Source organism: Haematobia irritans, chromosome 3, assembly GCF_050003625.1.
Source record: "Haematobia irritans isolate KBUSLIRL chromosome 3, ASM5000362v1, whole genome shotgun sequence".
NCBI lineage: Eukaryota > Metazoa > Arthropoda > Insecta > Diptera > Muscidae > Haematobia > Haematobia irritans.
In genome coordinates, this window is record NC_134399.1 from 79329316 (window position 1) to 79473494 (window position 144179).

At 33.6% G+C, this 144179-nt stretch overlaps 2 protein-coding genes across 4 annotated transcripts; one reads left to right on the forward strand and one right to left on the reverse strand.

Annotated features, from left to right (window-relative positions):
* The first annotated feature begins 16620 nt into the window (after positions 1–16620).
* Positions 16621–94303, forward strand: LOC142229400 (uncharacterized). 3 transcript variants are annotated; one of them, XM_075299955.1, is made up of 3 exons: positions 16621–16808; positions 28436–28667; positions 93382–94303. In XM_075299955.1, the coding sequence occupies exons 2-3, from the start codon at positions 28544–28546 to the stop codon at positions 94185–94187; spliced, it is 930 nt and encodes a 309-aa protein (XP_075156070.1). In that variant the 5' UTR covers positions 16621–16808; positions 28436–28543; the 3' UTR covers positions 94188–94303. The 3 variants fall into 3 exon arrangements, with proteins under 3 accessions (XP_075156070.1, XP_075156071.1, XP_075156069.1); XM_075299956.1 differs by having other exon boundaries at positions 28458–28667; XM_075299954.1 differs by having other exon boundaries at positions 16621–16806; positions 28414–28667.
* A 16336-nt stretch (positions 94304–110639) lies between these two features.
* On the reverse strand, positions 110640–115931 carry LOC142231011 (uncharacterized). Its single transcript, XM_075301629.1, has one exon. The coding sequence runs from the start codon at positions 115929–115931 to the stop codon at positions 110640–110642; it is 5292 nt and encodes a 1763-aa protein (XP_075157744.1).
* Positions 115932–144179: the final 28248 nt, after the last annotated feature.

A 144179-nucleotide genomic window follows, 5' to 3' on the forward strand; every position in this document is an offset into this window, starting at 1 on the left:
GGATAGTTTCCACAGAGAATATATTTAATATGATATTTAAGTGTGTCAAGTTTGATCTAATTTGGTTCAGATTTAGATAAAGCCTCCATATATTCGTTTTTCCAGTTTATACAAATATGGCCAAAATCCCCAGACTTTACACAAAATTCTGTGATGATTTCCCCATATCTTAGTCATATCCTACACACTGTAATGCCAGAATTTTCACAGTACGGTTGAGTTTTAAATAAGGCTCCAAGTCGCCCGACTTGACCAAATAATAAATCACAACCCACACTTGAGCACATATCTTGGCGGGATCTAACCAATATCCTTGTAAAATCGTCACTGCTAAGTAGCAAAAATTGTAAATATTACTAAAATTGTCATATATCTCGAATACATATGTATCGCCTGATAAATCATAAATTTTCTTTTGTATAATTGCATTAAAATTTCTCTCGCTTCATATTTCCAGGGCGTTAGCCGATTTAAATTTTAATTCTTGAGTTTTTGCAAAAGTACAAAAAATTTTCTCCATTAAAAGTATTTGTATCAGGAAATGCAAACCTTTATATAGCTCTCAAATTTGAAGTAGTTGCGATGGTAACACAAATTTTGGCCTACATAGGGGTGAAGGGTATAATATAATCGGCCCCGCCCGACTTTAGACTTTACTTACTTGTTTTTTACTAACTTTGTGTTTCGTCCCAAGGCATTAAATTTTAATTGTACAGGGTGCAGCTCCCAATAGATTTGGCAGGGTACAACAGATTTTGGTCAACACGGCGTTGAAGGGTATACTATTGTCGGTCAAATGAAATTCACCTTTGTTGTAAAATACGAGTATTTATTTTAAGAACAAATACGCCGAATTTACACCCTCAAAAAAAAAAACAACGCTTCTGTAACATATACCCTAAACACATTTTGCTTCAAGCATATATATTTTCAGGATTGGTCCAAACAAAGTATTGTTTGTATTGTTCAAACATATTATGTTTCACCTTAGGGCATACACTTGTAGTAAAAAATTTTAATGACATTTTTTTGTGTGGATATATTTTTAAGGCGCCAATTGGTTACTTCCATTATTTCACTTGCAGCATACTCTCTATTTCACTTGCAGCATACTCTATTTCCAAATTAATATATGTTTGCATCTAAGCATATTGTATTTACAAATATTTTATGTCCCAAACATAATATGTTCTAGCATATAACCATATATGTATAGTTATAGTTTATGAACATTATATGCTTGCATTTAAAAATATTGTGTTAAAATTTTGAGTTCAAAACATATAATTTTTACACCCAAACATATGAAAAACAGTCTTTTTCGTCCGTGTATCTACTTTAATCTTTTTCTACTTTATTTGCTTTTTAGCTTCAAAAGAAAACTTCGCATGTCTAAAATTTCGTTCCTCAAACAAGAAAGAACTTCTTTCAGTGCAGTTAAGAAATTCAATTTATAGAACAATGTGTAACGCCCACATAAATACGTTGACCATTATAATGGATGTCGAAAGTCAACGTTTATCACAAAAAGTTTATACTTTTCTTCCAAATAAACTTCCTTACAGCGAGAAGCACATGGTAAATGATATTTGTTTTTATCTAAAATTTCGTTTGGAGGTACGAATAATTTATGTTTGCGTGCAAATATTCATTTCAATTCTTCCTCCCACTGAATAACTCTACAGAATTTACAATTCGAATCATATGAAAAATATGAAAATATGAAATACGATACTTTAATACGATTTTCTTTATTAGAAAGAATTTTAGAAATTAGACACACAATTTTCTTACTAAAATGTTGTAAATAAATAAAAATTAAATTAACTTCAAATTCCAATATTAAAGTTATGACGTAAAATGACCATAACAAAATCCATACGGCCCACGAAAAAATACTTTCCTCAGGAACGAAAATTTAAACAAACGAATTTCCCCCCTTTCTAATAAAGTATTTTCTTTTAAATCAAATAACCCAAAATTATTCAACAAGTGTTTCGAATCTTTTTATTTGCTTTAAAAGAAAATGTTTTAGACCCCATATCAACGGAGATGTTTCCAAAGAAAACTATTGTATGCGTTTCCTGGTGGTGGGTATTTAAGATTCGGAAACACCGTACGTTTGGTCATATTTACTTGTTTACATTCCAATAATAATTCTATTCTATTATAAAAATTAATATAAATATTTCCTATATTCAGAATATCTTGTACAATGTTTCAAATGTTGCAGTCGACAAAAACTTCATGCCTACTTATACACCAATTATACAGGTGAATGTTTCCCTGATTATAACAAACAAAGAACAAAATATTGCGCTTTACCATCTTCAAGCCTCAACGACTCCTGCAAAGAAGTCGCAATGAATGAATCTGTAATTAGCGCTTCTACAGAAAAATGGTACGAGTCTGTTCACATGGATATTCTACAGCATTCGTAATTTATCGATATAAGTAAAACATGTATTTGTTTGTCAAATTTTTATAATTTTCTTTAAATATATTTGAAAAAAAAAAAAAACATTATAGTATATTTTGAAATATTAGAGAGAAGGAGAAAAGGAGAGAGTCGTCAGTCTCTGATTTTGTATCCAGCATAATCTTCATTGGAAATTCTACACATAATACATCTATGATTAATTTTTATACCAACCACCATAGATGGTGACGGGGTATAATAAGTTCTTCATTCCGTTTGTAAGACAAAGAAATATCGATTTCCGACTATATAAAGTATATTCTTGATCGGGGAGAAATTCTAAGACGATATAAGCATGTCCGTCTGTTCGTCTGTCTGACTGTCTGCTGTAATCACGCTACAGCCTTCAATATTGGCCCTATCGTCCTGAAATTTGGCACAGATTCGTCTTTTGTTTGCAGGTAGGTCAAGTTCGAAGATGGGCCATATCGGTCCAAGTTTTGATATAGTCCCCATATAAACCGACCTCCCGATTTGGGGTCTTGGGCTTATAGAAACCGTAGTTTTTATCCAATACTTGATGACCATCAAAAGGTGTGCCGAAAATGGTCCGTATCGTTCAATGTTTTGGTATAGCCCCCATATAGACCGATATCCCGATTTTACTTCTTGGGCTTCTAGTTTTTATCCAATTTGCCTGAAATTGGAAATCTAGAGGTATTTTTGGGGCCATACAGAGGTGTGCCGAAAACGGTGAGTATCGGTCCATATTTTGGTATAGCCCCCATAAGAACGATTTCCCGATTTAACTCCTTGGGTTTCTAGTAGTTTTTATCCGATTTGCCTGAAATTGTAAATATTCTAGTATTTTAGGATCACAAAACCGTGTATCGGATTAAGTTTTTATTGGTCCATTTGGTAATGCCTCCATATAGACGGACTTCACTTCTTGAGGGTATAGAAGACGCACTGATCATGAAAATTGCTTCTCAATATAATTTCCAGATTTTACTTCTCGGGTGAAAATCTACGGTTTTAAGATTTCACATCAAGACGTTATTTTAAATGTTCTTACACACTTACAAGAGATGTTAATGATTCCTCTAAAACTCAAACAAAAATGGTTCTTATAAATCCAGAATCTGATATAGTCCTCATAGGTGAAATCTTTAAATTTATCTTCGGGAAGTGGCCTCCTGAAATTTCAAAGGAAACCCTAATATTTGGTTCATGGTGGTGGGTATTTAAGATTCGGCCCGGCCGAACTTATTGGTGCATATACTTGTTTTATTTAAAAATTTTCTATTAATTTTTGAATAGCATAATGTAATAAGTCTATATTACACAAGGGAACAAAATTGAACTTTTTTGTGTTGATTTGAAATTTATAACAAAATTTTTCTAATTTGAGGTCGCTGAATCCAAATCTGCACTTGGTTTTTTTCTATCAACTCAACTTTTCGAAATATACCGTTATATTCAAAATTAAGGCACTTCCGCTACATATATTGGAATAACTTGAAAACGGTTCACCATATTAAATTAAAAACAAAATCTGAAACTCCCAAACAATATTCTCTTTAAGCCGTGCTTACATTGTGTTTAAATTTTCCAAGTAGTTTTAGAGATATCGTCATTTGGATCTCCTCGAATCCCATCGCTGTTACTAAACCAGGAACATCTGAACAATAAACAAATTCATCGTCTTCGGAAAAGAATGGAAGTAAATTTTTTTCATAGAGGAACAATAAAATTTATAGGTGTTATGAGTTTCTTACCGCCACTATAAAAATAAAATAATCAGTTTATATTACTTAATTTTTTTAATTCTTAGAATCATAAAAAATATTTTTGTATGGATTTATATCAATTCAGTGAATTGTGAACAAAATCAAACCTTGTGCACTGATTGCAATGAAATAAATCTTATTTTATTCGAAATAAATTTAACTAACCGTTTCTAGACCAGAACTGTGATTTTTTTCTTCCATTTGTATTTTTTAGGAATTTTTAAAAAACCAAAAAAAAAAATTATTTTTTTTTTCAAAAAAAATTGAATGTACGCATGTCTTAAAGAGATTAATGTTCAGGAGTTTCGGATTTTATTTTTAATTTAATATGGTGAACCGTTTTCAAGTTATTTCAATATATGTAGCGGAAGTGCCTTAATTTTGAACAAAACGGTATATCTCGACAATTCGAGCTGATGGAAAACAAGAATATATGGACTTAAGTTCGACCAGGCCGAATCTGATACTGCTTTATTAATATATCGCAAACAAAGGATGAAAATTTTATGCTTGCGATCTGTATCCTAACATAAATTTGATAAATCCCAGATTTAAAGCTAGAAATGTCCTTAATTTAAAGAAACTCATCTTTGGATCGGAGTCAATACCAACATTTTTAAGGGAAGGTCAAAATCTTTGGATCCAACTAAACCGTTATAGAGTGTGTGATGCGACATTATGTTCGGCGACAACATGATAAGACGTACATCAAAATTGGCCACCAAATTTGGTGTATCATTTTTTCAAAAAAAAAAAAAATAATAAGGATTTCGATGTTTCGCTGCCCAAATATTTTATAAGTGAGGCTCCGATTTACCATGTTTTCCAAGTGAGACCCTAGCCTTAGAGGAATATTTACCGACTTCTTCAGCGAGCCATCCTTTGAAGAAATCCTTATGAGATTCGGACCTAAATTTTTATTTTATGTACATTCTGATGGTTTGTTTAGATCAGCACAAAAAAACTTGCAATTTATCAACATTTTAGACCATTCTTTACTGTGAAGTATTTTTCTTTTTTTCTGTTTCAGTTGGTATTTGTAATAAGAAAATATTATATACGATCAGACCTTGACAGTTTCGAAATTGGGCACAGACGCACAGAGGGGCAAAATCGCAAAAAAATGGAGATTAATTGAAAAATGTTTTTTTTAACACTTAGTATTCGATTAAAGTATATAAAATTCGGTATCACTAAAGTATATAAAATCCGGTATCACTAATGTCGATGTCTACATTCCAAAGTGCGCTAAGTCTAAAAAGTCTAAAAAGTGAATTTTACAGGAAACAAGAAACAAGTTTTGTTTTTTGAAATTTCTCAAAACCCGTATAAGATAGAAATTCCCTTATTTTCGGTCTTAAAATCATATTTTTTATATTTTTTAGTATGTACGAACTCAAAATAGTGATAATAGAACATAGCTAAAAATGACTTTAGACCGAACAAACCTTTTTGCCTTTTTTGAGTTGGACATTTTTTAAAACTTTAGTCACAGGCTAAGTACAATATTAACCATAATTTCGATAGAAATGTCCAATAAATTCGAACTTTTGACAGGATGCAATTCACATCAATCCGAATAAAAAAAGCGAACTCCATCAAAACATGCTAAGTCGACTTAGCGCACTCTGGATGAGGGCATCGATATGTGGTTTACTTGTCAAGCTGCATTGTGTTAAAGTTAAGTAATTTTTGAGCTATTCGCGCAAAGTAGTGTTTTTGTTTTTTTAATTCGGTATATTTCGGAGCTTAATATATAAAAAGTAATATTTTCACTATGGAATCTTCAACCTCAGGTATTTTAGCGTTGTTCTACAAAAATTGTGTAAACAAAAAATGTGTATAAATATTTTGAAAAAAATATTTTAAAATGTGTCTAAATTTTGGCTATTTTCAAAATATTCTTTGATATTTAAATATGAATGGGGTCACTTGGCGTTGGATATAAATGTTTTAATAAACTAATAAAATGTTGCGTGTTTTTGCGCGAAATTTTTTTATTAAATTAACTGTGAAAATAGTCACTCAAGCAAAAAACACCAGCTCTTGTCTTTTGTTTGCTTTTACTTCTTTTTCTTTGTTAGAATTGTTGTTTTTATATATCGTTAGCAACTGTGTGTTACAATCACGGCTGTGGAGTCGAGCCAATTTTGCTCGACTCCGGCTCCGACTCCAGCATTTCTTATTAGCCTCGACTCCGACTCCGGCGTCGACTCCAGGTGGTGTACCTAAATCTCATTTTAACAGTATTCCAATTGTAATTTTAAGGTGTAGTGTTCCAAAAATAGACCTATATAAGTATTCTATTTTGCCATATGTGTTTATATGTCCTAAAGAACACTAATTTTAAAGTTTGATACGACTCGACAAAATCTCAGCATTTCATGGATATAAAGAACTCCACAACATGTTTTTCTAAACACAAAAATTTTCAAAATATAATTAGGCTTCCAGAAGTTTAAGAGGTAAAATCCTGGTATTAACCCTTTCACTACCGAAATAAACCTAATGTTAAAAACTTTAATTTTTCTTCTGTTTCTACTTACACTAACAGCATGTAGAACCTACCTCAATTACTTCAAGAGCTATATGAGCTTATTCTGAAAACTTGATTCTTGAATTGTGACCAAATGGTCTTACAAAAATAAGCGCTATGTGGCCTATAATATCTTTCGAAGTGTGGGAAAAAATACAAAAAAGAATCCGAAGTAGTATCAGCTATAGGTTTTTGTATGAATGTCCATTTACTGAAACATATAGTAGAAAAATTTTCTCAAATTTTCGTATTTTTCGTTTAATATTAAATAAGTTTATAAAAATGTATTTTAGTGCTCGCTTATATGGAAAATATTTATAGCCTATTTAGATTAAAGCCTCTACTTACAAATAACATCGAGAAATAAATCGAAACTAAGTTGAAAAATCGAATTTGGTGTCTTTTTAGAATGTACGTCTAAGTGGACATCGGTAGTGAAAGGGTTAATCTATATAGACATTTTATAAAAAATAAATCTATATAAAAAAGAAAAATACATAGAAATCAAAATGTAGGGTTAATCAGAAAGTTTGGATGTTAAAAAATGTATTGTGTCGGATATAGAAAACAAACATAAACTGCCAAAAATTAGGACGGGCGGAATTTTAAATAACCACTACCATACAACAGATAACAGGAATAGCTGGACAGTTACGAATATTGTTTCTATAGAAATAAAATGGTGAAACTTCGATTTATGAATGGTCTATCAGTTATGGACATTCGAGGCCATTAATTTAATGTAAAGAATTTCGGGTGGCTTTGATGAAACAAACATTCTCCCAAAAGACTGACTCAGATGGCACATTGGCAGAGGTTTAATTTAAAATTACAACTTCCAAGGACATCGGGTGTATACGGAGATTTCTCAAGTAATTATCTCCATATACAAAATCTGGGCCGACGGGAAATTTCCGCATTTATTTATGGATCTCCAATAACTCAAAATTTCTGACAAATTTTATGAAAATTTTAGACTGGGGAAAAACTTCTTAAAACGAATCAGAAGATGGGTTTATATGTAGGTGCTAAACAAATTGTCCGGTATGATCCATCTTCGAACTCGACATGCCTGCCAAAAAATTTAGAACGTTAGGTTCTACTGCTATATTGCCTTAAAATTGTACATTTATCAAGAGTACATATATGGTCAAAAATCGATATTTGAATATGTTAAAAATGGACAATACAATTCAATTCAGCCCATATTCTAGTAAAACCTCCTTTTTATATCACGGTGAAATTTCACTCATATAAATACACTTGATGGTCTGAAATCCATTATTTCGTTTTCCGTTGTTCGATTAAAAATCCTAATGGAATCTAATTTGTCGAAATATTTCTTTAGGAAGATTTTTTAAAGTTTGTTTCGCCGGAGTCGGAGTCGAGCAAATTTTCTACGACTCCGACTCCGACTCCAGCAAAATCTTCAGACTCCGGCTCCGGCTCCGACTCCACAACCCTGGTTACAATGATAACATTGTTTGTTATTGTGCGTTATGTGTTGTGTATTGAAATGTAAAACTTGTAATTGGGTTCTTGGGTTGCCCGAAACAAAGATTTTAAGAACTACAGAGAACATTTTTCAATGTGATACAACAATGCCCTGGATGTAATTCATACTGTAGGATCAACATATATACCAAATCTCATATTCATACCTCTGATAGTTCATGAGATATATCCTTTCCCAGTTTGAATGGTCGGTGCCATGCAGCGTTGCCAGAATTGTTTCACCAAAAACCGCTAGATTTGACCAAAAAAAACTAAAAAAGCTAAAAAAAAAAATTCTAAAAAATAGCTAGAAAAAAAGCTAATTTTTTTGTATCAAAAGTTACATTTTTTTTTTTAATTTAGCAAACTTAAAGGCTTTATTTCACATAAAATGCATATTATTTTAATTGTATTCATTTTAATTCTACTTCTGTGATACTATAATAATAATATTTAAATCACATTAGCTCTGTTCGCGTACTCGATACATTTTGATTACTATCACAAATTTTTACTGGTAGTCCTTCGTTTACATTTCACACACCCAGAGAAGGAATATGATCACCTCAAACATGTTTTAAAAGCACCATGTTACTTTTTCACAGCGACCATGTAGCATTTTTGTCGGAGAAATATTCTTTTCTCGTCAAACATAACATGCTTTCCGAAATCAGATACATAATCTCCGCGAAAAGAACATGGTTTCCACAAACATGTTACATGTTTTCCGTGAAAAAGTAACATTTTGCTTTTGGAACATGGTTGGGGTGACCATATTCCTTCTCTGCGTGCAGTAAAAACATTTTTCCCAGTAAAAACTTGCAATTATCAGCTGGTTAATCATCAACAAATCCAATTGCACTAGAATTAGAAAATATAAATATCTTTCGTTTCGTTGGTTTAAAACCGCTGAATTAATGATAAATTCGTGAACGTATACACTTCTACTAATTTTACCCAAGAGAATAAAACCCATTCTTACTATTTTGCAAATTTATACTGAATAACTTTTATTGGAAAATTACCTAAACAAACCTATTGTTGTCCAATTTTCGTAAAAGTAAATCCATTCCATTAAAGCTTTAATACCCCAATTTTTTCTTACATACACTGAAAAAAAGCAAAGATTTTGTACACCAATGATATCATTTTGATTCCAATTCGGAATCAATACCAAATATTGATTCCGAATTGGAATTTATTCGTTTTTTCAGCCTTTTCTTCATAAGCTATCAAAGAGCTTTAAAAACGCACTAACGACAATTTAAATTTCCAAATTCAGACTCGACTTCAAGTAGAAATTATTTTATGTATACGTTAAAGTGTTGAAAAATATCTTATATTTTTGAACGCTTTTTGGGTCAAGATACAAAAACTCCACAAATTTAAAGACTTTTTCTTTAGTTTTAAGAATTTTTTAGAATTGACCCTAACCTTCTTTCATGTAAAGATACCCATTTTTAAGTCAAATCACTTAACTAGAAGGACAAAACGACTTTATAGGCTTTTGGACATAGAAAAAAGTTTATATAAGAGAAATTCACAAATGCTATTATAACCAAAATTCGCGTTCATATTTTAAGGACATGAACTCTTTGGCCTCACGACAATAGTTTTTCAACGTACAAATCAATTCACATCTACTATTTTAATTTAGTAATATCATAATAAATTTAGAATATTATAATAATATAAAAAGGATAAACGAGTCAAATGCTAATATTCTAAATGTAATGTTTCAATTGAGCTTTGGAATATGTGGGAAACCTTATTCTGGTAACAAGGCTTAGATAGAAAACGCCATTTTATCCATATTTCAATAGAAACATGTCGAAAATAAAAAAGCCAAAAATAGTTAAAACGGTCATGAAAAAAGTCAGAAAAAAGCTAAATTCATTTTTTCCCCGCTAAACGACTTCAAAAAAGCGAAATCTAGCGGGAAAATAGCTAAATTGGCAACGCTGGTGCCATGCCCAATCATTACCAAAAATAACCAAGGACTAACAGTGGTTATGATTGGGAAGTGCCACGCTCAATCATAATCAAGTATAGCCAAGGACTATTACCAGCTCAACAGTACAACATTGGGAAAGTTTAATGACTAACGGTCCATTACTATGGCCGCTAGAGCTATTTTTAATAGTGGGAGTGGCATCGCCCACTTTTCTAAAATATGTGTAGCCTGTTTCACTCAGTGCTAACGTAGCATTATAATAGTGAAAGAATTTTTAAAATCGGATAAGTAGTTTAATTAATCTCAATTTTTTGCGATTTTCCCCCCCTGTGCGACGACTACCTTAATGAAAACGCTAGCACTATTTTTCCTTTCCCAGAGACTCGGAAACATGGTCATTTTGAAAATTATCTTAAAGAAAGAAGTCTGCCCTTAAAAACGGAAAATATTAGAGAAAAAAACCTACATGTGGGACAGAAAAAATATACATTTTTTTAGCAAGAACTAACTATGCCGTGTGAAAATTTAACTAAATTATACTCCACACTTCGAGATTTGCACAAAGCGTTGTTAAAACCAGGAAAATTTAAAGCCATTGTATACTCTTTAAATACAACTCACGAAATTACACGCCCGCATAGAAGACAAAAATGAACTAAAAGCAAAGAAAAAAATCATTGGCGGCAAATCATGACCATTTCATTCTTACTATTTATGGGAATCGTACGAAAATTTTCTATTGCGTTAGTTTATGTTGAACTTATGTGTACGGTCATTGAACTTTATACCAACGTTTAGTTCATAAAATGTTTAAGGCGTACCTAACAAAAGGAAAATTTCATTAGGCTGTGGAAAATCTCGAAAAAAAAAACTAAGAAAATTTTATGTCAAACAAATAATTTTGTTTGCAATGAAAATAAGTTAAATTTGGCGTTAATTTAACAACGGAATATTTTTTCAGTGTTTATTGTATACAAATAAATGAACTTTGCACTTAAGACAATTCCGAATGCAATAGACATTAGGGCACCTTCTGTTCTTTACGATAAACGCCCACATTGATTATCTGCAAAATCCCTTGTAAACTTTAAGACACTTTTTAATTCTCACCTCAAGGTTAAATATTTAAGCTGCCAAATTTTAAAAATAGGCAGAAACAAAAATACAATCAGAAAACAAACAAAAGATCCAATTGACACTAAACTAACATGGAATTGACATTTGTGTAGTTTTATCGGTGTTTGTGAACAATACAACTTACCTAGATTATACAGATAAAGAAAGAAACAGACAGGCTTATAGACAGAGTTGACTTGAACAATAGATCATAGATACCAAACTTCAGTTACAAGTACTAAAGATTTTTTGAATGTTATAAAAACACTCCTTAAACTTAAAAAAAAATACGTCATGTACGCCATTACCAATAGAATAATTCAGATACTAGAAAGCCAAATAACAACATCAGCAGCAATAGCAAAGTATTCTGCCATGATTTTGCCATTTTGAAAAGTGATAAATCAAAATTCTTATTAAGTATCCTCTCTCGACAAACGTCTCGAGTCACCCACACTTTTGTTCAAGTGGTTTTTAATTGACAGCAATGATATCGATAACATAAAGTAACTTCTGATAGACAGCTAAAATAGCTTTTTACCCCTGCTTTAAGTCATTTTTATGAGGGTATCCAAGAACTTCATCATCATTATAGGCACCAGCAGCAAAATGTGAATGATTTATCGGTGCAGGAAGTCGAAACGATTGATATAGACAGTTGTTGTTTTCCCGAATTCGTCTAATTGTATTAATTGTTTTAATTTTTTTTTACCACAAAATGGTGTTTTTTCTTTGGCTAAGCATTTGAAGCGAATTAACAAAATCTAGTGCGGGCGATATAAAGAACAAACAAAAGATTTAAGAAACGAACGCGTTTCCTAAATTAGGGGTGCGAATTCTTTTTTAAAGTAATTAATACAATTAGTAATTCAGCATGTATGAATAAGATCTGTATCTAATTTTTAATTGTACACTGACAAAAAAATAAAATATATTGCCGAGCGGTCAAATATTTCACGTCTGTAAGTCTCAAGTAGCGTCCTTTTTTCGACGATGAAAAAAGTTTTTTCATAAGATCAAAACATTTTAGGTTGTGACCATGTTCTTTTAACTAGGAGAAAAACATTTTGAATGAATGCCATAACATTTTAAATCGTGACCAATGTCTTTTCATTCAAACAAAATTCTTTTTATCAATATAATAATATTTTAGATGAGGACAATTATATTTTTCTTTGAACCATGTTCACTGAGCCAACATGGTTGCAGGTGAAAATGTTACACGGTCACCACAAAAATAGCTCCTATCATATTATTTTGCTTATCAAATATGATTGTGACAATCATGTTTCTTCTCTGCGTGTAGCCTGTGACTAAAGTTTTAAAAATTTCCAATCCAAAAATGGCAAAAAGCTTTGTTCGGTCTAAAGTGGTCTAAGTCATTTTTAGCCATGTTCTATTATCACTATTTTGAATTCGTAAATACTAAAAAAATATACAATACAGATGATTTTAAGATCAAAAAATATGGTACGGTTTTTGAGAAATTGCAAAAAAAAAACTTTGAACATTTTTCCTGTAAAATTCACTTTTAAGACTTAGCATACTTTGGAATGGAGACATCGATATATAGCACCCATATTTCACTTCTATGTTAGCACTCTAATTACCGTGGGAGCAACCGTGGTGCAATGGTTAGCATGCCCGCCTTCTATACACAAGGTCGTGGGTTCGATTCCTGCTTCGACCGAACACCAAAAAGTTTTTCAGCGGTGGATTATCCCACTTCAGTAATGCTGGTGACATTTCTGGGGGTTTTAAAGCTTCTATAAGTGGTTTCACTGCAATGTGGAACGCCGTTCGGACTTGGCTATAAAAAGGAGGTCCCCTGTTATTGAGCTTAACATGGAAACGGGCAGCACGCAGTGATAAGAGAGAAGTTCATCAATGTGGTATCACAATGGACTGAATAGTCTAATGGCGATTTCAATTTGGGAAAAAGGTGCAACATTCACGAAATCGATTGCAAAATATAAAGGACACTGTCATAGATTTTGGATCCTGTAACCCTCACAATATTATGAATTAACCATAACTTTGGAATGTCACTATCATTTGGGCGAAAACACAATGAGGGAAAAAGTAGTGTAACACCAAGGCTCACTTAGGGCGAATCGAAAACGCCCTAAGTGAGCCTGATACATCGGGCTGCCAACTAACCTAACCTAATTACCGTGCAACAATTGGTTCATATCGGTCCGTAATTAGTTATAGACTTCCCCATTCCCGATCAAGAATTGATTTATATAGATATTTAATCTGTCCCATATGGACTAACTTACAATTTTGAAGACGATGTTAAAAAGTTTAAGATACCTTGCCATCGGCAAGTGTTACCACAACCCAAAGTTATTCGATTGTGGATTACAGGCTTTAGTAGAAGTTTCTACGCAATCCATGGTTGAGGATACATAAAATTCGGCCTTCCCGAACTTACGGCCGTATATACTTGTTTCTTCTATGAACGTGTGTAATTTCGTGAATGGTATATAAAAAGTACATCAGGGCATTAAAATTTCTTGATTTTAACAACGCTTTGTGGAAATCTCAAAATGTGGTGTATAATTTAGTTCATTTTTCGCACGGTTTATCTACTATATAAAAATAAGTAAGGTTTTCCTTCCTGACGCACGAACCGATTTCCACGGTTTTGCAATCGTTGGAAAGGTCTCGGGCTCCGTGAGATTTATAGTAAAGAAAATTCAAGCGGGAAAATCTTTTTTTAAATACAGCGCACATTACAAAAATTTATAACTTGAATTCATCGCAGTTCCTTTTTTTTCATATGAAAAATGTTCGGAGAACGTAGAGGGTAATCATGGGTTGAAAATAGGGTACCTCATTTTTTGATATCGGGTGGAAAATGGGACATCCCCCTTGCCCGACTTCCTCAAAATTGGGCCAAAGTTCTCCGATTTGGGTAAAATTTGCAATGAAGGTTAAGGGTGATGTAGACCAAGACCCGCTACTTTATATTTCGATATATGGTCGTGGCGTCGTGGACCACCCCTTTATACGATTTTTTTAAAGTACAGTAAAAAACCAAAAATGCTCTGATTTACTTGAGATTTGCAGAGAACATGGCGTGAAGTTATGCATTTATTATGGGGTACCCAATTTTTTAATATTTGGACGGGAAGGGGGACCTCCCCCTTTGCCCGACTTTTTGAAAATTGGAACAAAATTATTTGATTTGCTTGATTTGCTTTGCCCGACTTGAAAATTGGAACAAAATTATTTGATTTGCTTGAAATTTTCAGGCAAGGTTGTCATAGTCGGAGATGTTTTAACATTTATAATCCTGCACTGTAATTATAAGATTTTAATCTTGTTGTGTTGGTATGATGAAATGAAAATGAAATGGTTGAAGGAGGCGTTTAGGCAAAGAACAGCTACTTTAGTTTTCGATATTTGTTCGAGGAGGGGGTCTCCCCCTTTGTCCCACTATTTTTAAAGTACAGTGAAAAAAACTAAAATTTTACGGAGAACTTGGGGGAGATTATGAAATTTATATGAGGTATATAATTTTTTAATATTTGGTCGGTGAAAAATAAAAGGGCACAGGGAGACCTCCTTTCTCCTGAAGTAAATACCGTGAAACAAACTTTTCCAATTTACTTGAAATTTACAGAGGGTGTGATATTCGGAAGGGAAGAGGGGCCTCCCCTTGCCCTGCGGTTTAAAAATTTCTCGGACGTCTACACAATATACGCTATGTCATTTTCGATATTGGGATGGGGAGGGGGGCCTCCTCTAAAACTGAAAAAAATAGAATTCTCAAGTTTACTTGAAATTTACAAAGCCGTAGGGGAAGGTTATGAAATCAATATGGTGTACTTGATTTTTGGGTATTTGGACGGGAACCTTCTCCTTGTCCCACACTATGAAGCTTGAAGGAAAGTTTACAGATTTTCTTGGAATTTGCAGAGAAAATGACGTCCATTTACAAAAAATAAGGCAAAATCTAACCTTCTCCGATTTACTTGAAATTGGGAGAAGATGATTAAATTTATACAGGGTACATGATTTTTCGATGTCTGGTTGGGGAAGGGGATTAGTGAAGTTGGGTGGGAAATGAATATAGGGTACGTGAATTTACGATATCTGGACCATTAACATACTAACGGTCAATTTTTAAGTACTTTTACTTTTTCCGATTTATTGGACAGTATGTTGAGGAGAAGTGTACTTCCCCTTGACAAACTACGCTTGAAATTCACAGGAAATGTAGACGATTGCCCAACGATTTGAATACAGAACAATAAAAAAAAAACAAATTATTTGTTGAAAGGGAACACCCCCTACATGTGTGGAAACCATGGAGTGATTAATCAGTACTTCAGTTTTTGTGCCACACATCCCCTGACCGTACTCTTTAAAAGAGTTCAAATCTCTTCCAATTTGGTTTCAGATCGAAGGATACCATATCCTTCGACTAAGTTGACGAAAATATGCTTCGCGAGGCGCAGCGAAGCAGGCCGGGTTACGCTAGTTCTTGCTATAAAACAGTTTACTTTAATTCTGTGTATACTAGATATTTTTTTCTAAAAAAAAAAACAATAGGCAGGAGGTTTTGCTAAATTCTTTTCTTTTATGAGTTTTTATATGAGATGTTCCTATATCCGTTACCTACTATATAGGGAATGATTCCTTTTCCCTATGTATCGAAGTTGTAGTATGAAAAAAACGGTTGACTACCTAATTAAATGTCAATCGAATAAAAAAATCACTAGCATTCGATCGAATGGCTAAATCAAAACAAAGAATGACAAAAAACAAAGCAACAAACACACACTCAAATATTTACAAAATACCACCAAATACAAATTCGAAAAAAAAAACAAAATGAAAACGGCTTGAAACCGGTTTCAAGAATTAAATGACCAAAACACTACCGGCATGTTGATGTTGGAGCACGTTAAGGCGGCAGTGGTATTTGCATTGATTAAGCCAAAGAACCAGCTGACCAAAACAAACCGGCTGAAATATAAAACAAAGGTAAATAAACAACAAATCGTCATAAAGATGGGTTCATTCGTTAACAACAGCTGTTTCTGGGGGAAGTTCATTGGCTCACGTTGATGTTGAGTGAGAAAGAAAGAGAGAGAGGGTTGAATTTAAGAGCTTTTATAAAATGAACGCTTCAATATTTAAGAGAATTAGTCAGAGGTTCATTTCGGTGGGTGATTTTTGTATAACAGAGAAGACTTGATTTTAAATCTCTGAAAATCTATGCATGTTGCCCTGACTATATTTGTACCTGGTTTATGGACTTTTATGATCTTGGTCACAATTCAAACAGTTCGTAACGTTCGCGGTAAGCACATGGTGACGGCGCATGAACGATAAACTCTCCTCTTACGTTGTCTAACGTCACGTCTCTAGTTTCCACGAAAAGCGTATAGAGATCGCATCGCGTCACGAGAACTAACGAATCTCGGTTTAATATCTCTCCTAGCCCAAACAGTTTTCGGTGTCTTAAGAGATCAGATATTGTGTGTGCGTGATTTGTTTGTTGTTGTTGTTGAAATTTAGTTAATAGAGCAACATACAAGTTTAAGTTAAAGGTGTAATTTTATGGTCATGTTGGTACTAAAAAAAATAAAATAACAAATACAAGTGGAACAATTCGAACAAAATTGTACTGTGCTTTGTTATACTTTGTAAATGTTACATTGCCATGTTTTCCTACGAGAAAGAGGAAATAGTGGAAGTTTATGTTTTGTTGCGATTGTTCAATGCGATACATTCAGCGAATGCAAATCTCTAACACCTATCGGTAGCGTTAATGAACGTTTGAAAAAAAAAAATAAAAATATTGGGGGCTTGGAGTGTTTGCGCATGCGCCCCGCTCAAAACCAAATAATTGCTATAACTAAAACATAAAGTTTCGTTTTACAGGAAATTCATTTGGAATTTATGCAAAAACTATATTCCGGATTTTTTTGCTACAAAACTCCATTAGCTACACTAACTAGTTCACCGTTATATCTAAATCGTATTCTGTGAAACTTTGTTCAATTGTTTTGATTTTCGCTGATTATGAATTTTTCATTTTAATTAAAAAACTAAAATAAATAGAAAATTAACCAGCACGATATATTCAATAGAGCAGGCCATGGAGATACAAAAGCAATGAACATTTATCCTAGTTTTGTGAAACGCTCTAATAAGTTTACAACATGCAGCTATTAAATCATATATTTTTTGTGATTTTGGTTTTTTAAATACTCCTAGTTTGTGTACCGAAGGCGTTTGTAGTAAATATCTAAAAATCAGCTACTGTTTCAATGCATTATTATAAAACGCCTATATTTGGCATGTTTGAATATACGAATCATTTTTAATTTATTTTTAATTTTAAATATGTAAAAAAGATTTAAAGTTAGTTGGATGCGACTATGAGATACCTTAAACCAAACTTATCTAATAATTCGAATCACCATCAAATTAGAAGTGCTTTATAAAAATTTGAAGAACGTGTATTAACTACCAAGAACAAAATTTGGATGTTCTTCTCATGTCAGTACTTTTAATATACATCCAACAGTGTATTTTTACACTCCTAAATAAGTGAACCATCCAGAACACTAAAGCCAATTTAACTCTATTTTAGTTCATGCACATTAAATGTTAAAAAGTCTAGAATATGAGAAAGTTTCCATGACTTTAATAATTGTTTGTGTATGTTAGCTAAATGAAGTAAAACAAGTATATACAGCAGTAAGTTCGGCCGGGCCGAATCTTAAATACCCACCACCATGAACCAAATATTAGAGTTTCCTTTGAAATTTCAGGAGGGCTTGAGGACACTTCCCGAAGATAAATTTAAAAATTTCACCTATGAGGACTATATCAGATTCTGGATTTATAAGAACCATTTTTGTTTGAGTTTTAGAGGAATCATTAACATCTCTTGTAAGTGTGCAATTATAAAATAACGTCTTGATTTGAAATCTTAAATCTGTAGATTTTCACCCGAGAAGTAAAATCTGGAAATTTTACATTGAGTTGAGCAATTTTCATGATCAGGGCGCCTTCTATACCCTCAAGAAGTGAAGTCGGTCTATATGGAGGCATTACCAAAAGTACCGATAAAAACTTAATCCGATACACGTTTTGGTGAGCCTAAAATACCATAATATTTACAATTTCAACCAAATCGGATAAAAACTACGGTAACTAGAAACCCAAGGAGTTAAATCGGGAGATCGTTCTTATGGGGGCTATACTAAAATATGGACCGATATTCACCGTTTTCGGCACACCTCTTTATGGCCCGAAAATACACCTAGATTTCCAATTTCAGGCAAATTTGATAAAAACTACGGATTCTATAAGCCCAAGAAGTAAAGTCGGGAGATCGGTCTATATGGGGACTATACCAAAACATGCACTGACACTCACCATTTTTGGCACACCTCTTCAAGGTTCCAAAATACCTCTAGATTTTCAATTTCGCGCAAATTGGATGAAAACTACGGTTTCTATAAGCGAAAGACCCCAAATCGGGAGGTCGGTTTATATGGGGGCTATACCAAACCGTGGACCGACACTCACCATTTTTGGCACACCTCTTCAAGGTCCCAAAATACCTCTAGATTTTCAATTTCGCGCAAATTGGATGAAAACTACGGTTTCTATAAGCGAAAGACCCCAAATCGGGAGGTCGGTTTATATGGGGGCTATACCAAAACATGGACCGACACTCACCATTTTTGGCACACCTCTTCAAGGTCCCAAAATATCTCTAGATTTTCAATTTCGCGCAAATTGGATGAAAACTACGGTTTCTATAAGCGAAAGACCCCAAATCGGGAGGTCGGTTTATATGGGGGCTATACCAAAACATGGCCCGATATAGCCCATCTTCGAACTTGACCTGCGCGCAGACAAAAGACGATTCTGTGCCAAATTTCAGGACGATAGCTCCATTATTGAATGCTGTAGCGTGATTACAACAGACAGCCAGACAGACAGACAGACGGACAGACGGACAGACGGACATGCTTATATCGTCTTAGAATTTCTCCCTGATCAAGAATATATATACTTTATATAGTCGGAAATCGATATTTCGATGCGTTACAAACGGAATGACAAACTTATTATACCCCGTCACCATTCTTTGGTGGTGGGTATAAAAAGAAGTATATACGGTCGTAAGTTCGGCCAGGCCGAAGCTTATGTGCCCTCCACCATGGATTGTGTAGAAACTTCTTCAAAACACTGCCATCCACAGTAACCTAACCTAACCTATATAATTCAGTTTGACAAAATTTTCTATAGAAATTAAATTTTAGCAAAATTTTGTAAAGAAATAAAATTTTGACAAAATTTTCTATAGAAATAAAATTTTGACAAAATTTTCTATAGAAATAAAATTTTGGTACATTATTTTTGGCTCGAGTGGCAACCATGATTGTGAACCGATATGGACCAATTTTTGTGTGATTGGGGATCGGCTAACCAGCAAAAACAATTTGGAAGTTCTTCCAAAGACACAACTTTTAAAGCACTTCCAGAAGATGCACTTTCAATGATGCTCTTTATTTCAACTATCCAGGAAGTTATTTTAATTCAATTTTTCATAACTTGGTTTTTTTCATATTTTTAATGGGTAATTTTAACTTTTTAGTTTGAAATAGGTTAAAAACAGAGTAAACAAGTATATAAGGCCGTAAGTTCGGCCAGGCCGAAGCTTATGTACCCTCCATCATGGATTGCGTAGAAACTTCTTCTAAACACTGCCACCCACAATCGAATTACTTAAGTTGCGGTAACGCTTGCCGATGGCAAGGTATCTTAAAACCTCCTAACACCATCTTCTAAATTGTATGTAAGTCCATACGTGGTATATATTAAATCAAAAAAGATCGATCCAATACGTATATAATTCAGTTTGACAAAGTAGACATAAAATTTTGACAAAATTTTCTACAGAAATAAAATTTTAACAAAATTTTCTATAGAAATAAAATTTTCACAAAATTTTCTATAGAAATAGAAATGTTCACAAAATTTTCTATAGAAAGAAAATTTTGAAAAAAATGTCTACAGAAATAAAATTTTAACAAAATTTTCTATAGAAATAAACTTTTGACAAAATTTTCTATAGAAATAAAATCTTGGTAGATTATTTTTGGCGAGTGGCAACCATGATTATGAACCGAATAAAATTTGAACAAAATTTTCTATAGAAATAAAATTTTGACAATGATGAAAATTTTATTATGAACCGAATAAAATTTTAACAAAATTTTCTCTAGAAATAAAATTTTGACAAAATTTTCTATAGAAATAAAATTTTGGTAGATTATTTTTGGCTCTAGTGGCAACCATGATTATGAACCGATATGGACCAATTTTTGTGTGATTGGACCAATTTTGGTATGGTTGTTGGCGACCATATACTAACACCACGTTCCTAATTTGAACCGGATCGGATGAATTTTGCTTCTCTTTGAGGCTTCGCAAGCCAAATCTGGAGATCGGTTTATATGGGGGCTATATATAATTATGGACCGATGTGGACCAATTTATGCATGATTGTTAGAGACCATATACCAACACCATGTACCAAATTTCAGCCGGATCGGATGAAATATGCTTCTCTTAGAGGCTCCACAAGCCAAATCTGGGGATCGGTTTATATGGGGGCTATATATAATTATGGACCGATGTCGACCAATTTTTGCATGATTGTTAGAGACCATATACTAACACCATGTACCAAATTTCAGCCGGATCGGATTAAATATGCTTCTCTTAGAGGCTCCACAAGCCAAATCTGGGCATCGGTTTATATGGGGGCTATATATAATTATGGACCGATATGGACCAATTTTTGCATGGTTGTTAGAGACCATATACCAACACCATGTACCAAATTTCAGCCGGATCGGATGAAATATGCTTCTGTTAGAGGCTCCACAAACCAAATCTGAAGATCGGTTTATATGGGGGCTATATATAATTATGGACCGATGTTGACCAATTTTTGCATGGTTGTTAGAGACCATATACCAACATCATGTACCAAATTTCAGCCGGATCGGATGAAATTTGCTTCTCTTTGAGGCTCCGCAAGCCAAATCTGGGGATCGGTTTATATGGGGGCTATATATAATTATGGACCGATGTCGACCAATTTTTGCATGATTGTTAGAGACCATATACTAACACCATGTACCAAATTTCAGCCGGATCGGATTAAATATGCTTCTCTTAGAGGCTCCACAAGCCAAATCTGGGGATCGGTTTATATGGGGGCTATATATAATTATGGACCGATATGGACCAATTTTTGCATGGTTGTTAGAGACCATATACCAACACCATGTACCAAATTTCAGCCGGATCGGATGAAATATGCTTCTGTTAGAGGCTCCACAAGCCAAATCTGAGGGTCCCTTTATATGGGGGCTATACGTAAAAGTGGACCGATATGGCCCATTTTCAATACCATCCGACCTACATCGATAACAACTACTTTTGCCAAGTTTCAAGTCGATAGCTTGTTTCGTTCGGAAGTTAGCGTGATTTCAACAGACGGACGGACGGACGGACGGACGGACGGACATGCTTAGATCGACTCAGAATTTCACCACGACCCAGAATATATATACTTTATGGGGTCTTAGAGCAATATTTCGATGTGTTACAAACGGAATGACAAAGTTAATATACCCCCATCCTATGATGGAGGGTATAAAAAGATCGATCCAATACGTATATAATTCAGTTTGACAAAGTAGACATAAAATTTTGACAAAATTTTCTACAGAAATAAAATTTTAACAAAATTTTCTATAGAAATAAAATTTTCACAAAATTTTCTATAGAAATAGAAATGTTCACAAAATTTTCTATAGAAAGAAAATTTTGAAAAAAATGTCTACAGAAATAAAATTTTAACAAAATTTTCTATAGAAATAAACTTTTGACAAAATTTTCTATAGAAATAAAATCTTGGTAGATTATTTTTGGCGAGTGGCAACCATGATTATGAACCGAATAAAATTTGAACAAAATTTTCTATAGAAATAAAATTTTGACAATGATGAAAATTTTATTATGAACCGAATAAAATTTTAACAAAATTTTCTCTAGAAATAAAATTTTGACAAAATTTTCTATAGAAATAAAATTTTGGTAGATTATTTTTGGCTCTAGTGGCAACCATGATTATGAACCGATATGGACCAATTTTTGTGTGATTGGACCAATTTTGGTATGGTTGTTGGCGACCATATACTAACACCACGTTCCTAATTTGAACCGGATCGGATGAATTTTGCTTCTCTTTGAGGCTTCGCAAGCCAAATCTGGAGATCGGTTTATATGGGGGCTATATATAATTATGGACCGATGTGGACCAATTTATGCATGATTGTTAGAGACCATATACCAACACCATGTACCAAATTTCAGCCGGATCGGATGAAATATGCTTCTCTTAGAGGCTCCACAAGCCAAATCTGGGGATCGGTTTATATGGGGGCTATATATAATTATGGACCGATGTCGACCAATTTTTGCATGATTGTTAGAGACCATATACTAACACCATGTACCAAATTTCAGCCGGATCGGATTAAATATGCTTCTCTTAGAGGCTCCACAAGCCAAATCTGGGCATCGGTTTATATGGGGGCTATATATAATTATGGACCGATATGGACCAATTTTTGCATGGTTGTTAGAGACCATATACCAACACCATGTACCAAATTTCAGCCGGATCGGATGAAATATGCTTCTGTTAGAGGCTCCACAAACCAAATCTGAAGATCGGTTTATATGGGGGCTATATATAATTATGGACCGATGTTGACCAATTTTTGCATGGTTGTTAGAGACCATATACCAACATCATGTACCAAATTTCAGCCGGATCGGATGAAATTTGCTTCTCTTTGAGGCTCCGCAAGCCAAATCTGGGGATCGGTTTATATGGGGGCTATATATAATTATGGACCGATGTCGACCAATTTTTGCATGATTGTTAGAGACCATATACTAACACCATGTACCAAATTTCAGCCGGATCGGATTAAATATGCTTCTCTTAGAGGCTCCACAAGCCAAATCTGGGGATCGGTTTATATGGGGGCTATATATAATTATGGACCGATATGGACCAATTTTTGCATGGTTGTTAGAGACCATATACCAACACCATGTACCAAATTTCAGCCGGATCGGATGAAATATGCTTCTGTTAGAGGCTCCACAAGCCAAATCTGAGGGTCCCTTTATATGGGGGCTATACGTAAAAGTGGACCGATATGGCCCATTTTCAATACCATCCGACCTACATCGATAACAACTACTTTTGCCAAGTTTCAAGTCGATAGCTTGTTTCGTTCGGAAGTTAGCGTGATTTCAACAGACGGACGGACGGACGGACGGACGGACGGACGGACGGACGGACGGACGGACGGACATGCTTAGATCGACTCAGAATTTCACCACGACCCAGAATATATATACTTTATGGGGTCTTAGAGCAATATTTCGATGTGTTACAAACGGAATGACAAAGTTAATATACCCCCATCCTATGATGGAGGGTATAAAAATCATAAAATGGTACAAACTGTTTAAATTTTGTCGACAAAATGCAAAATCCAATCTGACAAAATTGTGCATTTTTTGAGGTCAAACATTTTCAACAAGCGTTAGAATCCATTAATAATTATAAAAATTATTTAATTGACAAAATATCACAGAATTTTTTAATTTACATCCAAAAAATTGAATTCGGATCACACCTAAGAAAGTGATGCAAATTCAGTGCAACGGCTGTCAAAATGGAGAGCTTCCGTCCTATGACAAGCCCATGTTAAATTCATCGCTTCTGCGTCAATTTTTGCACCACTTCCGGATCCAAAAAGAACATTTTCATTACGTTTTTGGCTACGGTTTTTTTGTTGGGTTATTATAGGCCGATATGGACCAATTTTTGCATGGTTGTTAGTGTCCATATACTAACACCACGTACCAAATTTCAATCGAATCGGATGAATTTTTGCTTCTCCAAGAGGACCCGGAGGTCAAATCTGGGGATCGATATGGACCAATTTTGGTAAGGTTAGGTTAGGTTAGGTGGTAGCCCGATGTATCAGGCTCACTTAGACTATTCAGTCCATTGTGATACCACATTGGTGAACTTCTCTCTTATCACTGAGTGCTGCCCGATTCCATGTTAAGCTATATGACAAGGGACCTCCTTTTTATAGCCGAGTCCGAACGGCGTTCCACATTGCAGTGGAACCACTTAGAGAAGCTTTGAAACCCTCAGAAATGTCACCAGCATTACTGAGGTGGGATAATCCACCACTGAAAAACTTTTTGGTGTTCGGTCGAGGCAGGAATCGAACCCACGACCTTGTGTACGCAAGGCGGGCATGCTAACCATTGCACTACGGTGGCTCCCATTGGTATGGTTGTTGGCGGCCATATACTAACACCACGTTCCAAATTTGAACCGGATCAGATGTTAGAGACTACATATTAACACCATGTACCAAATTTCAGCAGGATCGGATGAAAATTGCTTCTCTTAGAGGCCCCGCAAGCCAAATCTGAGGGTCCGTTTATATGGGGGCTATACGTAAAAGTGGACCGATATGGCCCATTTGCAATACCATCTGACCTACATCAATAACAACTACTTGGGCCAAATTTCAAGTCGATAGCTTGTTTCGTTCGGAAGTTAGTGTGATTTCAAGAGACGGACGGACATGCTTAGATCGACTCAGAATTTCACCACGACCCAGAATATATATACTTTATGGGGTCTTAGAGCAATATTTCGATGTGTTACAAACGGAATGACAAAGTTAATATATCCCCATCCTATGGTGAAGGGTATAATAAAAAGTTAACCCTCTTCATTATTTCTTTAAATTTGTACATTTTACTACAAATGCGCCTATATTGAACTTCGTATGGCACTAAAGATATTCTTGCAATTTTGACCTCCAATTTGTTCCTTCGAACTACAAAAATTTTCCTTAACAAGTGAAAAAAATTAATTATGTCTGATAAATTTTCTTGAATTTGTCGAAAAATATTTACTTTTTGTGATATTGGCGTGATGTCAGCGTTTGTAATACTATTTAATTAAAATTTTCTAAAACTTATATAAAATTTCAAAAATTAACCAACATTATTCTTCCTTGTAGGTTTACTGTTTTTTTAATGCAGAAAAAAAAAGGTAAACTCTTTTATAGGAAGAGTTGAACTAAATTATACTGCACATTTTTGATGAAAATTGTACGCTCTGGCGTACTGCAGTTCCCGAAATTACACCCTCTCATAGAAGAAAAAATTAACTAAAAGCGAGAAGAAAATCATTGGTGTCAAACCATGACGATTTTAACCATACTGTAGTTCATTCCTACTTTTTATGGGAATGGTACGAAAATTTTCTTTTCCGTTAGTTCATATTGAATTTATGTGTACGCTTATAGAACTTTATACACACTTAACAAAAGGAATATTTCATTGAGCTGGGGACATTTTTTTAAAAAATAATAAAATTTAACTACAAACAAATATTTTTTCAAAAAAATAAGTTAAATTTAGCGATAGTGGATTTTTTCAGCATGTCCTTAAAATACGAATGCAAATTTTGCTTAGGATATCAGACGCATTTTTCTGCTACAAAGTTTATTTCAATGAAATTAACTGATAAAATCGGTATCTTAACACGAAAACAAATTTTGTTTGGCGAAGATCTTAATAATTATTAATAATTTAATAATTCAAAAAAATTCTTTAAAGTTAATGAAATCATCTTTAAATTTATAGACTTTTTATAGACTTTGAAACTTCTTCTAAACACTGCCATCCACAATCGAATTACTTAAGTTGCGGTAACGCTTGCCGATGCAAGGTATCTTAAAACCTCCTAACACTGTCTTCTAAATTGTATGTAAGTCCATACGTGGAATATATTAAATGAAAAAAGATCTATTAAATGCGTATATAATTCAGTTTGACAACATTTTCTATAGAAAGAAAATTTTCACCAATTTTTCTATAGAAATAAAATTTTGACAAAATTTCCTATAGAAATAATATTTTGACAAAACTTTTTATATAGAAATAAAATTTTAACAAAATTTTCTATAGAAATAAAATTTTTACAAAATTTTCTATAGAAATAAAATTTTTACAAAATTTTCTATAGCAATAAAATTTTGACAAAATTTTCTATAGAAATAAAATTTTTGTAGATTATTTTTGGCTCGAGTGGCAACCATGATTATGAACCAATTTTTGTGTGATTGGAGATCGGCTATATATAACTATAGACCGATATGGACCAATTTGGTATGGTTGTTAAAGGCCATATACTAACACCACGTTCCACATTTGAACCGGATCGGATGAATTTTTCTCCTCCAAGAGGCTCCGGAGGGATCTGGGATTCGGTTTATATGGGGGCTATACATATGTTAATTATGTGGACCGATGTGGACCAGTTTTTGGCATGGTTGTTAGAGACCATATACCAACACCATGTACCAAATTTCAGCAAGATTGGATGAAATTTGCTTCTTTTTGAGGCTCCGCAAGTCAAATCTGGGGATCGGTTTATATGGGGGCTATATATAATTATTTTTGCATGGTTGTTAGAGACCATATACCAACACCATGTACTAAATTTCAGCCGGATCGGATGAAATATGTTTCTGTTAGAGGCTCCGCAAGCCACATCTGAGGGTCCGTTTATATGGGGGCTATACGTAAAAGTGGACCGATATGGCCCATTTGCAATACCATCCGACCTACATCAATAACAACTACTTGTGCCAAGTTTCAAGTCGATAGCTTGTTTCGTTCGGATGTTAGCGTGATTTCAACAGACGGACGGACGGACATGCTTAGATCGACTCAGAATTTCACCACGACCCAGAATATATATATTTAAAGATAATTTTATTAATTTTAAAGAATTTTTCTGAATTATTAAAGTCAAGGTGACCTTACCCCAAAAAAAATTTTCTTTCATGTTATGATACCCATTTTTAAGTAAAATCAAATAAGGACAATACGACTTCATTAAAAAAAATTTATCGACTTTTAGACAAGGAAAAAAACTTTATATTAGAGAAATGCATCTTCTATGCTAAGCAAAATTTGCATTCGTATTTTAACGACATGAAATCTTTGGCCTCACGACAATATTTTTTTTTTTTTCATTGTACAGAGTGCTCACAATGGAATCTGGGACAGAGCATTTTGATTCAAATTGTATCTGTACATTGAACTATTTCTTGGTTGTAGCTTGAGATTTGTATCCCAAATCATGTAGACATGATTTCCTATGTAAATCGATTGCTGAACTAATCAAAGAGTTGAATTCAACATAAATCTTAAAACTGATAATTCAATTACCTGTTTCAAAAAATTCCTTTGTTTTACCTACAACAATAATTTTTTTTCACAAGAATTAATTTTAAAGCCACAACAAAACTCAAAAATCAAAAATAAATAAAACAATGCAATGAACAAAAAATATATATCATAAACATATAAACCAATTTGGTTTTTTGGCCCACTTGTTCATTTACCGGTACTAGCATGTAATTGTAAACTTCAACTGCAACTGAAAGGCAATCAAAGCCATATTGTAAGCCCATTTGGAAGCGATCAAATCAACATTAAACCAACTGACCATACAATTATTACAAATAAAAATGCATATGAGCATATCAAATATCCGCATTTGTTAATCGGTAACTGTTGCGTGCAGCATAATCAAAAACAAAAGTCGAAAAAAAAAAAACTAAAACTTCTATTACATAAAATCAAACCCAAGAGTTAACCATTCAATGTATAAAATCCAAGAATACAAATTACAATAAAAAAATCAAAAAAAAAAAAAAAAAACAACAAAATACACAAAGAACAATAATTCGAAAATGAAAAGACTGTAATTAACAAATGGCTTGGCCAATCATTATCACCGATCTAATAGGCAAACTGAATTTTAATTACAAGTTCTACTACCAATGACCTTTCCAGCTGGCGTTTTACATTTTTTTTCTTGAGAACTAATGCAATAATTTTTTTTGTGTGTTTTCAGTTTTTTTATTTTTTATTTTTAGCTTTATTTCTTATTTTTTTAAGTTAAAATTTTTACGCTTATTCGTATGTGTGTTCTCCTTGCTTACATTGAAAATAAATCGGTTTGCTAAAAACAAGAAAACAAAAAAATGTGGCCAAAAAAGAAAATACTCCTTGTGGGGTTTTGTTTGTGTCTTCTATTAAATGCTGTTCACTCTAAGCCCTCACAGGATAATGAGGAGAAAGTGGATAAGAAAGCCGCCAAAAATAATGGTAAGTTCATTTATAATAAATACATATGAATGTGTTAAAAAAAAAAACGACCAACCATTTCCCATTTGCTTTCGCTGTAAGGAAGTTTGCTTGGAAGAAATTTAAAACCGATTTCATAACAAGTATATACTGCCGTAAGTTCGGCCAGGCCGAATCTTATGTACCCTCCACCATGGATTGCGTAGAAACTTCTGCGAAAGACTGTCATCCACAATCGAATTACTTGGGTTGCGGTAACACTTACCGATGGCAAGGTATCTTAAAACTCATTTTCTAAATTGTGAGTTAGTCCATACACTAAAAAAAAGCGGTTCCAAAGATTTTGTCTTTACTTTAAAAAATTTGGTATTGATTCCGAGCCAAAGAAGCGGAGAATACAAGTAAGGATACTTTTAAGACACAATTCTCTTTTAAATTTAGGTTTTGTGTGCTTGCTTCTAGGAAGCAAATTTTAATTTTTCGCTTTCTCAGCTTTTTTTCTTCATATGCTATCAAAGTCCTTTAAACACGAGTTAACGGCAACTTTATTTTCCAAATTAGGACTCGACTTCCAGTAGAAATTATGCTATGTTTGAAGTAAAAAACTTCTTTAAAATAAAGTTTTGAAAAACATGTTTTATATTTGAACGATTTTTTGCTTTGTAGTCAAGATGCAAAAAGACAACAAATTTAAAGACAATTTCATTAAATTTAAAGAATTTTTCTGAATTATTAAAGTCAAGTTGACCTTAGCCTATAAATTTTTTCTTTCATGTTAAGATACCCATTTTTAAGTCAAATCACTTAATTATAAGGACAATACGACTTCATTGAAAAGTTTATCGACTTTTGGACAAGGAAAATAACTTTATTTTAGAGAAATGCGTCTTCTATGCTAAGCAAAATTTGTATTCGTATTTTAAAGATATGAAATCTTTGATCTCACGACAATATTTTTTTCAGTGTACGTGGTATATATTAGACAAAAAAGTTATGTATAGATAAGTCTCCAAATAATTACGAATCGATATGGACTTTTGCACGATACGTGGAGAGCCATAATTGAAATATGGGGGTCGCTTATATGGGGGCTACAATTATGAACCTGATATAGACCATTTTTTGTGTGATTGGTGATCGATTTATCTGAGGGCTATATATAACTATAGAGCGATATGGACCTAGTTAGACATGGTTGTTAACGGCCACATACTAGCACAATGTACCAAATTTCAACAGACTCGGCTGAAATTTGCTCCTCCAAGAGGCTCCAAAACCAAATCTCGGGATCGGTTTATATGGGGGCTATATATGATTATGGACTGATATGGACCACTTTTGGCATGGTTGTTAAATATAATATACTACCACCACGTACCAAATTTCAACCAGATCGGATGAATTTCGCTTCTCCAAGAGGCTCCAAAACCAAATCTAGGGATGAGTTTATATAGCCCCATATATAATTATGGACTGATATGAACCAATTCCAGCATGGTTGTTGGATACCATATACTAACATCACGTACCAAATTTCAACCGAATCGGAAGAATTTTTCTCTACCAAGGGGCCCCGGAGGTCAAATCTGGGGATCGGTTTATATGGGGGCTATATATAATTATGGACCGATTTTGACCAATTTTTGGATGGGTCTTTGAGGCCATATATTAACACCACGTACCAAATTTCAACTGAATCAAATGAATTTTTTTCTTCCAAGAGGCTCCGGAGGTCAAATCTAGGGGTCGGTTTATATGGGGGCTATATATAATTATTTACCGATGTGGACCAATTTTTGCATGGTTTTTAGAGACCATATATTTACACAGTGTACCAAATTTCAACCGGATCGGATGAAATTTGCTTCTCTTAGAGGCTCCGCAAGCCAAATCTTGGGATCGGTTTATATGGGTGCTATATATAATTATGGACCGATGTGAACCAATTTTTGCATGCTTATTAGAGATCATATACCAACACAATGTACCAAATTTCAACCGGATCGGATGAAATTTGCTTCTCTTAGAGGCTCCGCAAGCCAAATCTGGGGATCGGTTTATATGGGGCCTATATATAATTATGGACCGATGTGTACCAATTTCTGCACGATTGTTAGACATCATATACTAACACCATGTACCAAATTGCAGCCTGATCGGATGAAATTTGCTTCTCTCAGAGGATTCGCAAACCAAATATGGGGGTCCGTTCATATGGGGGCTATACGTAAAAGTGGACCACTATGGCCCATTTGCAATACCATCAATAACAACTACTTGGGCCAAGTTTCAAGTCGTTAGCTTGTTTCGTTCGGAAGTTAGCGTGATTTCAACAGACGGACGGACATGCTTAGATCGACTCAGAATTTCACCACGAATATATATACTTTATGGGGTCTTAGAGCAATATTTCGATATGTTACAAACGGAATGACAAAGTTAATATACCCCCATCCTGCGGTTGAGGGTATAAAAACTAATGGTACGGTCACATTAGGAAACATTTGATAGAAATTAGAAACATATACCCCAAACACATTTTGCTTCAAGCATTTCAGGATTGGTCCAAACAAAATATTGTTTGTATTATTCAAACATATTATGTTTCACCTTAGGGCATACCCTGGTAGTAAAAAATTTTAATGAAATTTTCTTGTTGTTGATATATTTTTAGGGCGCCAATTGGTTACTTCCATTATTTTACTAGCAGCATACTCTCTAGGTCTCTCTTTCTAGACACATACAGTCTGTCAAGAAAGTCTTTTGACATTGCCAACTATTTCAAATCCAAAAAAAAAAAATTAAAATATTAAATATTTTATTAAATTTTTAATTCTGTGTACGTATGTATACTTTGCAAAATACATAATAAAATATTATTTTAAAATTTCATTATATTTAATTTTGGAACAAACCATAATTTTGATCCCATTGTCAAAACACTTTCTTGACAAACTGTATATGTTTATAGGCTATTTCCAAATTAATATATGTTTGCATCTAACCATATTATATTTACAAACATTTTATGTCCCAAACATAATATGTTCTCACATATTAACATATATGTCCCAAACATGTTATGCTGGTTTATGAACATTATATGCCTGCACTTAAAAATATTGTGTTAAAATATTTTATTTCCAAACATATAATTTTTACACCCAAACATATGAAAAACAGTCTTTTTCGTCCGTGCACATTCAAACCAGGCAACATTTGTAGCACATATTGAATATATTACATCTCAATAGGGGTATTTACCAAAAACGGTATCCAGGTCGAAAGTGCTCCAGGATAAAATTTGACACTCATTTTGATCACACCCTAATTCATTTTTTTATACCCTCCACCATAGGATAGGGGTATATTAACTTTGTCATTCCGTTTGTAACACATCGAAATATTGCTCTAAGACCCCATAAAGTATATATAATCTGGGTCGTGGTGAAATTCTGAGTCGATTTGAGCATGTCCGTCCGTCCGTCTGTTGAAATCACGCTAACTTCCGAACGAAACAAGCTATCGACTTGAAACTTGGCACAAGTAGTTGTTATTGATGTAGGTCGGATGGTATTGCAAATGGGCAATAGCCCCCATATAAACGGACCCCCAAATTTGGCTTGCGGAGCCTCTAAGAGAAGCAAATTTCATCCGATCCGGCTGAAATTTGGAACATGGTGTTAGTATATGGTCTCTAACATCCATGCAAAAATTGGTCCACATCGGTCCATAAGTATATATATAGCCCCCATATAAACCGATCCCCCGATTTGGCTTGCGGAGCCTCTAAGAGAAGCAAATTTCGTCCGATCTGGCTGAAATTTGGTACATGGTGTTGGTATATTTTCTGTAATGACCATGCAAAAATTGGTCCACATCGGCCTATAGTTATATATAGCCCCCATATAAACCGATCCCCAGATATGTCCTCCGGAGCCTCTTGAAGGAGCAAAATTCATCCGATCCAGTTGAAATTTTGAACATGTTGTTAGAATGTGGTCTCTAAGAAACACGCAAGAATTGGTCCATATCGGTCAATAATTATATATAGCCCCCATATAAACCGTTCCCCAGATTTGATCTCCGGAGCCTCTTTGAGGAGCAAAATTCATCCGATCCGGTTGAAATTTGCAACGTGGTGTTAGTATAAGGCCACTAATAACCATGGCAAAATTGGTCCGTATCGATCTATAGTTATATATAGCCGATCCCCAATCACACAAAAATTAGTCCATAGGCATAAGCGTAGGAAGGCCTCTGGGGAGGGGGCTTAGACCCCCAGAAAAATTTTAGCCCCCCCAGAATTTGAAACTCTATTTATGATTTTCCTTTTTTCAATAAATGTCAATAGTTTTTTTAATTTTTAGAAAAATAAAACAAGTATATACAATTGCACAAAGTTCCGCTAATGACTTTCATGAACAATCGAATTAATTGGGTTGTGGTAGCAGTTGCCAATGGCAATGTTTGAAGTCAGATATTTATGAAATAAAGCTGTGTTTGAAATTATTATTGATTTAGTTTAGTCAATTTAATTAAAAAAATAGTAATTGATATTAAAACATTCTTTCATAAATTAATATCTTAATAATGCTGCGAAAAAGCGTTGCCTAAAAAGTAGTGAAAATGTTCTTTTTGGGTCTAGAAGTGGTGCAAAATTGGCGGAGAAGCAATGAATGTAATATGAGCTTGTCATAGAACAAATGTTCACCGTTTCAACAGCCGTTGCAATGAATTTGCATCACTTCTTAAGGTGAGATCCGAATTCAGTGTTTTGAATGTGAATTAAAAAATTTTGTGATATTTTCCCAAATAAATAATTTTTATATAGATTTTATGATTTTTAATGTATTCTGACGCTTGTTTGAAACGTTTTTCCTCGAATAATTTCCAAACTTATCGATTTTTCTATAATGGATTTAGCAGTTTTGTGGCAAAATTTGAATAATTTGTACCAATTTATTTATTCTTACTCTTTTTTTAAACTATTTGAAAAAAAGAAAACAAAAAATTACACATTAAAATATGAAAAAAATAAGTAAAAAATGAAGTAGTTAAAATAATTGAGGAGAATTTTGGAAGTACTTTTAAAGTTGTGCCTTTAGAACAACTCACAATTTTCTTGCTGGGAAAAGTGTGGAACTACTTTAGTTGCTTTATTATAAATTAATTGTCGAGTTATTTTGATGTCCAATTTTTTATTCAATTTTATGAAATAAAACATTAATTGAACCTATAAGTTCAGTCTATAAATTTTTAGCTAGGGGGGCTATAGCCGCCACTAGGAAAATTGTCTAGCTACGCTAATGTCCATAGGTTCATAATCATGGATGCCACTCGAGCCAAAAATAATCTACAAACATTTTATTTTTATAGAAAACATTGTCAAAATGTTATTTCTATAGGAAATTTAGTCAAAATTTTATTTCTATAGAAATTTTTTTCCAAATTTTATTTCTATAGAAAAATTTTTCCAAATTTTAGTTGTATAGAAAATTTTGTCAAAATTGTATTTCTATAGAAAATTTTTTCCAAATTTTATTTCTATAGAAAATTTTTTCCAAATTTGACTTCTATAGAAAATGTTGTCAAAATTTTATTTTGTCAAAATTTTATCTCTTTAGAAACTTTGAACTTAATTATATACGTATTTAATCGGCCTTTTTAGTTTGATATATACCACGTATGGACTATGTGGTATATAAAGGGTGATTTGTTAAGAGCTTGATAACTTTTTAAAAAAAAAAAACGCATAAAATTTGCAAAATCTCATCGGTTCTTTATTTGAAACGTTAGATTGGTCCATGACATTTACTTTTTGAAGATAATTTCATTTAAATGTTGACCGCGGCTGCGTCTTAGGTGGTCCATTCGGAAAGTCCAATTTTGGGCAACTTTTTCGAGCATTTCGGCCGGAATAGCCCGAATTTCTTCGGAAATGTTGTCTTCCAAAGCTGGAATAGTTGCTGGCTTATTTCTGTAGACTTTAGACTTGACGTAGCCCCACAAAAAATAGTCTAAAGGCGTCAAATCGCATGATCTTGGTGGCCAACTTACCGGTCCATTTCTTGAGATGAATTGTTCTCCGAAGTTTTCCCTCAAAATGGCCATAGAATCGCGAGCTGTGTGGCATGTAGCGCCATCTTGTTGAAACCACATGTCAACCAAGTTCAGTTCTTCCATTTTTGGCAACAAAAAGTTTGTTAGCATCGAACGATAGCGATCGCCATTCACCGTAACGTTGCGTCCAACAGCATCTTTGAAAAAATACGGTCCAATGATTCCACCAGCGTACAAACCACACCAAACAGTGCATTTTTCGGGATGCATGGGCAGTTCTTGAACGGCTTCTGGTTGCTCTTCACTCCAAATGCGGCAATTTTGCTTATTTACGTAGCCATTCAACCAGAAATGAGCCTCATCGCTGAACAAAATTTGTCGATAAAAAAGCGGATTTTCTGCCAACTTTTCTAGGGCCCATTCACTGAAAATTCGACGTTGTGGCAGATCGTTCGGCTATTCATGATGAAATGTCAAAGCATACTGAGCATCTTTCTCTTTGACACCATGTCTGAAATCCCACGCGATCTGTCAAATACTAATGCATGAAAATCCTAACCTCAAAAGAATCACCCTTTATTACGGTGTTAGGAAGTTTTAAGATACCTTGCCATCGGTAAGTGTTACCGCAACCCAAGTAATTCGATTGTGGATGACAGTCTTCAGTAGAAGTTTCTACGCAATTCATGGTGGAGGGTACATAAGTTTCGGCCTGGCCGAACTTACGGCCATATATACTTGTTATTTTTCTGACTAATTACATCTTCCTTCACATCTTTAAAATTTCCACGACATTTATTTAGTTCTTAGCACTTATTTCTGTAATACAAACAATCTAGAATAAATTATGTGATTTTATATTTTTTTTAAAATATTATCTTTCGCCTGGACGGAGAATCGAACAGCGGATCATACAGTTTGTAAGCGAAAAATACTATCCACTAAGTTGTGTAGCTGTTATTGTCAACAATGGACAATTACCGCTATGGCCATCAACGCACACAGATAAGCAGTTATATTTCTGGGGTATAGTTTACGGCAACAATGAGTCGATGTAAAGAAAATTTATTTAATAGAAGCATACATTTAGTCGAAACAACAAAATGTAACTTTTGAAAACGTAAATCATTTAATTATACAAAATATTCGCAATACTTCGAAAAGATGTCCGGCATTTCATACTACTATATTAAATGTCAAGAACATTGTTTGATATGAACGAAATGTACAGTAGTTTTGGAACAAAAATTATTTTTTTGTTGCAAAAATAAAAATTTTGTAACAAAATTTTTTTGGTTATAAAAATTTTAAATTTTCGAAGAAAATCAAAAAAAAAAAAAAAAACTAGCAAATGAACAACCTGTTCGATACAAGTTTTCCAAACGTTTTTTTTTTTGCATGTATCTACAAAAACCCTCTTTAGTTCTTGATATAGAGGAGTCTATAAATAATTATTAAACGATATGAACCAATTTTCGCATGGTGGCCAAAATCGTAATAGCTAAAACATTATACTTTATATAGCTCTCTAGACGGTATCGAAAATATTGGTCTATAGTATGGTACAGACTTCATATTTTCTTTACTTTATACATATGTTAGATCGAGTCCAGCTTACCTTGGTTTTATAGTGATATATGGTAAAAAGAAATATTTGACTTTTATGAGAATATATCAATTATGCGAACAAAATAGTTTTTACTTTACTATTTTCCCAATTCTAACAGTTTTCAATAATTGTATAGTGTATTTCTCTGCTCCTTCGCTACCACTTTTCCATCTTTATTTTTTTTTCTTATCTGGCTCTAAAATGAAAAAAAATGCTAAAGACTGGAGAAATTCAAAAATGACACCAAAAGCCATCCTGCCTGCGGCGAGGCAAGTTCATCGACTGTTGGCAACTTAATTTGCAGCTAAGGAGAAAGTAGTCGACGTCGCAGTATCTATAAATGAAATTGAATGTTGTCTGGGATTGTACCTGAGTTAGTACACCGAAAAAAAAAACATTTGACATACATTCAAAAATATTTGTTTTCATTTCAATATATTGTTCTAAGCCAACTTCTTTAGAATAAAGATATTTTAGGGAATAAATCCAATCATATTAGATACTTTAAAGCGAAAATATTTTCCCTAACTTCAAACAAAATACAAAAACAAAATTTATCAATCAATCAATGAAACATTCTAAAAAATCTCACCATATATATGAAGCCATTTGCCTTTATTTCCAAATATCAGCTAATTTAAAGATTTTTTTTACAAATGTTTTTATTTCACACAAATGTTTTATTTCCGAAATATTGGTCTTATACCCCATTCGTCCGTTTTGTAATTATATACAGCCACCACATAAACCATGCCACATACATTTCATCCCATCCCGTTGAAATCTGGAACGTTATGGTAGTATACGTCCTTTAAGTACCATCCAAATTGATGGCAATATATGCCTTCTCACAATCAAAAATTCATCCACACTGAAAGAAAAGCATGCACGATTCCAAAGATTTTGTCTTTACTTTAATTTTGGTATTGATTCCGAGCCAAAGAATCGGAGAATACAAGTAAGGATACTTTTAAGACACAATTCTCTTTTAAATTTGGGTTTTGTGTACATGCTTCTAGGAAGCAAATTTTAATTTTTCGTTTTTTCGTTTTTTCGTTTTTCTTTATATGCTACCAAAGTCCTTTAAAAACGAGTTAAAGACAACTTTATTTTCGAAATTCAGGCTCGACTTCCAGTAGAAATTATGCTATGTTTCAAGTAAAAAACTCTTTAAAATAAAGTGTTGCAAAACATGTAATGTATTTGAACGATTTTTCGCTTTGTAGTCAAGATGCAAAAAGACAACAAATTTAAAGACAATTTCAATAATATATTATAAATATAATAAAATACTAACTTTGTCATTCCGTTTGTAACACATCGAAATATTGCTCTAAGACCCCATAAAGTATATATATTCTGGGTCGTGGTGAAATTCTGAGTCGATCTGAGCATGTCCGTCCGTCCGTCCGTCCGTCTGTTGAAATCACGCTAACTTCCGAACGAAACAAGCTATCGACTTGAAACTTGGCACAAGTAGTTGTTATTGATGTAGGTCAGATGGTATTGCAAATGGGCCACATCGGTCCACTTTTACGTATAGCCCCCATATAAACGGACCCCCAAATTTGGCTTGCAGACACTCTAAGAAAAGCAAATTTCGTCCGATCCGGCTGAAATTTGGTACATGGTGTTAATATATGGTCTCTAACAACCATGCAAAAATTGGTCCATACCTGTCCATAATTATATATAGCCCCCATATAAACCGATCCCCCGATTTGGCTTGCGGAGCCTCTAAGAGAAGCAAATTTCATCCTATCCGGCTGAAATTTGGTACATGGTGTTAGCATATGGTCTCTAATGACCATGCAAAAATTGGTCCACATCGGTGTATAATTATATATAGCCCCATATAAACCGATCGCCAGATTTGACCTCCGGAGCCTCTTGGAAGACCAAAATTCATCTGGTTCAGTTGATATTTGGTACGTGGTGTTAATATATGGCCTCAAACACCCATGCAAACATTGGTCGAAATCAGTCCATAATTACGTATAGCCCCATATAAACCGATCCCCAGATTTGACCTCCGGAGCCCCTTGGAAGTGCAAAATTCATCGGAGTCGGTTGAAATTTGGTACGTGATGTTAGTATATGGTATCCAACAACCATGCATGAATTAGTTCATATCAGTCCATAATTATATATAGATCTGGTTGAAATTTGGTACGTGGTGGTAGTATATGATATTTAACAACCATTCCAAAAGTGGTCCATATCAGTCCATAATCATATATAGCCCCCATATAAACCAATCCCGAGATTTGGTTTTGGAGCCTCTTGGAGGAGTAAATTTCCTCCGAGTCAGTTGAAATTTGGTACATTGTGCTAGTATATGGCCGTTAACAACCATGCCTAAACAGGTCCATATCGGTCTATAGTTATATATAGCCCTCATATAAATCGATTCCCAATCACACAAAAATTGGACCATATCAAGTTCTTAATTGTATATAGCCCTCATATAAGAGACCTCCTTATTTCAATTCTGGCTCCCTACGTACCGTGCAAAGTCCATATCGATTCGTAAATATTTGTAGACTTACATACCTTTTTGTCTAACATATACCACGTGTGGACTAACTCACAATTTAGAAAACGATTTAAGATACCACAACCCAAGTAATTCGATTGTGTATAACAGTCTTTCGTAGATGTTTCTACGCAATCCATGGTGGAGGGTACATAAGATTCGGCCTGGCCGAACTTACGGCCGTTTATACTTGTTTTTATACCCACCACCATAGAATGGTGACGGGGTATAATAAGTTTGTCATTCCGTTTGTAACGCATCGAAATATCGATTTCCGACTATATAAAGTATATATATTCTTGATCAGGGAAAAATTCTAAGACGATATAAGCATGTCCGTCTGTCCGTCTGTCTGGCTGTCTGTTGTAATCACGCTACAGCATTCAATAATGGAGCTATCGTCCTGAAATTTGGCACATAATCGTTTTTTGTCTGTGCGCAGGTCAAGTTCGAAGATGGGCTATATCGGGCCATGTTTTGGTATAGCCCCCATATAAACCGACCTCCCGATTTGGGGTCTTTCGCTTATAGAAACCGTAGTTTTCATCCAATTTGCGCGAAATTGAAAATCTAGAGATATTTTGGGACCTTGAAGAGGTGTGCCAAAAATGGTGAGTGTCGGTCCATGTTTTGGTATAGCCCCCATATAAACCGTCCTCTCGATTTGGGGTCTTTCGCTTATAGAAACCGTAGTTTTCATCCAATTTGCGCGAAATTGAAAATCTAGAGGTATTTTGGAACCTTGAAGAGGTGTGCCAAAAATGGTGAGTGTCAGTGCATGTTTTGGTATAGCCCCCATATAGACCGATCTCCCGACTTTACTTCTTGGGCTTATAGAATCCGTAGTTTTTATCCAATTTGCCTGAAATAGGAAATCTAGGTGTATTTTCGGGCCATAAAGAGGTGTGCCGAAAACGGTGAATATCGGTCCATATTTTAGTATAGCCCCCATAAGAACGATCTCCCGATTTAACTCCTTGGGTTTCTAGAAACCGTAGTTTTTATCCGATTTGCTTGAAATTGTAAATATTATGGTATTTTAGGCTCACCAAAACGTGTATCGGATTAAGTTTTTATCGGTACTTTTGGTAATGCCACCATATAGACCGACTTCACTTCTTGAGGGTATAGAAGGCGCCCTGATCATGAAAATTGCTCAACTCAATGTAAAATTTCCAGATTTTACTTCTCGGGTGAAAATCTACAGATTTAAGATTTCAAATCAAGACGTTATTTTATAATTTTCTTGCACACTTACAAGAGATGTTAATGATTCCTCTAAAACTCAAAAATGGTTCTTATAAATCCAGAATCTGATATAGTCCTCATAGGTGAAATTTTTAAATTTATCTTCGGGAAGTGTCCTCAAGCCCTCAAGCTCTCTAGCCCTCCTGAAATTTCAAAGGAAACTCTAATATTTGGTTCATGGTGGTGGGTATTTAAGATTCAGCCCGGCCGAACTTACTGCTGTATATACTTGTTTCATTTATAATAAAAACGAACATCTCAAGAAGTAGTTAGAACGCCTTCCGTGGTGTCATCACAAACTTTTGAATAGACGTTTTGATGCATCGTGTTCAAAGGCGTTTGTGGCTGAGCGTGCTATGGCGATCTATTACGGTGCCAACAGACCCGGTGGAAGCGAAAAACTTTTTCAATTAGTAAATATTAGCTAATAAGAAAATAAAAGTTTAACAAAAATACTAATAAAAAGTGAAATTGGAAAAAAAATTGTGGTTTAGTTTTTTAAATTTCTTCATCCAAATGAACTTCCAAGGCATAACTTTTAAAACAATGCAAAGGATCCAAAAATGGAGTGCTTCCGCCCTATGATAAGTTCATGTTAAATTTATTGGAGATGATACAAGTTTGCACTAATTCCCGATCACAAATTTGGGATACCTTTTTGGAAGCTGGGTAGTTTCTAATATCAGGGATTTCTGTCAGATTGAGACAAAGCTTCCATAAAATTTTACCTCTTAATTTTCTTAAATATGGAAATACAGTTTATCTTTCAAACTTATTTCAATGATACCCCATAAATGCTTATGTTTACTAATTCAGTACGAGTGGTTTAGGGTGTGACATAGTCGGTTCCGCTCGACTTTCTACTTTGCTCACTTGCTTTATTAAACACCATTTAAAAAAGAAACCAATTCTTTTCAGTGTAGTAAAAGTGAATTTATCTTCAAGCATCAACTCTTGAAGAAATTGTCTTACCGTATTGGCTAGTAAAAGAAGCGAGAAAAAGAAAGGGGACTGTAAAAACCAGTTCACCATTAACCTACCACGCAATATCCATTGGTAGCAGTTGTTGCAAGCTTCTAGTGGATCGTCTTCACAAAATACAGACATTGATGGTTGATGCTTAAACAGAGATAATCTCAGTTTCTTGTTTGATTCGTTCGGTGTTTATGAGAGAAGCGTGACATGCAATAAATTCAATTAACATGCAAATGAAAACTTTTATATTTTGTGTTCATATATTCAAGTAAACTTACATCACAGATAGATGTGACGATGTACTGTAGGATGATGATGGGCAAAAAGATAAACATCAACATTACAACATGCAAATTGTAGGATGTTTCCAAAATTGACCTGATCGAAATAATAGTTTAGTTATAGTGACAGCCCGATATTTTAGCTCACTTGGACAATTCAGTCCATTGAGGTACCACAGTTGTTCATTTGCTCTGTTACCGATGAGTGCTGCCCGATTCTATATTTATCTCACTGGCAATGTTCCTCCTTTTTATAGCCAAGTCTGAACAGCATTTCACTTTGCGGTAAAACCACGTAGAGAAGCTTTAAAATACTCGTAAATGTCACCAGCATCACCGAGAAAGGATAATCCACGGCTGAACAACCTTTCGATGTTTGGTCGAAACTGGGACTGAACCATGATCACGCATACTAAGCATTGACTTCCATAAACATAATTATATATAACATAATTATATCCTGAATGACAGCACTAACTTAGCAACTACATTACATTCAAAAGACTTAAGCAACAAACTTGTCATATATCCAAATACAAATAAGGACAAGGCCATGTAGAATTTTGTGTACCGTCCATATGGATAAAAGGAGGCAGAGTAAGCCATGTTAGTTCTTAGGTTAGGTTAGGTTAAAGTGGCAGCCCGATTAAAATTCAGGCTCACTTAGACTATTCAGTCCATTGTGATACCACATTTAACTAAAAGTACTAAAAGTTAGTTCTTAATCGGTATATAAAAGAGTGTATAAATATTTACGAACCAATTAACGCATGATAATTTTAACCGGATCGGATAAAATTTGCTTCCATAAGGCTCCAAAAGTCGGCTTATATGGGAGCCATATATAATTATCAACTGATATGGACCAATTTTTATATCTTTATTAGAAAGCATATACTGACATAACTACCAAATTTCAATGGGATCGGATGAAATTCGGTACCACAAAAGCCTGCGGAATCTACGGAGAGGATCGGTTTATGTGGGAGTTATATACAAATATGGGTGGGTTGGACCAATTTGTCTAGTCTTCTATAGTACTAACATACATTTCGTACTCTAGAAGACTAGATCTAGCCAACTTGAGTAAGATAGGGTAATAAATAAGGGTTTTATGTTCAAATTTGACAAAATCGGGCGACATATATATATGGGAGCTACATCTAAATCTGAACCGATTTCGACCCCATTTGTCGAAATCGAAATCGTCCTTGTGTATATATTTATATTTTATGGGGTCTAAAATCAATATTCCTGGTAGACACTTTTTTTGCAGATCAAAGTTATTATATATAAGATAGGGTAATAAATAAGGGTTTTATGTTCAAATTTGACAAAATCGGGCGACATATATATATGGGAGCTATATCTAAATCTGAACCGATTTCGACCCCATTTGTCGAAATCGAAATCGTCCTTGTGTATATATTTATATTTTATGGGGTCTAAAATCAATATTCCTGGTAGGCACTTTTTTTGCAGATCAAAGTTATTATACCCTGACCACTATGTCGTTAAGGGTATAAAAACTTTTGAAGTAAAGATTATAAACTTTCTTTTAATTAAAATTTCATTGTTTTAAGGAAATATGTCTTTAACATTTTGTAAATTGCGCATCCTAAAATATAATACGCGTAATCTTTAATACCAAGTAAATATTTTTCAGTGTGGGTGTATGTTGATCAATTTGTGCATGATTTAACATAACATACCAAAGTTAACATCAGATACCAAATTTCGGATGAAATTAACTTCTACAAAAGTCAAATCTGGGTATCGGATTATGGTGTAAGGGGTCTGGATATATTTATGGACTGATATGGACTAATTTTTGTATGGTTATTAGAAAGAAGTCACTAACATTACGTACCAAATTTTAACCGGATCCGATACAATTTGCAAATATGGGGGTCGTTTTATAAGAGGGCTATACATGAAAGAGGACCGATATGAGCCATTGGTAATACCATACGACCTACATCAATAACATTAATCATATGATGCCCTATGTTATCAAAAATAAAAATACCACCAAAAATTATCCAGTTAAATTTTTAATTGAAGGTGGAAATTCGTGCTATATTTCTGTGATGGGAAGACATTTCAATTAAAATTTTATTGGATCAATTAATTTGGCGATTGAAGATAAACAGGCAACATTTACTTCTAATGCTACAAAGTTTTTTTGTTGTTATTCTTTATCATATTGTTTTAACAAAAAAGACTTGATCTGCTTATTAAACGTATCTTATATTTTTCCTATTTTCCAAAAGAAAATATTTCTGTCTTATAACTATTACCTAGTCTGTGCTGAATTTTTTGCAGTGGTGTATCCAGTTATCTGCAAGTATTCTTATCGTCATAGGGTCAAACCCCCTTACCTCTTATAAACACAACAACTACACTGAAAAAAAGCATGCTCGGTTATAAAGATTTTCTCTTTACTTTAAAAATTTTGGTATCGATTCCGAGCCAAAGAAGCGGAGAATACAAATAAGGATACTTTTAAGACACAATTCTCTTTTTTTCTTTGGGTTTGGTGTACTTGCTTCTAGGAAGCAAATTTTTTCGTTTTTTCAGCTTGTTTTCTTCATATGCTATCAAAGTCCTTTAAAAGCGAGTTAATGACAACTTTATTTTCAAAATTCAGACTCGACTTCCAGTAGAAATTATGCTATGTTTCAAGTAAAAAACGTCTTTTAAATAAAGTGTTGAAAAACGTGGCCTATATTTGAAAGATTTTTTGCTTTGTAGTCAAAGACAATTTCAATAATTTTAAAACATTTTTCTGAATTATTAAAGTCAAGTTGACTAGACAATACGACTTCATTGAAAAGTTTATCGACTTTGGACAAGGAAAAAAACTTTATATTAGAGAAATGCGTCTTCTATGCTAAGCAAAATTTGCATTCGTATTTTAAAGACATGAAATCTTTGATCTCACGACAATATTTTCATAGTACTTTATAATCTTAAAACATGAAAATGCAACGTATATAACTTAGGATGTAATAATAATTCTATAGAAATAAAATTTTGAGAAAAAATTCCATGGAAATAAAATTTTGAGAAAATTTTTTATAGAAATATTATTTTGAAAAAAAAAAAATTCTATAGAAATACAATTTTTACAAAATTTTCTATAGAAATAAAATGTTGACAAAATTTTCTACAGGAATAAAGGTTTGACAAAAATATCTTTAGCAATATTTGTTTAGTAGATTTGTGGTAATCTCCAAATTTTGTTAGATTTTTTTGGCACGAGTGGTAACTGTTGTAACCACACATTGTTAAAGATCAAGCCTTTCCTCCTCTAGAGCCACCAAAATGTCAAAACTATTACAAATTGTGTTGAGTGAAAATGTCCCTACATTGTGGTCCTACGTCCCTACAAGACGCTAAATATTAAAAAAAATCCTACATATAGGTAATTTCCCCTACTTCTAGCAACACTGGCTGTAGTTGATATTGCACCTACAACACTGGCTGTAGTTGATATTGCCACTAATATTGAGCCCATTATTAAAAACCCAAATTTGTAAAAAACGAGCAATATTTTTATGTAAGAGCTACAAGTACGTATAAATACGATCGGCTAGTACATCAAAATTTGAAATTTGAGTAACATTGGGTTTTAAATAAGAGTATTATTGCCAAATTTGGGAAAATCGAGCGATGCATATATATGGAAGCTATATGTTAATCTGAACCAATTTGCATAATGTTTTGCGGGTTTGATTAATACCACAAAAGGTTACCTTGTGCAAGATTTGAGTAAGGTCAGTTACGAAATGAGGCCTGTATGGTCAAACATAAAGTTATTAGGGCGAATTTTTCAAAATCGGGCGATACATATATGGGTGCTATATTTACATCTAAACCGATTTCGACGAAATTTTGCACATATAGTTAGTACTATAGAGGACTGGATCTAGCCAACTTTGAGTAAGATCGGATAATAAATAAAGGTTCTATGGCGAAATTTGAGGAAATCGGGCGGTACATATATGTGGGAGCTATATCTAAATCTGAACCTATTTGGATGATTTTTTTGCACATATAGTTAGTGTTATAGAAGATTGCATTTAGCCAACTTTGAGTAAGATCGGTTGATAAATAAGGGCTTTTTGGCCAAATTTGGGAAAAATCGGGCGATACATATATATGAGAGCCATATCTAAATCTGAACCGATTTGGATGAAATTTTGCAGACTTGAAGGGCAATGCAAAAGATTACGTTTTGCCAAATTTGATGACGATCCGTACCAAACTCCCTGTACCAAATTTCATCAAAATCGGTTAATAATTGCGACCGGAATTCTGTGAACAACAAATACATGGACAGACGAACGGACGGACACCAAGCGCTAGATCGACTCAGGAGGTGATTCTGAGTCGATCGGTATATATTTTATGGGGTCTAAAATCAATATTTCTGGTAGGCACATTTTGTGGCAAACTTATTATATCCTGACCACTATGTGGTTTAGGGTTTAATAAATCCCCTTAAATGGATTTAGGTATCATTTTAAGGTTATAAAGAAATGTTTATTTTCTTGGGGAAGGGTTAGTAAAATTAGGAAATGCTTTTAGTTCATATGACACCACAATGGGCTAATTTACGAAGAGCGTTTGATGTCATAGTCTATCACTGTAACCGAATTTTCTTAATTCAAATAAGCTTTCGAATTTATAGGCACATTTACCATTTATGATAGATTCATAATACTAATTTGATAATTTCTTAAAATATTTCTCTCATTTCATACATGAAGCTAATGAAAATGGATTTCTTAATTATTGAATACATCAAGCATATCGATGCCTTTAGGCCTGAATAATTCACAGGCCAATTATACCAGCATATTTTTACAAGCCTACCTCACGTTTGTTCACAAGAAAACCAAAAATAATGAAAGACATATCAATATCATAAAACAGAGTTAAAGAAAGCCGCTCAAAAGTAAAAATTGTGTGGTCATGGTGACTGAAATTACATAAATGGTGGATGAATCGTCAAGAAAAAATAAATACGACCTGCACTTCAGTTCATATCACTCGATAATGAGCAAACAAGTGTGAAATATGATGGTATTAAATTTCGTCTTATAAAATGTCGGTTTGTTTACTATCTTTATGTTTTTTTTTGTTTGTTGGATGCTTGGCATACTCGGTGGAAAATTTAACATTAAATATGATTATGCAATTAACACATTTTGTTAGTTTCAAATTGAAATTTCGATGCATAACTTTGAGAGAAATCAAATTAAGTATAAAGGAAACATGAATCTGTGGTAGGCTGAAAGACAAGTTTAATTTTATAAATATTTTTTTCAACTAATGAATCGCATATATAATATCAGGAATGTACCTTACATTTTTAAGGTAAATTAACCTGTGTCCTACAGTAGCATAAGTAAGACTACAAAAATACTCGTTTTGGAAAAATTCGTTTGGAAATCACGGACACAGTTTCATAGTCAAAACATTGCCAGATTTTCTACACTAAAAAAAAGCATGCCCGGTTCCAAAGATTTTGTCTTTACACTAATGATTTTGGTATTGATTCCAAGCCAACGAAGCGGAGAATTGAAGTAAAGATATTTTAAAGACAGAATTGTCTTTTAAATTTAAGTTTTGCGTACTTGCTTCTAGGCAGCAAATTTTAATTTATTCGTTTTTATGGTTTTTTTCTTCATATGCAATTATGGTCCTTTAAAAACGTGTTAACGACAATTTAAATTTTCAAATTCAGACTCGACTTCAAGTAGAAATTATGCTATGTCTCCAGTAAAAATCATCTTTAAAATAAAGTGTTGAAAAACGTCTCCTATTTTTAAACGCTTTTTTGCTTTGCTGTCAAGATGCAAAAGGACAACAAATTTAAAGACAATATCTTTAATTTTGAAGAATTTTTCACAATTATTAAAGACAAGTTGACCGTAGTCAAACAAAATTTTCTTTACTTTTAGGATACCCATTTTTAATTTGAATCGATTAATTATAAGGAAAAAACTACTTTATAGAAAAGTTCATCCTCTTTCGGACAAGGAAGAAAACTTTATATCATAGAAATGCGTCTTCTATGTTAAGCAAAAAACGCATTCGTATTTTAAGGACATGAAATCTTTGGTCTCACGACAATATTCTTTTCAGTGTAACCATAGTGCACTAAACTCTTACAAAACAAAAAAAAAACTACTTGACAATAAATTTGTAGTAGTGATTCTCAGTAATGAAGGGTGAACCGATTATTAAGCGATCACATTAATAAATAGATTAAAAATGTCTATATCTTTCTTTTGCTTAATTTCGAAATCTTAATCATATGTATATACATCAGACTTTGCATTTCTACTATACTCAAAAAAGAAAAATGTAGGTTAATTTTAGAAAATTCAAAAAAAAATATTAAATATATTGATTCCAGGCCAGGCCGAAAATTATGTATCCTCCATCATGGATTGCGCTCAAAGTTGTACTAAAGTATGTCATCCACAATCGAATTACTTGGGTTGTTGTGACAGTTGCCGATGGCGAGATATCTTAAGTTTTATTAAAATTGTCTACTAACTTGTAACGTTGTCCATATGTAGTCTTTGTGAAATAAAACAAGTAAAAAAAGTTTAAAATCGGGCGGTGCCAACTATAATATACCTTGCACCACTTTGTACATTTACATTCTTGATACCATGTCAACACTGAAAAAATATTGTCGTGAGGTCAAAGAATTCATGTCTTTAAAATACGAATGCAAAATTTAGCTTAGCATAGAAGACGCATTTCTCCAATATAAAGTTTTTTCCTTGTCCAAAAGTCGATATACTTTTTAATGATATCATATTGTCCTTATAATTAAGTGATTAAATTATACCCATTTCTAATAACTTATAATTAAGTGATTAAAAATGGGTATCATAACATGAAAGAAAAAGGTCAACTTGACTTTAATTTAATTGAATTAATTTAATGAAACTTGACTTTAATTTAATGAAATTGTCTTAAAATTTGTTGTATTTTCGTTCAAATATAGAACATGTTTTTCAACACTTTATTTTAAAGACGTTTTGTACTTGAAACATAGCATAATTTCCACTGGAAGTCGAGTCTTGATTTGGAAAATAAAGTTGTCGTTAACTCGTACACAAAACCCAAATTTAAAAGAGAATTGTATCTTAAAAGTATCCTTACTTTTATTCTCCGCTTCTTTGGATCGGAATCAATACCAAAATTTTTAAAGTAAAGACAAAATCTTTGGAACCGGGAATGCTTTTTTTTTAGTGAAGTCCTTCAAATTTGTTGGGTTCTATATGTAAATAGTTATGTTCCCATATACATATATTTAAAACTGACCAGATCGAGACAAAATTTGTTAGACTTCTAAAAATACATAGACTTAAAACTTAAGTCGGTTAACGCCTTGGGGTGAAACGCAACATTCACAGAAAATAATATTATAATTTTTGAGCTAACAACAATTGTTGTTACAGAAAATTTTTAAGTTCAACAAAATTTTTGTTGATATAACAAAATGTTTGTTGATATAACAAAATTGGTTGCTAAAGTGACTAAAATCGTTATTGTATTTACAAATTAAAAATTAAGCATTATTTTAATTGTATTGACAATCAAATTTATTGACATTTTTTTGTGTGTTAGTAAAAACAAGTAATACGGCCGTAGGTTCGGCCAGCCGAATCTTATGTACCCTCCACCATGGATTGCGTAGAAACTTCTACTAAAGACTGTCATCCATAATCGAATTACTAGGGTAGCGGTAAAACTTGCCGCCGGCAAGGTATCTTAAAACTTCTTAGCACTGTCTTCTAAATAGTAAGTTACTCAATACGTGGTATATATTAGACAAAAAAGCCGATTAAATACATAAATTCATTTTGACGAAATTTTCTATAGAAATAAAATTTTGTCAACATTTTCTACAGAAATAAAATTTTGACAAAATTTTCTATAGAAATACAATTTTAACAAAATTTTCTATAAAAATAAAATTTTGCTAAATTATTTTTGGCTATATGGACCAATTTTTGTGTGATTGGGGATCGGCTATAAGTAACTATAGGCCGATATGGAACAATTTTAGCATGGTTGTTAGCAGCCATATACTAACACCACGTTCCAAATTTGAACCGGATCGGATGAATTTTGCTCCTCCAAGAGGCTCCGGAGATCAAATCTGGATAAAGGTTTATATCGGGGCTATATATAATTATGGACCGATATGGACCAATTCTGGCATGGAGTCCATATACTAACTCCATGTTCCAAATTTCAACCGGATCGGGTGAATTTTGCTCCTCTAAAGTGCTCCGGAGGTAAAATCTGGGGATCGGTTTATATGGGGGCTATATATAATTATGGACCGATATGGACAAATTTTTGCATGGTTGTTAGGTACCATATACTTACACCTCGTTACCAAATTTTAATCGGATCGGATGAATTGTGCTCTTCTAAGAGGAGTTCAAATCTGGGGATCGGTTTAGATGGGGGCTCTATTTTGTTTTCAACCGGATCGGATGAAATTTGCTTCTCTTTGAGGCTCCGCAAACCAAATCTGGGGGTCGGTTTATATGGGGGCTATACATAAAAGTTGCCCAATATGGCCCATTTGCAATACCATCCGATCTACATGAATAACAACTACTTATGCCAAGTTTCAACTCGATTGCTTGTTTCGTTCGGAAGTTAGCGTGATTTCAACAGACGGACGGACGGACAGACTTAGATCGACTCAGAATTTCAACACGACCCTCAATATATATTCTTTATGGGGTCTTAGAGCAATATTTCGATGTGTTACAAACGGAATGACAAAGTTAATATTCCCCCATCCTATGGTGGAGGGTATAAAAATATGGTAAATATTTAAATATAAAGCAATTTTTAGACAACTTCGCAGTTATGATTTATCGGGCGATAAATAGTTACTATAAATATTTGAAAACTTGGGTCATTTGTACAAGTTTTCGACCTAATAGTAGTGTTTTTACAAGAAACATGTTGGTATTGTGGTAATTTTTCCCCAAATCGTAAACACATATACATGGAAGCCATATCTAAATCTAAACCGATTTCATCCAAATTTGATATGCATATGTTAAATACAATGTTGTTTTTACTCCTTGTAAAATTTCACGTACATCGGATTACTTCTTTAACATCTGTGGTCATATGAGTGAAAATCGGCCGAAAAATATATATGGAGTCTATATTTTAGTCTGAACTGATTTCAAACAAAATTGTCATGTTTAGTTAGAATGTTTGTTAAAATTTTGTCTCTTTAATCATATGAGTGTAAATCGGGCGAAATGTATATATTGGAGCTATATCGGAATCTGATCGGATTTCAGAACGGATTTCAACCAAAATTACCATATATATCCAGAATGTTATTTCTACTCTCTATTCAAAATTTTAAGTAAATCTGAGATAAAATTTTGTCTATGTGGTCATATGAGTGTAAATCGGGCGAACGATATATATGGGAGCTATATCAAAATCTGAACCGATTACAACCAAATTTCAAACACATTTCATGCCACTATTAGTTTCACTCTTTTTGCAAAATTTAAAGCACATCAGGGAAAAACTCTGGCTTCTGGATCCACATAAGTATATATCGGGCGAAACATATATTTGGGACCTATAGCTAAATTAGAACCGATTTCTTAAAAAAAAATAGACCATGTGTCAAACACATGCACTAACTTATAATACTCTGTTTCACAGTGTGGCGCAGGGTATAAAAAGGAATATTAAATGCCTATAGAGCAGTCTATAATTATGAACGGATATCAACCCATTTCCAAATTCAATGAGACCGGATGGAATAACGTTTCATGAGACTCGAAAAGTAAAATCTTGGGAGTCGGTTTATAATGGAGTTAAAGTTATGAACCGATATGGACCACTTTTTTACATGATTATTAATAAGTATATACTCACTAAATTTCAACCGCATCGGATGAAATTTGATCCTTTACGAGGCTACGGAAGTCAACTACTCGTCAACTATATGGGAGCTCAAAAAAGTTAACCCTATGTGGCACTAAAGCCAATTTAATTCTAATTTAGTTTATGGAATTATTATGTTATGTTTTGACACATTTTTTCCTACCTTAATAATTTTTTGTGTACATTAGTTACAAGAACTAAAAAAGGGGAAAAAGTTTACACAAATGAAGCATAAATTTGTGTATTCCTCAAAATAGTTTATAATTTCTTAACTTTTGTAAATTTTACCAGTAATGCGCCCATCTTGAACTTCGTAACATATGGTAATAAAGACATTTTAAAAATTCTTAACAATTTTTTCCTTCAAACTACGAAAGTTTCTTTAGCAAGTGAAACAAATTAATTATGTCTAATTAATTTTATTGAATTTGTCAAAAACATTATTTATTTTTGTGAAAGCGGCGTGACCAAAATGTTCCTTCCTGTGGGGTTCAATGTTTTTGAGTGTACATTCCAAAAACAGTTTACTTCGATCCAAAGATTTTGGCCTTCCCTTAAGGATTTTGGCATTGATTCCGAGCCAAAGGTGCGGTTTCTCTAAAATAAAGACATGTTTTAGGGAGCTATCTGGCTGTAAATCTAAAATTAAAATTAGTTGACGCGTACTGATTGCGATGATGCTGAGTCCTGTTGAAGTATGCCTGCGGCCGAATTGTTTACCTGCATTGCCTTCTGTCTTCAATACTGTTTTAAGGACATTATCTCTGTAAAATTGACATATTTTTTGACTCCGTGGTCCAGGAGTACGAGCGGGAAACAATCGTCGAATTTTTAGCATTCGATTTTTACCACCATTACTCTATTGAGTAAAATCGGCAAATTATACTCCTTGTTTCGGGCAGTTTGGATGATAAAGATATTTAATCGAGATTCCGGTGTGTATGGGGACTACATTAAATACTTACCGATATATATCAAGATATAGGCCGATACACACCACACTCGGCATAACTGATTTGTGTACATAAACTACATCCGTATTTCCTTGAGAGCTATTATATGAGAGATATATTCAAACATGGAGCGATATAGGCATGATGTGAGGTAATAAAGCGAATCGGAGCCAAATTTCAAAATAATTGATCTATCGTTGAAAGCTGTAGTGTGATTACAACACGCAATTTACGCAAAATTTAAGACAAATTTCTTTAAAATAAAACAGGAAATATTCCCCAATGCTACATATGGACAATATGTCCGTTGATATCCTGGCTTTCTTCTCAGCTTGCGACGAAATGGAAAAGCTGCTAAAGTGGCACTATGAAGACTTCTTTCGCTCGTGAAATAGGTCAGTTTCAGCTCAAATGCATTTAAATTTATATATTGAAACATTAAAATTCGAAAATGCTAATTTTTTTCTTATTAAGCAAACCAGACAAATGATGAATTAAAATTTATGTATTTTAAAATGAAAATTGGAAAGAGATGAGATGATCGACATGATGCTGAAGGGTTCTTCAAATAACTGCAGCATACTCTCTAGGTCTCTCTTTCTAAACACATATATGTTTATAGGCTATTTCCAAATTAATATATGTTTGCATCTAAGTTATTATATTTACAAACATTTTATGTCCCAAACATAATATGTTTTAACATATTGAAATATATGTCCCAAACATGTTATGCTAGTTTATAAACATTATATGATTGCACGTAAAAATATTGTGTTAAAAAATTTGAGTTCCAAACATATAATTTTTACACCCAAACATAGGAGAAACAGTATTTTTCGTCCGTGTAGTAACGGCCTTTTGAATTATATACCGTACGTGTTTTGTTAATCAAAACTGGGTATTAAAACTATTTCATTTAGGGCATGTTTTTTCCGCCAATTTTTCGGGGCATGTGACCGCGATGAGGGAGGACATAAAGCCCAAAACTAAAATTGGGCGATTTGACCGCCCCAAGGGAGGTTATGACGCCCAAAAATCATTTTGGGCGATATGTCCGATCGCCGTTTTGATATTGTCGTTTGATTTGAGATCTTTATCAAACTTATTACACATTATCGGGATTGGGATGTCATGGTTTTTGATATTAAAACTTAATGAACTATAACATAAGCGATTACAAACAGATTGATCAAATTTTATGTCCGCCCGTATGATTGATCCTTCAAACCGTATATTTTTAATTAATTATATAAAGTTACGCATTCGAATATTTTAAGGAAAATAAATCTTTATTTGTAATAGCAAATGTCGATTTAAATCACCACATGGAATTTTAATGGATTTTCGTCTCATAAAAAAATCACTTCCCTAAATTTATCACCGATTTCATTCATTAAAATTTTAAATAAAAAAAACGGAGCTTAATTGCGCTTGTCAAAGCTGTGAAAAGAGCACCACCAGCCAATCAACATATATTTTGATTTATTCGAATCAAAACAAATTCGAATTTAATATCAAATTTAGTTATGTAAAACCCAACAGCATTTAGTCAAGAAACATCCAAAACCTATAAACACAACAACAGAGATAAAGCCATAAAAATGCAAATTCAATTGTGGCCCTTCATTTGGATGGACACCCAATGAGTCTGTGAACGATGTTTTTGATATTTGGAAATTTATAACTTTTTGTTTTTATTTGTATGAATGGATGATTGCTTTAATTGCATTTCATTAAAATTTGATTTATTCATACAATATCCAGCCGAGTTTCTGACAGACTGTGGATATATATTCATAACTATCTTTTTCATATTTTTTATTTGGATTGTTGTATTTTTAATTAAAAAAAACAAAACAACAAATACCAATATATTGTTTTTCGCATATGAGTTTTTGATTGATTGTATCTATAAAACTAATATATTTTTTCTATAATTTACAAAAATATTTCGAATTTTTTCAAGCTATCACCCACCTATATAGCTCCTACAACACAGAAAAAAGTCCGTTGTTAAACTAATGCTAAAATTAACGTACGTTTATGGCAAACATTTTATATTGTTTTAATTAGTTTAAATAAAAACAAGTAACTAAAGTCTAAAGTCGGGCGGGACCGACTATATTATGTTTTACCCTTCACAACAATGTAGACCAACATTTGTGTTGCCATCTCAACTACTTCAAATTTGCTGGGAGCTATATAAAGGTTTCCATTTCCAGATACAAATATTTTTAATGGAGCCAATTGTTTGTACTTCTACAAAATCTCTAGAATTAAAATTTAAATCCGATAGCGTCCTGGGATGAAACACAATGTTAGTAAAAAAATATAGGACATATGAAGCGAGAGAAATTTTAATGCAATTGTACAAAAGAGCTTTTATGATTTATCAGGCGATACATATGTATTCGAGATATATGACAATTTTAGTAACATTTACAATTTTTGCAACTCATCAGTGGCGATTTTACAAGGATATTGGTTAGATCTCGCCAAGATATGTGTTCAAGTGTGGGTTGTGATATATTTTTTGGTCAAGTCGGGCGACTTGGAGCCTTATTTAAAACTCAACCATTCTGTGGAAATTCTGGCATTACAGTACCTAAAATATGGGGAAATCATCACAGAATTTTGTGTAAAGTGTGGGAATTTTGGCCATATTTGTATAAACTGGAAAAACGAATATATTGAGGCTTTATCTAAATCTGAACCAAATTAGATCAAACTTGACACACTTAAATATCATATTAAATATATTCTCTGTGGAAACAATCCAGTCAATTAGACAAAATCCCATTGAAAATGGGTCTAAAATATGAAACAGTTAGAATAATAATTCTGCAATCTCTGCAAAATTTCACGTAAATGGGAGTATAACTTTGGCCCCCGTGGTCATATGAGTGTAAATCGGGCGAAAGATATATATGGGAGATATATCTAAATCTGAACCAATTTCAACCAAATTTGGCACGTATAGCTACAATGCTAATTCTACTCCCTGTGCAAAATTTCAACTAAATCGGGGCAAAACATTGGCCTCTGTGGTCATATGAGTGTAAATTGGGCGAAAGCTATATATGGGAGCTATATCTAAATCTGTACCGATTTCAACTAAATTTGGCATACTTACCGATACTATTAAACGTACTCCTTGTGCAAAATTTGAAGCAATTCAGGGCAAAACTCTGGCTTTTGCGGTCATATAAGTGCAAATCGGACGAAAGATATATATGGGAGCTATATCTAAATCTGAACCGAATTCAATCAAATTTACCAAGCATTGGTAGAATGTCAATTCTACTCTCAAAATTTCACGAAAATCAGTAGTAAACTTTGGCCTCTGTTGCCATATGAGTCTAAATCGGACGAAAGATATATATGGGAGCTATATCTAAATCTGAACCGATTTGGCTCAGATTTTGCAAGTTTTTCGAGACTCATAAAATATTCGGATGTACGAAATTTGAAGAAAATTGGTTGATAACCACCCCAATTATGACCAGATTGGGGATAAATATATATGGCAGCTATATCTAAATCTGAACCGATTTTTTCCAAAATCAATAGCGATTGTCTTTGTTGACGGACAGACAGACGGACATCGCTAAATTGACTCAGAATTTAATTCTAAGACGATCGGTATACTAAACGATGGGTCTCAGACTTTTCCTTCTTGGCGTTACATACAAATGCACAAACTTATTATACCCTGTACCACAGAATGGTGAAGGGTATAATTAAGAAATTTCCCCAATCTCAAAGTCCTCACAAATAAGTTCAATGCCAGCTAAAGCAGAAGAAACTTTTCCTACATTTCTCAAAAATAGTAAAAATGGACTACGGCGTTGTTAATATTGTAAAGATTTGGCGCCAATGATTTTTTTATACCCTCCACCATAGATTGGTGGAGGGTATATAAACTTTGTCATTCCGCTAGTAACACATGGAAATATTGGTCTAAGATCCCATAAAGTATATATATTGGGGTCGTGGTGAAATTTTGAGTAGATCTAGCGATATCCATCCATCTGTTGAATTCAAGCTTCTTTCGAACGAAACAATCAATCGACATGGAACTTGGCACAATTAGTTGTTATCGATCCACCTTAAGCATAGCTCCCATATAAACGAACTGCCAGATTTGGCTTGCGGAGCCTTTTAGTGAAACAATTTCATCCGACCCGATTGAAATTTGGAAATTTGATGTTAGTATATGGTCCTTAACATTCATGCAAAAATTGGTCCATATCGGTTCAGGAGCAAATTTCATCCAATTCGATACAAATTTGCTACGTGGTGTTAGTAAAGGGTTGCTAACATTCATGCAAAAGTTGGTCCATATCGGTCCATAATTATATATAGCCCACATATAAAACCATCCCCAGATTTGACTTTAGGAACCCCTTGTGAGTTTTATACACAGAAAAATAAATGGACTGTTGTATGGGAAGAATGAACTTCCTGATGGGAAAATTAAACTAAATTGTATCCCATTTTTTGAGATTTTCATAATGCGTTGTTCAAATAACGAACTGATATTTTTGAATTTTTAACTACCATTTATGAAATTCTTCTTTTTAATAAAAGCAAGAATGAACTAAAATTTTTACAAATATATACGTCCGTAAGTTCGGACGGGCAGTAATCCACAATCGAATTACTTGGGTTATGGTAACACTTACCGATGGCAAGGTATCTTTAAACTTCTTAACATCGCTTTCTAAATTGTAAGTTAGTTTAATTAGGTATATGTTAGACAAAACAAGTAAGTAAAGTCTAAAGGGCGGAGTTGACTATATTATACCCCTCACCACTATGTAGACAAACATTTGTGTTACCATCTGAACTACTTCAAATTTGGGAGCTATATAAAGGTATGCATTTCCAGATACAAATACTTTTAATGGAGACAATTTTTTGTACTTCTACAAAAACTCTAGAATTAAAATTTAAATCGGCTAACGCTTTGGGATGAAACACAATGTTAGTAAAAATCAATGATATTGTTTAGATCTCGCCATGATATGTGCTCAAGTGTGGGTTGTGATATACTATTTGGTCAAGTCGGGCGACTTTGAGACTTATTTAAAACTCAACCGTTCTGTGAAAATTTTGGCATTACAGTGTATGGGATATGACTAAGATATGGGGAAATCATCACAGAATTTTGTGTAAAGTGTGGGAATTTTGGCCATATTTGTATAAACCGGAAAAACGAATATATGGAGGCTTTATCTAAATCTGAACCAAATTAGATCAAACTTGACATACTTAAATATCATATTAAATATATTCTCTGTGGAAACTATCCAGGATTGGAGGAAAATTCCATTTGACAATGAGTCTAAAATATGAAACAGTCTATCATATTTCCCCAACTCTGGTGTAAGTATATATGGAAGCTATATATAGTTAGATGCATAGTTTTCCACTACGCTTGTAATTTTGGGGAAAAAAATCACATCAAAAAAGGATTTTCCCTACATCTGGGATCACTGACACTACGTACGAACTAGCGCTGAGGCCCAATGTTTCTGCCTGTTTTTTAAAAACGACAAACCGAAATTTGGGATTCTAGTATCAATGATATACTTTCTAAATTCATAGTACATAACATATTATTTGAATAATACAGCATTTTCAGATCGTCAGATCTCTATTTGGTAATTATATGTAGTTTTAAATCAATGTTTAATCCTATATACAATGTGAATATTTAGTCGCCATGTGATTTTATTGCCTATATCACAAATTACTTCCAATGCTTGATTATACCTTTTATAGCGTAGGTAATAGTTTATTTGCGTAAAAATTAATTTTTAATGGAAGTTTTTATGAACTTTAATTTTGTGTAGCTTGAAGGTGTTATTCAGTTTCCCACTCTCTCAAAAAACAAAAGTAAAAATATACATTTACCAATAAAATTAACCTTTTTAAAAATATATCATATTTTCGTAACCTTTGTATATTGATTGTTTTTGTGTAAATGTATTTCTTTGGTTTGAAACCAAATGTATATTGAATATGAAACCATTAATTATAGTACAATAGATAGCATATAACAGTCAACGGTTTCTTGTACTTGCATGCTAACAACAATTATATTTTATTCAAATTTTGAAAGTAGACCATTCTAAAAGCGTGCCACTGAAAAGTTAAGCCAAAATTTGATTTTTTGAGCGGAATGATTTTGGAGTTTTTTTTTTACCAGAGACCTTTGCCTTCATCTGTTTAAAAAAAAGTTGAATAAAAATTAATGATGAAATAAAGGCCTTAAACGAATTTGATGAGTAATTGTTAACCTCCTAATCTAATTAGGCTATTTGAAGTTAATTACTCCAAACAGCTCTGCCATAATATGCCGTCAATGTTAAGAATTCTTATATAATGTTTATTGATCCAAAATTTTAAGCAGAAGCAACCTCGAATGTTAGAATAATAATACCCCCAATTAATTTCATATTGCTTACTCGTATTGTGTTCACAATGGGTGTCGGAAACCAAGTATGGCCATTTAGATAACGAATGATTATTAAATCTGATCATTAAATCATTACGGTAGAGATGGACGAATATGTTTGAAGAGTATTGGAGAAATTATTAGTTAAACCAAACTGCCACCTCACAGTAATATTAATGGACAAAGTCTTCAGCCAATAGGTGCCAAGTGTAGACTACAATATTGAATTTTAAAAACACTTCAAAATGGAATGAATAATTTTGTCATTCGATGTGTACCGTATCAAAATATTTTGTTTTTTAGATTCTATAAGGATTAGATATTTTTGAAATTCCGACTCGCACTCGCAGCCATGTTGGTCTATCTGTCTGCTTAATAACGATATTGTAAAACATTTAATTTAACACAAGTTATAAACATAATTCGTAGATGTAATAATAAAATGTTTCGTATAGAATATATCCTAGTAACCCAGTAAAATAGTTAGATTGCGAACATCTTTCAATGCCAAGTGGATTTTTCTCTTTTTCGTTAAACGAGATTTTAGTCAACCTCCCATGACGATTACTTGATTCCAACCAACATATAAATATGATTGGTCAATTTGAGTTAATTTTGAGAAACATACAAAAAATCAATAAGATGAATTTTGAAGATTAAAAAAAAAAGTATATACGGCCGCAAGTTCAGCCAGGCCGAATCTTATGTACCCACCACCATGGATTGCGTAGAAACTTCAACGAAAAACTATCATCCACAATCGAATTACTTGGGTTGTGGTATCTTAAAACTTCTTAACATCGTTTTCTAAATTGTGATTTAGTCCATACATGGTATATATTAGACAAAAAAAGTATAGTTAAGTCTACAAATAATTACGAATCGATATGGAATTTTTGTACGTAGAGAGCCAGAATTGAAATATGGGGATCGCTTATATGGGGGCTATATACAATTATTAACTTGATATGGACCAATTTTTGTGTGATTGGGGATCGATTTATCTGAGGGCCATATATAACTATAGACCGATATGGACCTAGTTAGGCATGGTTGTTAACGACCATATACTAGCACAATGTACCAAAATTCAACTCAGTCGGATGAAATTTGCTCCTCCAAGAGGTTCCAAAACCAAATCTCGGGATCGGTTTATATGTGGTTATATCGGTTTATATGTACGATTATGGACTGATATGGACCACTTTTGGCATGGTTGTTAAATATCATATACTACCACCACACAGAAAAAAATTTCACGAAAATTTTTCCAATTAAAATCTTAATTGAGTTTTAAAAAATATTCAATTAAAAATTTAATTGATTCAACAAATTTTTTAATTGAAATAAAAATCAATCACACAAATTAATAGTATCAATTAAATATTTAATTGGATCAATTAATTTTTTAATTGACTGTCAATTAATTTTTTAATTGATACTATCAATTCTGTGATTGAAGACATTTCAATTAAAAAATTAATTGGATCAATTAATTTCGTGATTGAATCAGAAAAAAATTTTTTTGTGTGCACGTACCAAATTTCAAGCAGATCGGATGAATTTTGCTTCTCCAAAAGGCACCGGAGGTCAAACCTGGGGATCGGTTTATATGGGAGCTATTTATAATTATGGACTGATAGGAACCAATTCCTGCATGGTTGTTGGATACCATATACTAACATCACGTACCAAATTCCAACCGAATGGGAAGAATTTTGCTCTTCTCTGGAGGTCAAATCTGGGGATCGGTTTATATGGGGCCTATATATAATTATGGACCGATATCGACCAATTTTTGCATGGGAGTTTGAGGCCATATATTAACACCACGTACCAAATTTCAACTGAATCAGATGAATTTTGGTCTTCCAAGAGGTTCCGGAGGTCAAATCTGGTGATCGGTTTATATGGGGGCTATATATAATTATGAACCGATGTGGACCAATTTATGCATGGTTGTTAGAGACCATATACTAACATCACGTACCAAATTTCAGCCGGATCGGATGAAATTTGCTTCTCTTAGAGGCCTCGCAAGCCAAATTGGGGGATCGGTTTATATGGGGGCTATATATAATTATGGACCGATGTGGACCAATTTTTGCATGGTTGTTAGAGACCATATACTAACACCATGTACCAAATTTCAGCCGGATCGGATAAAATTTGCTTCTCTTAGAGGCCTCGCAAGCCAAATTTTGGGGTCCGTTTATATGGGGGCTATACGTAAAAGTGGACCGATATGGCCCATTTGCAATACCATCTGACCTACATCAATAATAACTACTTGTGCCAAGTTTCAAGTCGATAGCTTGTTTCGTTCGGAAGTTAGCGTGATTTCAACAGACGGACGGACGGACGGACATGCTCAGATCGACTCAGAATTTCACCACGACCCAGACCTATGGTGGTGGGTATAAAAAAAAACAAATTCATTCTTAATGTTTTTTGACAAGTCGATTATTCGAAATTTGGGTTTAAACACTTTTATCTCTATATTCGGGAGAACAGCTCTTGTCTGCAGAAAAATATTAAGAACTTTATATTTGTGAATACAAAGGGTCGTGTTGCCAGGTTAGGAGTTAGGGATCGGGTTATATAGGGGTCATATATAATTATGGACCCATATGGACCAATTTTTGCAAGGTGGTTAGAGACCATATGCTAACACCACGTACTTAATTTCAACCGGATCGGATGAATTTTGTTCTTACAATAGGTTTCGGAGGTCATCCTATGGTGGAGGGTATAAAAATCGGGTTATAATGTAGAAACATACACAAAAATTAAATCCAATAATTATATACATTATTCACTAATGGAGTCCAAAATTACGAAATTTTGTGCAGTTGCAATGTACAAATTGTTGGATATATAACATTCATATTTGAAGTAATATTTAACTCTTAAAACGCATTCGGCTCTTGAAGTTAACATCTTAACAAAACAAAGGCGTAGCCAAAAAGCAATGAAAATGTTCTTTTTGGATCCGGAAGTAGGGCAGATTTGGTTCAGAGGCAATGACATTACAAAATAAGGAAAAGCTTGACGAAAATATAAAGATTATATTATCGACTTTTATCTCCACATAGAGACTTCTTTGATTAATACTGGAAAATATTTTGTCGTAAATTTCAGGCCTACCGAAATGGGTCGGCACACTTTTCACAATTTTTTAGAAATTACCATTACATAATTTATACTTACTGTGTGGTATATACAATAAAATTTAGAAAATTTATACTGACATCGAGTAGCAATTTTCAATCTGATAGGATGAAACTAGTTCCTCCAAGAGGCTCCGGAATTCAAATCTGGTTATATGGAAGCTATATATATAGTATATACAGAGGACATATATTTACACCACGTACCACATTTTAGCCAGATACGATTAGATTTGTCGCTCGAAGAAACTCTGGTCCGGTCAAATCGGTTCATATGGGGGCTATGTGGACCAATTTTTACATGGTTTTTAGAGAGCATATAGTAAAATCACGTACCAACTTTTAACCGGATCGGATGAAATTTGCTCCTCCAAGAGGCTCCGGATTATGAACCAATATGGGCCAATTTTTGCATGGTTGTTAGAGACCACATACTACCACAACCTACCAAATTTCAAACGGATCGGATGAATTTTGCTCCTCCAAGAGGCCCCGGAGGTCAAATCTGGGGATCGGTGTATATAGGGGCTATATATGATTATGGACCAATTTGGGCCAATTTTTGCATGGTTGTTAGAAAAGACATACTAACACCACCTACCATATTTCAAACGGATCGGATGAATTTTGCCCCTACAAGATGCTCCGGAGGTCAAATCTGGGGAGCATCTTGGAGGAGTAAAATTCGTCGATTCGGTTGAAATTTGGTACGTAGTGTTAATATATAGTGTCTAGTAACTATTAAAAAATGTACCCATATCGGTTCATATTTATATATATGTAGCTCCCATATAATCCGATCCCCAGATTTGACCTCCGGAGCATCTTGTAGGAGCAAAATTCATCCGATCCGGTTGAAAGTTGGTACGTGATTTTACTACATGCTCTCTAATAACCATGCAAAAATTGGTCCACATAGGTCTTCCATATAGCCCCCATATGAACCGATTTGACCGGACCAGAGTTTCTTCGAGGGACAAATCTAATCGTATCTGGCTAAATGTGGTACGTCGTGTAAGTATATGCCCTCTGTCATATATGTAGCTTCCATATAACTTGATATCCAGATTTGAATTCCGGAGCGTCTTGGAGGAACTAGTTTCATCCGATCAGGTTGATATTTGCTACGCGATGTCAGTATATCCACCCATATAAACCGTTCCCCAGATTTGCTTTACGAAGCCTCATGGAATAGCAAATTTCCTCCGTTCCGGTTGAAATTTTGTACATGATGTTTGTATATGCCCTCTAATTGGTTCATATCGGTTTTTAATTATTTCTGGACTCCTCTATATTAACCAATTAAGAACAAAAGAGGCTTATATAGATATGCATTCTGCATTTTTTATCTAATAGATATTGACTAACATACAATTTAGAAGGCAATGGTAAGAAATTAATCAATGTACTGAAAAAAATATTGTCGTGAGGTCAAAGATTTAATGTCCTTAAAATACGAATGCGAATACGAATTTTGCTTAGCGTAGAAGTCGCATTTCTTTGAAATCCAGAATTTTATAAACTTTTCAATGAAATCGGTTTGTCGTTATATTTAAGTGATTCGAATTAAAAATGGGTATCTTATCATGAAAGAAAATTTTGTTTGACTAAGGTCAACTTAGCTTTAATAATTCCGAAAAATTCTTCAAATTTAATAAAATCGTCTTTAAATTTTTCGACTTTTTATATTTTGACTACAAAGCAAAAAAAGCTTAAAAATATGAGATATTTTTCTCCAGACATTTTTACTTGAAACATGACACAATTTCTAACTGAAGTCGACACTGAAGTTGTTGTTAACTCAGTTTTAAAGGATTTTGATAGCACATGAAGAAAAAACAGGTGAAACGAATAAATTCAAGTTTGTTTTCTAGTATCAATTACGATAAACTCAAATATAAAAGAGAATTGTGTCCTATAAATGTCCTTAATTCAACTCACTGCTTCCTTGTCCGGGAGTCAACACCAAAATCATTTGTGCAAGGACAAAATCTTGCTGTTTTCAACGTTCCTTGCCGTCGCTATATCATATTTTACTATATTTAGGTATAGCACCCGGACCGATCCCCATATTTGTCTTTTCGACAATCCTTTGAGTTAATTTTCGTCCGATCAGTCTGAAATTCAATATGCGATGTTAGTCTACACCCCCACATGGAGAAGAAATTTCATTAACGAAAAGTTTCCTTAGAGTTAACGAAAAGTTTCATTGTACTTATGAAATTGTTTAGTTTGCTCATATATATCCATCTCCAAATTTGAATTCTTCAGCGTACCGAAGGCAGAATTTTGCACTCATTCGGCTTGAAATTCCGTTAGGTATCGAAAAAGGGGTTTCTGTTGTTTGTTTTGCCCAAGTTCGGTTAAAAAGTTAAAACTGAAGAAATTAAGATCAGTTCAAATTTATTTTATTGTATATAAAAAAGTAATAAACATTTGTAATAAACTATGGAGTAATTCATGCGGCACAATCAGTGTGATATTTTTATGCAATGATTTTTTTTTGTTTTGCAAAAAGTAATAAAAATTGAATGAAGTAATTTATTAAATATTTTGTTTAATTTCAGTAACACATTTTTGTGGATTTAGGTTTTTGTAACGGAATCTGGCTAACCAGATTTTTTACATCGTAGCTACTATCTACCTAAAATTTTTGGTCTATTTATACCCTAAACCACATAGTGGTCAGGGTATAATAAGTTTGATCGGCCAAAAAATGTGCCTACCATAAATGTTGATTTTAGACCCCATAAAATATATACCGATCGACTCAGAATCACCTCCTGAGTGGATCTAGCGCTTGGTGTCCGTCCGTCTGTCCATGTATTTGTTGTTCATAGGATTCCGGTCGCAATTATTAACCGATTTTGATGAAATCTGGTATAGGGAGCTTTTTGAGCACAAGGACGAACGCTATTGAATTTGGAAGAAATCGGATCAAATTTAGATATAGCTCCCATATATATGTATCGCCCGATTTCGACAAATGGGGTCACGTTGCGCGTTATTTCTAACGGACCAAATTTGGCAAAAGGTAATCTTTAAGTCTGCAAAATTTCATCCAAATCGGTTCAGATTTAGATATAGCTCTCATATATATGTATCGCCCGTTTTTCCCAAATTTGGCCACAAAACCTTTATTTATCAACTGATCTTACTCAAAGTTGGCTAAATATAATCTTCTATAGCACTAACTATATGTGCAAAAAATCATCGAAATCGGTTCGGATTTAGCTATAGCTCCCATATATATGTACCGCCCGATTTTTCTAAATTTGGCCATAAAACCCTTATTTATCAACCGATCTTACCCAAATTTCGCTAAATGTAGTCTTCTATAGCACTAACTATATGTGCAAAAATTCACCGAAATCGGTTCAGATTTAGATATAGTTCCCATATATATGTATAGCCCGATTTTCCTAAATTTGGCCATAGAACCCTTATTTATTAACCGATCTTACTAAAAGTTGGCTAGATCCAGTCCTCTATAGAACTATATGTGCAAAATTTCATCGAAATCGGTTCAGATGTAGATATAGCTCCCATATATGTATCACCCGATTTTGAAAAATTTTCCCCTAATAACCTTATGTTTGACCATACAGGCCTCATTTCTTAACTGATCTTACTCAAATCTTGCACAAGGTAACCCTTTGTGGTATTAATCAAACCCGCAAAATATTATGCAAATTGGTTCAGATTTAGATATAGCTTCCATATATATGCATCGCTCGATTTTCCCAAATTTGCCCATAGTACTCTTATTTATTAACCAATGTTACTCAAATTTAAAATTTTCATGTACTAGCCGATCGTACTTATACTACTTGTAGCTCTTACATAAGAATATTGCTCAATTTTTACAAATTTCTAAAGGGTGATTCTTTTGAGGTTAGGATTTTCATGCATTAGTATTTGACAGATCACGTGGGATTTCAGACATGGTGTCAAAGAGAAAGATGCTCAGTATGCTTTGACATTTCATCATGAATAGCCGAACGATCTGCCACAACGTCGAATTTTCAGTGAATGGGCCCTAGAAAAGTTGGCAGAAAATCCGCTTTTTTATCGACAAATTTTGTTCAGCGATGAGGCTCATTTCTGGTTGAATGGCTACGTAAATAAGCAAAATTGCCGCATTTGGAGTGAAGAGCAACCAGAAGCCGTTCAAGAACTGCCCATGCATCCCGAAAAATGCACTGTTTGGTGTGGTTTGTACGCTGGTGGAATCATTGGACCGTATTTTTTCAAAGATGCTGTTGGACGCAACGTTACGGTGAATGGCGATCGCTATCGTTCGATGCTAACAAACTTTTTGTTGCCAAAAATGGAAGAACTGAACTTGGTTGACATGTGGTTTCAACAAGATGGCGCTACATGCCACACAGCTCGCGATTCTATGGCCATTTTGAGGGAAAACTTCGGAGAACAATTCATCTCAAGAAATGGACCGGTAAGTTGGTCACCAAGATCATGCGATTTGACGCCTTTAGACTATTTTTTGTGGGGCTACGTCAAGTCTAAAGTCTACAGAAATAAGCCAGCAACTATTCCAGCTTTGGAAGACAACATTTCCGAAGAAATTCGGGCTATTCCGGCCGAAATGCTCGAAAAAGTTGCCTAAAATTGGACTTTCCGAATGGACCACCTAAGACGCAGCCGCGGTCAACATTTAAATGAAATTATCTTCAAAAAGTAAATGTCATGGACCAATCTAACGTTTCAAATAAAGAACCGATGAGATTTTGCAAATTTTATGCGTTTTTTTAAAAAAAAAAAAAGTTATCAAGCTCTTAACAAATCACCCTTTATTTATTACCCACACTAATTTAACGATTTTCTCGTTTTTAATAATGGGCTCAATATTAGTGGCATACTAAATCCGTAGGCGCAATATCAACACAGCCAGTGTTGCTAGAAGTAGGGGAAATTCCCTACATGTAGGGGTTTTCTAATATTTAGCGTCTTGTAGGGACGTAGGGCCACAATGTAGGACATTTTCACTCAACACAATTTGTAATAATTTTTACATTTTGGTGGCTCCAGAGGAGGAAATTAGAAGCCGGCAAGGCTTGATCTTTAACAATATATGGTAAACTTTATTCCTGTAGAAAATTTTGTCAACATTTTATTTCTATAGAAAATTTTTTCAAAATTGTTTTTCTATAGAATTTTTTTTTTTCAAAATATTATTTCTATAAAATATTTTCTCAAAATTTTATTTCTGTGGAATTTTTTCTCAAAATTTTATTTCTATAGAATTTATTGTCAAAATTTCTATAGAAAAATTTCTCACAAAAATTTGTTTATAGAAACTTTTTCCAAAATTTTATTTTTATAGAGATTTAACAAAAAAGATTACTAATTTGGGTAGAATTCTACCAACTGTGGCAAGTGTGGTGGTAATACAAATTTATATTCTAAGTTATATACGTTGCATATTCATGTTTTAAGAAAATAAAGTACTTAGAACCATTTTTGTTTTGTATTTTTTTTTTTAAATTTAACGAAAAATATAGTAGGGAAAATTGTTTGGGAATGTATGGGAAAGTAGGGTTTATCCTTGAAGGATAAACCGAACATTTTCTGTGGCTATAGTCAGATTGACCCTTAATTTTCTTAAATATGCAACTGCGGTTTATCTCCCAGACCTATATGATATAGTCGGCCCCGCCCGACTTTCTACTTTACTTACTTGTTTTAATATATATTTTTATTATTTGTTTCAGGTACGTTATTTATAATATTTATTTTCATCAGGTATGTTTTTTAGAATTAATAACAAAACACCTGCTAATTTGTGAGGAACGTTCTTGGTATGTATTGAAGTTCTTAATTGGTATTCGAAAACTTTTGAGCCTACACACACAGAAAATTTCAATTAAATTGATTTGGACCCATTGTTACATTGGTAGAAGAGGCTTCGTAATATTAGCGAAATTTATCATTGCAATTGGGCTAAGGAAGAAAATAAGATCTGTATCCCAATTTCATAGAACCTGGAAATCAAGCTGCGTTACTTTCTAAAAAATATTTGAACAAACCCTCTCATTGATTCGGTATGAATATTTTTAGATCAAAGTCAAATCCTTGGAACCCAAGTAAACTTTGTTTGAAGATAAAGATATCAAATTTTAGAATCGGTTTTCGTACAATGGAACCGTATAGCCTACTTGGAAGTCAGAGTCGAACCAGCGGGTAAATGGCAAGCAAGATGTTTTTGTGGACAAATTGAGTCAATGAAAAAAAGATTATTCAATTCCAAAGATTTTATCTCTAAATTAATTAGTTTGGTATTGATTACGAGCCAAAGAAGCCCGGAATTAGAATTAGGAAACATTTAAATTTAGTTTTGTGTACTTGATATGGGAACACATAAATTTGTCATTTTTCTCATCGTTTAAAATGAAAGTCTTTCACAAACCTTTTTGCTACATCTTATTATTCCTCTTCCAAACTAAACTTCAAGTAGAAGTTATATCATGTTTTAAGTAAAACATGTATATAAAGCAGTAAATTCGGCCGGGCCGAATCTTAAATATCCACCACCATGAATCAACTATAATAGTTTCCTTTGAAAATTCTTCGTCGTAGCGGGTTACTTGATAATTTAGAATTTCAAGGGGTTTTGTGGCAAATATTCTCCCAAGCAGATCAATTCAACCAGTACGCTTTCCGAAGATACAATTAAAAATTCTACCTATGAAGACTCGATCAGATTCTGGATTAAAAAAAAATATTTTGGTTAGGTTTTAGAGGAATCATAATCATCTCGTGGAAGCGTGCAAGAAAATGATTAAATAACGCCTTGATCTAAAGTCTGTAGAGGTTTACCCCCCATTATTTAAATGATTACGAGTAGTAAAATCTGGAAATTTTACATTCAATTTCAAGCAATTTTCATAAAATCGGAGATCGGTCTATATGGGGTCTATATCAAAACATGGACCTATACACGCTATTTTAGGCACACGTATTGGTATTCGTGGTCGTAAAATAACTCTTGATTTCCAATTTCAAGCAAATTGGATGAAAACTACGGATTCTAGAAGCCCAAACAATAAAATCGGGAGATCGGTCTATATGGGGGCTATACCAAAACATGGACCGATAATCACCATTTTTGACACACCTCTTTATGATCCTAAAATACCTCTAGATTTCCAATTTCAGGCAAATTGGATAAAAACTACGGATACTAGAAGCTCAAGCAATAAAATCGGGACATCGGTCTATATGGGGGCTATACCAAACCATGGACTGATAATCACCATTTTCGGCACACCTTTTTATAGTTCTAAAATACCCAGCAAAAAAAGTGTCGCCAAAAAAGTAGTGAAAATGCTCTTTTTGGATCCGGAAGTAGTGCAAAATTGGCGCAAAAGCGATGAATTTAACATGGGCTTGTCATAGGATGGATGCTCACCATTTCAACAGCCGTTGCACTGAATTTGCATCAATTACAACGCTGTGATTCGAATTCAGTGTTTTGGATGTGAATTAAAAAAAGTGGTCATATTTTGCCAAATAATTTTTTTTTATTATTTTTTTATTTTTTATTTTTAATGCATTCTAATGCTTGGGAGAAACGTGTGAATTAAAATATTTCGAATAAATTCGCAATATTTCTTGAATGGATTTAGAATTTGTTCGACAAATTTTCAATAATTTGTACCGATTTATTAATGCTTACTCTATTTTTAACATTTTTGAAACAAAAAAATTAATTTACCTATTAAAAATAAGAAAAAAGCGAGTTATAAATAATTGAATTAAAACAACTTCCTGTGTAATTAAAATAAAGAACATCTCTGGGAGTACATCGTTAGGGAGTGCTTTTAAAGCTTCCAAACTTTTTTGCTGGGTACCTCTTGATTTCTAATATCAAGCAAATTGGATAAAAACTGGATTGGATACTTTCTAGAAGCCCAAGACCCCAAATCGGGAGGGCGGTTTATATGGGGACTATATCAAAATCTGGACCGATATAGTCCTCCTACACGCAAAAAAAAAATAATTATTTCCTCCCAAACGAAATTTGAGACAAAGTTCGTTTCTCATTTGGAAGAAAAGTATATACTTTTTGTGATAAACGTACCAATTTCATGAAGACTAACTGAAAACAAGTATATACGGCCGTAAGTTCGGCCAGGCCGAATCTTATGCACCCTCCACCATGGATCGCGTAGAAACTTCTAAAGGGTGATACGGTCAAAATTTGGTCAATATAAACTTGACGTATTTCTTTCATTTTCTCAATTTTGCATTTAAAAAACCTGAACACCCCTCATTTTGAAGGTGTGCGTGTGTAGAATGTTGCTCCTATTTTGATTTTGGAATTCACTCTTCAGTTGTAAAAATGCCGTCCAAGCAAGAAGAGCAGCGTATCAAAATTTTGCTCGCGCATTGCGAAAATCCGAGCTACTCGCACGCAAAGCTGGCAAAATCGCTAAAAGTTGCCAAATCAACCGTTACAAATGTAATTAAAGTGTTTGGGGAACGTTTGTCGACAGCCAGGAAGTCTGGATCGGGGGGAAATCGAAAACCGGAAGCCGCTGAGACGACAAAGAGAGTTGCCGGTAGTTTCAAGCGAAACCCTAACCTCTCTCTCCGAGATGCTGCAAATAAGCTGGGTGTATCGTCTACAACCGTGCATCGAGCCGGACTATCGACTTACAAGACGGTAGTGACTCCAAATCGCGATGATAAACAAAATACGCGATCCCGGAGGCTGTACACGACGATGCTGACGAAGTTTGACTGCGTGGTAATGGACGACGAAACCTACGTCAAAGCCGACTACAAGCAGCTTCCGGGACAGGAGTTTTATACGGCAAAAGGAAGGGGAAAGGTAGCAGATATTTTCAAGCACATAAAACTGTCAAAGTTCGCAAAGAAATATCTTGTTTGGCAAGCCATCTGTACCTGTGGCTTGAAAAGCAGCATTTTCATAGCTTCTGGGACTGTCAACCAAGAAATTTACGTGAAAGAGTGTTTGAATAAACGTCTGCTGCCTTTCCTGAAGAAACACGGTTGTTCCGTACTGTTTTGGCTGGATTTGGCATCTTGCCATTACGGTAAAAAGGCCATGGAGTGGTACGCCGCCAACAACGTGCAGGTGGTTCCCAAGGACAAGAACCCTCCCAACACGCCAGAGCTCCGCCCAATTGAGAAATACTGGGCTATTGTCAAGCGGAACCTAAAGAAGACCAAAAAAACTGCTAAGGACGAGCAGCAGTTCAAGGCAAACTGGCTTTCTGCGGCGAAGAAGGTGGACAAGGTGGCTGTACAAAATCTGATGGCAGGTGTCAAGCGTGAGGCCCGGCAATTCGGATTTGGAAAAGCGAAAGCCTAACTGAATATTTTTCCTGAATTTTATACTAATTGAACTTGAAAAAGAAATTTAATTTGATTTTTCAAATAAACGATTTCACCGATTTACACGCGTTTTCCCTTGACCAAATTTTGACCGTATCACCCTTTACGAAAGACTGTCATCCACAATTGAATTACTTGGGTTGTGGTATCTTAAAACTTCTTAACATCGTTTTCTAAATTGTGAGTTAGTCCATACCTGGTATATATTAGACAAAAAAGTTATGTATAGGTAAGTCTACAAATAATTACATGTACTTTTGCATGGTACGTAGAGAGCCAGAATTATATCGGGGCTATATAGAATTATGAACTTGATATGGACCAATTTTTGTGTGTGGGGATAAATCGATCCCCAATTTATCTGAGGGCTATATATAATTATAGACCGATATGGACCTAGTTAGTCATGGTTGTTAACGGCCATATACTAGCACAATGTACCAAATTTCAACTGACTCGGATGAAATTTGCTCCTCCAAGAGGCTCCAAAACCAAATATGGGGATCGGTTTATATGGGGGCTATATATGATTATGGATGATATGGACCACTTTTGGCATGGCTGTTAAATATCATATACTACCACCACGTACCAAATTTCAACCAGATCAGATGAATTTTGCTTCTCCAAAAGGCACCGGAGGTCAAATCTGGGGATCGGTTTATATGGGGGCTATATAAAATTATGGACTGATATGAACCAATTCCTGCATGGTTGTTGGATACCATATACTAACATCACGTACCAAATTTCAACCGAATCGGATGAATTTTGCTCTTCCAAGGGACTCCGGAGGTAAAATCTGGGGATCGGTTTATATGGGGCCTATATATAATTATTGACCGATTTCGACCAATTTTTGCATGAGTGTTTGAGGCCATATATTAACACCACGTGCCAAATTTCAACTGAATCAGATGAATTTTGGTCTTCCAAGAGGCTCCGCAAGTCAAATCGGGGGGATCGATTTATATGGGGGCTATATATAATTATGGACCGATGTGGACCAATTTTTGCATGGTTGTTAGAGACCATATACTAACACCATGTACCAAATTTCAGCCGGATCGGATGAAATTTGCTTCTCTTAGAGCAATCGCAAGCCAAATTTGGGTGTCCGTTTATATGGGGGCTATACGTAAAAGTGGACCGATGTGGACCAATTTTTGCATGGTTTTTAGAGACTATATACTAACACCATGTACCAAATTTCAGCTTCTCTAAGTGGTTTCACTGCAATGTGGAACGCCGTTCGTACTCGGCTATAAAAAGGAGGTCCCTTGTCATTGAGCTTAACATGGAATCGTGATAAGAGAGAAGTTCATCAATGTGGTATCAAAATTGACTGAATAGTCTAAGTGAGCCTGTTACATTGGGCTGCTACCTAACCTTACCTAACCTAACCTAACGTAACCTAATATCAGAACTAAGGAATATGGGTAAAATATTATAATGGATACAACTAGTACGCTTCAGATTATATGGAAGAGGTTCGAAAATCAGCAGAAATGTATATGCTGCAAATTGAACGCATGTTATTATTATTTGGTATAGAGCTAAAAGTTCTATTTATTTTTAGTCTGGAAGTTGGCTTATAAATTTGATATAAAGTAGACGTCCGTTGCTGTTTTAAAATCTAGGTGTGTGTGTAAACGTACATACATACATATAATTATCATCTAGTAAGAAGAAACATTAAAAATTGGTTTGCAAAGACTTCATGTAAGAAACATTTTCAAATACGCCTTTTTGAACATGACGCTTAATGATAATAACATGTCATTTATATTTTTCTGAACTATTTATTGTTGAACAAAATCAACAACAATGGCCTAATATATTACAATTTAGTGCGCTGACAACGATATATCTAGGCACATAAATTAATGAAAATACCACCAAAACCATGGAAATACGTAGACACAAAGAGCGAAAAAACGTAACTATTTAATAGCTGTCTTTGGCAATGCGTGAACTGAATAATTTGACTAAATGATATGTTACGTTTAATTTTTTGAGCATGCGCGTTTAAGATATCGGACGCTTTAAGCTACATTTTAAATGCAGTCTTCGTAGCTCCACCACTACTAATTGTTTTGACGCACTGACAGTTGTGGCGGTACATAGAGGTAGTGGAATTCATTTAGAAATAACTCACAATACGTCGCTTAATTGTTTGAAATAAAAAAAAACAAACTGAAAAAACGTCCAACAAAATAAAACAAAAAAGTACTAACCTTAACCTTGTTGAGTAAATGACTTGAATACAAATCTTTTGCGAAAATAATAATTATTTTACTTTGTATAATCGTTAAACAATACCAAAAAATTCTTTAAGAACCATAAATAACGAATAGCACATGATACGATTTGGTTAATACTAAAACTGTTCTTTAAAAATGGTGAGCATGACACCACAAGGATTTATGCAGATTGGGCTTAGCGTTGGTTTCGTAGAAGTTTTCTTTTTTTACAAAGGCCGACGATGTACACACTGAAAAAACAGTGAACCCACCAGGAAAGATAACTTTCGATTAATTTTAGAAAATTTGGAACTTTTTTAGAAAATTTTAACTAAACGGTATTACAAGCGCTGGCATCACTCCGATATGGCAAAAATAAGTAAATATTTTTCGACAAATTCAAGAAAATTTATTAGACATAACTAATTTTTTTCAGTAGTTAAAGAAAATTTTGTAGTTTTAAGAGAAATCTTGGAGTTCAAAATTGCAAGAATGTCTTTAGTGACATACGAAGTTCATGATGGACACATTTTTGGTAAAATTTACAAATTTAAAGAAATAATGAACTATTTTGTAAGAAATACGAAATTAGGAAATCTTTATGCTTTATTTGTGTATAACTTTTTCCCGTTTTTTAAATCATTTAACTAACATACGCAAAAAATTATTTGACTAAAATAAACTTTTTCCAAACATAATGATTCTATGAACTAATATAAAGTTAATATGGCTTTAGTGAAATAGAGAGTTCACTTTTTTTTGAGTGCAGGAGGGATTCTATTAGATTCTGAAAAAAAGTAAAGCTACACTACTGAAAAAAGAACTAACACTAAGACCTGGTGTGTATTGATCAGTCCCATTTCTGGTCAAAACGTATGAAACTGGGTTTATCATATACTGCACCCAGAAAAAAGTGCCTTCGAAACTAAAGGAAAAATTCTTCATCAATATAGTTTATCCATTTTATTTCCATTAAGGTAAATTATTGTGAGAAATAATAAAATTTACTCGTTTCAGTAAAAAAATCCTAAACTGTAAGCAGTTAGGATTAGTTCATTAACTAGAATAAGGCATGGAATTTTACTCATACTATTTTCTTCGCTGGGTATAAGAATTTACTACTGAAAAAGAAAATTTTATTCACCGATAACAAAGCATTCGTAAAAATAAACAAAAACCGAACTAAAACCAAGTTTCCTCAAAATTAGTAAAATTTCTTATAAAATGATAATTGCGACTTCCTTTATAATAGAAAGTTTTTCATACATACGAACAACACTTGGCATAGAAAAATATTTTAGTTCATTCGTACTATGAAGTATGCAATCCTTTCAAAACTTAAGGAAACACACTTGTTAGAATATAGGAAATTTTCCTAAATTTCTATTGTAATCGATACCTGTCATCGTAATCGATGTGTTTGCGCGTGGGTGTAATCGATATATTTGCGCGTCGGTTGTTTTTTTAGTTGGAATCGCGTTGTTTTGGTATACGGAGAGAATGTTAAAAAATAACATGGTAAAATAATATAATAAATAACAAATAAAATATATAAAATATTTGTTATTTTAAATTAGTGAGAAAAATTTTCGATTTTTGAAAATAAATCTATCAATGTTCGTGATGGCGTATAAAGAAAGAAAACACCAGCAGAATAACAACCCTTTCATTTGTCTTCATTTTGGAATCTTCAATTATCAGGTAATATTCAGTGACACTAACCTTTTGCAACAAAAATGTTTTATGATTTTTTATATTTGTACACTGAAAAAACAGTGAACCCACCAGGAGGAAAACTTTCGGTTAATTTTAGAAAATTTTGAATATTTGTAGAAAATGTTAACAAAACAGTATTATAAACTTTGGCATCACGCCGATGTCATAAAAATGAGTAAATATTTTTCGACAAATTCAAGAAAATTTATAAGATATAACTAAGTTTTTTCACGTGTTAAAGAAAATTTTGTAGTTTGAAGGAAAAACTTGGAGTTCAAAATTGCAAGAATGTCTTTAGTGACATACGAAGTTCATGATGGACACATTTTTGGTAAAATTTACAAATTTAAAGAAATTCTGAACTATTTTGTGGAAGACACGAATTTAGTTAATCTATATGCTTCATTTGAGTATATTTTTTTCCTCGGGTTTAGTTAATTTAACTAACGTACATAAAAAATTATTAGAGTAGAGGAAACTTTCTCCAAACATAATAATTCTATGAACTAAAATAAAGTTAAATTGGCTTTAGTGAAATAGAGAGTTCACTTTTTTTTGAGTGTAGGTATTGAAATTGTAAAAGGAGAACAAAATCGTTAGGCAGCAACTTATTAAAAGTGAAAAGTACAAGAAGAAGAAAAAGTGCGTTTTACAGTTGATAATATCACACGGAAATTGGAAATAGTGGAATAATAAACTAATATTTCAAAGATATTCGATGCTGTTGATTCTTAATAAATATATTCAATATATTAATAAAACATGTCTTTTATTGAAGATAAAATTGCTTATAGAAATAAATAAAATTGTATTTAAAAACGAAGGTAAGCAGTTCTAATTATGAAGTAAAAGTTTTACCACAAATGTGTAAGATTTGTCGAAATGAATGAAAAAATTTCAATAAAATCATTCCATATATGAATTCAAATTAGTTAAATTTTTTCATTCTGTAGTATAGTGGTATATAAATATAGGAAAATGTTAACTAATATATTGAATGCATTATTCCTAATTTCTACGAAAATCACATCGTTCAAACAAATAAAAATGTCTTTGGCGCTATACGAAGTTCAACTTTCTTCACAATGAGTTCATTTTAACTTAAAGAAGGGGTCACTTTTTTCTGGGTGTGAAAAAACAGTGAACCCACCCGGGAGAAAAATTTTAGTTTAGTTTAGAAAATTTTGGTTATTTTTAGAAAATGTTAACTAAACAGTATTACAAACGCTGACATCGCACCGATATCACAAAAATAAGTAAATATTTTTCGACAAATTCAAGAAAATTTCTTTTTAATTTGTTTTGTCGATAAAGTCGATAAACTTTTCAAGGAAGTCGTATTGTCCTTATAATTAAGTGATTTCACTTAAAAATGGGTATCATAACATGAAAGAAAAAATGTTTGGCCTAAGGTCAACTTGACTTTAATAAATCAGAAAAAATCTTTAAATTTAATCAAATTGTATTTAAATTTGTTGTCTTTTTGCATCATGACTACAAAGCAAAAAATCGTTCAAATATAGGCGCTACACCAAAACATGGACCGATACGGACCATTTTCGACACACCTCTTTATGGTCCTAAGATACGTCTATATTTCTAATTTCCGGCAATTTGGATAAAAACTACGGATTCTAGAAGCCCAAAAAATAAAGTCGGGATATCGGTCTATATGGGGGCTATACCAAAATATGGACCAATAGGCATAATTTGCGACACACCTATTTGTGATCTTAAAATACCTGTAAATTTTCAATTTCAAGCAAATCGGCTAGAAAATATGTTATAGTCTCTAGACGCCCAAGAAGTGAAACCGAGAGATCGGTCTATATGGGGGTTATACCACAAAAAGGACGGATACACCTCAATTTCGGCACACATATTTGGGGTCCCAAAATACCTCTAGATTTCCAATTTCAGGCAAATCGGGTAATAAATACAGTTTATAGAAGCCAAAGAACAAAAATCGGGAGATCCGTCTATATGGGGGCTATACCAAAACATGGACCGATACGGACTATTTTAGACACACTTCTTTAAGGTCCCCAAATACCTCTAAATTTCCAATTTCTGGTAAATCGGATAGAAAATACAGTTTCTAGACGTCCAATAACAAAAATCGGGAGATCGGTCTATATGAGGGCTATACCAAAACATGGACCGATACGGACCATTTTCGACACACCTCTTTATGGTCCTAAAATAGCTATAGATTTTCAATTTCAGGCAAATCGGATAGAAAATGCAGTTTCTAGACGCCCAAGAAGCAAAATCGGGAGATCGGTCTATATGGGGGCTATACCAAAACATGTTCCGATGGCACCATTTTCGGCACACCTCTTTGTGGTCCCGAGATTTTCAATTTCAGGCTAATTGGACAAAAACTAAATTTTTTATAAGCCCAAGACCCCAAATCGAGAAATCGGTTTATATGGGGACTATATCAAAACTTGGACCGATCAAATTCCTAGATAGGCTATCTACGAACTTGACCTGCCAACAACCAAAAAACGAATCTGTACCAAATTTCAGGACGATAGCGCAATTATTGAAGGCTGTAGCGTGATTATAACAGACAGACGGATAGACGGACATGCTTATATCATCTTAGAATTTACCCTGATGAAGAATATATATACTTTATATAGTCGGAAGTCGATATTTCGATGTGTTACACACGGAATGACAAACTTATTACACCCCCATCACCATTCTATGGTGGTGGGTATTATCAAATTAAAGAAGCCGCATTTTTGGCTCGGAATCAATACCAAACTCTTTAAGAGAAAATCAACATCATTGGATCCGGGTAAACATTTTTTGAGTGCACTACCGATTTCAGGATATTTAGAAATACCACATATACTTTTAATCGAGATATATCGATGTTTTATAAACAGAACGGCAAATTTTGTGTACTCTACGTCTACAAACGAATAAGTTGGCAATTTTTGAATGCTGTTACTTGATTATGAAATACAGGCGGCCACTTCTATTGTCGTAGATTTCGACTCCGATCAAGAAAGTATTAAATTGTAAGGCAATTTTTGACGCGTTAAAAACAATTTTTTCTCAGACCTATCTATGGGCAACAAATTCTTTGACAATTTTTGAACAACTTTAATATTCATTATTTAGTCGGATATTAATTTTTTTCCTCGTATTTTTCAATTTTCTGAATATATTCACACAATATCATAGAATTAATTAGTGAAAAATGCTTAAATATTGTTCTAAAATACCCACGTATTAAAAAATTAATTTTAATTACATATCACCACTCCACTGTCCAAATGTACATTATCTACTCAATGTTAGGATCATTTGTCATCGAAGCACTCCTAAAATGTTTATCTGATATTTTTCTGACACTCTTCTGTGAAGTTTTGTGAGATTATCAATTGGAAAAATCTCTCATAAGTCATGTAGTAAGCATTGTGTTGGTTACCACTTGCAAACATATAATTATTTTCAAGGAAAATACTCGTAATCGTACGACAATGTGGTTTTTCATTCGATTTCATTGCCACCAAATGTTTTGTTCACACAACCAAGAGACCTCTGTCCAGTTAAATGTCATGTTCAAAAATTCTAAACACATATTTATTGTTTATGGTCGATGTCTTTTTAATATGTTCTCAACTACAAAAACAAAAACAAGTAAATCGAAAAATCGAATGTTGTGCCTTGTGTTAAGAGTTCGAAATGGTATAAACTTGCGTCTTTTTTGTACCCTCCACCATAGGATGGGGGAATAGCAACTTTATCATTCCGTATGTAACGCATCGAAAAAATATATATCCTTTTGATATATATGCTTCTTGAGGTATCGGATGCCTTTAATTTCATACGATTTGGTTCATATCCATCCAATTATATATAGCAGGCATAGAAACCTTATTTTTTAATTCTTGAGAGTTTTGCAGTGGCAAATTTCATGTAACCCATTTGAAATTTAGTATGGAATGTTAATATATACCCTCACGATAAAAGTTGTTCCGTGTCGGTCCATAATTGTATATAGCCTCCATATAAACTGACCCCTATATTTGACTTCTGGAATCTCTTGAACTAGCAAATTTCGTTCAACCCGCGTGAAATTTAGTTTAACAATGTTGGTATATACTCTCTACCTGGCATTACATACATAAAATTCGGCCTAGCCGAATATACTTGTCATGCCTATGCCCTTGTTTGCATTTGGCGATATGTCAAGTTTGTTGCTTAAGTCTTTTGTTTTGCATTTAATGTACTTTACATTTCGGTAGCATATAAGTATTTGTGTAAACAATATGAACTGTGTGACTTGAATACCGCATACAGCTTAAGGCAATGGAAGAACTTTTTGTATTTATGGTGAATTGATATAAAAAATGAGATTAAATATTTCTTAGATTGTTGTAAACAAATTTTGGATATTTAAATCTTAATGGAATACTAAATATGCTATAGAAAGATTTTAGAGCTGTCGAATTTTAAACAGACCGCCATAGAATAGTGATGGAAAAAGTAAATCTGCCGTATAAAATCCCTATGTTTCTGTCGATATACCGTTTGCCTTTCTCCGTCCGTCCACGTATATGTTTGCAACACCCAGAAAGAGACTAGATAGACACAAAAAGCTCAGAGCCGGTCCCTAAGCACGGTTGCCATAGTTGGCAGAATTCTACCAAAAATGGTAGAATAATTACTGTTTGGTAGATTGATAGAATTCGTGATATTTTGTAGGTCTTCCAACTAAGAGGTACTTCAATTTTCTATAGAAATAAAATTTCGACAACAATTCCTATAGAAGTAAAAATTTTCTATGGAAGTAAGATTATGACAAGATTTTCTATGGAAGTAAGATTAAAAAAAAAAAATTCAATAGAAATAAAATTTTGACAACATTTTCTATAGAAAAAAAAATTGACAAAATTTCCTATAGAAATAAATTTTTGACAAAATTTTCTATAAGATATACAATTTGGACTAGGTTAGTTTAGGTTAGGTGGCAGCCTGACGTATCACTTAGCCCGATGGCTCACTTAGAATATTCAGTCCATTGTGATACAACAGAGGTGACCGGACTAAATTTTCTTTAAGAAATAAACTTTTAACAAAATTTTCTATCAAAAATAAAATTTTTACACAATTTTCTATAAGAAATACAATTTGGACAAAATTTGCGTAGTAATAATATTTTAACGAAATTTTCTATAGAAACAAAACTTTGACAATATTTTCTGTAGAAATAAAATTTTTACAAAATTTTCTATAGAAATAAAATTTTGACAAAATTTTTATTGAAATAAAATTTAAAAAAAAATTGTATAGAAAAAAAATTTGACAACATTTTCTATAGAAATAAAATTTTGAAAATTTTTTTATAGAAATAACATTTTGACAAAATTTTCTGTAAGATATACAATTTGGACTAAATTTTCTATAAGAAATAAAATTTTGACAAAATTTTATATCAAAAATAAAATTTTTATACAATTTTCCATAAGAAATACAATTTTGACAACATTTTCTGTAGAAATACAATTTTGACAAAATTTTCTATAGAAATAAAATTTTGACACAATTTTCTATAAAAATAAAATTTTGACACAATTTTCTATAAAAATAAAATTTTGGCAAAATTTCTATAGAAATAAAATATTGACAAAATTTTCTACAAAATTAAAATTTTGACAACATTTTCTATTGAAGTAAAATTTTTAAAAAATTTCTATTGAAATAAAATTTTGAAGAAAATTCTATAGAAATAAAATATTGAAAAAATTTTCCATAGAAATAAAATTTCGATAAAATTTTCTATAGAAATAAAATTTTGACAAAATGTTCTATAGAAATAAAATTTTGATAAAAACTTCTATTAATATATCTTTAAAAATTGTAATTTTCGTGTTATACCTCATTCACATTAGGCTCGAAATCTATTAAAAGTTGATTTGAAATCCCTTATTTATAAGGCAAATGACAGTTGAAATCTAGTTAAAGTGGATTTTGGAAGTGTAATGTGAATGAGGTATTAGATCATACTATCAAAGTCCTTTGTGAATAAGTTCTTTCTTTTTGTAGAAGTAGTAACATTCCCTTACTGATACAAGCTATAATCTTTGCTTTTAAAATTCGACAAATTTAATATTATATAATATTGCAAATGTTGAAATAAACTTCTAAAATAAAAACATTTTTCTCGAAAAACCACATTTTTCCATACTAACTACAAAGAAAAGAAACTTAAAAAAGAACTTGCTTGTTTTGATCATTTGATCTCTTTTTGATCTCTAGTGAGATGATTCAATATGGGTCTTATACGTTAATTTTCGTAGGGAAATTACATACGGAAATTCCTTCTAAAATTGAACCATTTCTCATCACCACTGGGGATCTTCTCATATAGCTACAATCCCTTAGTCTTAGTTTTCGATTTCCGTTTGTGGATTATCTTCTCATATAACTACGATCCCTTAGTCGATCATGAATTTAACATGGGCTTGTCATAGGGCGGATGTCCACCTTTTCAACAGCCGTCGCACTGAATTTGCATCACATCTTAAGAAGTGATCCGAATTCAGTGTTTTGGATGTGAATTATAAAATTACGTGATATTTTGGCAAATCAATAATTGTTATTTTTTTACGATTTTAATGCATTCTAACGCTTGTTTGAAACGTTTGTCCTCAAATATTTTCAAAAATGCGCAACTTTTTTAGAATTGATTTAGCATTTTTTTTCGACAAAATTTAAATAATTTGTACCATTTTCTTAATGCTTAATGTGTTTTTTAAGATATTTGAAACAAAAAAAAAAATAGAATTCCCCATTAAAAATATGAAACAAGCGAGTTTTAAAAAATCGAATGAAAAGAACTTCCCATTCAGTTCGGAAGTGCTTTTAAAGCTGTGCCTTTAGACAACTTCCAAATTTTTTGCTGGAACAGTGGTGCCATTGGGCAGTTAAATCTAGAGATTTTTTAGAATTGCAAACACTTTTTTCCAAATCTGTTCTGACGTAAATGTATGTATATAGGAGTATAAACCTAAAGCACCCAAAACATTTCAAGGATTTGAGGTAGTATCGAAAATGGAGATCTACAAAATGGTACTCTGCCTAACATTTTTCTTGGTTTATACATGGCGAAATGAGCACTAACAAGCGAATTCGAAGCTCCATATAAATACAAACCGATCTGTCTGAATGTTTTACGAAGTTCATACGAAAACCAGCATGTTCGAAATTTAAAGAATATTGTGTTATAATTGCGTCAACTGAGACCAGGTCAATGACAAATACATAAAGCTGCTATATCTAAATCTGAAATGAATTTTGGAAAATCAGTAGTGATTACCTTTTAGTCAATCTAAGAGCCTGTGCCAAATTTGAGAAAGGTCTGACTTAAATTGCGAGCTGTACCTAGAACATAAAAACATGAGAACACAGAAAGACGGACAAGCGTATATCGCTAAATCAACTTAGAAATTAATTCTTATATAACTAAAAGATGGGTCACAGGTCTTACGTACAAGTATACAAACTTATTATATTCTGTATCACGGTAGTAGTGACGGGTTCAATTAATCTAAAGGGTGATTTGTTAAGAGCTTGATAAATTTAAAAAAAAAAAACGCATAAAATTTGCAAAATCTCATCGGTTCTTTATTTGAAACGTTAGATTGGTCCATGACATTTACTTTTTGAAGATAATTTCAATTAAATGTTGACCGCGGCTGCGTCTTAGGTGGTCCATTCGGAAAGTCCAATTTTGGGCAACTTTTTCGAGCATTTCGGCCGGAATAGCCCGAATTTCTTCGGAAATGTTGTCTTCCAAAGCTGGAATAGTTGCTGGCTTATTTCTGTAGACTTTAGACTTGACGTAGCCCCACAAAAAATAGTCTAAAGGCGTCAAATCGCATGATCTTGGTGGCCAACTTACCGGTCCATTTCTTGAGATGAATTGTTCTCCGAAGTTTTCCCTCAAAATGGCCATAGAATCGCGAGCTGTGTGGCATGTAGCGCCATCTTGTTGAAACCACATGTCAACCAAGTTCAGTTCTTCCATTTTTGGCAACAAAAAGTTTGTTAGCATCGAACGATAGCGATCGCCATTCACCGTAACGTTGCGTCCAACAGCATCTTTGAAAAAATACGGTCCAATGATTCCACCAGCGTACAAACCACACCAAACAGTGCATTTTTCGGGATGCATGGGCAGTTCTTGAACGGCTTCTGGTTGCTCTTCACTCCAAATGCGGCAATTTTGCTTATTTACGTAGCCATTCAACCAGAAATGAGCCTCATCGCTGAACAAAATTTGTCGATAAATACATTTCGAACCGAACACTGATTTTGGTAATAAAATTCAATGATTTGCAAGCGTTGCTCGTTAGTAAGTCTATTCATGATGAAATGTCAAAGCATACTGAGCATCTTTCTCTTTGACACCATGTCTGAAATCCCACGTGATCTGTCAAATACTAATGCATGAAAATCCTAACCTCAAAAGAATCACCCTTTATTTATAATTAAAGCCAATACCAGAAAAAAAAATTCTATCATTACTTGTGGAAACATCGATATGCAAACTCACTTCATAATAGAAATGAGCATTTAATAATTGTCAATTTACTCCTTCATTGTTAATTTATGAATTCCCGTCATCCATTACTGTCGAAAATGTCACATGTCTCACACTGATATAATTTACATGAATCGCATTTAGTTTAGTCCATACGGTCCAGTCATATCAGTTCCATTTCTTTTATGTGTCGATGTTTACTGGTTTCTATTCAAAGAACAATGTCCAATTGAAAAAATATGGGATTATATTTCCGTATGATTTTTCGTAATTTTGAAAATGGAATAATCGCCATTGCATTGACATGCGAATAAATAGTTCAACAACTGGTCACGATTTAGCAGCTATTGTAGTGTCACACTGTGCTCAATTCGCAATTCGATAATGCTTGACATTCAACATAGAATTGTGAGTGTTGGTCTATTTTGTGTTAGTTCCCATTTGTCAGTGTCTTATTAAATTACATTTAAGGAAATTTATCCATTCCATTAAAATATTAGCGGTATATATTTCTCATTGGAAATGCTAAGACGATTTAACTGTAATTCATGCATATCTTTAGTATGTTAATGATTTGCGTGCTACAGTTTGTTCTGTTTTCTAAGGATATGTATCATAATCAAAATGTCGATTTAAAGAACCAAGCTGAAAAAAAAACTTATAAATTAAAAATTGTTTCCTAGAATCAAGTACGCAAAACTCAAATTTAAAAGAGTAAAAAAGTCTTAAATGTATCCGTACTTCTTTGGCTCAGAATCAATACCAAAATCATTAGTGTATCACTGTTTTTTTTTTTGTGAACCCCATATGGCAGTGAACCCTATATGACACCAAAGCCAAATTAGTTCTATTTTAGTTTATGGAATAATTATGTTTTTAGAACATTTCCATGATATTATTTTTTGTGTACGTTAGTTAAGTGAACTAAAAAAATTATACACAAATGAAGCATGAGGATATACTAAATTCGTGTCTCCCACACCCACCCATCTTAAACTTCATATGGTACTAAAGACATTTTTAAAATTTTCTCTAATTTTTTCATTCAATCTACGAAATGTTTTTGAAATTTTCGCTAAATATTTACTTATTTTTGTGAAATCGCCGTGACATCTGCGTTTGTAATACAGTTTAGTTAAAAATTTCTGAAGTTAACTTAAATTTGTTTAAATTAATCAAAATTTTCCTTGCTGGTGTGTTCACCGTTTTTTTATGTTAATTCACTTTTGGGTCCACGAATAAGTGTTCCAAATACGGTTTATATCGGTCCATGTTTTTGTATAGCCCCCATATAGACCCATCTCCAGAAGTGACTTCTTAGGCTCCAGAAATTAAAAATCTAAAAGTATTTTACATCCTATTTGTGAATGTGCTCAATATGTCAATATGCTTTTTATGGGTCCAACTTCATCCAGCCGCCATATATACCGATCTCTAGAGTGTTCTTCTAGGACTTCAAAACATCGTAATTTTTATTCGATTTGAAATTGGAAATCTAGAGGCAGTTTATTTCCATAATTATATTCATAAAAAGTTTACTTGGATCGAAAAAATTTGACTTTCCAATAAGGATTTTGTTAAACATACGGCTCCTTTAAAATAAAAACATTTTTAGACCTATCTAGCTTTAAATCTAGCATCATTAAAAAATAGATCTCTTTTGTGGAATTTTCATTCTCCTTGCCGCTATATTAATAAAGTTTTTCATGTAGTTTTAAGATAAAAAATCTAAAAATTCAACATTTCAAATAATCTTGAACGAAAAATCCCAAAATTGTAAAATTCCAAAGGTCAACTTAGAAAACAAAACATTCCAAATTACTTAAGGACAATTTCTTTAAATTAAAAATGCTTTTCTGTAGGAAAATTTCCCTTACATCAAAGACATTGGACTTTCTTTTAATTAAAATTTCATTATTTTAAAGAAATTTGTCCTTTATATTATTGCATGTCCTGAAATTTAGATAAATAAAGATAAAATGGTTAGCATGCCCGCCTTGCATACACAAGGTCGTGGGTTCGATTCCTGCTACGACCAAACACCAAAAAGTTTTTCATCGGTGGATTATCCCACCTCAGTAATGCTGGTGACATTTCTGAGGGTTTCAAAGCTTCTCTAAGTGGTTTCACTGGAATGTGGAACGCCGTTCGGACTCGGCTATAAAAAAGGTCCCTTGTCATTGAGCTTAACATGGAATCGGGCAGCACTCAGTGATAAGAGAGAAGTTCACCACTGTGGTATCACAATGAACTGAATAATCTAAGTGAGCCTGATACATCGGGCTGCCACATAACCTAAACTAAATTTAGATTCAGTGTATATAAACGAATATCCCGATTTGGCTTCTTGGGCACCGCAATTTTTATTAAATTTGCTTGAAATAGGAAAAAAGTTCAGTTGCATCAAAATACTTTAGCCAAAGATGTGGCTTCTTTAAAATGAAGATATGTTTAAGGAAAATCTATAATCCGATATATAAGCCATATATAATTAAAAATTGGATACAGTTATAATTTATCCAATTTCCATTCTCTTTTAGCGATATATTAACAAACGTATTCACAAACAAAAAAATCTTCGTTTAAAACTCCAAATTATAACAGGTACTTAAAAGAAAGTTTTCTTAATTTCAAAGATGTGAAAATCTCAAAACAAATCTTAGACCGATTTGGATTTTGACTTCTGAAGTCTCATGGAAGAACAAGATCCATTTGCAATTTGGATCTCTTTTTACCGCGCGAAAATTGTTTTATATCGTTTCATAATTATTTACAGTCTGCTCTATATAAATCTGCCTTTGTCTGTAAACTCTATACACCGAAAAAAAGCGTGCACATTTCCAAAGATTTTGTCTTTACTTTAAAAATTTTGGTATTGATTCCAAGCTATAGAAGCAGACAATACAAGTAAGTATACTTTTAAGATGTAATTCTCTTTTAAATTTGGGTTTTGTGTACTTGCTTCTAGGATACAATTTTAAATATTTCGTTAATTCAGCTTTTTTTCTTCATATGCTATCAAAATCCTTTAAAAACGACTTAACGACAACTTTATTTTCCAAATTCAGACTCGACTTCCTGTAGAAATTATGCTATGTTTCAAGTTAAAAACGTCTTTAAAAGAAAGTGTTAAAAAACATGTCCTATATTTGAACAATTTTTTGCTTTGTAGTCAAGATGCAAAAAGACAACAAATTTAAAGACAGTTTCATTAAATTTAAAGAATTTTTCTGAATTATTAAAGTCAAGTTGACCTTAGCCCAAAATTTTTTTCTTTCATGTTATGATACCCATTTTTAAGTCAAATCACTTAATTATAAGGACAATACGACTTCATTAAAAAGTTTATCGACTTTTGGAGACGGAAAAAAATTATATATTAGAGAAATGCGTCTTCTATGCTAAGGAAAATTTGCATTCGTATTTTAAAGACATGAAATCTTTGACCTCACGACAATATTTTTTTCTGTGTAATTATTAATTACAGTCTGCTCTATATAAAGCTGCCTTTGTCTGTAAACTCTGTATGGATGAACTTCCCACTTAGAAGACAATGTAACGAAATTTTAGCACACATTGCAATTCGGTTAAAGATTTCTTTAATCGAATTTTCTGTGCAATCCATGGTGGAGGGTACATGAGATTCGGAGGGTACTTGTTCAGTGCACTTTATACCGTACGCTTTAATTTCGCAAGTTTCACCATTCTTTTCTATTTGTTCATGCATTTTCTACTAAGTGACAAGACTTTCCAATTCTGTTAATTACACTGAGAAAAAGCCTACTCGGTTCCAAAGATTTTGTCTTTACTTTAAAAAATTTGGTATTGATTCCGAGCCAAAGAAGTGGAGAATACAAGTAAGGATACTTTTAAGACACAATTCTCTTTTAAATTTAGGTTTTGTGTACTTGCTTCTAGGAAGCAAATTTAAATTTTTCGCTTTCTCAGCTTTTTTTCTTCATATGCTATCAAAGTCCTTTAAAAACGAGTTAACGGCAACTTTATTTTCCAAATTAGGACTCGACTTCCAGTAGAAATTATGCTATTTTTGAAGTAAAAAACTTCTTTAAAATAAAGTTTTGAAAAACATGTCCTATATTTGAACTATTTTTTGCTTTGTAGTCAAGATGCAAAAAGACAATAAATTTAAAGACAATTTCATTAAATTTAAAGAATTTTTCTGAATTATTAAAGTCAAGTTGACCTTAGCCTATAAATTTTTTCTTTCATGTCAAGATACCCATTTTTAAGTCAAATCACTTAATTATAAGGACAATACGACTTCATTGAAAAGTTTAACGACTTTTGGACAAGGAAAATAACTTTATTTTAGAGAAATGCGTCTTCTATGCTAAGCAAAATTTGTATTCGTATTTTAAAGACATGAAATCTTTGACCTCACGACAATATTTTTTTCAGTGTATATTCTGTGGCAACAATATAAAATAACATCTATGTTTTAACACCAAGTCAATTAACCCCGGTTGAATTCCCCAGATTTCCAATCAATTTCATTATAATTGATTTTTCAAAAACAAGACGAAGATGGAGATGTTTCTGTTATACCCAAAATAACCTTGATTTCCATTGTTTTAAGGAGAACATGTCACAATCGTCTAAGTGTATATAATTGCAAACATTAAAGCAAATAATCATTACCAAAGAATGGGTGTCATGAAAATTAAATAAAGTAACCAACATTCACAATAACGAAAAAAATACATTTCTGTTTTGTTCTTAATGACCACATTATAAGAATCTCAACATAGCCATATAAAGGGTGATTCTTTTGAGGTTAGGATTTTCATGCATTAGTATTTGACAGATCACGTGGGATTTCAGACATGGTGTCAAAGAGAAAGATGCTCAGTATGCTTTGACATTTCATCATGAATAGACTTACGATCTGCCACAACGTCGAATTTTCAGTGAATGGGCCCTAGAAAAGTTGGCAGAAAATCCGCTTTTTTATCGACAAATTTTGTTCAGCGATGAGGCTCATTTCTGGTTGAATGGCTACGTAAATAAGCAAAATTGCCGCATTTGGAGTGAAGAGCAACCAGAAGCCGTTCAAGAACTGCCCATGCATCCCGAAAAATGCACTGTTTGGTGTGGTTTGTACGCTGGTGGAATCATTGGACCGTATTTTTTCAAAGATGCTGTTGGACGCAACGTTACGGTGAATGGCGATCGCTATCGTTCGATGCTAACAAACTTTTTGTTGCCAAAAATGGAAGAACTGAACTTGGTTGACATGTGGTTTCAACAAGATGGCGCTACATGCCACACAGCTCGCGATTCTATGGCCATTTTGAGGGAAAACTTCGGAGAACAATTCATCTCAAGAAATGGACCGGTAAGTTGGCCACCAAGATCATGCGATTTGACGCCTTTAGACTATTTTTTGTGGGGCTACGTCAAGTCTAAAGTCTACAGAAATAAGCCAGCAACTATTCCAGCTTTGGAAGACAACATTTCCGAAGAAATTCGGGCTATTCCGGCCGAAATGCTCGAAAAAGTTGCCCAAAATTGGACTTTCCGAATGGACCACCTAAGACGCAGCCGCGGTCAACATTTAAATGAAATTATCTTCAAAAAGTAAATGTCATGGACCAATCTAACGTTTCAAATAAAGAACCGATGAGATTTTGCAAATTTTATGCGTTTTTTTTTAAAAAAAAGTTATCAAGCTCTTAACAAATCACCCTTTATAAGAAACTCTGTAGATATGAACAAACATTCTCATAAATTATCCACGGTTTGTTAGCACAACAAATGGATATGGTGTCTACAGTTGCTGTGGCATGGAATCCTCCTCTTCACAATGATGATCTCAGATGACTACAGAAGTTTTTAAAAAAGTTTTTAAAAAATTAAAAAATAAGATACGCTGGTAGAACATATGTCTGAAGTTGTTGTGATTCGCTTAAGTGTTTAAGAAAATTAACAAAGGGGTGGCGATGCCTGTACAGCCATTTGCCACCATATTTTTGATGGATGGTTGCACGGACGGACGGATTTATGATTGGACACTCTTAGATGTGAATGAACCAAGAGGTCAAATAAACGATTTTCTTTAGCAATCTAAAAACCAGAAGTATTTTCGAAATTAATTTCTACATCGTCATGATTACGATGACTAGAACATAGTAGGAACCGTCTAATTATCAACCGGAATATATAAATCATATAAGCAATTTTTTTTCGGAGTTATAATTTGATTAAAACATTTCTATTTATGACAATAGGCATTGCTATAATTAAAGTACAAAGTAAATTTTGTGTTAGCTGTCATAAACACGGAAGGGAATTTGTTGTAGAAATCAAGATAAATTTGTAAGAGTAGATTAAAACCTTTACACGACTGGTCAAATAGTTCCCTCAAACACTAACAAAAAAATATAGCCTTAAAAAGGAACCAATAAATATCCGAAATATTAGGATAAAGGCGAGTCTGAATTTAAAAATATATAAAAACAAGTATATACAGCAGTAAGTTCGGCCGGGCCGAATCTTAAATACCCAACACCATGAATCAAATATTAGGGTTTCCTTTGAAATTTCAGGAGGGCTTGAGGACACTTCCCGAAGATAAATTTAAAGATTTCACCTATTGAGGACTATATCAGATTCTGGACTTATAAGAACCATTTTTGTTTGAGTTTTGGAGGAATCATTAACATCTCCTGTAAGTGCGTAAGAAAATTTAAAATAACGTCTTGATTTGAAATCTTAAATCTGTAGATTTTCACCCGAAAAGTAAAATCTGGAAATTTTACATTGAGAAGCAATTTTCATGATCAGTGCGCCTTCTATACCCTCAAAAACTGAAGTCGGTCTATATGGAGGCATTACCAAATGGACCGATAAAAACTTAATCCGATACACGTTTTTGTGAGCCTAAAATACCAGCATATTTAAAATTTAGGGCAAATCGGATAAAAACTACGGTTTCTAGGAACCCAAGGAGTTAATCGGGAGATCGTTCTTAAATATGAACCGATATTCACCGTTTTCGGCACACCTCTTTATGGCCGGAAAATACCTCTAGATTTCCAATTTCAGGCAAATTGGATAAAAACATCGGATTCTAGAGGCATCAAGAAGTAAAATCGGGATACCGGTCTATATGGGGGCTATACCAAAACACTGAACGATACGGACCATTTTCGGCACACCTTTTGATGGTCCTCAAGTACCTCTAGATTTTCAATTTCAGGCAAATTGGATCGAAACTACGGTTTTATAAGCCCAAGACCCCAAATCGGGAGGTCGGTTTATATGGGGACCATACCAAAACATGGACCGATACTCACAATTTTTGGCACACTTCTTTATGGTCATAAAATACCTCTAGATTTCAAATTTCAGGCACATTGGATAAAAACTACGATTTCTATAATCCCAAGACCCCAAATCGGGAGGTCGGTTTATATGGGGACTATATCAAAACCTGGACTGATATAGCCCATCTTCAAACTTGACCTGCCTGCAGACAAAAGACGAGTTTGTGCAAAATTTCAGCACGATTACTTCAGTTTTGAAGACTGTAGCGTGATTACAACAGACAGACAGACAGAGGGACGTCGTTATATCGTCTTAGAATTTCTCCCTGATGAAGAATATATATATACTTTGTATAGTCGGAAATCGATATTTCGATGTGTTACAAACGGAATGATAAACTTATTATACCCCCGTCACCATTCTATGGTGGTGGGTATAATAAGTTGTCATTAACACGTTTTAAAGAGTTTTGAAGAAAAAAAAAAACAGAAAAACGAATTAATTCTAATATGTTTCCTATGTTAAATGTCAAGAACACAAAACTCAAATTTTTAAGCAAATTGTGTCTTTGGTTCGGAATCAATACCAAACTTCATTAGTCTAAAGAAAATTTTTTTGATATAGGCAAGTTTGTTTTTCAGAGCAATATCGATTGCCGACAATATAGAGTGGTTGATATGTACTTCAACAAAATAAAGCGCAATATTTTGACAAAATTTTCTTTAGAAATAAAATTTCGAAAAAATTTTCTATAGAAATAATATTTTGAGTAAAATTTTCCAAAGATATAAAATTTTGATTAAAATTTTCTATAGAAATAAAATTTTGACAAAATTTTCCATAGAAATAAAATTGTGATAAAAAAAGGTTTAACAAACTTTTCGTTAGAAATAAAATTTTGAGATAAATAAAATTTTGATAAAATTTTCTATAGAAATAAAATTTTGATTAAAATTTTCTAAAGAAATAAAATTTTGATTCACATTTTCTATAGAAATAAAATTATGATAAAAAAAAGGTTTGACAAAATTTTTGGTAGAAATAAATTTTTAGAAAATTTTCTATAGAAATACAATTTTTAAAAAATTTTTAAAGAAATAAAATTTTGAGAAAATTTTCTATAGACATAAAATTTTGACAAATTTTTCTTATAGGAATAAAAATTTGCAAAAATTGTCTAAAGAAGTAAAATATTGCAAAATTTTTCTAAAGAAATAAAATTTTGCAAAAATTTTCTATGGAAATAAAATTTTGCAAAAATTTTCTATGGAAATAATATTTTGCAAAAATTTTCTATAAAAATAAAATTTTGACAAAATTTTCTATAGAAATAAAATTTTGACAATCTTTTCTATAGCAATAAAATTTTGCAAAAATTTTCTAAAGAAGTAAAATTTTTCAAAAAAAAAAAAATTAAATTTTCTATAGAAATAAAATTTTGCAAAAATAAATAAAATTCCATTATGCAGGTATAACGTATATAACGATTTGTAGGCGATTTGATTAACATTTTATTTATTTGTCACAGAGTAGCAGTGCGTGCTCGGTGACTTCGTTTTACAAGCTCTCAACTATGACTGACAGATCTATTCGATATCAACCAAAACACTGAAGTCGATAAATACTTATCGATAACAAATATAAATATTTAACATTAATGTACGGCTTAGGGATTAGCAACAGACTTAGATACTAAAAACATTCTTCAATTGTGAGTAAGTTCTCCTTTGTTGGTACAAGATAAAATGGTTAAAACATTTAAAATTCGACACATTTACAATTCGAGAGATATTTATGCAATTGTATTATATTAATATATTAATTATTGTAATTGTCGCTAATAAGAGAGATTATAATATATAACAATATTGAAATAAACTTCTACAGAAAAAAAAAATAAAATATAAAACATTTTTTTCATAGTAACCACAAAAGTGGATCCAAATCTCCAGATTATTCGTTTTTCAAATTTGGTAAATTTTTAAATAAAATTTTCTTTTAATTTAGGAGATTATTTTTAGTAGGAGTGGCAACCGTTGCCAAAATCCTTAAATATAGGTCAAAACCATTAAATACAATTAAACTTTTTTGGGTTTAAAATAGAGATTGCAATGTTGACGCAATATTCAAGAATCTTGTTATAGGAATATATTCCTGCATAAGAAGTTCCGTTTAAAAATTACTATAACGATCTGTTTATATTCATCAGTCCATTTGTTATACATAAACATTTTATATATTGCTTTTTTTTTTCTACTTGCAGATGAATTTCCGGAGGAGGATAGTGATATGCTTATGGAACCCAACGATTTTGCTCCCATAAGTATATTACGATCACAGGAGAGACAATATCACGAACCACCCACTCAACAATTTCGTCCCATCCACAGCTCTCGATTCAATGCCAGATCGGATATACCAGCTCCAGTACAACGGGTGAATCCAGCCGATTCCCATAGTCAAGCAGCACAGAATTATTATCCTCCCTTCTTCAGGGAGGCACCACCTTTAGGTCACTCTCGTCCCTATTTTCCTTTGCCTGATGCCGCTAATTCTCCTAAATATGCAGAAACTCATCCAGAAGGTAATTTGGGACCAGGTTTAGCCTCGAATCAGAGACAAGGTGGCTATGATGCTTCGATTTTAGGATCCGGAGATTTTGGAGTTATACGTGGGGGAACCTTCTATCCTGAAGAAGAAATGCCCTATCATCAAGAAGATACCATAGACTTTGTGCAAAAATACACCTACCCAGAGGAACAATTTGCCCATTTCCGAGACTTTGCCGATATAAATGTCCCCGTCGATACGGCCTTTTCACATTTCGTTGTTGTCTATCAGGCTAAAAACTCTACAAAGCCCAGCAATCATCCACATCCAAAGAATATATTCGAACAATTGGAACTTTTGGATAAGGAAAAAGCAGCCGAAGAGAAGAAACTAAAGAAATCCAAACACTCAAGTAAATCCAAAACGAAATTGGTTAAGACCAAACTACAACAGAAAAAATACAAAAAGAAATCAAGCCAAAAAGAAATCGAAGACGAACCCCTATTGGCTTTAAGTTAAGAGAGTAAAGGCAGTTGGGCACTACCAAGCAATGAAATTTAAAAAAAAACACACATTATTTTAAATTTAATTTATTAATTTTAATGAGAAAAATACACCAATAGCATTTTTTGGGATTTATGTTTTCGCCTCCATTTTTGTATTGAAAATCATCGATTATACAAAACACAAAAAACAAAACCTTTTGTTATTTTCAGCAATGCTGAAAATGGATTTATGTAATATTTTTAATTTTTTTTTTCGAAATTGTAGTTAACGAAAACTGAATATGATGTACACGATAATATTTTATTTCTTTCCTCCGAAATGAAATTTTGGACCAATGAAGTTTTCTGTTGTGGCTAAATTTGTTTTTTTTTTCAAGGTGAAATAAATCTAGTTGGATGTGGTTAACATAAACAAAGAATTGTTTAAACGTATATAAATATTTGTTAATGAACACCAAGTTGCCTAACAAGTTCTAATAGACCCTAAAGAAACAAATTTGCCATCAAAATAAAACTTCGTAGTCTAAACTTTTGTTTCGGAGAAAATAAATATTTTTTATGTTTATGTGTAATTTCTTTCCTAAGAACTACAATTAAAACCAGCAACGCTCCTTGTCAGAACCAAATATCTACGGAGACAACAGTGGTACTCGTTGTCATAAATGAGATTTTATTGCACTGCCAAAAGGATAATTGCTGGTCTCAATAACCATACCCCGAAGAATGAGACCATTGCTCTGAAACGAAATTTTTGGCGAACAAAGATTGTTTTTTGGTTATGTTTACTTTTAGACTAAATAAATTTATACAGAGGAAGCTAGACAAAGGGCGATTCAAATTAATTTAGTTGGATACGATGTCATAAATTTGGTTATCATAAATATTTTTAATATTTTAATACTTTTGCCGTGAAATTATTTACCAAAAGGAAAAGCCCTAATTTGATTGCAAGTATGGCCATAAGTGATGTGAGCTTACTTTTATTTTTTAGAATAAAAAAAATTAAATTTGTTTGTTCCAAAATTGTAGCGACTAGAGTAATGTTTGTCTCCACAAAATTTGGCTGATGAAGAAATATTTAGCGACAACCAAATTTACTTTTATGTTCTAAGAAAATAAAAGTAAACTCGCATCATTTATGGCCTTATTTGCAATCAAATTGGGGTTCTCCCTTTAAGAAATAAATTCACGACAAAAATGTTAAAATGTTACATTTAAAAAAAATTATTTTTGTATTGATCAGCTATGATGCACATTCGAGACTGTTGTAAAAAAAATTAAAAGCAACTATGTTTCGTCAAAAAGTTTTCGTTAATGGCTTGCAAACTTCATGGGGCCAGACATGGCTACAAATGCCTTAAAAAAAGAAAAATTTTATTATCAAAGACAGACTTTGTTTGTTGAAACTTTTGTTTCAGAAAAAAAAGATTATAAAACATGCTGGGTTCATCAATATTTACGTTTGAGCAATTGAAGTTTAAAGATTAAGTTAAATGTACAAAATGATTTACATATATACCCATAATTGCATACTATACATATATAAAACATACATCTAACCAATTCTGTTCCATTTTCATCTCATCTATCTTCAGCTATTCCTTATTATTTTTGCCATATACAAAATATTTTTCTCATTTATTTTCAAATTTCCAAATTTTATGAAGTTCTAGGTTGCAATCACATTTATTTTGTTTACGAATAGAGGTCATATAAGATTTCTTGAAGTTTCTCTGAAACGAAATTTTAAGTAAACAAAACTTTTTGTATATTTTGGAGACAGATAGAACCAAAATTTTGGAAACGATATAAGGACCAAATCGTTTGTCCAAAAATTTTTACACAGTTTTAGCATCTTCTAATTGAGTGAAAACTTTATTTTTTGAGTTTTTACATTCTACACCATTCTAGGCCACTGTGTGGTCAGACAATCAAACTTAGGCAATCACTAAACTATATCCATTAGATTGGTTCTTTGGTTCTAGGAGTCACATTATATAAACTAATGGACTCAGAATCTGTTCCCGAGTCTAGCGATGACTTCCCGTCCTTCTGTTGAAATCAAGCACAAACTGTCAGCACAAAAAATTTTTATTGATGTCGGCATGTTTTGCAAATGGGTCATATTGAACCACTTTGGGCCCTATTTGAACGGACATCCAGATTTGATTTCCGGAGACTCTATTGCCGAGTTGACCTGCCATTGAACATCTACACTGAAAATAACATTTACGTTTTATTAAAGACTATGCAATATATTTTGATGTTCGATTGACTCAATATAACAATTTCTTTATTGAAAAGAAATTTTAATTAAAAGAATGTTTACAATTTTTGTTTAAAACAATTTATTCAATTTTGTACACAAAATTTGGAAATTTGCGTCCCTCCGTTATGTCTTTGAAATAATAAAGGCACAGTTTCTTAAAAGTAAAGAAAAACATTTTTGAGTTAATGAACTCATCCTTAATTAACTGAAATATTGAATCTTTAGATTTAAAATAAAAACGCTTCAAATATAGGCCAAGACTTATTTTGAGGGTTTGTATCTTTGTTTTTTGGAATTAAGAAAAAAAACACGTATATACGGCCGTAAGTTCGGCCAGGCCGAAGCTTATGTACCCTCCACCATCGATTCCGTAGAAACTTCTTCTAAACACTGCCATCCACAATCGAATTACTTAAATTGCGGTAACGCTTGCCGCAAAGATCAAAAAAGATCGATCAAAAAAGTATATAATTCAGTTTGTCAAAATTTTCTTTAGACATAAAATTTTGACAAAATTTTCTATAGAAATAAAATTTAAAAAAAAAAAAATTCTATAGACATAAAATTTTGACAAAATTTTCTACAGAAATAAAATTTTCACAAATTTTTCTATAGAAATAAAATTTTCACAAAATTTTCTTAAAAAAAAAATTTCACAAAATTTTCTATAGAAATAAAATTTTGACAAAATTTTCTATAAAAATAAAATTTTCACAAAATTTTCTATAGAAATAAAATTTTCTATAGAAATAAAATTTTAACAAAATTTTTTATAGAAATAAAATTTTGACAAAATTTTCTATAGAAATAAAATTTTGACAAAATTTTCTATAGAAATAAAATTTTAACAAAATTTTCTATAGAAATAAAATTTTCACAAAATTTTCTATAGAAAAAAATTTTTGACAAAATTTTCTACAGAAATAAAATTTTAACAAAATTTTCTATAGAAATAAAATTTTGGCAAAATTTTCTATACAAATTGACAAAATTTTCTATAGAAATAAAATTTAAAAAAAAAAAATTCTATAGACATAAAATTTTGACAAAATTTTCTACAGAAATAACATTTTCACAAATTTTTCTATAGAAATAAAATTTTCACAAAATTTTCTTAAAAAAAAATTTCACAAAATTTTCTATAGAAATAAAATTTTGACAAAATTTTCTATAAAAATAAAATTTTCACAAAATTTTCTATAGAAATAAAATTTTCTATAGAAATAAAATTTTAACAAAATTTTTTATAGAAATAAAATTTTGACAAAATTTTCTATAGAAATAAAATTTTGACAAAATTTTCTATAGAAATAAAATTTTAACAAAATTTTCTATAGAAATAAAATTTTTACAAAATTTTCTATAGAAATCAAATTTTGACAAAATTTTCTACAGACAAAAAATTTTAACAAAATTTCTCGAGTGGCAACCTTGATTATGAACCGATATGGACCAATTTTTGTGTGATTGGAGATTGGATATATATAACTATAGACCAATATGGGCCAATTTTGGTATGGTTATTAGCGGCCATATACTAACGCCACGTTCCAAATTTGAACCGGATCGGATGAATTTTGCTCCTCCAAGAGGCTCCGGAGGTCAAATCTGGAGAACGGTTTATATGGGGGCTATATATAATTGTGAACCGATGTGGACCAATTTTTGCATTTTTGTTAGGGACCATATACCAACACCATGTACCAAATTTCAGCAAGATCGAATGAAATTTACTTCTCTTTGAGGCTCCGCAAGTCAAATCTGGGGATCGGTTTATATGGGGGGCTATATGTAATTATGAACCGATGTGGACCAATTTTTGCATGGTTGTTAGAGACCGTATACCAACAGCATGTACCAAATTTCAGCAAGATCGAATGAAATTTGCTTCCAGTTGCAATACCATCCGACCTACATCAATAACAACTATTTGTGCCAAGTTTCAAGCCGATAGCTTGTTTCGTTCGGAAGTTAGCGTGATTTCAACACCATCCTATGGTGGAGGGTATAAAAAATAATCCCCTATTTCACTAAAGCCCATTTAACTTTATTTAAGTTTCTCTCAAAAAAGTTTACTTGGATCCAAAGATTATGACCTTCCCATAAGGATTTTGTAATTGATTCCGAGCCAAAGATGCGGCTTCTTTAAAATAAGGACATTTTTTAGCGACCTATCTGGCTTTAAATCTAAGACCAATAAAATTAAAATTAGGATACAGATCTCATTTATCAAGTTTTCGTTCTCTTTTCGCGCTTTATTAATAAAGGTACTCACGTACAAATAAATGCCACTATAAAAATCCAAATTATAAAGGATATTTCAAAGTAAAAAATGTTTTCTTAATTCCAAAAAAACTTTAAACCAAAGACGCTAAATCCTCAAAATAAGTCTTATCCTATATTTGAAGCGTTTTTATCTTAAATCTAAAGTTTCAATATTTCAGTTTATTTAAGGACAATTTCTTTAAATCAAAAATGTGTATCTTTACTTTAAGGAAAATTAGCCTTAGTTCAAAGACAATGGAATTTAAGGGAGGGACGCAAATTTACAAAATTTATGTCCTAAATTTAATGAAAAAAAATTTTGAAGCGAAGATTATAAACTTTATTTAAATTAAAATTTTATTATTTCAAAGAAATTTGTCCTTAATATTTTGTAAATTTCGCATCCTAAAATTCAGGTTGCGTAATCTTTAATATCACGTAAATATTTTTTCAGTGTTATGGAATTATTATGTTTGAAGAACGTTGCTTTTACCCTAATAATTTTTTGGGTTAAATGAACTAAAAAACGGGGGAAAAAATTATAAACAAATGAAGCATAAAGATTTACTAAATTCGTTCTTCTCACAAAATAGTTCATTATTTCTTTAAATTTGTAAATTTTACTACAAATGGGCTCATCTTGAATCTCGTATGGCACTAAAGAAATAAGAAATTTTGAACTCCAATTTTTTCCTTCAAACTACAAAATTTTCTTTAACAAGAGAAAAAAATTAATAATGTCTAATTAATTTTCTTGAATTTGTTTTTTTTTGTGATATCGGCGTGATGTCAGCGTTTGTAATACTGTTTAGTTAAAAATTTCTAAAATTAATTTAGATTTTCTAAAATTAACAATATTTTTTCACGGTGTTTTCACTGTTTTTTCCGTGTACTTGGAAGTCTCTATTATAATTTGGATTTTTAAAGCTCGATTTGTTTCTACATGAATTGTTTTATTAATATATCGCAAAAAAATAATTAAACTTCTGTAAATGAGATCTGAATCAATACCAAAATCCTTAAGGGGAGCGCAAAATATTTGGATCAAAGTGAACTTTTTTTGAGTGTATCATTTCATTTGGTGTGTGGTAGATGAAGATAAAAGACATTTTACACTAATTTGAACAAAGGCTATTACGTACTCAAAAACAAAAGATACTTTCCTCCCGAACAAAATTTCAGTCAATCGAAATTCCCTTTTTGTTATAAAGTATTCTCTTCAAAGGCAACTAAATTCGAATTTACAATAAGTCTTATAACGTTTTCTTTAAACCTATTTTATTTGTTCTTAAAGAAATGTTTTGAATACAAATTAAAACTGTTTTGTATAAAATTTCTTTCATGTAAAATGTTCTTTCAGTGTCATTTTTAAATAGAGCTTTTGGAAAACATCGTAGTATTCCTGAGAGGGGATAAACCACATTTGAAATGCGTCTGATGTTCGCTCAAAACTGGGATTGAACCAATGACCTCTTGTATGCACACCCAGAGAAGGAATATGATCACCCTAAATATGCTTCAAGAGTACCATATTACTTTTTCACAGGAAACATGCAATATTTTGTCCCAAAAGTTTTTTTTTCAAACAGAAGATGCTTTCAGATATCACATACATTCTTTTCGAGAACATAACATGGTTGCTAAAAACATGTTACATGTTTCTCGTGAAAAACTAACATTGTGCTCTTAAAACATGTTTGGAATGATCCTATTCCTTCTCTGTGTGAAGTACGGACATTCTATATATTTCTCCACGATTTCGTTTCTCTAAAGTGTCGTTCCAGGCTTATAATCTTTTTATGTGTACTCTCTGATATTTCATTCGCTCGCACATCTCTACTTCACAATACATAATTTCCCAAGTACAAAAAAATGTGCAATGCAACTTTGATTTCATATTTGTTGGGATTTCTTTTGCATAAATTTGATAAATTTCTTTCCCTCACAGTTTGCCTTTGTTTTAATTACTCTACCCATTTCTCAAGTCTGAAACTATTGATTGCAATATACAATGGCCTATTCTACTAAACCAAACTTAGTACTTCTTAACCTTTCTAATGACTTTCTTTGTATTTTCTCCAAATCATAAATATACAATTATTTAAGAGTATTTCCACTTCATTGCCAGAAGTTACATTTTCCATTTTTCTCATTCTTACATGAAATTTATTTACTGTCATTTACTTTCACATTTTTTCTTTCAGTTATAACGCAATACTCATTAATTACTTTAGATTACTGTACAATTGTATTTTAGTAGTTATTTTTTATTTTTTGTAAAAAATTGAGGAAAAAAACATTTTTGTATCTTTTTATTTAGTTTTTGTTAAAAAATCATATTTAGTCTAAGCAAATTCATGTAAAAACACATCATTCATTAATATTGAATAAATTATTGTTTTTATAAATAAATAAATAATAAATAAAAAAATTCTGTTGTCTTCATTATCAAGTATTGCAAAAAAAGTAAGTAATATTAACGTGAACTATTTTTTTAAATATTAAAATATTACAGAGTTGCCAGGTATCTTTTGTGACAAATCGTCAAAAATGGGGTCATGAAATCACCCAAACATAATCGAAAATCAACCATTGTATGGAATGCAATAAATTTGTCATTCCGTTTCTTACAAATCGAAATAACGAATTCCGACTATAGGTTAGGTGGCAGCCTGATGTATCAGGCTCACTTAGACTATTCAGTCCATTTTCATACCACAGTGGTGAACTTCTCTCTTATCACTCTTATCTTATCACTGCCCGATTCCATGTTAAGCTCAATGACAACGGACTTCCTTTTTATAGCCGAGATCTAATAATAGATCTAACTATGTCCGTCTATCTGTTGTAATCACGCTGTAGTCTTCAATAATGATCCATCTTTTGATATCTACCTGTAAACATAAAATCCGAACTATATTTGTTTCTATGTTCCGGGTAAGCTCGAAGCAACTTACTCGATTTACTTGAAAATTTCAGAGAACGTAAAGGGGAATCCCCACTTTGGAATAGTGAAAAATCTTCTTCGATTTACTGGGAATTTAAAGGAAATGAATATAGGGTAGGGGTTTTTCCTAGGGGAACGGGATTCCGGGAATTCCCGGGAATTCGCTATTTTTTCGCTCCCGTTTTCCCGGGAATTAAGTGCAGGAATTTTTATTTGCAATATTTTATATAAAATGGAGAGATAAATACTACAAAAAAACGTTACTTTAAGTACCATTGGGTAAATCATTACACTTCCAGAATCTACTTAAACAATTTTAACTGTATTTTTTTTTGTAAATACGGCATTTCAAATCCATTTTTAGTACACGCAAAGAAAAAAAGTTTGGAAAACGTGTACCGAAAACGTTTTTCTTTTGTTAGAGTTTTTTGAATTGCTTCGAAAATTTTAAACTTTTATCACCAAAAAAATTCGTTTGTTACAAAATTTTTATTTTTTCAATAAAAAAAGTTATTTTTGAAATAACAACACAGTCCATTTCGTTTATATCAAACACTGTTCTTTTCTGACTTTAGGTCTTTAATAAGACACATTTTACAGTTCAAAATTTGATATAGTACAATGTAATGTTGAACATTTTTTCGGAATCTTCCGAATATATCTGGAATATATGTAAAAAAAAAACTAAAGCAAAAAAAAAACTTTGGCCGAAGCAGGGATCGAACCCACGACCCTTGGCATGAGAGTCGGACGTAGCTACCACTGCTCCACGGTGCCAAACTAAATGTTTGTTTCTGTTAAATAAACTTTGTTTATTCGGTTCGTGGGCGCCGCAAGCTATGCTATATAAATATAACTTATATTGATATGTATCTATTGATGACCATAACAGGTACATAGCTCAGTGGTTAGTGTGTTGGCTTACAATGTGCATGGTCCCCGGTTCGATTCTCCGTCCAGACGAAAGGTAAAAAAAATTTTAAAAATTTATAAAATCGTATAATTTCTTCTACATTGTTGGTATTACAGGAAAAGGTGTTAAGAACTAAAAATCCTCGTGGATGTGAGAAAGATGTGAGGGACAATGCAATTAGCAAGAAAATAATGTTTTTTTAGCTAGTCTTTATGAAATTGTTTTTACATCCTGGAAAAGAATAAACGTTTATCACAAAAAGTATATACTTTTCTTCCAAATACACTTCCTTACAGCGAAAAGCAAATGAGAAACGAACTTTGTTTGTCTAAAATTTCGTTTGGGAGGAATGAAACCGGCATTCCAATAGACTGGTAGTACTTATTCTACCAGTTATAAACAATGGATCATTATACTTTTTTCATAATTTTCATACACTGTTAGAAAAATATGTTTTTCATATGTTCCGATATAAACAAAATGTGTTTCGGGCACAATTTTAAAACACAATATATTTAAGTGCAAACATATAATGTTCCTAAACTAACACTAAATGTTTGGGACATCTATGTTAATATGTTAGAATATATTATGTTTGGGGCCTGAATGTTGCATAAAAATCATATGTGTGAATGCAAACATATACAAATTTACAAACTTCGAGTAAACATACATATGTTTTGATATTTTATTCAAAGCGACAGAGAGAGTATAGAGAAAGAAATAGGGATGGAAACCGGAAGAGTTGACAAAAGATATCAACATAACACAGCGAAAGAATCAAAAGAGAACAATTTCTGTGAAACCGCATGTATGTTGTTTCGGAAAACTGTTTTATGATAAGGCCAAACATTTGATATGCTTAAGTCTAAATATTATTTAATTTGAATAAAGAGAATAGACATTCGGAACCAAGAGAATAGACATTTGAAGAAAAAACAGCATATGTTTTCGCCTTGAGAGCAGCATTTTATGTATGTGTGGACATGTGTTTTGTTTATCATTTTGGCATTATGGGCACAATTTTTTTTCTTGATTCGTTAAAAGAAATCAGGGGTCTTCATAAAAATAACGAAAGGGCACTATACTCTTTTTAGAGTTGGGACAGTAAAATGAAATAAGGAGGAAATAGTGAAAAATTACATAGTAAAATGTGTAAAAACAAAGTTTAGTTCCTCTTTATTTATAAGTAGTCCACGAGGAGTTGACGGACACCTTCAAACATAAAAGCGGGCATTAAGTTCGAGTTTTGCAGCTAAAACAATTTAAGAAGTTTATTTTCTTTAAAATGAATTATTAAAGAAAAATAAAAGGCATTTTAGAGCGATGGTGTTAAATGCTAGTAAAGAACTGTTCACGCCTAAATAAATTTATGTTTATATTATAAAATTATTTATGTATGTTTATACCCGACTCCACATTCTTACTTTGTTAGAGTTTTTGAATTCTTTCCAAATTTTAAAGTTTTGTACCAGTTTTTGTAACAAAATTGTTATTTTTGCAATAAAAAATAATATTTTATACAAAAATCAGTCAATTTCGTTTATATCAAACACTGTTACTCACTATAAATCTTTAATAACCCACATTTCGAAGTTTCATTATAAAAATTTTATATAGTATAAATATAAATGTGTAAATTAAAAAAAAAGTGTTCGGTCGGAGCAGGGTTTGAACCCAGGACCCTTTGCATGCAAGGCAGACATGCTAACCACTGCTCCATGTGGCAACCAAATGTATGTTTCAGTTAAATAATGTTATGTTTGCATGGGCTCGTGGGCGCTGCAAACTATGCTATATAAATGTAACTTATAACGATATATATCTGCTGGTGACTGTAACAGCTACGTAGCCCAGTGGATAGTGTGTTGGCTTACAAACTGTATGGTCCTCGGTTCGATTCTCCGTGCAGGCGAAAGGTAAAATTTAAATAATTTATAAAAGTGAATAATTTCTTCAACATTATTTGTATTACAGAAAAAGGTGGCAAGAGCTAAAATATTTCGTGGAAGTGAAAATTACGAGTATGTTAGGGAATGAGCACAATCGTCTTTGGGAAAAATTCTTCCAAGCATATAATATTTTTGGGCTCAAAATGCTTCCAAACATATAATATGTTCACATAAAACAAACATATTAATGTTTCGGCAGTATCCAATAATATATGTGCTTCCTGCAAAATAAGTTTGGAACATATGTTAAAGAAGCGATTTTTTTTTGAGGGTGTAATTATTGCAAGGATGTGTTTATGGAAATGGCAACATTTAACATGATAGTTACTTTAATTTCAAATATAGATGGTGTATTTCTTTTGGGAATATTGACCGAACATTTGCATATAGTGAAATATAGTGACTCTTTAAAATAAGTTTCTTTCATTTCCATACAATTTTAATGTAGAAAAATCCACTATAACGAAAGAGACTGTTCATTATAACCATTGTAAAAGTTTTTGTATTACAAAATATCTTATTTTAGTATGATTTATGACTGATATAAGAGATTAACATAATATACGAGTACATTGTTAGTTGTCCAGACAGCGCTTTATAACCGTAGTTTTAGGCGATTTCTAATTTCTAACCGTATAAATATATGTCACATTGAAGCAGGTTTCCCTTTGACCGGGATCCCGGGAAATTCGAAACAATTTCCCGCTTTCCCGGGAATGGAAAAAAGTCCGGGGAAAAGAAACCCCTAATATAACATAGGTTGATTTTTTTATATCTGGTCAGGAAATTGCACTCCTCCGTGCCCAATTTATTGAAAATTTAAAGTTTTCGGATATTCTAGATATTTGCAGGAAACTATGTTCTTCATTTGTTGATATCTGCACAGTAAGGAAGCTTCTTCTTTATAGACTGTTTCAGGCAAAACAAGTATAAACGGCCGTAAGTTCGGCCAGGCCGAATCTTATGTACAATCCACCATGGATTGCGTAGAAACTTCTACGAAAGACTGTCATCCACAATCGAATTACTTGGGTTGTGGTATCTTAAATTGTTTTCTAAATTGTGTGTTAGTCCATACGTGGTATACATTAGACAAAAAAAAAAGTATGTGTAGGTAAGTCTACAAATAATTACGAATCGATATGGACTTTTGCACGGTACGTAGGGAGCCAGAATTAAAATATGGGGGTCGCTTATATGGGGGCTATATACAATTATTGATATGGACCAATTTTTGTGTGACTGGGGATCGATTTATCTGAGGGTTATATATAACTATAGACCGATATGGACCTAGCTAGGCATGGTTGTTAACGGCCATATACTAGCACAATGTACCAAATTTCAACTGACTCGGATGAAATTTGCTCCTCCAAGAGGCTCCAAAACCAAATGTCGGGATCGGTTTATATATGGGCTATATATGATTATGGACTTATATGAACCAATTTTGGCATGGTTTTTAAATATCATATACTACCACCACGTACAAAATTTCAACCAGATCGGATGAATTTTGCTTCTCCAAAAGGCACCGAAGGTCAAATCTGGGGATAGGTTTATATGGGTGCTATATATAATTATGGAACGATATGAACCAATTCCTGCATGGTTGTTGGATACCATATACTAACATCACGTACCAAATTTCAACCGAATCGGATGAATTTTGCTCTTTCAAGGGGCTCCGGAGGTCAAATCTGGGGATCGGTTTATATGGGGGCTATATATAATTATGGACCGATTTCGACCAATTTTTGCATGGGAGTTTGAGGCCATATATTAACACCACGTACCAAATTTCAACTGAATCAGATGAATTTTGGTCTTCCAAGAGGCTCCGGAGGTCAAATCTGGTGATCGGTTTATATGGGGGCTATATGTAATTATGGACCGATGTGGACCAATTTTTGCATGGTTGTTAGAGACCATATACTAACACCATGTACCAAATTTCAGCCAGATCGGATGAAATTTGCTTCTCTTAGAGGCCTCGCAAGCCAAATCGGGGGATCGGTTTATATGGGGGCTATATATAATTATTGACTGATGTGGACCAATTTTTGCATGGTTGTTAGAGACCATGTACTAACACCATGTACCAAATTTCAGCCGGATCGGATGAAATTTGCTTCTCTTAGAGGCCTCGCAAGCCAAATTTGGGGGTCCGTTTATATGGGGGCTATACGTAAAAGTGGACCGATATGGCCCATTTACAATACCATCCGACCTACATCAATAACAACTACTTGTGCCAAGTTTCAAGTCGATAGCTTGTTTCGTTCGGAAGTTAGCGTGATTTAAACAGACGGACGGACGGACGGACGGACATGCTCAGATCGACTCAGAATTTCACCATGACCCAGAATATATATACTTTATGGGGTCTTAGAGCAATATTTCGATGTGTTACAAACGGAATGACAAAGTTAATATACCCCCCATCCTATGGTGGAGGGTATAAAAACTTAAATTTACATGAAATTGACTGGCAAAACAATGGGGTTCTTCGTTTTGAGATATACGTTCGGGAAAGGCATCTTCCCCATACCCGACATTTAAAAATGTTATTATGTTCATTATACCCTCCACCATAAGAGAGTAGACTAACTTTGTCATTCCGTTTGTAACACAATACAATATTGGTGTCAGACCCCATAAAGTACTCCAGCTAAAAAATTTGGGCGTTGTTCCAAAGGTAAAACTTTAAAAGGACTTCCAAAACAGTCTTCCAAAAGATTATTTTCACTACACAGGAAATTCTTTTAATAGCTCGATTTTTTCATATTTTTAATGGGTAATTTTAACTTTTTTGTTTCAAATAGTTTGAAGCATAGTAAGAATTAATAAAATGGCTGTTAGAGCCTGTAAGCTTTTTTACAGGCTAGTGCGAAAAAATAAAACTACGAAATTTTTAAAGTTTGCGATCGAATTGGTTTTATTTGAATTCTGCTTGGCAACTAAAAACTAAAAATCAAAATTCAATATGCAAATGAAATGTTTGTATGTATATTGCATTGATCGTTTTCTTTTTGGTTACACCGCTAGATTTTATGGCCCTTAACAATGCAATGCATGTACACAGAAAAAAAAGTGTCTCGTAAATTTAAGAAGATTTTTACAATAATTTATTACAAGAATTTTCCAGAATTTTAGTTCATTTTTCGTATCTTCAACGAAAATTAACTACTCGAAAGGAAATTTTACAAATTCTAAGTAGCAATCGTTTAGTTCATGGCCTACAAAATACGATGGAAATTTCCTTAAAAAATTTCTTAACTGGTAGTTAAAAATTCGTTTGTCATGCTATAAAACTACTTGTGAAATGTAAAGTATTTTCTAAATAATAAGTGCAATTTACTATAAGATTTTTTTGTATGAGAAAATATTTTTTTACGAAAAATGAACTTGAAAGTGGATAGCAATTTCTTACTGACAATTCCTATAGTTAATAATTGTTGGTAAAAAATTACCCAATGAAATATTTTTAGTTCACATGTAATTAAATTTATAGACATTTGCGTCAAAAATGGTAGATAACATTTCTTGGAAATTTTGCAAATTTTAAGTTAAACGTTTCATTGTTCGTAAACTGGTGTGCCTTTACGAATATTATTCTTAGAGTAAATTGTCAGCTGATGCGATGAACTAATGCATAGTACAGAGATCTTTATCGGCATAGTGGAATGTGATTAATGTAAAGATGATGTTACTTGAGTTTTGTTGTGTATACATGAGCGTGGGGTTGTTTTTATTTTTGTTCATTGAGTGGTTTGTGTGTGTGTGTTTGTTATTCGCGGATGGTTTATTTGGCTGGATGAGGTGTTGTTTTCAATAAAGGCACATGTGTTTTTGTTGTTGTAGGAATGTTTTGGCTTTGCTTGGTTTTGTTTGGCATGCTTCAGTTGTATATTTGGCGTTGGAGTGGACTGTTGCATCTTTTAAGTAGGTATGCAACAAGGGAATATAAAGGCATGGAATATTTTGGATTTGTGAGACATATATTGGTGTTTGTTTATTAAACCTTTTAAATGAAGGTTATTAATATTTTATCGGTAGTTTAGAAAAAAGTTATTACGAATATTTAGGAAAATATGTTGAAATTGAAAGTGTATTGAAATTTTCATTATTCAATGTAAAAAATTAATATTCAATTCCAGATGAATTTGGACAATTTTTGTTATATTTCAGCGTACAGTTTAGTCATAAATTGGTAAGTATTTTTTTAATATGGCTTTCTTTTAAAAAGAATATTTTTTATGTATATTATTATTTGTTAATTAATTTTTTTTGGAAACCAGTTTAATGTTTTTCTTTGTTGTAAAAGCAATATTTAATTTCAGAGCAACTCCACATGGACACAAATAAATTAAAAATTAGAGAATTGGTAAGTTATGCTAAAAATTGGCTTTCTTTCAACTAGAATATTTACGTTTTTATGACCTTTTTATCATCAAAATTACAGGTTTTTAATACCTTATGTTAGCATTTCTTTAATCAAGTTTTTTGGAAACCATTGTAATATTTTTAATGTAAAAACAAAGATTTAATTTCAGAATAACCCCTTAAAATTTGGACAAATTTTTAGTACTCCTTTGCCTGTAATTTAATAGTGAATTGGTAAGGATTCTTTAACTTTCTTTTAACCCTGGACCGTCATCCTTATTTTTTTACATTAACGTCAGCCTTCGTCATTTTGACTACGGCTCATTTCAAGTCGCTATAATTTTCATCGTGAGCGAAAAAGTGAACCAAACTTGAGTTTATTTTCTTATTCAATTTGGTTTTAAGTAGTATAAAACAAAAATTCATAAAACGGTCGAATTAGTATAACTTAAATTTACCATTTCCCAATAGACTAAAATGCATTTTAAATCGAAAATGAAATCACGTGTCGTCATTTTGACGAATGATGACTATCTAGGGTTATCAAGAATATTTGGTTTTTTATGCTTATTATTATTTTTCTCATTAGATTTTTTGAAAACTTATTTAATTTTATTTAATGTAAAAAATAAATATTTAATTTCAGAGTAACCCAAATAAATTTGAACAACTTTTTATATTTCCCCCCAGCGTACAATTTAATAGAGAATTGGTAAGTTTTATATTAAAACTTTGGCTTTCATTCAACTAGAATATTTATTTTATTATATCCTTCACATCGATAACAACACAGTTTTATGAGTTTATTTAGAATACTTCATTATTTCTCTAACTGTTACAGGTACAAATTTTATGAGATACGTTTTCCAAAGAAATGTTGAATTCCTTACACCATTTGAAAAAATGCCCCCAAATATGGTAAGTTACAAGCTAAAATGAAGAATTAAAAATTATATTTCATTACATGGTGTTAATTTTTAACAATTTTCATTACTGTTTCCATTTTTTCCAGCAAGATATGTGAAAAAATTACCTACGATGAATAAAACAAGGATAAGTCAAAATGTCCAAACAGCGAGTTCAAATTAAGTACTCTCTGTTCGACGTGGTCATAATTTTTATTCACAAAAAACATTGTATTAAGAACTTTCATCATAAGTTTTTATAATAAAGTACTTTTGCTTAAAGAAAGTTTAATATTAATGTATGAAAATTTTCATAATAGTAAAACGGTTTGTTGTTCCTTTAATTATTTAATTTCTCTGTACTGTGGAATGATTGATTTAAAAACAGTTTAGTCGTCGACATTTTAAAGAGACTGATAACCACTTTTTATTATCAGGTTTCCCTAAAAATAAGCAAGTAAACCAAAATAATACTGACTTCTTAACTTGGTAGGGGTATATAAATCTTACGGTGTTGTAAAAATGAACTAAAATACAATGTTATAGATGAACTACAATTTAAGAGAATTATAAACTAGACAAGTTGAAAAAAATCTTAAGGGCTAAATCATGGTCAATATTACTACAGTTTAGTTCATTTTGCAATGGAAAAGGGTTCACTGTTTTTTCAGTGTAGGTATGTTTGGTTGACAATTGTAATTTAGCTAGCAATGTAAAAATCATACACACAGCGATGTACATACAAATTCGTAGATGAGAGCACGCATAGCGATGCACCAATGCTTTGGGCATTTGATGCTGCTGCTGTCGATGCATATATTTCTGCTGCTAATTATTTGGACAATTTTGCTCGCACAGTGGTTTCTCAAAACATCCTCCCCCCGTTGGAAGGCTTTGACTTTCAACAGCGTTATCTTCGATGGGTAAAGGGGATAGTTTGGACACCGAACGACGTGAAACACCATTTGAAGTCTTAACAATAGCGACTCTCACTATGCCATCACTGCCACATATAGTTTCCACAATCCGACCCATTTTCCATTTTAGTGGTGGAAGATTATCGTCTTTCACGAGAACCATAGCCCCAGTTGCAATATTATTTTTGCTGCTCTTCCATTTCGTACGTTCTTGCAATAGGTTTAAATATGAACAGCTCCACTTTTTCCAAAAAATTTGTTGTATGTAGCAAACCTTTTGCCATCTAGATAAGGTGTTTATATTCAAACTGCCGATGTCAGGTTCTGGAAAACTTGTTAGTGGTGCACCTACTAAAAAGTGACCGGGGGTCAATACTTCTAAATCATTTGGATCATCTGTAAGTGGAATCAATGGTCGAGAATTTAGTATTGCTGAAATTTGACATATCAAGGTTCGCAATTCATCGAATGTTAAAATGTTTTTGCCGACGGTGCGGTAAAAATGGTACTTAGCCGACTTCACTGCGGCCTCCCAAAGGCCGCCGAAGTGTGGTGAACGAGGAGGTATAAATTTCCACTCAATTTCACCCTCCAAGCACTGAGTGTAAATTCTCTCCATTTGCCATTGGTCGAAAAATAACTGCCGAAGGTCTGCTAATTCGTTTTTTGCCCCGACAAAATTTGTGGCATTATCAGACCAGATAGTTTTTGGCTTTCCACGAATTGAAACAAATCTTTTGAGCGACAATAAAAAAGATGAAGTTGATAAGTCTGGCACTAGTTCTAAGTGTGTCGCCTTTGTTGTGAAACAGACAAATATACAAACATACGATTTTATAGGAGGTCGATTCCTTACTTCCGACTTATAATAAAACGGTCCACAAAAATCTAGTCCAGTTACTTGAAATGCTCTACTTGGCTTCACCCGTTCTTCTGGCAAATTTTCCATTAAGTGTTCGGCTATTGTTGGCTTAATTTGAAAGCATCGAATGCATTTATTTATAACTGCACTTACATATTTTCTGCCTCCAATGGGCCAATATTTCTGACGAATGTTGGCGAGTAAACATTGTGCCCCAGCATGCAATAAATTTTGATGGTAATGCATAATCAACGATGAAGTGACGGGATGTGATTTTGGTATTATAATTGGGTGTTGTGCTTCAAACGACAAAATTGAATTCTGCAAACGTCCGCCTACTCTGATCAATCCATTTGAATCCAAAAAGGGCGAAAGTGAAAAAAGTTTACTGGATGATGGTATATTTTCATTTTTTCTTAAAGCCTTGAACTCCATGGTAAAATTAGTTCGCTGTATATTTCGAATCAATAGATATGTACCCATCTTTATTTCGTATTCTGACAATTTTCCAAAACTTTTCATTTTTATGGAATTCAAAAATCTAAACACGTAAGCAAATGTACGTTGAATCTTAGGAAATGAGTTGGCGTATTTGCATGTAATCGATAAATCATAATTTGATGAGATTAATAGGGCAACACGACGACGTTCTGGAAGATTTTCAATGAAGTTAAAAGATTTTGGCCATAGCTCTGGACCTTTAGTCAAAAAATCTGGACCCTCTTTCCATAGACTGGATTTAAGGAGTTCTTCAGGAGTAGCTCCTCTTGACAAAATATCGGCTGGATTGAATGCCGTCGGAACATGGTGCCATATCATATTTTTTGTTATCTTTTGTATGAGACTTACTCTGTTAGCGACGAATATGTTATAGTTGGATGATTCCTCCCGAAGCCATGACAAAACGATCATTGAATCAGTCCAACAGTGATACTGGTATTCAGTACCAAGCGCAGATGAAATCGTTTGTAAAAGTTCTGCAAGCAGCGCTGCAGCAGATAACTCTAACTTAGGTATTGTTAGAACCTTCAATGGGGCTACACGCGATTTTGAGCATAGCAACACAATTTTCACCTGGCCTTGCAATTCTGATCTCGCATACACACAAGCTCCATATGCAGAAAGGCTGGCATCGCAAAATGCGTGGATTTGAACACTGGAGCCTGCAATGGAAACAAATCTTGGAAATATAAATTTATCAACAAGATTAAATGTAGATACGTATTGCTGCCAAACTGAGTGCAAATGCTGGGGCAAACTTTCATCCCACTCTAATTTATCCTTCCATAGCATTTGCATTAAAACTTTAGCCCTTGTTATTATAGGTCCAACTAGTCCCAGCGGGTCATAAAATCGGGCGATGGATGATAAAATATTTCTTTTAGATATTGGCTTGTTGTCACTAATGTGCGAAAATGTAAAAACAAAGTTGTCTAGGTCTGGATTCCATACCAGTCCTAACGTCTTAGTTATATCCGTGCCATCATGAAATTCCAGGAAGGTCTCACGATCAGCAAGTGGCACTTCATCTAAAACAGAGCAGTCATTTGAGCACCATTTCCTTATTTGAAAATTGCCTTTTTGTAATAGATGAGAAACTTGCTTCCTAATTTCATTAACTTCGGCCACTGAATTTCCGCCCGATATCAAATCTTCGACATAAAAGTCACGCCTGACAATTTCTGCACCTAGAGGGAAAGAATCTTCTTCATCTATAGAAAGCTGATGCATCGTACGAATTGCGAGAAATGCTGCAGGTTTTGTTCCGTATGTAACGGTGTTTAATTTGTAAATTTTAATTTCGTTTTGTGGGTCATTTCTCCATAAAATGCATTGTAGGTAATCATCTGGGTGTGCGACATAAACACACCGATACATTTTGCATATATCCCCACCCAGGGCAATTTTAAAGAAACGAAATCGAATTAGTATGTCAAAAAGTTTCGATTGGATGGTTGGTCCCGAATGTAGGGTGTCGTTAAGTGATAAACCTGTTGTTGTTTTAGCCGAACCATCGAATACAACTCTAAGCTTTGTTGTTGTACTATCTTCCTTATGAACACAATGGTGGGGAAGAAAATACGTTTTTGTTGATTTGGGCATAGATACAATTGGCGACATATGTTCTAACTGGGCATATTCATTCATGAAGGCAATATACTTTTCCTTAGTTTGTGGCATCTTTTTGAGCTTGTTCTCAAGATTCATAAAACGCTTGAGGGCGCGATTATAAGATTCGCCAAGTTCATTAAAGTTTTGGTTTTTTGGTAAAACAACAGAATATGCTCCAGATTTCAAACGCGAAGTATTTTTCTTAAAATGTTCTTCACAAAAAATATCGTCTATCGACTGTTTTGAGCTCTTTTCGAAGTTGTGTTCTACTTCCCAGAAACTTTTAAGAATATCTTCCAAATTTTCATTTGTCATATTTAAATGGGTTTTACCCGCCGCTGCTAATGAGTATGACTTTGATAAGCTGGATCCTCCCCCCGATACCACCCAACCCAGCTGAGTTTTTTGCAAAATTGTTGAAGTGTTTGCGCATCTTATTTGACCCACACTCATTAGATCAAAAAAGAGACCGGCTCCAATTAAAATATCAATTCTACCCTTTTTGTAAAATTCTGGATCAGCTAAGCTTACATTTTGGGGAATTTTCATTTGGTTTACATCAATATTTGGATTAGGTTGATATTCTGTTATTGTTGGAATAACAACGGCAACAAAGGAAGCAGAATAATTATTATGGCAAGATTTGATCAAAATTTCTACGGATTTGTCAGCTACTAAATTACCCTCTCCAATACCAGATATAGAAAATTGTGATGGATTTAATTTAAGTTGGGCTTGAGCAGCAAAACGGCTGGTAATGAAGTTTAACTGAGAAGCCGAATCTAAAATTGCTCGGCAGGGAACAAAGGTACCAAATTTATTTTTTACCAGAATGATGGCCGTAGCTAATAAAACATCATTATTTGAAAGAGAGCCTGTGGGTTGTTGCGATGGGTTAAATGAAACAAGAGAGGATTGGGAAATTGTTGCAGTTTGGGGAGTTGTTGTTTGTGGATGGTTAGTTGGGTGATTGGAGGTTTGTTGTAATGCAAAATTCTCTGAGATGCTATTCTCCATATGTAATAATGAATGATGCTTCATAGCGCAATGTCGACATGTACTAGATTTACATTTTGAAAGTCGATGGCCTTTTCTTAAGCAATTAAGGCAGAGATCTAGCTTTTTAGCCTCTTTAAAACGCAATGTTGGCGAAAGATTTGAGAACTTAGAGCAATTTGTAATTAAATGATCCTTACCGTCACAAAAGTTACAAATTTGGAGTGCATTTCCAGATGTCACAAGTGAGCTTCGAATGTTATTAGATTTTTTATTTACCATTTGAGTGGGTACTTTCAATATTGATGAGTGTTCCAGATTTTCGAGCATTCGACACCGTTTGTCAAGAAAGTTTGCCATAGATGACCATGTTGGCAGCTGATCGTTTTGGAGGCCTTCTTCCCATTTGGCTTGTGTTGGAGTATCGAGCTTCGAAGTGACTAAATAAATCAGGAGTCCGTCCGCTATTTCATCTTTCTTGCACATTGTTCCAAGAGCCCTCATATGTGCGTTCAGTTTGTCGCTCAGTTGTCGAAGACTTGAGGCAGAACCCTTGATGACAGGCTTAAGTGCAAATATTTCTTTAATATGTGCCTGAAAGTTAAGAAGCTTGTTATCAAATCTATTTTTTAACAATTTTATAGCTTCGTCGTAGCTTGCGTCTGATGGTTCCAAAGATGAAATTGCATCCAGCGCAGATCCAACTAAACATGCACGGAGATGCTGGAATTTTTCTAATTTTGTAATTTCCATGTCATTAGCTACCACAGTGGTAAACATGGCAAAGAAATCGGGCCAATCAGTATATGCGCCGCTGAACTGGGGAAGTTTTAGCTCAGGCAATCTGCTTCTACGTACAATTGGGGGTTCATCCAACGAAAATTGTCGAAGTGTTGATGATGGGGGATGGCATGGAGCGCTGCGACTTGTATTCAACTTACGCTTAATTTTTGCTTTGACTTCGAAGAAGGATGTTAAAAATTCTGAACGAATGGAGTGGTCCACATCTCCTTCGCCACTTTCTTCGAGGGATACAATGGACTGATCGAAACGAGAATGCAAATTTTCGACGTAATCAAGGCGAACGATAAGGTCTGAATCATCCATATTATTTAATTCTTCTGGAGTCAAACGAGCATTTATATCGGCCAACTGTTTACCAATAGAGGCAACTCGATTAAGACATTGGGTCATATCAGACCCTTCTTTTCCACTTTCATTAATTGACGACATGGTATTTTTGGGCATAATTATGTAAATTTTTTACAAGCCAAAATCACAACTTTTTTGGTACAAAATCCGAATTGATTTTTTTAACGAATGGAAAAATCGTGAAATCCAACCAAAGGAGTAAATTAATATCCAAATTGATATCAATTATCGACGAAATGCTTTGGAGGATCACGTCGGGGTCACCAAATGTTAGAGCCTGTAAGCTTTTTTACAGGCTAGTGCGAAAAAATAAAACTACGAAATTTTTAAAGTTTGCAATCGAATTGGTTTTATTTGAATTCTGCTTGGCAACTAAAAACTAAAAATCAAAATTCAATATGCAAATGAAATGTTTGTATGTATATTGCATTGATCGTTTTCTTTTTGGTTACACCGCTAGATTTTATGGCCCTTAACAATGCAATGCATGTAGGTATGTTTGGTTGACAATTGTAATTTAGCTAGCAATGTAAAAATCATACACACAGCGATGTACATACAAATTCGTAGATGAGAGCACGCATAGCGATGCACCAATGCTTTGGGCATTTGATGCTGCTGCTGTCGCTGCATATATTTCTGCTGCTAATTATTTGGACAATTTTGCTCGCACAGTGGTTTCTCAAAACAATGGCCATTCTAGAAAAATTACGAATTTTTAAAAATGTTTGAGGTCAAACGATTCAGACAAATAATTTATTTTTTTGGCAAAATATCACATAATTTTTTAAATTCACATCCAAAACACTGAATTCGGATCACACTTTAATAAGTAATGCATATTCATTGCAATGGCTGTTGAATTTTGCAATTTTGCACCATTTCCGGATCGAAAAAGGACATTCTAACAACTTTTTTGGCGATGCCTTTTTTGCTAGATAATAATGAAAATTAAGTGCAACGGCTAATTGAAATGGTGGACATCCGTTTATGACACGCCCATGTTAAATTCATTGCTTCTGTGCCAATTGTGCACCACTTCCAGATAAAAAAAAGACATTTTCACCACTTTTTTGGCGATGTTTTTCCTGGGATATATATATTCTGGGTCTTGGTGAAATTCTGAGTCGAACTAGCGACGTCTGTCTGGTACATGTAGTTGTTATTGATGTATATCGGATGGTATTACAAATGGGTGATATCGCGCCATTCTTAGGTATAGTCCCCATATAAACCTACACCCAGATTTATCGTGCGGAGTCCTGATCTAACCTAGTATTTGCTCCCTAATGAGCGTGCAAAAATTCATATCGGTCGATAAATATACAGTATGTCAAGAAAGTCTTCTGACATTGCCAAATTTTTCAAATTCCAGAAATAATTGAAATATTAAATATTTTATTTTTTTGCAGCAATGCTGTGTACGTACGTATACTTTGCAAAATATTTTTTAAAATTTCATTATATTCGATTTTGAAACAAAACATAATTTTTATCCTATTGTCAAAGTACTTTCTTGACATACTGTATATAGCTCCCATATAAACCGATCCCCAGATTTGCCTTACGAAGACTCCTGGAAGAAAATTTCATCCGATGCGTTTGAAATTTGGTACGTGATGTTAGTATATGCCCTCTATATTCCATGCAAAAATGTATCCATAACAGTCCATAATTATATATAGCCCCCATATAAACTGATCCCCAAATTTGACCACCGGAGCCTCTTGGAATGGCAAATCTCATCCGATCCTTTTGAAATTTGGTACGTAATGTTAGCATATGCCCTCTACGTAATGTTACCACAACCCAAGTAATTCGATTGTGGTTGACAGTCTTTAGTAGAACTCTCTACGCAAACCATATGGTGGGGGGTACGTATAATTCGGTCTGACCGAACTTACGGCCGTATATACTTGTTTATCGTCAAACTTACCTAGAAACATATTTCGCCTCTATCAGGGACGACAACCGCACTTGTGTGACAAAACGAAATTATGGCCTTCCCCAATAAAACATATAATGCAAACAATGCAATATATTTTCCTCACCCTTGCCGCTGAAACTCAAATGATCAAATACGACTAATCTTCCTCAGCGAAGCCTATGTGGATGTAGGACAAGTTGCAAGCTTTGCAGCTTAATCTAATTAATAGCTAACAATTTATTCGAACACTTAAAATTTACGGTCATTGAAAAACATCTTCTTCATGACACAAAACTACTGAGACTAATGAACACAATCTATGGCAGAAATCAAAAAGACCCTCGATTATTGCAAGGCTTGAGAAATGCATACGACGACAGCTAACGAATCAAGTACACACAAAAACTAGAACATGCATCGAATGAGTGCAAGCAACATCAATGAAATCGGATCGAATTGAATCGAATCGTATCGTATCGAATCAAATCACATCCACATTAAATTACTGAACTTTTACATATGCGCCACGCTTATGTGTGCTAGTGCGCGTTTCCATTGTGGTGCACCATCTTTCCAATGTTAGCAAGTTAACACTCGAACTCCAGCTATGTAATGATGGCTTACTGGTAGGTACATGCAGACAACATCGAAATCATGATGCACTCACATATGAGTGAATGACTAGTGACTCAATGTCAACATGCAAGTTGTGACACACGGACGGACAACCCGATTAAATACAATAAAGAAAAACTTAACTAACCACGAAGTAATCCTAAAAACAAACTCTAAATCGAATCGCATATAACGCCATCACCCGTTCTGAATGTGTAATGCAAGTTTGTAGAGATGAACACTTAAGTGTGATTGTGAATTACAAATTCAAACTGAATTCAATTGCAGATGAACATACACCGCACACTGGGGCGAAGATGTGCAAGTTCGGTCGAATATTAAGCAGAACTACGATTCCACTACATTACTGGGAAATGTACAACTTTTTTCAATGGCAATGGCATTTTGGTGTCACTAAATCTCATACTTAATATATTTGATCCACCTTTTTTGTTATGTTCTTTCACTTTTTATACTCTCCACAATATGGTTATAGTAACTTATTCATTCCGTTTGCATCACATCGAAATATTGATCTCAGACCTCACAAAATTGTCTCACTGGCAAACGTCTTTAAATTTGGTCTATAATTTAGCCATGAATCGTCTTACAAATGAACAACGTTTGCAAATTATTGAATTTTATTATAAAAATGCTCGATCTGTTATGAAAGTTCACCCAGAGAAGGAATATGATCACCTCAAACATGTTTTAAGAGCAAAATGTTATTTTTGGGTGGGGACTACGTACATGGTTTTCGCAACCATGTTATTTTCTCGGAAATCATGTATCTGATTTCGGCAAGCAGGTTATATTTAACGAGAAAATAACATTGTAGTGACAACATGTTACATGGTCACCATACAAAAATAACATTTTGCTCTTGAAACATGTTTGAGGTGATCATATTCCTTCTCTGCGTGTTCCTCGCGTGAAAAATTGCCACAAAATTCACGATTTTGAAATGAAGCTCAACCAGAAACATTATAAAAGCTACCAATGCCTCCTGAAATAGTTTCAGTTTGGTGGGCTGGTGGCATCATTGGACCGTACTTCTTAAAAGATAATGGGAATCGTTACGTAACTGTGCATGGTGAGCGCTACAATGGGATGATATCCAAAATGTAAGATATGTGTTTTCAACAAGGTGCTGTCACATGCCACATAGCATGCGTAATGTTACATTTATTAAGAAGCGAGTTCGATGAACCGCTGAATCGTCCGCCTAGATCGTGCTATTTAACGCCATTTTTATGTGGGGTTATTACCACGGAGCCACCGTGGTGCAATGGTTAGCATGCCCGCCTTGCATACACAAGGTCGTGGGTTCGATTCCTGTTTCGACCGAACACCATAAAGTTTTTCAGCGGCGGATTATCCCACCTCAGTAATGCTGGTGACATTTCTGAGGGTTTCAAAGCTTCTCTAAGTTGTTTCACTGCAATATGGAACGACGTTCGGACTCGGCTATAAAAAGGAGGTCCCTTGCCATTGAACTTAACATAGAATCGATAGCACTCAGTGATAAGAGAGAAGTTCACCAATGTGGTATAACAATGGACTGAATAGTCTAAGTGAGCCTGATACATCTGGCTGCCACCTAACCTAATCTAATTACCACGGTTGCCACTCGTTCCAAAAATAATCGATCACAATGTGAAAAAAAATACACAAATCTTCCATGTTAAAAAATCTTATTTTGATTTAGTTGGTATGAAAACAATGTTTTTTCTTCGAATGAAAAATTATGCCTCCTTTCAGGTACAGTTTTTTTGTGTATCCCTTGAGTTAGAAATGCGTCGAATTTTAAAGGATGTGTCGATAGCTTGCACCAACAAGGCAAAGTTACTACTACTTACAAAAATGGAAAACTTACTAACAATGAACATTGATAGTATGAAACAGCAAAAAGATTTTAATTTTTTAATATATTGAATTTAAAGGAAATTTTGTCAAAATTTTATTTCTATAGAATTTTTTTATACCCTCCACCATATTAACTTTGTCATTCCGTTTGTAACACATCGAAATATTGCTCTAAGACCCCGTAAATTATATATATTCTGGGTCGTAGTGAAATTCTGAGTCGGTCTGAGCATGTCCGTCCGTCCGTCTGTTGAAATCACGCTAACTTCCGAACGAAACAAGCTATCGACTTCAGACGTGGCACAAGTAGTTGATCTGGCTGAAATTTGGTACATGGTGTAAGTATATGGTCTCTAGCAACCATGCGAAAATTGGTCCACATCGGTTCATAATTATATATAGACCCCATATAAACTTATTCCCAGATTTGGCTTACGGAACCTATAAGAGAAGAAAACTTCATCCGATCCGGCTGAAATTTGGTACATGGTTTTGGTATATGGTCTCTTATAACCATGCAAAAATTTGTCCACATCGGTCCATAATTATATATAGCCTCCATATAAACCGATCCCCAAATTTGGCTTGCGGAGACTCAAAGAGAAACAAATTTCATCCGATCCGGCTGAAATTTGGTGCATGATGTTGGTATATGGTCTCTAACAATCATGCGAAAATTGGTCCACATCGGTTCATAATTATATATAGACCCCATATAAACCGATCCCCAGATTTGGCTTGCGGAGCTTCTAAAGCTGAGTACTATGTTCCGTTTTCAAGCTGAAAACCAGTTTGTTTTCACGGTTACTTTTTTTAATTGACTAATATAGAAATATAAAATTATTTGCAATCAATTCCTTGGATCTTTTCCATCCATAATTTGCAGAGAATTGATAAAAATGTTAGCGTCTTCATATATATTTTTGCACTTTTAATTTAGTGTTTTGGTGAAAAACTCGAACATAGTACTCACCTTAAGAGAAGAAAATTTCATCCGTTCCCGTTGAAATTTGGAACATGGTGTAAGTATATGGTCTTAAACAACCGTGCCACAATTGGTCCATATCGGTCCATAATTATATATAACCCCCATATAAACCATTCTCCAGATTTGACCTCCGGAGCCTCTTGGAGGTGCAAAATTCATCCGATCCGGTTCAAATGTGGAACGTGGTGTTTGTATATGGTCTCTAATATCCATGCAAAAATGGTCCACATAGGTTCATAATTATATATAGCCCCCATAAAAACCGATCTTCAGATTTGGTGTGCGGAGCCTCTAAGAGAAGCAAATTTCATCCGATCCGGTTGAAATTTGGAACATATATATGGTCTCTAACAACCGTGCCAGAATTGGTCCATATCGGTCCATAATTATATATAGCCTCCATGGTTAGGTTAGGTTAGGTTAAAGTGGCAGCCCGATTAAATTTCAGGCTCACTTAGACTATTCAGTCCATTGTGATACCACATTTAACTAAAAGTACCTATTACATATGGGCACTTCTAGTCTTAACCACTGAACCTTCTCTATTATTTACTTTTGTGGAACCAACCAGATTGCTCCAAAAACATTAACAAACTGCTTAAGTTAACGTTTTCCATGTCAGCCAGTAATCTAAAGCTATATGCTCCTAAAATTCGCTTACGCCTTACACAAAAAGCAGGACACTCACACAAGAGGTGTTTAATTGATTCCTTTTCCTCCACGTCATGACAGCTTATACAATAGTCATTATACTTCGCACCTATAGTTTTTGCAAATTCGCCTATCAGGCAGCGACCCGTTATAGCAGATATTAGGAGTGCTATCTGACGCCTTGAGAACACTAGCATATCTAGTGTGCGGTTTAAGTTTAAATGGGGCCATATTTGCTTGGTGTCGTTACAACCCTTGCAATTTTCCCATCGAATATTGGCCATCATAACAGCCTTCTCACGCAGTAAGAGCTTGCAGGTGGCCAGAGGCATACCAACAGATTCTAGTTCCCCTGGAATATGTAAGGTAGTTCCTAGCCTTGCTAACACATCTGCTTCACAGTTCCCCGGTATGTTCCTATGACCAGGCACCCATATTAGGTGAATATTGTACTGCTCAGCCATCTCGTTGAGAGATTTGCGGCAGTCTATGGCCGTTTTTGAGTTAAGGAACACAGAGTCCAAGGATTTTATTGCAGGTTGACTGTCTGAGTATATATTAATGCCAATATTTGTTGGAACATTACTTCTCAGCCAATTCACCACCTCTCTTATTGCCAATATTTCAGCCTGAAAAACACTACAGTGATTAGGTAATCGTTTCGCTATTCGAATTTCCAGATCTTTAGAATATACTCCGAACCCCACTTGTCCATTCAATTTGGAGCCATCAGTATAGAAATCTATATATCTTTTATTCCCCGGGGTCTGTGTACACCACGCCTCACTGTTGGGAATTAGAGTTTCAAACTTTTTGTCGAAAAGTGGTTTTGCCAGGGTGTAATCCACTACGTTAGGCACATCTGGCATTACTTTGAGGACCGAACTATGACCGTACATTTTTTCCGACCATAGCGATAGCTCGCGCAACCGCACAGCCGTTGTTGCAGCTGACTGTTTGGCCAAAATGTCTAAAGGCAATAGATGTAGCATGACATTAAGGGAGTCTGTTCCTGTCTTACTAAATGCGCCTGAGATACATAAGCTCGCCATACGCTGAACTTTATCTAAACAAGTCGGTTTCTGAAGTGCCGGCCACCAGACTACAACACCATATAGCATTATAGGTCTAACCACTGCCGTGTATAGCCAATGCACAATTTTTGGTCTTAGTCCCCACTTTTTCCCTATTGCCTTTTTGCACGAGTACAAAGCTACCGTGGCTTTTCTCGCCCTTTCTTCAATATTAAGCCTAAAATTCAGCTTCCTGTCCAAAATAACGCCAAGGTATTTTGCACACTCACCAAAGGAAATTTCAGTACCCCCTAAGGAAATGGGCCTAACCGTGGGAGTTTTGCGATCTTTGCAGTACATGACTATTTCTGTCTTTGCTGGATTTACACCAAGACCATTATCTTTCGCCCATTTCTCAGTCATCCGGAGAGCTCTCTGTATAATATCTCTGATTGTGGATGGGAATTTTCCCCTGACTGCTAGCGCCACATCATCTGCGTATGCCACTACTTTTATCCTTTCTTTTTCTAGAGAAACCAAAAGGTTGTTTATAGCAACATTTCAAAGAAGAGGTGATAGAACTCCTCCTTGGGGTGTGCCTCTGTTCACATACCTTTGTATGTTTGCTTGCCCTAGTGTGGCTGAAATACGTCTCTTCATTAGAAGTTCGTCTAACAGCCTAAGTATACCTGGATCAACATTCAGAGTTTTCAGTCCATTTAATATCGACCTCGGATGGACATTATTGAACGCCCCTTCGATGTCTAGAAACGCCACGATTGTATATTCTTTGACAGATAGTGAGCTTTCAATAAAGCTGACCAGTTCATGCAATGCGGTCTCAGTAGACCTGCCCTTCGAGTATGCATGCTGTCGTTTCGAGAGCAAACCTGAATCCACGCTAGTTCTAAGATACATGTCTATCATCCTCTCCAGGGTCTTAAGTAGGAATGAGGATAAGCTGATTGGTCGGAAATCCTTCGCACTCGAGTGAGAGGCTTTTCCTGCTTTAGGTATGAAGACGACTTTTGTTTCCCTCCATTTTTCTGGAATATATGCTAAGTTTACACATTGTTTATATATCACCGTCAACCAGGGGATAATTCTTTCAGCCACTGCCTGTAACTCCGCCGGAGTAATTCCATCAGGTCCGGGGGATTTGAATGGTCCAAAGCTATTTAAAGCCCATTTTATTCTAGATTCCGACACAATTTCCTCGATAGGAAATGATCGCTGAGCCTCTGTTACACCGCCGGAACATGGTTCAACCGTCTGATTTCCAGGGAAGTGTGTGTCCAAAAGTACCTCCAACGTCTCCTCACTGGACGTTGTCCAATTTCCCTCCGATGTTTTAATGAAACCTGGAGCGGTGTTAGTGGACGCTAGTACCTTCCGTAGCCTGGAAGCCTCTGACGTATTCTCAATACTGCTACAGTAATCATCCCAAGAGTTTTGTTGAGACCTTCTCAGTTCTCGTTTATATTCTCTCAGATTCATCTTGTAAGTGTCCCAATCCTCCGGAGCTCTTGTGGACTTTGCTTTGTTAAAGAGCTTCCTGCAGGATTTCCTCATATTACTTAACTCCGTAGTCCACCATGGCGGCCGATTTTTTCCCCTTGGCTTTCCTCTAGGGCATGCAGCTTTCAGTGAAATGTTAAAGGCCTTAGTAATCCGCTCCACTGCGTGTTCGATATCTTGCACAGTGCTCATATTTGTATCCGGCACTTCCGGTATCATCAAATTGAACGATTCCCTATACCTATTCCAATCAGCTTTCCTAACATTTGGCGGAAATATGGTCTTTGAAGTACGAACAGCCAATCTGAAACTGATGTAGCGATGATCTGAGAAGCTATGTTCCCTCAAAACTTGGGAACATAGCTTCTGAGTCATCAAGGGCTTCCTCTTCACAGATCTCGGTGACTCTCGCAACAATCCGCGGTTCAACTTTGTTGAGGCTTGAGCCTGTAGAAACTTCCCGCATATGATTTTCGCCATAGTCTGCAGGTTTTATGTCTCCTTCGGCTTCGCTAGGAGACTTTTTCACTGCTGACTCTACCGGAGGCTTGTCCGTTTCGGTATCCTTTGGCTGATCGCTTTTGTATACCTTCATATGGATATCATGAAAGCCATAACTTACGCGTCCTTGGGTCTGGGCTAGATGTTGCAGCGACTCTATGTTTAATATAAACACCGCATGTCGTCTTGGTCCATCCACCTCATCCAAACGACCAACCTTCCAATCGGCGGTTGGAAGATCTGGGTTACATTCTTTTAGTCTCTCTAGTATTGACTCAGGATCAGGAGGGTTTGCCGGTATCCATGCATGTGCTCTAGGTTTAGCCGGTATGTCTTTTTTATCGACTAACTCCAAAGCGGCTCCTTCCCAAACTTCACCAATTAGCATCAATGCAGCTTTAAAGCAATCCATAGACCTCTGGTCTGCAAAAGCTATTAACTTATATCGTCCTTGATACCATCCAGCATCTTGCCGTCGAGGACTTGGTCCGGGAAACTTTTTTCGCACCTCTGAGTAGACACCAGACATCGCGTTCTCAATTTCCCCCCATTTTTGCCTTGGAATCATACCGTCCAATGCTCCTTTATTAATAATAGCCATCACAAGGCTGTCTTTTGCAACTGAGGCAAACGATCTTTGATCCCGTTTAGAGGATGGTAGCTCATCCGGTGATCGTTCCCTTTTTCCAGCTTCAAGAATTCCTTGAGCCCATTTTAAGGAATCGCTTTGCTTAGCCGACAACGTGCTTGGGTCGACTGATCCTAATTTCTTTAGGATAAACAAAGCATTTCTTCGTTCCTTGAATCTCTTTCGAGAGGGATTGCCTCCTTTTGATGTCGTCACCTTAGAAAAGGTTCGACTTGCCAAAGTGTCACCGCCAGTCGACCCGTCTACAGGTCGACTAATTGGGCCTGACTCTTGGTCGCTGCCCAAATTTATAACTTCAGTCGTTACCCGTCCACTGGGCCCTGAAGTTAGCAACCCAGTGGATGACTTTGAATTTCGCTGCATGGTGGTTTATTATTTCCACCACACGTGAAATTCGTAATAAGTACTTATTACGATGAAATCCTCCGCTATTAGAAAACACGTCCGTTCAGTTCGACGGTTGAATACCAAAAAAAAAAAAAAAAAAAAAAAAAAAAAAAAAAAAAAAACGTTCTTCAGATTTGACCTCCAGAGCCTCTTGGAGGAGCAAAATTCATCCGATCCGGTTCAAATGTGGAACGTGGTGTTAGTATATGGCCGCTAACAACCATTCCAAAATTGGTCCATATCGGTCTATAGTTATATATAGCCGATCCCCAATCACACCAAAATTGGTCCATATCGGTTCATAATCATGGTTGCCACTCGAGCCAAAAATAATCTACCAAAATTTTATTTCTATAGAAAATTTTGTCAAAATTTTATTTCTATAGACAATTTTGTCAAAATTTTATATCTATAGAAAATTTTGTTAAAATTTTATTTCTATGGAAAATTTTGTTAAAATTTCATTTCTGTAGAAAATTTTGTCAAAACTTTATTTCTATAGAAAATTTTGGCAAAATTTTATTTCTATAGAAAATTTTGTCAAAATTTTTTTTCTATAGAAAATTTTGTCAAAATTTTATATCTATAGAAAATTTGGTTAACATTTTATTTCTATAGAAAATTTTGTTAAAATTTCATTTCTGTAGAAAATTTTTTAAAAACTTTATTTCTATAGAAAATTTTGTCAAAATTTTATTTCTATAGAAAATTTTGTTAAAATTTTATTTTTATAGAAAATTTTGTTGAAGTTTCATTTCTATAGAAAATTTTATCAAAACTTTATTTCTATAGAAAATTTTGTCAAAATTTTATTTCTATAGAAAATTTTGTCAAAATTTTATTTCTATAGAAAATTTTGTTAAAATTTTATTTTTATAGAAAATTTTTGAAGTTTCATTTCTATAGAAAATTTTGTCAAAACCTTATTTCTATAGAAAATTTTGTCAAAATTTTATTTCTATAGAAAATTTTGTCAAAATTTTATTTCTATAGAAAATTTTGTCAAACTGAATTATGTATGTATTTAATCGAACTTTTTTAATTTAAATATACCACGTATGGACTTACTTATAATTTAGAAGACGGTGTTAGGAGGTTTTAAGATACCTTGCCATCGGCAAGCGTTTGAAGGAGTGTTTAGTGTTTAGAAGAAGTTTATACGCAATCCATGGTGGAGGGTACATAAGCTTCGGCCTGGCCGAACTTATGGCCGTATATACTTGTTTTTTTTTTCAAAATTTTATATCTATGGAAAATTTCTCCAAATTTTATTTACATAGAAAATTGAAGTACCTCTTGGTTGGAGAGGAATGATTTGTAAAATTTATCAAAACATCCAGAATTCTACCAATCTACAAAACAGTAAACAATTGAAACTATTTTTTTTTTCAAAAAATTAAGGTTCCATTCCAAATAATCTCAGTTTGAGAATAGAGAGACTTGAGTTTTCCAAGCCCCAAATTGTACAAATTTACATTTTGACCTACTAATTTACTAATTTGGAAATGAACCTTATCAAAAATGCTCTAGGTTTGCGAAATATGTCTATCAAAGTATAAAAATTCAGATGGGACACCTTTCCAAATACCAGGTAATAAAAAAACTCTCTTGTTGGAAAAGCGGATAACATCAAACTAAACGTTTTTTCAACAATTCCCCACAGTGCAATTCCGGGTTTTGATGATAGTGACGGTGATGCTGGATATAATATTAGCCTAGTGTTGATTGCAGCAATGTTCACAAATAAACACGTTCGTGCTTGAAGTGATACCAAAAACGATAATACTGATGACATATGATGCCAACCAGTGTTACACATTCTAACGCAATGAATGTATGCTACCGATATCAGGTCGTCAACAAAACAAAATCTGAAAATTACGCAAAAATAGTAATAAGATATAAATTTGATTTTAATTTTGGTAGATTAAAATTACGTTTGTGAATGAATTGCTTAAGGAGCAATTCCATATCAAAAATTTGCGAAAATAAATATGCTGTGGTACACCCTCAAATAATCGCCTCTGTAGCTCATACTCCCAAACATATTTTGTTTCAAGCATAAATGTTTTCAGAATTTGTTCAAACAAATGATTGCTTGTACTATACAAACATATTATGTTTCACCCTAATTATAATAATTATTAAATAAATCTGTCCATAGCCCAAACATAATATCTTCTATCATAACAACATATATGTATGCCTTATGAACATTATAGGTTTGCACCTTATGAACATTATAGGTTCGCACTTACAAACAATTGTCCTAAACATATAATTTTTACGTCGAAACATATGAAAAACAGTTTTTTTCGTCAGTGAAGATACTATTCGAAGGGGAAGTCTACACGGGCGAAAAATACCGTTTTTCATATGTTTGGGTGTAAAAATTATATGTTTGGACCTCAATTTTTTAACACAATATTTTTAAGTTCAAGCATATAATGTTCATAAACTAGCATAACATATTTGGGACATAAATGTTAATATGTTAGAACATATTATGATTGGGACATAAAATGTTTGTAAATATAATATGCTTAGATGCAAACATATATTAATTAGGAAATGGCCTATAAACATATATGTGTTTAGAAAGAGAGACCTAGAGAGTATGCTGCAAGTAAAATAATGGAAGTAACCAATTGGTGCCTTATAAATATATATACACAAAGAAAATTTAATTAAATTTTTGTTCTACCAGTGTATGCCTGAGTTGAAACATAATATGTTTTAACAATACAAACAATATTTTGTTTGGATCAATCCTGAAAATATATATACTTGAAGCAAAATGTGTTTGGGGATATGTTACAGAAGCGTTTTTTTTTTTAGGGTGTACGCATGCGTGTATATTTCATGAAATGGCTCATAAGCATAGCGGTAGGCTTTCAGACTATTTGACATCTATCTGAATGGATTTCCTCACCATCGAGAACACACTTCAACAATCCATCCGTAAGTGGTCGTCAGTAATTAAAATGTTAATTGAACATATCAACTATAACGGTAGATTGTTGATGATAGTTATTGCCAAATTGGAGGGATTTGCTATTGAGCAACGAATCCAATTTGGATGCAGACATTAATCCATTGGGGCTGATGACGATTGTGATGTCAGGCTATTGCTTCTGCTGCTACCACAAACGCCATAAAATAATTTTGAAGATTTGTTTGCAATTGAGTAACTGGTCAAAGATTAAAGACGATTTATTTTTCGACCAAAAACAAAATCTATATGTCATTTATATATCATAACTAATTTCATATGTTTCTGTTTTTAATTTTTTCATGGTTTTTCATTTGTCAGCCTAAAGCAATGGCCATTAAATGCACGTTATGTCTGGCCACAGTCTCTTTGGCTCTGATGGCGTTGGACCATTAATGTCCATTGTGTAATTTACCATTTCCTATGCGGACTTCTATTGCATGATTCATTTGCATTTCAAGTGCAATGAAACGAACGGAATCACATTAATTCCAAGAGTTTGTTAAACTATTCTAATTGCAGTGCAATAAATTTTATATTCAATAAAAAATAATTATGGCTCTTTTTGCACATTGGTATAGATTGCCATTATTTCAATAAGTGTTATTTATTTTTTTTTTGTCTTGCTTCTTCAATTGTAGCGATATAGAATATGAAATTAGAAATGCATGTCAATCAATTATATCAATAGTGAAGAATAATTATTTCCTTTACTATATATTCACAAAGTTATGTAAACCATCCTACACAATGGTTGACTAAATCTTCCGCACAGTGGGAGAGGGCTATTTATATACCCCCGCACATATTTTTTTAAAGATTCTTCCTTAATTGCTGTTCTAATATCCTCCATGCACATGTAGTTAGACATATAATCACACTTAAGCAAACTTCGACGTCAATGATGCATTGTCCACAAATATCTATCATGAAGAATAATTATTTCCTTCATCATATATTTACAAAAGTTATGTAAACTTTCCTCCAAAAGTTGCTTAAATTTACCGCACAGTGGGAATTGGGTATTTATACCTTTCGCAACTATTTTCATACCCTCCACCATAGGAAGAGGGGTATATAAACTTTGTCATTCCGTTTGTAACACATCGAAATATTGCTCTAAGACCCCATAAAGTATATATATTCTGGGTCGTGATGAAATTCTGAGTCGATCCGTCCGTCTGTTGAAATCACGCTAACTTCCGAACCAAACAAGCTATCGACTTGAAACTTGGCACAAGTAGTTGTTATTGATGTAGGTCGGATGGTATTGCAAATGGGCCATATCGGTCCACATTTACGTATAGCCCCTATGTAAACGGACCGTCAGATTTGGCTTGTGGAGCTTCTAAGCATATTTCATCCGATCCGGTTAGTGTTGGTATATGATCTCTAACAACCATGCTAAAATTGGTCCACATCGGTCCATAATTATATATAGCCCCCATATAAACCGATCCCTAGATTTGGCTTGCGGAACCTCAAAGAGAAGCAAATTTTATCCGATCCAGCTGAAATTTGGTACATGGTGTTGCTGTATGGTCTCGAATAATCATGCAAAAATTGGTCTACATCGGTCCATAATTATATATAGCCCCCATATAAACCGATCCCCAGGTTTGGCTTGCGGAGCCTCAAAGAGAAGCAAATTTCATCCGATCCGGCTGAAATTTGGTACATGGTGTTGGTATAAAGTCAATAACAACCATGCTAAAATTGGTCCACATCGGTCCATAATTATATACATCCCCCATATAAACCGATCCCCAGATTTGGCTTGCAGAGCGGCAAAGAGAAACAATTTTCTTACGATCCGGCTGAAATTTGGTACATGATGTTGGTATATGGTCTCTAATAACCATGCAAAAATTGGTCCACATCGGTTCTTATTATATATAGCCCTTATATAAACCGATCCCCAGTTTTGGCTTGCGGAGCCTCTAAGAGAAGCAAATTTCATCCGATCCGGTTGAAATTTGGAACATGGTGTTAGTATATGGTCTCTATTGTGTTAGTATATAATCTTATTTCTATAGAAATTTTTTTCTATAGAAAATTTTGTCAAAATTTTATATCTATGGAAAATTTTGTCAAACTGAATTATGTACCTATTTAATCGGTCTTTTTTATACCCTCCACCAAAGGATGGGGGTATATTAACTTTGTCATTCCGTTTATAACACATCGAAATATTGCTCTAAGACCCCATAAAGTATATATTCTGGGTCGTGGTGAAATTCTGAGTCGATCTGAGCATGTCCGTCCGTCTGTTGAAATCACGCTAACTTCCGAACGAAACAAGCTATCGACTTGAAACTTGGCACAATTAGTTGTTATTGATGTAGGTCGGATGGTATTGCAAATGGGCCATATCGGTCCACTTTTACGTATAGCCCCCATATAAACGGACCCCCAAATTTGGCTTGTGATTGCTCTAAGAGAAGCAAATTTCATCCGATCCGGCTGAAATTTGGTACATGGTATTAGTACATAGTCTCTAAGAACCATTCAATAACAACCATGCTAAAATTGGTCCACATCGGTCCATAATTATATACATCCCCCATATAAACCGATCCCCAGATTTGGCTTGCAGAGCGGCAAAGAGAAACAATTTTCTTACGATCCGGCTGAAATTTGGTACATGATGTTGGTATATGGTCTCTAATAACCATGCAAAAATTGGTCCATATCGGTCCAGATTACGTATTTGGTACGTGGTGTTAACATATGGTCTCTAACAACCATGCAAAAATTGGCCCACATCGGTCCATAATTATATATAGCCCCCATATAAACCGATTCCACATTTGAACTCCGGAGCCTCTTAGAGGAGCAAAATTCATCCGATCCGGTTGAAATTTGGTACGTGGTGTTAGTATATGGTCTCTAACAACCATACAAAAATTGGTCCATATCGGTCCATAATTATATATAGCCCCCTTATAAACCGATTCCCAGATTTGGTTTGCGGATCCTCTAGGAGAAGCAAATTTCATCCGATCCGACTGAAATTTGGTACATGATATTAGTACATAGTCTCTAAGAACCATTCAAAAATTGGTCCATATCAGTCCAGAATTACATATAGCCCCTATATAAACCGATCCCCAGATTTGCCAAAATTGGTCCATATCGGTCTATAGTTATATATAGCCGATCCCCAATCACACAAAAATTGGTCCATATCGGTTCATAATCATGCTTGCCACTCGAGCACAAATAATCTAGCAAAATTTGTTGAAATTTTATTCATATAGAAAATTTTGTCAAATTTTATTTCTATAGAAAATTTTGGTAAAATTTGATTTCTGCAGAAAATGTTGTCAAAATTTTAATTCTATCGAGAATGTTGTCAAAATTTTAAATCTTTTGAAAATTTAGTAAAAATTTTATTTCTATAGAAAATTTTGTTAAAATCGTATTTCTATAGAAAATTTTGTCCAAATTTTACTTCTATAGTAAATGTTGTCAAAATTTTATTTTGTCAAAATTTTATTTCTATAGAAAATTTTGTCAAACTTAATTATATACGTATTTAATCGGCCATTTTAAGTTTAATATATACCACGTATGGACTACGTGGTATATATTACGGTATTAGGAAGTTTTAAGATACCTTGTCATCGGCAAAAGTTACCGCAACCCAAGTAAATCGATTGTGGATGACAGTCTTCAGTAGAAGTTTCTACGCAATCCATGGTGGAGGGTACATAAGCTTCGGCCTCGCCGAACTTACGGCCGTATATACTTTTTTAATTTAAAATATACTACGTATGGACTTACTTACAATTTAGAAGACGATGTTAGAAGATTTTAAGATACCTTGCCATCGGAAAGCGTTACCGCAACTCAAGTAATTCGATTGTGGATGGCAGTGTTTAGAATAAGTTTCTACGCAATCCATGGTGGAGGGTACATAAGCTTCGGCCTGGCCGAACTTACGGCCGTCTATACTTGTTTTAATTATCCTTTGTTAATTGCTGCTGTAATATTATTTGTTGAGGCAACTAAACTTTTATTTTACCAACAACTTGGCGTCTAATGCAAGTACTTTTTTATGTTAAACATCGTTTTAATTTTGTTAATTTCGGCACATATTTTTGCATAAATATATTTTTACCAGTTAAACTCAACTGAAATTTGAAAAATTTCATAGTATGGAAAATCTTCTCATAGCAATATTGTTGTAATATTCCTCATTAAAGCAACTTCACTTTTATTTTAGACGTGGCGTCTAATGCAACATTTCTATTTTTAGTCGCCACTGTCCTGATGTTTTTTCTACGAATACATTTATTTCAAATTGATTCAATATAACTCCGAAGTACAGTAGATGACGGATGTAAGCCGATTTCATATAAGAAAACATATACGGCCATGAATTGTGAATTTTTATTACGCTTTTATTTTCTTATTATTTTTGATACCCTCCACCATAGGATATAAACTTTGTCATTCCGTTTGTAATACATCGAAATATTGCTCTAAGACCCCATAAAGTATATATATTCTGGGCTGTGGTGAAATTCTGAGTCGATCTAAGCATGTCCGTCCGTCTGTTGAAATCATGCCAACTTCCGAATGAAACAAGCTATCGACTTGAAACTTGGCATAAGTAGTTGCTATTAATGTAGGTCGGATGGTATTGCAAATGGGCTATATCGGACCACTTTTACGTATAGCCCCCATATAAACTGACCCCTAGATTTGGCTTGCGGAGACTCTTGGAGGAGCAAAATTCAACCGATCCGGTTGAAATTTGGTGCGTGGGTTAGCATATGGTATCTAACAGCCATATTGGTCCATAATTATATATAGCCCCCATATAAACCGATCCCCAGATTTGACCTCCGGAGCCTCTTGGAGGAGCAAAATTCATCCGATCTGGTTGAAATTTGGTACGTGGTGTTAGTATATGGTCTCTAATAGCCATGCAAAAATTGGTCTTTTTTGGTCCATAATTATATATAACCCCCACATAAACCGATCCCCAGATATGACTTCCTGAGCCTCTTGGAGGAGAAAACTTCATCATCATATATATATAGCCCTCATATAAACCTATCCCCAGATTTGACCCCCGGAGTCTCTTGGAAGGACAAATTTCATCCGATCCGGCTGAAATCGCTAATAGCCATGCAAAAATTGCTCCATATCGGTCTATTGTAATATATAGACGATCGCCAATCACACGAAAATTGGTCCATATCGCCAAAACTAATCTACCAAAATTTTATTTCTATAGAAAATTTTGTCAAAATTTTATTACTGTAGAAAATTTTGTCAAAATATAATTACTATAGAAAATTTTGTCAAAATTTTATTACTATAGAAAATTTTGTCAAAATTTTATTTCTATAGAAAATTTTGTCAAAATTTTATTTTTATAGAAAATTTTGTCAAAATTTAATTTCATATTTGTTGTTTCGATCTCAGCTTTAAAACCATTGTGTTGACTAAACTACAAGAGTAGCTTAACCAACAGAGGGAAGAATGTTTGTCTCAATTTATTTGGGCAAAGCCCTATAGACTGCAAGATGGTTGGATGGACGCACGTTTCGGAATTACCACATTCCTCATCAGCATCCTCTACTTACAGCAAACTATCAACCAATTATCAGAATAAATTCAGGCAGTTCACTAAACCCATGGTGAACCACACTTGAACCTTCCGAAAAAAGGTTTATGATAGCCGGCTTATGCCGAAATAAATTCATACAAACTTTAATTTCTGTAGAAAATTTTGTCAAACTGAATTATATACGTATTTAATCGGCTTTTTATACCCTCCATCATAGGATGGGGGTATATTAACTTTGTCATTCCGTTTGTAACACATCGGATTATTGCTCTAAGACGCCATAAAGTATATATATTCTGGGTCGTGGTGAAATTCTGAGTCGATCTAAGCATGTCCGTCCGTCCGTCCGTCCGTCTGTTGAAATCACGCTAACTTCCGTACGAAACAAGCTATCGACTTGAAACTTGGCACAAGTAGTTGTTATCGATGTAGGTCGGATGGTATTGAAAATGGGCCATATCGGTCCACTTTTACGTATAGCCCCCATATAAAGGGACCCTCAGATTTGGCTTGTGGAGCCTCTAACGGAAGCATATTTCATCCGATCCGGCTGAAATTTGGTATATGGTGTTTGTATATGGTCTCTAACAACCATGCAAAAATTGGTCCACATCGGTCCATAATTATATATAGCCCCCATATAAACCGATCCCCAGATTTGGCTTGCGGAGCCTAAAAGAGAAGAAAATTTCATCCGATCCGGCTGAAATTTGGTACATGATGTTGGTATATGGTCTCTAACAACCATGCAAAAATTGGCCCATATCGGTCCTTAATTATATATAGCCCCCATATAAACCGATCCCCAGATTTGGCTTGTGGAGCCTCTAAGAGAAGCAAATTTCATCCAATCCGGCTGAAATTTGGTACATAGTGTTGGTATATGGTCTCTACCAATCATGCAAAAATTGGTCCACATCGGTCTATAATTATATATAGCCCCCATATAAACCGATCCCCAGATTTGGCTTGCGGAGCCTCAAAGAGAAGCAAATTTCATCCGATCCATTTGAAATTTGGTACATGATGTTGGTATATGGTCTCTAACAACAGTGCAAAAATTGGTCCACATCGGTCCATAATTATATATAGCCCCCATATAAACCGATCCCCAGATTTGGCTTGCGAAGCCTCAAAGAGAAGCAAATTGCATCCGATCCGGCTGAAATTTGGTACATGGTATTGGTATATGGTCTCTAACAATCGTGCAAAAATTTGTCCACATCGGTCCATAACTATATATAGCGCCCATATAAACCGATCCCCAGATTTGGGTTGCGGAGCCTCAAAGAGAAACAAATTTCATCCGATCCGCCTGAAATTTGGTACATGATGTTGGTATATGGTCTCTAACAATCATGCAAAAATTGGTCCACATCGGTCTATAATTATATATAGCCCCCATATAAACCGATCCCCAGATTTGGCTTGCGGAGCCTCAAAGAGAAGCAAATTTCATCCGATCCATTTGAAATTTGGTACATGATGTTGGTATATGGTCTCTAACAACAGTGCAAAAATTGGTCCACATCGGTCCATAATTATATATAGCCCCCATATAAACCGATCCCCAGATTTGGCTTGCGAAGCCTCAAAGAGAAGCAAATTGCATCCGATCCGGCTGAAATTTGGTACATGGTATTGGTCTCTAACAATCGTGCAAAAATTTGTCCACATCGGTCCATAACTATATATAGCGCCCATATAAACCGATCCCCAGATTTGGGTTGCGGAGCCTCAAAGAGAAACAAATTTCATCCGATCCGCCTGAAATTTGGTACATGATGTTGGTATATGGTCTCTAACAATCATGCAAAAATTGGTCCACATTGGTTCATAATTATATATAGCCCCCATATAAACAGATCCCCAGATTTGGCTTGCGAAGTCTCCAAGAGAAGCAAATTTCATCCAATCCGGTTGTAATTTGGAACATGGTGTTAGTATATGATCTTTAACAACCGTGCCAGAATTGGTCCATATCGGTCCATAATTATATATAGCCCCCATATAAAACGTTCTCCAGATTTGACCTCCGGAGCCTCTTGGAGGAGCAAAATTCATCCGATCCGGTTCAAATTAGGAACGTGGTGTTAATATATGGTCGCTAACAACCATACCAAAATTGGTCCAATCACACAAAAATTGGTCCATATCGGTTCATAATCATGGTTGCCACTAGAGCCAAAAATAATCTACCAAATTTTATTTCTGTAGAAAATCTTGTCAACATTTTATTTCTATAGAAAATTTTGTCAAAATTTTATTTCTAGAGAAAATTTTGTTAAAATTTTATTCGGTTCATAATAAAATTGTCATCATAGTCAAAATTTTATTTCTATAGAAAATTTTGTCAAAAGTTTATTTCTATAGAAAATTTTGTCAAAATTTTATTTCTATAGAAAATTTTGTCAAAATTTTATTTCTATAGAAAATTTTGTTCAAATTTTATTCGGTTCATAATCATGGTTGCCACTCGAGCCAAAAATAATCTACCAAGATTTTATTTCTATAGAAAATTTTGTTAAAATTTTATTTCTGTAGAAATTTTTGTCAAAATTTTCTTTCTATAGAAAATTTTGTGAAAATTTTATTTCTATAGAAAATTTTGTTAAAATTTTATTTCTGTAGAAAATTTTGTCAAAATTTTATGTCTGCTTTGTCAAACTGAATTATATACGTATTGGATCGATCTTTTTTGATTTAATATATACCACGTATGGACTTACATACAATTTAGAAGATGGTGCTGGAGGTTTTAAGATACCTTGCCATCGGCAAGCGTTACCGCAACTTAAGTAATTCGATTGTGGATGGCAGTGTTTAGAAGAAGTTTCTACGCAATCCATGATGGAGGGTACATAAGCTTCGGCCTGGCCGAACTTACGGCCGTATATACTTGTTTTTTGTTTAATATATACCCCGTATGGACTAACTTACAATTTAGAAGACGGTGTTAAGAAGTTTTAAGATACTTTGCCATCGGTAAGTATTACCACAACCCAAGTAATTCGATTGTGGATGACAGTCTTAAGTAGAACTTTCTACGCAATCCATGGTGGAGGGTTCGGTCTGGCCGAATTTGCGGCTGTATATACTTGTTTGATTTAATGTTTGTAGTTAGCATAAAAAAGTTTTTGTTTTTTTATTCGAAAGATATCTTTTATTTTAGAATTTTTTCAGTATTTGCAATACTATATATTATTATATCTCCTATTAGAAACAATTTTGTTGCGTATAAATATCCTTTGAATTGTAAATGTGTCGAACTTTAAAGGTTTTAACGATTTAAGCTTGTACCAACAATGGAAGTTACTGCATTTACAAAAAAATAGAACTTACTCACAATGGACTTTGACAGTATGACCTAACACGAAACATAAAATTTTTAAAGATTGAAAATTTTCACAAAATTTTATTTCTATAGAAAATTTTCTCGAAATTTTATTTCTATAGAAAATTGTCTCTAAGTTTTATTTCTATAGAAAAATTTCTCAAAATTTTATTTCTATGGAAAATTTTCTAAAAATTTTATTAGAACTGCGATTGATACTATCATTTTCATGATTGAAGACATTTCAATTAAAAAACAAGTATATACGGCCGTAAGTTCGGCCAGGCCGAATCTTATGTACCCTCCACCATGGATTGCGTAGGAACTTCTACTAAAGGCTGTCATCCACAATCGAATTACTTGGGTTGCAATAACACTTGCCGATGGCAAGTTATCGTAAAACTTTTTAACACTGTCTTCAAAATTGTAAGTTAGCCCATACGGGGTATATATTAAACAAAAAAAGGCCATTAAATACGTATATAATTTAGTTTGACAAAATTTTCTATAGAAATAAAATTTTTTTTAAAAATATTTTTGAGTGTTGTTGACCTATTTTATGTTTATTCTGATTATTAATTTTGTTCGGCTTGTACGGTGAATTGCGAAACAAACAGCAGCACAAGAACTCAAATACAAAATCCCAGAAGATGGTTAGTGGCACTAACCGAAATATTGGAAATAAATATTAAAACAAATCAATAATCGATTGTTTCTATGACCTCAAGCCGAACAAAATTAATAATCAGAATAAAAATAAAATTTTGACAAAATTTTCTATAGAAATAAAAATTTGACAAAATTTTCTATAGAAATAAAAACTTGACAAAATTTTCTATAGAAATAAAATGTTGACAAAATTTTCTATGGAAGTAAAATGTTGACAAAATTTTCTATAGCAATACAATTTTAACAAAAATTTCTATAGAAATAAAATGTTGACAAAATTTTGTATAGAAATGAAATTTTGACAAAATTTTGTATAGAAATAAAATGTTGACAAAATTTTCTACAGAAATAAATTTTTTACAAAATGTTCTATAGAAATAAAATTTTGACAAACATTTCTATAGAAATAAACTTTTAACAAAACTTTCTATAGAAATGAAATTTTAACAAAACTTTCTATAGTAATAAAATTTGACAAAATTTTCTATGGAAATAAAGTTTTGGTAGATTACAAAATTTTATATAGAAATAAAATTTTGACAAAATTTTCTATGGAAATAAAATTTTGACAAACATTTGTATAGAAATAAACTTTTGACAAAACATTCTATAGAAATTAAATTTTGACAAAACTTTCTATAGTAATAAAATTTGACAAAATTTTCTATGGAAATAAAGTTTTGGTAGATTATTTTTGGCGATATGGACCAATTTTTGTGTAATAAGTCATCGGCTATATATAACTAAAGACCGATATGGACCAATTTTTACATGGCTGTTAAAGGCCATATATTGACAAAAATGTACCAAATTTCAACCGTATCGGATGACTTTTGCTCCTCCAAGAGGTTCCGGACGTCAAATCTGGGGACGGTTTATATGGGAACTATATATAATTATGGACCGATATGGACCAATTTTTGCATGGTTGTTAGAGACCATATACTAACACCATGTACCAAATTTCAACTGGATCGGATGAATTTTGCTCTTCCAAGAGGCTCCGGAGGTCAAATCTGGGGATCGGTTTATATGGGGGCTATATATAATTATGGACCGATATGGACCAATTTTTGCATGGTTATTAGAGGCCGTAAACTAACATCAGGTACCAAATTTCAACCGGATCGGATGAATTTTGCCCCTCCAAGAGGCTCCGGAGGTCAAATCTGGGGATCGGTTTATATGGGGGCTATATATAATTATGGACCGATATGGACCAATTTTTGCATGGTTGTTAAAAACCGTATACTAAGACCACGTACCAAATTTCAACCGGATCGGATGAATTTTGCTGCTCCGGGAGGCTCCCCAAGCCAAATTTGGGGATCGGTTTATATGGGGGCTATACGTAAACGTGGTCCGATATGGCCCATTTTCAATACCGTCCGACCTACATCAATAACAACTACTTGTGCCAAGTTTCAAGTCGATAGCTTGTTTCGTTCGGAAGTTAGCGTGATTTCCACAGACGGACGGACAGCCGGACAGACGGACAGACGGACGGACGGACAGACGGACAGACGGACGGACATGCTTAGATCGACTCAGAATTTCACCACGACCCAGAATATATATACTTTATGGGGTCTTAGAGCAATATTTCGATGTGTTACAAACGGAATGACAAAGTTAATATACCCCCATCCTATGGTGGAGGGTATAATAATTGGATCAATTAATTTCGTGATTGAATCAGAAAAAAAATTTGTTGCAGGGGAAGCTCTTTTAATCCGATTTTCTATAACTCTCGTTTTTTTCATATTATTTTAAATCACGGAAAAAATATTGTCGTGAGGTCAAAGATTTCATGTCTTTAAACTACGAATGCAAAATTTGCTTAGCATAGAAGGAGCATTTCTCTAATATAAAGTTTTTCCTTGCCCAAAAGACGTATTGTCCTTATAATTAAGTGATTTCACTTAAAAATGGGTATCATAATATGAAAGAAAAAATGTTTGGGCTAAGGTCAACTTGATTTTAATAATTCAGAAAAATTCTTTAAATTTAATGAAATTGTCTTTAAAATTCTTGTCTTTTTGCATCTTGACTACAAAGCAAAAAATCATTCAAATATAAGACATCTTTTTCAAAACTTTATTCTAAAGACGTTTTTTACTTGAAACATGGCATAATTTCTACTGGAAGTCGAGTCTTAATTTGGAAAATAAAATTGTTGTTAACTCGTTTTTAAAGGACTTTGATAGCATATGAAGAAAACAAACTGAAAAAGCGAAAAATTTAAATTTGCTTTCTAGAAGCAAGTACACAAACCCCAAATTTGAAAGAGAATTATGTCTTAAAAGTATCCTTACTTGTATTCCCTGCTTCTTTGGCTCGGAATCAATACCAAAATTTTTAAAGTAAAGACAAAATCTTTGGAACTGGACATGCTTTTTTCAGTGTAGGTTAAAAATAGAGTAAGAGTTAATATAAAATTATATAAATTATTTATTTTGCAAAATATCACAGGATTTTTAAATTCAAATCCACAACTCTGAATTCGGATCACACCTTAAGAAGTGATGCAAATTTTTTTTAAATTCAAATCCACAACTCTGAATTCGGATCACACCTTAAGAAGTGATGCAAATTCAGTGCAATGGCTGTTGAAATGATGGACATTCATTCTATAACAAGCCCATGTTAAATTAATCGATTCTGCCTCAATTTTGTACCACTTCGGGATCCAAAAAGAACATTTTCACTGCTTTTTTGGCGACGCTTTTTTTGCTGGCTAAAAATAAAAAATGAAGAACATAGGTTCAAATCTCAGCAGAGGTTAGAGGTTTTTTATAAAATATTTTTCTTTCACACACATTCCCGAAAAACCCAAATCTTAAAGAAACATTTATTCGAATCTACATTTTTTAATATTTTTATTCACACCTTACAAACCAATGTTTTATACTAAAGCCCTATGTGTAATAAAAATATGTAAGTATTTTCCATTTTTTTGCAGTAATTACTGGTATTACATAAAATGTAAATGTTCTTTCTTGGTGAGATAAGAGCTCAGTTCTTCAAACAAACCCTGCAAGAACAGGCCACCGCAGCAAACAACATTCTCCAGTCTTACATAACAATTTGCTAAGATGTTAATCACCGGGGAGTAGAATTACATATTGGCTCCATAATGTATGTAAATACACATTCAACCACAAAATTGGATTTCGGCCAAAACTGGACTATAATGGTCCTCTAAGAAGTGACCATAGAATGGATGCTAAACAAAAACTCTTAAATGGACAATGACCATGACTAAGACAGTATTTTGGAAGCAGAAAATGTTAACATAGGCATTTCATTTTTTTTTTGTTTCTGATACCTTTAGCTGGCTGATTGTTCAATCTGGACCGTTTTGATTGGCCAGAGGACATATTCGTAACTGTTAATGGTTGTGGTAATCGTTCATAATATGTCATGCCACCAATGTGAGGGCGTGGTGTCCGTTTACGCCGGTAAATCTCATTTTTCCTTCATTATGTTCAAGATTTTGTTTTCTTATGGCAACCGGCACAACAACCAATTTGTATGTTAATAAATAATAGTTTAACCGTGTAAAACAACAACAAAAAATGCAATAAAATTTGTAAAAATTATTGAGGGTGGAGGAGTAACCCCAATGTTACGCCAACTAAAGACAATTGATTAATGTCGAGTATTATCAACGAGTCTAGCCTCAATTCGTTTATTAATAATTCCAAATAAGAATGTGACTATGGTTTTCGATTTTAATTAAGCTCTAAGCCCAAATCACTTATGATAGGTTATGTCAAAATAGAGAATTATTACTTGAGTTAACTTGAGTTATTGATGTCTAAGCCGTGTGTCACCTCTTCCCCCTGGACTGGTTTGTAAGTAGTCATGAGTTCAACAACAATTCTGATATTCACTGTGAATATTCACACTTCTTTCTTATCTTGGCATTTAGAAAAAAAGGTGTGACATGATTGAATACTTGAATTCTATTGGCCCGTTCCTCTTTAACCACAAATCTACATATAAGGAAAGATATTTTGTAAAATGTTTGATTGAATTCTCTAGGAATAACATATGTAAATGTAAGGCATCGTTAAAGTTATCTACTTTGTTGAGACCTTGATGGCTATGATTGACACTATCATGCTTAACATGTCAAATTTTTATAATTTCCATACTTTCAAACCTCCCACAAGGAGACTTTATGTTGCACGAGCTGTATTGAGATACATACGAGCAGTGCGGTCGAAATCCACAAATTATTCTGTAGAATACAATTTAATGATTATGGAAATTACAAAAATACTGTAATATTTCTCTTTATTCATTGTTGAATTGGCATTTGCTATAATATTTCAGGTTTTTAAACATTTATTTGACAAGCTGTCCATTCCTACCTGGTGCTTACCTAATGGCGGACAAGAGAAATATAGATAACTTTTCCGGAGTTTTCCACAGACCTTTCTGTCTAAGCAACTCTGGGAGTATCCCAGCAAAATGGATGTAATAACTTCGTCATCGGTATAAACACAATATTACCTAGAAACAAGTATATACAGCAGTAAATTCGGCCGGGCCGAATTTTAAATACCCACCACCATGAATCAAATATGATAGTTTACTTTGAAAACTCTTCGTCGTAGTGGGTTACTTGATAATATATAGAGTTGTAGGGGGTTTGATGACAAATCTTCTCCTAAGGCAGTCAGCTCCCGAAGACAAACTTTAAAGATTCTACCTATGACGACCAGATAAGATTCTAGATTTATGAGAACCAATTTTGTTTGAGTTTTAGAGAAATTATAAACATATCGTGTATATGATTAAATTACGCCTTGATTTAAAATCTTAAATTTGTAGATTTTTTCCGCCATTATTTAAATAAATACGATGATTAAAATCTGGAAATTTTACTTTCAGTTTGAAGCAATTTTCATGAATTATTCAACCGTCGAACTGAACGGACGTGTTTTCTAATAGCGGAGTATTTCATCGTAATAAGTACTTATTACGAATTTCACGTGTGGTGGAAATAATAAACCACCATGCAGCGAAATTGGAAGTCATCCACTGGGTTGCTAACTTCAGGGCCCAGTGGACGGATAACGACTGAAGTTATAAATTTGGGCAGCGACCAAGAGTCAGGCCCAATTAGTCGACCTGTAGACGGGTCGACTGGCGGTGACACTTTGGCAAGTCGAGCCTTTTCTAAGGTGACGACATCAAAAGGAGGCAATCCCTCTCGAAAGAGATTCAAGGAACGAAGAAATGCTTTGTTTATCCTAAAGAAATTAGGATCAGTCGACCCAAGCTCGTAGTCGGCTAAGCAAAGCGATTCCTTAAAATGGGCTCAAGGAATTCTTGAAGCTGGAAAAAGGGAACGATCACCGGATGAGCTACCATCCTCTAAACGGGATCAAAGATCGTTTGCCTCAGTTGCAAAAGACAGCCTTGTGATGGCTATTATTAATAAAGGAGCATTGGACGGTATGATTCCAAGGCAAAAATGGGGGGAAATTGAGAACGCGATGTCTGGTGTCTACTCAGAGGTGCGAAAAAAGTTTCCCGGACCAAGTCCTCGACAGCAAGATGCTGGATGGTATCAAGGACGATATAAGTTAATAGCTTTTGCAGACCAGAGGTCTATGGATTG

What these genes read in the sequence shown, in the direction of transcription:
- LOC142231011 (XM_075301629.1), bottom strand. Translation starts at nt 115,931, where the DNA reads ATGTCGTCAATTAATGAAAGTGGAAAAGAAGGGTCTGATATGACCCAA.
- LOC142229400 (XM_075299955.1), top strand. Translation starts at nt 28,544, where the DNA reads ATGTGGCCAAAAAAGAAAATACTCCTTGTGGGGTTTTGTTTGTGTCTT. An exon ending in GAAAGCCGCCAAAAATAATG is followed by an intron (nt 28,668 to 93,381) that starts GTAAGTTCATTT and finishes TTCTACTTGCAG; the next exon opens with ATGAATTTCCGGAGGAGGAT.